Genomic DNA, 142,171 nt, shown 5'->3' with positions numbered 1-142,171 from the left:
TTCTATACCATTAGGAAAGGGAGGGACACCGCCGGCATGGTCAGGTACAGAAGCACTTCAGCTCACAGTTACTGACATGAGTGTAATTGCTCCCCACATCACCTCTCTGTTTCCTGGGATTTTCAGCCATTGTAAATTCAGGGATGCAGTAGATGTCCACGTGAGCTGGGAAGGAGGTGAGGGTCCTCCCAACTTCTCATCTGTCTCAAGGCCACTATTGCTGAAAATCCGGTTCAGTGGCCCCAGCCTTTGCTTTGCTGGTCACAGCTGTGAGAAGGCAATGCATGGCAAGAAAATGCTGCTTCCCTCACTCTTGTTGACCTCAGTTTTAACTTCTGTTTCTAACTTCTGATGCTATAAAGCCTTGCAGATAATACATTGGCCATGAAGACTGATCATTCAGTGTCCTTTCTATATCTAATGCCCCTAGTTTTGGAGTTGGTTATACTGCTAACCCTGCTGGCATGAAAAGGTGTTGCTTCAGGCTTGGATATTACAAGAGTCTTACCCTGAATAAATAATGATTGAGCTGCCCAAAGTAGCCCAGGACAAGCACCATCCAACCGACATCACATGTATGACATGTCAGAACTGAGGGTCAGCTGCAGCCCTGCCTGAGGGGTTTGCAGCCACTCAAAGGTGGTGGTGGGCACTTGACCCAGTAAAACCCTCCTCAACAAGTCTGGTGGCCCCAAGGAGAATGCAGTCACAGTGTCTTCTGCTCTGTCTCCAGCAGGTATTTGGAAGACACAACCAGTGTAGGGGCTTGCTATTGGGATGTACGGACCACCTCGCTGAAGCTGCAGCCAGCATGGGGCAAGCACAGGGTGTGCTGGGTGATAACAGTATGATGGTGGCAGGGCCAGGCCATGGCTTCTGCTGTCAGCTTTGGGAACTGATGTCCGGCCATGTTGCAGCATTGGCAGGAGGACAACCACAGCAGGCAGAAGGCTTGCCAGGGAGCTGAGGCTGTGTGACACAGAGGTGAGGAGAACCAGTTGCAGCCCAGAGGCACCTGAGGTCACTCTGTGGCAGCTGAGATTTACTGAGGCTTTCAAACTAAGCTGGTTCACAGCAAACTAAGGGCACTGCATGACCGTAATGTGACCTGCCCTTCTTCTTAACTCAAGAGCGTGAATACTTATTCAATTTTCTGTGCTCTTCAGAAGCTAGATGCTTTGTGGAAGGTCGTTGCACAGTGTTTGTCTGTAAACACCCTGTCCATGCAGCGGGACCCTGCAAAACTGTTAGCCCAGGGTTGCTTTGTAGCAGCAAACTGGAGCTATCAGATGAGGATGCGCTCATAAATGCAAACCCAACAAAACAGAGCAGAGAGAAGCAAGAGACTGTATTTTCTTGAAAGCATTTCCAACACTTCAGTCTTCATCTTTGTTCTTTTTCTCTTCTCCCTTGTTCCTCTCTTATCACTGCATCTGTCTTCTCTTTCACTTCTCGATACTTCTCTCTCTTTCCCTGCTTTTTGAATGTAGAGCCATGCACATTTGTCCAAGCATCTCTGCAAGCCCCAGTCTGAAATTATGTACATTGTGTAAGATCTCTATCCAAAGTATGGTCCTCAGAGGAGCTGGGTCCTCCTTTGGTGCACCTGGCCCATTGTCTGGAGCTTATTGCTACATCAGAAGCCATCACACACCCTCTCCCTTGAGAAAAATGACCTCAGGCCAAGCCACCATCCCCGTGTTATCGCCTACTAATTGCAGGACATCCTGGGGAAGATGGTGGCGTTTGCACCTTTGATCCCAATGCTGCAAGGTTGGGTTCTCTCTTCTGCAGACTCTGAGAGAGTGTAGGTGTTTGCTTTAGGCTACGATGACATGAAAAATACCTTAGTGAGGCGAGGCGTGGGTGTATTGGGGTGTGACTCAGAGGAAGTCAATGTACAGGGATTTGTTTTGTGTGCAAGAGATCTATTCACTTTAGTTACCAGCATGGGTGTAATTAACTTTTCTTTTTACATTTTATTATTTTGATTATTAATCATGACTTAAGAATGGCTGAGCCAATGAAGATTTCATATGCAATTTCAAAAAGTCCAATATTTATAATACCAAGGGCTGGCTTGAGGGAGCCAGGGAGTTTGATGACAATTCACTAGATTCTGAAGAGGTACCAGTACAAATCAAAGAGACTGGTAGCCTGGGGCAGGATATCTTGCTTTAGAAAGAGAGAATAGGGAAGGACATACTTAAAAATGGGCTTGGAGAACTCTTGCCAAGACATCTTAGGGGAGGATCAGTATGGACACAGCAAGATGCAAAGAAAATTAAGTAGCTGTGTTTGACTAGTCTAGATTTCCTTGGCTTTGGAGCTGGACCTCTTTTTCTCTTATTTGTTTTCATTCACAATAGATGAGATTAGCTACAGTTCTCACACAGGGTAAGGATCGTTCTGAGGTTATTCAAGTTTGAAGAGACTTTAGCCTTGACTTAAGACCTTTAGAGTCAACCTTTCTACAGCAAACAAGGCTGCATAGGTCAAAAGCTTGCCACAGTTTAGGGCCCTATTCTGATTCTGGTGTTTTTGCCAGTAGAGTTGCTGTTGCGTGTATAAAACAAAGCTGAGTTGAATGCACCGCACGGCCCTGCTGCAGGAAAGCTCTTCTTGTCACCACGCTGCTGCATTCTGCAGTGAGATTGCCACAGTAATAGAACAACTTATGCCAAAAAAACTCAGCAAGCAGGCTGCAATTCCTATAAAAGTTAACTTGAGAAAAATATAACTTCAAAGCAAATGACAATTCATTTTCCAAGATGAGGGTGGATTGAAGTGAGAGGCACGTGAATCATGCTGCCTGTATTTGACTTCTGCCCTGATTCAAGACTAAAATCGATATGTTAGGAAGTGAGTCAAGGGAAGCAGCTGGGGCATCTTGTGCTAATCAAAACCAGTAAAGGTTCCTACAAACTCTGCAAGCCTGTGATGTTCTAATAGTCAGGTTCAGAGTATTTGTTTATATAGGGCATTGACTGGATTCCTCTGTTCTCATCCCAGATTGCCTTGTTGCTATTTTTAATGAGAAGCACCTTTTAACAAAGGTGTCCACTTCCCCAGTAAATAGTAAACTCCACGTTCCAATATGCAGCCAACTTATTCAGCTGGCTAACAGCAGAACTGGAGAGGAAAGAACATTTCTGTCCCCTGGGAAACCCTAAGATGTGTTTACATTCATCCTAAGAGGGAGAAATAGTGTCAAGATATTCAGGAAATAATGAGGCGGTTTTTGTAACCAAACATGCTATGTTGACCTTGAAATATTGAATAAACTTCTGTAATATATTTGATTGAAATGAAACATTTTTCTGTATCCACAGGTATTAAGCATTCTGAAGCAGTTCTCAAAAGTTGGTTTTAAATGAAACTTTTTGGTTTGCTTAGAAATTTCAATACAAATCACATTTGAGCCAAGACAGGGAAGAGAAAGAGAGGAGAGGGGGACCAGGTGTTTTTGCCATGGTAGAGCATAAAATGCAGATCTGTCAACTGGAGATATGAGCCAGTTAAGTGCAGGCTAGAAAAGTGCCATGTCAGCATTTTACTCCTGCCCAGAAACAAAGTGACTGGGTTTGCACAATGGTGCCCGGAAATGCGGCCACGTCATTTCCAGACTCATGCTGGTTTGTGCGCCATCAGCACAGAACTATCTGTGCTGCCCTCATCAATCCTGATAATCCAAGGCTGCCATGCGTGGAGCCTGCTTGGGCATCCCTGCACCTATTGCACTCATATATCTCCGTATCTGTTGTGTTTTTGGGGGATGACAGTCTCAGTGCAGCCTGGATGGTTCTAAGTTTCCTCCTAGAGAATCAACCTTCTTTCTTCTTCCATTTCCAATGTTTTCTCAAATGAGGTGCCAGTGTTTTCCTTTTTGTTGCTGAAAGAGTGCATGTCACTGCTGGTGCTGGATTCGTGCAAAGTATTCTCAGTATTCTGTAATACATAAGAAGGAGAAATGGCAAAACTCTCTTATCAAGGGCAAAAAGGGAAAGAGACAGAAAGAGGCCAGTGGTGGTGAGTGTCAGGCACAGTGAAGACCAGGAAAACTTTCAAGCTCTTTCCTGCAGTTTGTTAAAATCCCTGGTTGACTTTTCCACAACTCATTCCTTGTACCTTATAAATAATACTTAAGTCAACACAGACAATTGTGGCTACTGGTAAAAACCACAGAGAGCAGCTAAACACAATGGAAATGACTTATTTCACCATTTGTTTTTACTTTGGAACAAGCAAAAAACTTTTGAAAAGAAGTGAGTCATTTTTTTCATCCATCTTGGCTTTTGTCTGCTCAACATGTCCTTTTTGTGTGTAGCTGTGGTCTTAACGTTTTTGTTGGGTTTTATTTATTTACTTTTTTTCTGCTTTGCTTTCTTGGTTTAGGATTGTCTCCCAGTGACAACTGCTAGCACCACAGGGCTAGAACCTGGTAAAAGACAAAGCAAAACCACCATGCCTTTGGGGAAATGACTTTGCTACCTTGCCAGGAAACATGTTTGGCAGGTTTATAAGCCAAGGTGGAGTTGGAGTTCTCTGAGCCCTTCTGCCCTCCTTGAAAGATGTCAGGTGGGAACCTCAGCAAAGCTAATATCTTGAGTAGCATCTCCAGGGTTGGGCAAACTGGTTCAGGTAGAAGAAATTGCAGCTCAGACTGAACCTTTGCCCATTTCTTGATGGGCTGAGCCTAAATTTTGTCGTCTTCCACCTCACAAACCTAAACCTGGAATATGCCTGTCCTCAGACCTGAACCTTCATAGACATTGTGAAAAGTATGGCTGATATCTTAAAACCTTTCTCCTGCACAACTGCACCTCTACCCTCCCTTGAGGTTAATTATTTGAACATTAGCCAGTATTTACTCTATGCACACTAATCCCAGGTTGGTGTGGGCTTCAGGCCTCCATTAGAGACTTAGTTCCCACAGGACCACAAACCAATGTGTCCCTTTGGCTTTGCCAAGAGTGCGTTAGAAAGTAGGGGCTGTGGGGACGCATGTGGTTAGCCTAAGCAGATACTTGTCATTGTTGGAGGGTCTGTGTGGGTTTTATGAGGAAAGGGATTGAATAGTCTTCCTCTGAGTTGATTCAGGGAAAAAAAAAAGAGCAAGGGGCTGAGTGTAGAGATGGAGGGGTTTCTTTTTGCCCTGAAGGTAACCTCCATAAAGAATAGGTCTTTGCATAACAAAGGACCTCTCCGATTTTGAGTTGCATTAGCCATAACTAATTGCTGAAAGGGTTACCAGCTGCTCCAGCAGGAAGAACAATTAGCCTGATTTTGTAAAAGGACATTTGGCCTTTTAGGGAAAGACCTTCTGAGAGGTACTTCCACAGGAGAAACTTGTTAAAGCACCAGTCCCTCCCAGGTCATGTGGCATGGAGAGCAGATGATGGCCCAGCTATATATAAAGAGCTGTTCCTAAGGAAAGGACCCTCTGGGGAGATAAGTTGAAGAAGGACTTCCAGGATATATGTAAAAGGAATTGCTACAGGAGACAGAGCAATGGAAGAAGGCATAAAAGAGAAAAGATGCTCCAGGCAGGATAATCCAAGGCATTTGCTGGCTCAGCATCTTCTGTTGTTTATCTCCCTCAGGTGAAAATGGTGAGTAATGAAGAGCAGAGATATGTACTATATCCCTGAAATCTGGTATGGGCTCTGGACTCTGTCTAGAATACCTGTGTCTGTTTTGTCAGCAAGCCACAATGAGCAGGGCAACATCAAGATTTCTTTCAAATCAAATTAGGGATTTTGGTTTAAAATGGCTCAAAATTCAGATTGCTCTAGTTCTGTTGGGTTATCTGGCAGCTGCAGCTGAATCTGTAAGCTCCTACTGCCTCTACCAAAGGGGACAGAGGCACCACTTTCCACTTGCTCAAGCCCATAACATCAGCAGCCCTTCTGAGCAGAAAAATCCTTGACATAGCAAAATAATTCTCCTCTGGCCTTAAACTCAGCTCAGGAGATGCTTCCAGGGCTCCTTGTGTAGCTGCTGCCCTGTTGCAAATCTTTATAAAGCAGAGAGCCTTCTGTTTATACTTTTTGCTTGCAATTGGCAGGTTATCTGGATACTCTATCTCTGTCTATATTTGCCTACTTCTAGATCTGTTGACAGTATAAAAGTGTCAATATTTTTTCCTTGTAAGGCGATATAAGCAGCTGCCTAACTGTTGACTCAACTGAGGATTACTAATTTCAATAGCTAGTTAACAAATCAGCCTACACTCCAGGTAGAAGTGCAGTGCCTGCTACTTCTGAAAGGGTCCTGGGAAGGTAACAGTGATAAGCTGTGTGGAGCTCAGGGCTAAGCCAGGGTGGAGGGCAATGATGCTCCTTTGGGCGGGTGGTTCACCTGCCCCAACAGATAAGCTGGGCTGGAGGTGGACGCTCCATGGGATGCACTGTTTCAGGACGTCTCTTCCTCTGTTTTTTTGGATGGTGGCTTCCTGAAATTTACTTTGCATTTAAACTGTGGCAGGTAACTGCTGGATTTCCTTTCCTTCTCTTGGCATAGTTTTATAAAATTTATCCACCTAACTTGGATCTCTTTACACAGAGAGAATGGTAGGGCAGACTGTAGTGAAGGTTTGTGAAAGTGTTTGCAGGGGGCTTACCAGCTCAAATCCCACCCAACCGAGCCATAACTGAGGGGTTTTGCCATGTGGCAGCTGTGAAGTGCACTTAAGAAATAGGTTGGTTCCACCTTGTGCTGAGCTATGTCTTGCTCCAAGCAAACAGGCATTGACACTGGATGTGCACAGTGTATGCAAGACCTGTACCTACTCAGTAGTGCTTCTACTCTAATTTTTATTTTTAGTCATCTTTGAGATAGCCGGAAATGGCTCAGTAGAAATCTATCTACTCCACTTCCCTTTGCCTTAAAATGCTCTTGAGATGGTCATGACAATGTAGTGCAGGCTGTCTGTGTTTATCTGACTCTGCTCTGCTTTCTATTTGTTCTGCAATTATCTTGTGAAACACTGTGTATGCTTTTAGGCATGATTTTTTTTTCCAGCTCTGCTCAGCCCTTTCTTTTGCACACATGCATTTACAGTTCATTTTTTCTAATGAAAATAATGTCCCGCGAAGGTCTGGGGTTGAGGGAGAGGGAGGAGCTGCGTGTGTGCTCTTTTCATTATGTTAGAAATGAGTGTTTAAGTTCCGCTGGAGTGAATTTACTTGTATTTCCATGTAACAATAGCTTAGAAAAGACTTTTCTTTCTCTTTTACACTTCTACCATGCGCCTGGATAAAATGAGCTCAGAATCTAAATAAAAGATGTTGTGGTGCAGGGAGATGTCCATCTTAGTAGTTTGTGCACATGTCCACGTTGCTCTGTTGTTATTCAGCCTGACATACAGTGTCTCTAGTCTAAATAATGTTTTTGTCAGCTTCTGTGGAAAATACCCCAAACTTAGCAAACCTATTCTTATTCTCTGTCAGTGCCAAGGGGCATCCATTGTTTCTACAAAGCTTCTGTTTCAGCATCCAATTACCATCTGAATGCACAGTTGTAAGTGAAAAGCAGCTGGCAGTGTTGCAGGACCAAAGCCATAGTTTAGTTACTGATACCCGCGCATTATCAAAAACTCTGGCTGCCGCCTTGTTTCACCACGTCTTTTACTTGTAAAAGGACTTATCTAGATGGACAAGACGAAGAGTGGGAGAAGGGAAATCTTGTTCTTGTTTTTCTGGTGGGGAAACTATTGCTCAGACAGTTTCAGCAATGCATCTGAGGTTGCGTGAGGAGTCTGTAGCCAGCTCTGAACTGCTGTGCGCTAGGTGTGAGAACATCCCCCTCTCCTCCTCCAGGATGGAGGACAACCATGGTGTTGAAGTGACAGGGAGAGCTGTGCACCAGCTCCACGGGTAGCTTCTTGAGGCCCTCTAGGTCTGTTTAGAGACAAGAACCAGCACCTCCTGCTCACTTGCCCTAGGGCTATTTAGAGCACTGAAGACCTTGGTAGTTTGGACCCATAACTTCTCTTTCAGCGATTAAGAAGTTCCTCTCTAGGCTGGCTGGGGAGAGCATATGCTCTGTACCTTCTTGACAAGAGTAAGAATCTCCCTGCTTATCTCACTTGAAATCATCTATTTCACATTCATCATCTGAATTCAATTAAAAATAACCTGCAGCTGTAATTGTTAAGGGCTGTTTTTAACTGAACTCCCTTCATCCCAGAGTGTGTGGGATTTCCCCCTGCAGTTTCAAGAGCAGGTGGTCAGTGGGAAATTCCTACAAGCTCCTCAGTGTAGGGTTGCTCTTGGGGGCTAGTCACAGCATATCAGATGTGACTTCACGTTCATCTCTACAAAACAGAAGGCTGTTTACTGCCCTCCCCTTTCTATCGATACTTGACACAAGCCATGTGAAAAGGGAGGCTATGGGATGCAGATCTGTCCTTGAGTTTTTGCAGTGCGTGTGTATGCTGTTTGTAATAACCAGTCAGAGCATCATCTCAAGATTGTCTGCAAATAAGTTTGTGCAGCATGCAGCACAGTGCAGGGACAAGATATGCCACAGGACCATTTTGGTTCATTTTGAACATACAGAATACAGGTTCCCTGAAACACTTGTGTGACTAGCATGGTTTATATCATAAAACAATTAGAAATGAATGGGTTTGGAGAGCGTTTAAGCATTCATTCGTCATCCTTCTCTTATTGTTAATGGGAAGCTTCCTGTTAAGAACTGGGTGAGGCACTGCCTTGTAGAAATGTTCATAAGCAGCGTGAGAGATTCTTGCTTTTGTTTCTACCGTGTGGGAACTCTGCAAAGTCTGCAGCTCAGACTGAACTTCTGCGAAATTCATACCTCAATCACATAGACGTAACTTACTGTAGGAGAGAAGAGGACACTGATTTGGCTAGAGCTGCCGTAGCTTTTCTATCCTCTGTCCTTGTTTTCAGGCACCTTGGTAAAATTTCCTATGCATTTTTTCTTTTTAATTAGACTGAATTTTTGTGGAAAACTTAAGCATCAGCGGTTTAACTCTCCTCTCTGACTAATAGCAGAGAAAAATGTTAAAACTTGTTACTCTTTCTTTTTACTCAACTTGGCACGTAAGGAGCAATAGTTTACCCAGAGAAAATTTGGCAAAGAAACTATCTTGATTTCACACAAAGTCTTTGAATGTTGTGGTGAAAATGGCTTTTGATTAGACGAAGTAAAAAGCCCTTAAAATCCTCATATGTACAATGTAAGAAGTGGAATCCTTCTCTTGTAACTTGTCATCACTGCATAATTGTGAGCTCTGGGTACCTCTTTCACTGGCTTTGAAAAGGCTTCTGCTGTGTGCCAGTTTAATTGGCCTGTGAGTCAGAGAAAGACCATGTTGCTAAGACAGAAGCCCAGTGTGCATCTCCCACCCCACTGAAATAGGAGCCTTCAGTGTGGAGCAATGTTTTCCCCCCCAGCCCACTCCGAATTTGGGATCTGCTCACTGCACACTCTTTTGTTTTGTAGCTTGGGAAGCTGTATCTCTACTTCAGCTGGGAAATTTGGTCTTCTCCTTCTCCTGCCTCCTTCCCTTAATGCAACACTAAGAAATGATATGAAATGTTAAAAGATATTTGGCATTCAAAATAACACACCCATACTGTACCTTATCCAAATTTATATCTCCAAAGCAACTAATCCTCTAGCTCACTGATTACTTTTTTCACTGATAGAGTGGGTGTCCCTGGGGTAAATCTTTGTGGCTATTCCCTGGAGCACAGTGCAATGCTCAGTTCCTGTTCAGATATGTGTCCCTCCAAAAGCCCGGCTCTAGTCAATAGTTTCATTGCAGTGATGAGGAAGTGGTTGCAATCAGAGCTGCAGAGCAGCTAAAAACCGCCTTGTGTCACTTGGGTTTTGCAGGGCTTCCCCTGCATACACACATCTGCTTTGTGCATCACCAGGCCAGCTCTTTCCTTGCAGCATGGGCTTTGGAGTAGGAGCCCAGAGTTGCTTCCTTCTGCAGCAAAACCACCAGCACCTTTTCCCTCTCATGCAAGTGGGAAAGAAACACTTGTAAAATGAGCGCATTCCCAGGCTCTCTTCCTTCCCTGCAGGGCTAGATCATGAAATTTTTCAATTTTAACAACAGGCAAGTGGGTTCTGTGATTGGCAGACAGTGAAGTCAAATTTCCTAGGGCTTTGTCTGGTGGTTAATGCAGGGTTGTTGTTTTTCTTCTTTGCTGCTGTTGTTTTGCCAGAACTTTCTTTCCCTTACTGCATTACATTGAGGCTGCAATGCAATAATAAGCATTATAAAGCCACAGCAGAGAGATCCCCTGATGGAAGAATTGATTCCCTGCTGTCTGAGATAATAGTCTCCCCCATTGGTATTTCTCCTACATCCTAGTTTTATAAATGTTCTCATTAAAATGCTCTTAAATCTGGTAAAAGCTGGACCATTTCTTGCAGTCTTCCCTTCAAAGAGTACAGGGAATTTGTGTTTTCTATCTACGTGGCCACCAGGCGGCATAAAATTTGTATGAATTGAGTATTTTTCTGAGCATCTGTCAGCGTGGTGGGAACTGGCCAGTTCCAAAAGCAAGGAGAATATGGAGGTTGTAGAGGGAGAGGAGGAAAAACTCGCTATCAACATCTTAAAAGCTTTCTTGCAAAGCCTGTACCACCTTCTGCTGAAACCTTTGTGAGGCAAAATGGGAACACAACATTCAGACACTGTTACAGTGAACCAGACCCCAAAGAAAAGCATCTTCACAGGTCTCTGGAGGTTTCTATAGATGTGCTACAGGGATGCAAGTGGGAATGCATACTTCTTTTTATTTATGCTTGAGAAAATGGCTCACTTATTGCAGGTCTGTCTATCTCTAGTGGCTTACATTCCCCATGCTGTTCCCCATGTTCTTGCATTCCTAACTAGCGTTACCACATGTATATCTTATACTGAACAGTTTCCATTCACTAATTTCCAGAAGGTCTTATCGAGTAAGAAGAGCCACAGCATCTGGATGTGGTTGGCATACAGACCTTTCCTGAGCCAAGGCATTTCTCCCTACTATGGCTATCCTTTGCCCCTTTCTATCTCTGTCTGATACCTCCTAAGGGATGCGTGTACATCTCCTAGTGCTGCTTGAATCCCAAGCTCAAGGCTTTACAGAACCATCCAAAGCAGTCCAGTAATGTCCCTTTACCCCACGCTGATCACATGGCAATTTCAAATGACTTGAGCATTTCACATTTTTGTGTAATCTCCTTAATGTGGGGGCACTTTGGGAGCTCTCAGATTGCAGGGAGTTCAGGGTAATTCTAACTTGTTGGAACACTATGTGTTTCCACAGATTCGATCACGGAGGTTTGGCGGGGTTGGAGCTGCAGTACTTGCCTGGGAAATGAGTGGTGGGGGACGTAGCAGGTCCGTCTGCCTTTCTTCCAGAGCAGGCATTTACTGAATGAATAAGGACATTGGTTGGCACCTAATAGCAACCTTGGAGAAATAAAGGTGCAGGCGTGCCAGGGAGATGAGCATGTGCTTGTTTGCAAAAGTGACATTTCAGATTGGACTGAATAGTGATGCTGTCTGCAAAAGTTGATGTAGTTATTTGCTGGACAGTTGGACTTCATTTTACAAGGCCATGTTTCCCTGGCAGCACACTGACACACAAATCATTATGCAAACTCTGAAATGCTTATCTGTGGTTTCACATTGCTGATCTATAAACATTTTAATCTCCCTGCTTCTATATTTTTTTCTTCTCTTGCTCTTCGTAAAATGTTACAGGAGAAAAAGCTATCTTGGTGTGGTGGTTCCCCACTCTTGAGTTCCTTGCATGATGTATTTCCCAGTGACTTTGTTGGGAAGTGTTTGGGTCTCTGGTAATCCAGTCAAACTTCAAAAGAATCAATGGATGAGCGAAGACATGAAGCAGTTTCCATAAAAGAAACAGCTAAGCAGGTGAGGACTCCAGCTTCAAAAAAGTGAGGGAGAAGGGAAGTATGTTAGGAGTCAACTACCTAGCAAGTGACATGGAGAAGGTTATCTAGAGTCTTCATGCTCTCTTTCTTTCAAGAGCTGGAGTATAAAGCTAGACTGGTGGCTGTCAAGCGCAGAGCAACCCAAAGGAGACAGTGTCTGAAACTTGCAGATGTGCATGTTCTTTTCCCTTGCCTGAGTTGCTCTTCTTGCACGCTGAGCAGTTACACAGTGTAACTTGTTACCAGAGGAAGCTGTGGCTAGAAAAAGCTTCTTCCAGTTTAAAATTAGGTAACCAGTGAAAGCTAAGTGACTGGACTACTAAATGCAATATTAACATCTCTGGCTTGGGGTCTCCCAGAGGTGGAAAACATTGAAGCCTGGTGAAGTGCTGCAGGCAGGGCCCTGGTGAGCCTGGTGTGCTATAACCCACTCCCTTAACCAAGGGTGTGCTTGGGCCTTCTCCCTTAAGCTTCTGCTCAGGGTCAGATGGAAGAGCAGAAAATGTGGGAGGTGAATTGTCCTGTTTCAGCTACAGCACCCTGAGACTTGCAAGGCACCAGCTCAGCAAGAAAGACATTGCTGTGATTGAGATCCCACTAACCTCGAGTGGTCATGCAGAATGGAACCCATGTTGGAGGCTGGGTTGAGCCCCCACAGGGCAGATTTTTTTTGGGCCAACAGAAGTGATGATAGGGTGATGAAATAAACTTCTTCCCCTCTTTTCAAGGAATTTGTATCTGACTGGGCAGAACCTTCACATCCTTCATCTTCTAGCCAAAGCCCAGAGCATGGGGTTTTTTGCTTGCCCTCTGGGAAACCTTGAAGAGGACAAGTGCTGAGCCAGGTTGAGTCTCCTCTGGCAGCCAGAGAAAGGGAGTTTGCAGGGGTATGTGGAACACCTGAGGCTGAACACAGCAGTGACAAAAAGCAGATCATGCTGAAATACAATGCTGAATGCATGTAGTCTTGCTGCAGAGAAGTTAGTTCTCCCTGAGGCACTAGTTCTTGTGACAGAAGACCTGAAGTCAAGGAGGTTTCCTGCATGCCAGCTGCTCCCAGGTCCTGCGGGCATCCTGGTCATGCTCGGTGGCAGGGACAGGGTTGCAGGTCACTGCCAGCATCCCTGCTTCTGCTGATGCCTGGGAGAGATGCAGGGAAAAGGAGCTAGTTACTTTCAATAGCTTGACTGTAGCTGATTGTCAAAGGCAGCCTAATTTAATTAGAGCTGAACTGGATCATTATTTAATGAGAACTGAGACTAATTAATTTTTGGAGTCACAGTACGAAAGACGCTTTGTTCCTTTTGAATAGGTAATTAAGTGAGGCGTATGCAGACACCCTGTGCTCTGCTGCATGTGCAAAGGATTTGTTTTCTTATCTCCATCTTATTTGTATAAGCACTATGGAATTAGGAATTAATTGTTTTGTTGCTAATGATGTTGGATATAATTATGTTGCTTTAGAAAGGCAGACTTTGTCCCTGTATCAGGGCTTTGTCTACCAGAGGATACTGACCAGACCAGAATCGCTCTGCGATCTGGTCACGGGTACAAAACGGAAGAGGAGCTAGCTACCCAGGGATGATGAGTTGTCTTTGAACTGCTCTGAGCTAAAGCCACTTCTGCTCAGGAACAGAGCAGCTGAGTGGGAGCCACTGCAGAGTGGCAGGTGACAGCATTTCACAATACCAGCTCCAGCTGGTTTTCCAGTGTAGACAAGTTAGCTTTCACATGGCTTATCCTCACCTTGTTCTGCCAGAGCAGTACAGTGTCACCACAATGTGTAGCTGCCTGTCTCTGGCAGGAGGAGATTTTGTCTGTTCTTATTTCATTTGTAGAGGCCCTGTGTGCACCACTGTGCTGCACTGGATCAGAACAGCTTGGCTGTTTTGTTCCTCACTCCCATAAAAGCTTTGGGGGCTCCAACACTTGCAAACACAAGTCAGCATCTCATTAATTGAAGTGACATTCATTTGCAAGCCATGGATTAATATTTTTGAGTTCTGATGTTTCTGGAATAGTCTTGTGTGACTCATTCCTCGCTGGTACCAGCAATTAACCCACAATGTTCAATATCTGGCAGGTCATTTCCATTAGAAAGCGAATTTGGTGTTAGAGCCCAGCATTTCTTAGAATGTTCTTGATGAATCCTTTTCACTTGCGAAGTTCAATCCAGAGAGCTTCACGGTTCCCTGCATCTGAGTTAGCATACAGCCGAGAAGAACCTTCTCCATGATTTTTCTCAGGACCTTCCTTGTTTTGCATATTCTGTAGGTTCTCTTTGCTCACTCACTGCATGCTTATGTACATTGTAGTATACCTATGGGTGCATCCGTATGAGTCTGTAAGGAAACCATGTGACACTTACAAGACTTTTCATCCGTGTGCGTGTACTTTCCGTGGCGAAGTCCATTGCAAAAACTCATTCTTTGAAGGACGTGGGTTGATACAAGATCATGGTTGTATGACTAGCTTAAGTCATTGATATAGCATATGTACCAAAACTTTCAACACAACAGCAATTGCCCTACCTCAGCTTGACCCATTAATCCCAAAGAATTAAAATTGTAACTTCTTGTTTGACCCAACCTTATTGGAAAGGAGTAGTTTATACTGACAATTGATAGAAGCTAGGGCAATGATAGTGTGTCCCTGTCAGTATATGTCCCTGCCACATCCCTAGATTGAATATTTCTTTTTTTTTTTTTTTTTTTCCCATCCATGTCTTTGGAGATCCAGTCTCATGTTCCAATATCTTTCTAGGATGATAGCAGAGGGCTATTGCAGAATGGTGCAAGTTTCAAACCTGTCGCACAAACAGGGAATGCACTGTTGATCCATTTCTGGCAGCCCCTGTTTCTACACCTACATATTCAGCTTTGGAGGAGACCTGTGCTGAAACATGTCTTCAGAGAGTTCCTACAGCCCTAACTCTGGGACTCCAGCCTATCCTCTCTGCTGGGGTCTGTCTGTCTGTGCTGGATGCAATCTCTGCTATAATCATGCTTTCCTATCTTTCATTGCTTCAGGGATGCTTTCCTAGTCCCTGACAGTCTCATTTTTTTTCCCCTACTCTTATGCATCTTTTTCTACACCTTTCAGACGGTCCAAATCCCTTTGATTTTCTTCAGAAACTCCTAGCAAGATGTGTTCTGGTGTTCTGACCTCTAGGGCTCTCTCTAACCACAGACAGTTGCCTATGCTAGCCGGCTGCCAAAACGGCAAGGCAATCCTGGCAAGATTTGTTCTCCGTTTCATTGTGACTGGAGCCCTGGAAAGCTGTGCTGGTGGGCGCACCAGTTGCTTGTCTGCTGGGTGAAAACCTTGGCCCATATGGCTCTTGCTGGGCAGGGGATGTTTTCAGAAAGGGGCTGTTCCTTCCTTTGATCCTTCCTATGTGGCAACAGAAGCAGCGACCGCAGGGTTCTTTGCCCTTTCTCTTACCCTTCCCAGCTCCCTGTCCCAGATCTGCCCCTTTCCCTGCTCATGCTCCTGCACTGCTGGGAATTCTTGAGCTGCCTCGGGCACAGAGAGGTGCTTCGTGCTCACCTTGATGTGGCAGTGTGGGGAAGGCGAGGTGAGGGTGCTGAGGGCTTGAGCTAGAGAGCCTGAGAGCAGGTGCACTGCGGTTAAGGCAGATGACTCCATCTAGTTACTCATCTCAGAGCAGGTCTCCACTTATTCCTCCCTCTTCTTTTTTGGAAAGTTACTGTAACTTACATATTTGTGATGCTTTCTGTCCCTGCAGGCAGGATGACTTGTTTACTACTATCCAATCAACTGCAAGTCGCTTGCTGTAGGTCAGCTGCATCATCTAAGGACAGCCTGAATCTGCTGAATGCCTTTCCCAGCCTGGTTTGCACAGTTCTTGGCCACTGTGAAATGCAAGAGGTTCTACAGTTTATGGATGGTCTGACCTGAGATGATGCTGAATGATGCATCACGAGGGATGAGGCACACCCTGAGCACAGAGCCTTGCAGGATCAGACCTTGCTGGATGGAGAGGATGCAGTGCTTGCAGACAGATGTGAGCCCCTGTCCGGTCTGGACAAAAGCCAGCGCTGGTCTGAGCCGTGTGGCCATGACTATGTTGGTGCTGAGTATATTGGTCTGGGCTTTCAGCCAGGCTCACATAACTGCACGGCTTTTGGTCCTGAGCTGAATCTTATCTGCTTAGGGCAGAGCTCGCTATGTGTGTGCTCAGAAGAACAGGACAGAGCAACTCAACATACTTATCCCACAGACATGCCAAATGTGTCTACAGAAACTAGTAATCGATCCCATCCAGATTCCTCACCATTAATCTTCATCTAGCATCACGCATCTTGAGGTCAACAGTGTTGAGATCAGCCAAAATCAATAAAATTCTACATTGTTAGTGTATCCTCAGTGCAGTGCAGCTGTCCTTGCTATGCAGGGAGCATAACTTAATCTCTCAGCGTGACGTGTTGAATTTATTGCTTGGTGATGTTCAGTGAATATAGAGTGGTGGGTGGGGAAAATCCTGCCTTTTGATGCAGAATTTGTACTACATCTGTGAGTGAAAACACACATCTGATGTGCTGACTGAAAGCAAAAGGTTCCCATTTGGACTGCAGTCTTTCACTGCGCTGCTTTCCTCTTTTTTCTGCACATACAGTATTGACCTGGCTGGTACTGGGTGGCAAAAAAGGGGAGATCAGAAACAGACATCATATTGAATAAAATTGATCATTGGTGGCAAGAAAAGTAAGCAGGATTTTATCTTTTTGTGTGTGTGTGTGTGGGAATCATTCAAATGAAGAGATTGTTTCCCTTTTAACTTAGCTCTTGAAAAATGTCACAGTGAATTATTTAATCTCTTTAAGCAGATCCCCTAATCTAGCTTCCTTGCAGGCGTTTGCTCACGGTATCTATGTCAGCCTCTTAGCACAGGGTAAGTTGCTCCTGACGCTGACTCCTGTGTTAACAGGGATTTCTGAATACCTGTTCCCCAGGCTGCTTGCTTGCTGTGTACTCCCCAGGGCATGGAAAGTGGGAAAGTACCAAGACGGGAAAGATATAGCTGCAGCCTGTTAATTAAACTGAAAGACCTTAAATTTGTGAGAATTCTGTTGTGACTTGAATAAGGACAGAGTTTCAGCACAGATCTGGATCCCCTGTGTCCCGTTAATAATGCTTTTGTGCCATTTGAACCTCTGCTTATATTTGGGTTTTGAACTTCAGGCTGGCTGCACTCTTGTCCCTGGGCAGCTGTTGTGGCTGCTCTGGTCACTTCTCAGATGGTTACTGAATGCAGCATCAAAGTCTAAACCAAACAAGCATCTGTGGTGGAAAGGGAAGCCACCGGTTTCCAGGACCTTTGCAGAGATAAGCAAGACTGTGGCTTGCCTGAGGGCAAAGGGAACTCCACATGTGACTCTGGAAAGCTTTAGGGGATCTTTGGAAAATGCTAGACTTTGGTCTGCTTTTTCCTTAAGGTGGAAGCAACTGATATTATTCTGCTGTTGCTTTTCTTATGGGTTAAAGTTGAACTAGAATGACAGAGCAGGAATTTCTGGCTTTAGCTCTGGGACTAACTTCAAGGAAATCGTGGAAAGTCACTTCTTTCTATGCATGGTGTCTCCTGCAGAGTTATTCTCGGTGTGCATGTTATTGCTTTGTGTGATATTTAATCACCCAGAGGCTAGGACATGCAAGCACATGGTTATGAGTACCCACAGAAACACTGTGATCCGTTGCCCTGATGCCAGAGATAAATGCTTTGACTCTGGACTCTATTATATTCTCAGAACCAAACCACTCGGCAAACCTGCCTCGTGATTCCACTCAACCCTATCATAACGATTTTAGAAGAAAACCACAAGAAACGTGGTGGTTTTGGGTCCTTGTCAAAGCACAGCAGAAGAGTGTTGGTTGATTACTTTTTTTTAAATTCATTTTAACATTACATTCAGAGTGAAAGTTTGGGCATATACCTAAATGGACTGAAATGTAAAGAGGGTCTTACATATGATTGTGGTGAGAAACCACTGGATTTCATCTGAAAACTTACAGTGGAGGCAGGAGATGAGATAATTTAAAATGTAACTATATAAAATCCCACCATGAAAACTGTATGTGCTTCTGGGTTACTCTACCCTTTCTTAGGTTTCTCTTTTGTCTACAAAACTCTATTTTTCCTGATACATTAACAAATATAAACATTCAAACTTCAGCTCTGAATTCAACATTTTCCTCTCCTGTCCACTTTCTTCATGCTTTCCCCAGACACACACAAACAAAAAGTAGCCCATGGCATGTACCTGAGAAGGAGGTACTTTCCTCTCCATACCTGGGTATGAATGCAGTTGCAGACAGCTGCTGTGAAACAAAATCTTTTTGCGATGAATAACTGCTCTGGAGCTTACTGGGCATCTGACTATTTATTGTTGGTCAAGGGATTGCCCAGGTCAGTGGTGGTGTGTGTAATTACAAAACACGGGGCAGTTGCCCAGGTGGTTTGCGTAGGCACAAGCACACCCTATAGCTATAAGCATGCTTGAAGTTCTGGACTGGGCAGTGCTGTGGACAGGAGAGGCAGGAGGTGGTGGCACAGTCCGTCAGCTGCAGCTGTGTCTCATGACCGTGGGCAGAGCTGTTGGGAAGGTGGCTGAGGGGCTCCAGAGTCTGCAGCAAGTTTCTCCTCTTAGGGTATCCACCAGCCTACGGGCAAGGGCAGCCAGCCCTGGCTCTGGGGGGAGTTGGTAACAACGCTCACACTAAGCAAACTGTGCTGCATGGTTCTGGCTGGTTAGGGCGCTATCACACCTTCATCCGACCCTTCTCCCTGCGCAGCCATCATGCCGAGATGATTATTGTTGCAGCAGGCACGAAGGGGATAGGATGGGGGTCTTTGTCTTCAGTTGCTGCTGTTCACAATACGATGTCTAAAGACAGTCTCATCTTTCTTGGTGTCGATGAGACTCTGGTCCATGAAGTGATGCAGCTGAAGCACTCACAGGGACTCATCCTAGTAAGGTGCATGTGGGGTGCTAACCGTAGCAAGAGGAGGCGGGTGGAAGCATCTTTAGCTTCCAGAGCAAAAAAGCCCAGAACTTACCTGCTAGAGTCCTTTCCAAATGCTGTAACTGCTGATGCTCCAGGCTATGAGCCTTTAGCAAGCGCTCTGAATTGCTCACCCCTCTCTCAAGCTCTTATGGTACCAGCAGCACCTGGGTTAGAGGTGACCAGCAGGTAGCACTAGTTTGGCCCTTTGTGCCCTGGCAGAGGGTAGTTTGCAGTCCTGCCAAGAAGTGTGAAAGCTGATGTAGTAAAGGCCTCCTGGGGTTAATAACAACAGTGGGCTTCATGTGCTGAGAATTCTTTCCTCTTCCCCAGCACCTTAAATAAGAGTGCAAAGAGTCCTAATGAAGCCAACCTTGCACACCATAGACTGAGCTCTCTCAGATCACATTAACGGTTGGAATTGTGAAATATTTGTTGCATCTATAATTAGGGAGTAGAACAGATGGCTAGAGCTTAGTTATAATTAAAGTCTAATGCACAGTAAAATAACCCAATGCAGCCAGTGATTCAGCGGCAACCAAAGAATTTTAATTCTTTCTTTGCTGGGCTTAAGCTTCAATTGAAGGAATTGGGACTTCAGGGAAAGTCTGTTGCATCACTTATTACATAGGGACGTGGCTCTGTATTAAAGGATTGTGTGGAAATTTTTGATTACTATGTATTAAGTTATATTGTGTGGTCTCGCTTACCTTAGTAACTTGAAATCATGTGTGAAAAAGGCATGTGAATTGTTTTAACAGTACAGAATCTGCATGTTGCAATCTGTTTTAGAAGAGGCTTTCTTAAAGCCTGTTTGCCTAGTAATTGATCGCTAATGCTTTAGGATAAGTTATTTGGAAAGAGGCATTAATTATGTGCACTTAAAGAGGAATATATTTTATTTATAAAGCTAGTTTAAATGCTGTTATCACTAATAATTATTTAATGCATATTTAACACTACTTTCAAGTGTGGATTTTTAAAGACCTCACAACATTAGAACTGGAAGCAAGTGAATAAGCTTCTCATTTCCTGGGAGACGAGGCTAGGATCTAGCATTGGGAAATGTGGGGGGTTTATGTTTTGGTTGGGATTTTGTGTTTGGGTTTTGGGGGTTTTTTTAGGTTGGTGGGTTGTGGTGGGTTTTTTGGGTTTTTTTACTTATTTATTTAGAGCAGAGGGAGGGCTGTAATACAACCTGCCAAGGGCATGGGAGGCCAGCTCTCCCACAAGGAGAACAAGCACAGTTCTGAACCATTCCTGGAGACTGAGAAGATACAAGAGAAAATGCTTTCACGAGCGGACTATATTAATTTTGCCTTCCCCATTATCTTAGATGACTTACTGAAAAAGATTCACCAGTATCCACTTGGGGTATTGGGACATTTGTCAGTGGATTAGTGATGCATTTGCCACGGCTACAGTTTCCTGAGAGGTTTTGGAGATGTCCCCTCCTTCCCTTCCAGCAGGCTGGAAAGAGCTGTGTTAAGTGACAGGTTTTTCTCAAAGCCGTGATCAGCCTCAGGTGGCCCCTGCTCTTCCAGAACCTGTCCCAGGAGGACTTGGGTGGCAACTTTTGCATAGTGAGAGTGAAGGGAATGCCAATTACCTGATGTTTATTGTGGATTATAGGCATGCAGGCAGCCTGTAACTGCTCAGTGGTTAATGGTGACAGCATGTATGCATTTTGGTTGCCCCTCTGGTGCTGTCTCAAGCTGATGCAGATTTGGGTGCTGGAGCTGTGTGCATGGTAGGTGGGCTCCGCAGGCCTTCCAAAAGCTGCTGCTTTTAGCAGAGTTAATGTAGATTGTGGATACTGCCTGGAAATCCTTGAGCAGGTGGCAGGCAGCGTTAAGATTTTTCTGAACTGATGCTGTTTGAGCAGCTCGTACCATGCTTTGGAGTCCTACCCTTAAGAAGTGTGGTTTTTAAAAAAAAAAAAAAAAAAAAAAAAGACAGGAATGCTTCCAGCTTTGCATTTGTCTCGAATGCAGGCCTAGGGGCTAAAATACCCTGTTCTCCAGGGCTAGTGCACTCCTGCAAGACAGAGCTGACCTCTACTTTCACACCCACAGAGATTCATAGTCTCTAAGCGAATCCGGAACAGCCCCTGGAAAAAAGGTATGTAACGTTAGGGGGCTGCAGAGATATTGCGAAAGGTAAGATTTAGCCTTTTGATGGATGGTAATAGGATGGGGAATGGATGGACCCAGCTCAGCTTCGCTAAAACGCATGCTTGCGGGACTTTTCAGGAAAGCTGGTAGGCAGGAAAAACCCACAGAAAACTACGAACCAAAACCTCCACCCTTATCCCTACTTCCAGATTAAGTATTTCTGTCCCACCACCCCATGAGATGACAGCAGCAATGCTCGGCCGTGAGACTTTGCAAAGTGTCTGTTGAGCACCTCGGAGCTGGTCCCGCCAGCTGCCCGTGACTGCCGGGCCGTCAGACGCGCGATGGCCGGGATCACCAGATGGCACTGTTACGTGCGCTCGCAGTAACTCGCTTTCCTGTACGGCAGATGTGCGCTGCCTCGAAACGCGTTATATATCACTGAGGTTTTTAAGAGGTTGATTCTTGTAAATCAACTGTTGGTTGTCAGTCTGCCCACTGTGCTGCGCCTCGTACCAGCATTGCTGCTTGGAGGAGGTTTGATTCCCCCAAAAGGAGGGGTTTCTGAAAATGTAGGATCGCCTGTATGTTAGGTACCTCTCGTTTAGCTGGTGTTACCCAGATAATGTGTTGCTTCTGGCAGGTCTGCTGCTTAGTGAAGAGCAATGCTGGCTTCTGCCGTCCCATGGCAATAGGGAAATTACCTTGGTTTGAAAAGCTGAAGGCTGACTTGAGAGCTTGGGACAGAGGGTTAATCTTTTGCCTGATTCAAGAGTGCAACATATGACGTGCTCAGGCTGAGTCACAACAGAAATTGTCTCACTTTGGAAAAAGTGAGGTGCAAAGTTTTGATCACATCTCATGTGAGGTCTTGTTTTTTTCAAGGATGCATATACAGGCTATTAACATCAAAGTGCAAGGATGGGGGTAATGCAAGAGACTCTCCTTAAGTCATTACTTTCTCCATAAAGACATGAAACACTGGCTCTTCAGCTTTCCTGAGCTTTGCTCTGAGAGGGGAAAAAACGTTTTATTAACTTTCACGTTACTTAAGTGGTACTAAACCTTTACTTTATGCTCATGTACTTACTGTCACTGATTAAGTGGATTTTGTGCTCTGTCCTGAGGACGATGGACTAACTAGCAGAGCTGAGTAAGTCCTGTCCTTACTGTTTCCAGGCTTACAGCTTGGAGAAAGGACCCCTGTGCCCCTACATGCAGGTGTTCTCAGCCTGTACCTCCTGCAGAGTCAGGAGGGCAATTACTACCTGTGTGAACACACCCACGTTAATGGTAATCGGGGTGAGCTGGGTACTGCTGGCTGGGGAGGTGTGGAAGTGCAGGCTTCAGCAGAGGATGTGCAGGTTTGCAACCAGGCCTTCCATTACTAGTGGTTAGTGCTTTGGGGATTTTTATTTTAATTGCTACTGGTTCTTGAACTGGCTTTAATCCCATTAGTTTGGGTAGGCCTGCAGGAGCTGTGCTTGCACCTCAGATTGCAAGACAGACATAGCCTTAATGCTGGGAACTAGAGCCCTGCCAGCCAAGCAGTGAGTTTTTTGTTGTATCCTGTTTGGAAATGAGAAATTCTTTTGAGACTGATGTTTTTGCATGGAGGATTTATTTTCTGAAGCTGCCAGAAGGACAGAGAGGTTTCTGCTTGTGTGGAATATGCAGAAGATGGAAAACAGCAGGTAGCTGCAACAAGACGTTGCTACGATTCATCTCAGCTCTGACTCACAAGGAAAAGTCAGAGGGAGTGAAAGATGAGTGATGCAACAATACTCAATCTACTGCATTTCTATGTCCTCCATGGAGGCTGACAGTAAATGCCGTCCTTGCTAGTGACTTTCTCTGAGTGAATCTCTCCACTCAAAGAGCTTGCTGAAAGCTTTCACTTTGCTTCGTGTAGAGCAACCCTTTTCTTTCATTTGCTTCTGGTCTGGTGCTGCCGGCTGTCACCACCAGCACTTCAGAAGCTGATATCCTTGATGCCCATGCACCAGTGCTGCTGATGTGAAAGCCTGGGAGATTGGAGCAGGGCATGAGAAAACTCTGGGATGGGTCTGGAGTGAGAGGGTGAGTGTGAGCCTGTGCTAGGAAACTGAAGGGGAATGGCAGGGACCTCCTGGTCCTGCCCTCCTCTGCCATCCACCCCACTGCAGAGCAGAGCCAGGGTGGGCCTTCACCCTTCACCAGGGTTTCTATCCCCAACCTGGGCTTGACCCCGCAGGGTGTGATGACATCATGTGTATTTGTGGCGCGATTCTCACCAGAATGCCAGACATGTCGCGTGGCAGCTGTACGGGGAGGCCAAGCCTTCCACCTACACAGCTCCTGCCACCCCTTTGATATGCAATCCTGACCCCATGGCAGGGTGTTGCCACCTGTCCTGGGGCGCTCCAGCCTCCAGCCCAGCTTTAGCCCAGGCTGTGGCCCCGCTATGTCTCGGGAACGCCTGGAGACGGTGCCGCAGCTGTGCTGACGTCAGGGAGGGAAATTCCCTCTGCCCGGGGCAGGTCCGTCACTGCCTCCCCGCCTCGGGCAGCGGGAGTTTCCCACAGGAGTTGCACGGTGTCCTGCAGCTCTCGAGGACAGGGCAGCCTCTCTTGGACCAGAAGACTGCTGAGAGCTGACTGCGGGAGGGATGTCTGCTTTTGGCCTTGTTTCTGGTTTATCACTACAGTCACTGCTCTCCATGCCTCGCTTTCTTACCGTGTGCGTGAATATTATCGGGCTTTGGTTATTCTTTTCCATGGCGTGCCAGGGAGATAGAGCAAAGAGGAGCACCAGTTCTGGTTTGGGGTGTTGGTGTCCTGGTGTTGGTCTCTGAGATGGTTCCTTCTGCTCCCTCTCCATAGAGAGAATAGCCCTGGTGTTCAGGAATAGCTAAAAGAAACCACTCCAGTGTTTATATCTGCTCTTCATTGATGGCATTGCCCTTACAGTTAGAGTTTTGTTTGACTCCTCCTCAATGGTGAGAAAATTAAGACTGCAGCTTCTAAAATGCATGTTCAGCTTAAGCCTGCTTTCATATCATCTCCTTCCTGGTAGGTGAAAGCAAGGGGCAAAACTTCCCAGTGCCACTACTTCCAGGGGGAAAAAAAAAAAGTTCCAATGTGGCCCTCAGTGGTGGGAATGTCTCCAGAAAAGTGGACTGAGTTTTTGCCATCAGACTGAGATGTAGAAAACTACATCTCTGAGGATCTTGGTGGGAGATCAGTGACCTATAAAGACTGGCGCATTAGAAGCGAAGCCAGCCTCAGGCAGGCTCTTTGGCTCGGAGCGATCCCAAGGAAACACGCAGAGTTGGCATTTGTGGGAGGCCCAGAGCATAGTCCCAATTAGCCTGCTGAGGCGGGTGCTCTGGGCTTGCCCCTAGCACCAGTCTCTGCCCTGGGACCTGGGGGACAGGAAAATCTATCATGAACAACGGAAGCCACTAACTGTCCCATGGGAGCTGGAAGTCTCCATAAACATGTGGGACAGCTGTAAGAGAGTAAAAAGTGCTTTGCTTGAAGCTCTGGGGTTGGAGTAGAAAGGGAAGCAGTTGGAAGTTCCTGTTATAGCTGTTCTGGGGCACTTGGAAGTATTAATAGTTTCAGGGTTGCTCAAGCAGAGGACCACAGCATGTCCTGACAGACAAAGACCACAAAGTAGGTGAAGGTGAGGGGGGAGAACATGGAAGACTTCAGCTTTTCCAGTGTGGGGTAGTCAGTCTTACAGTCTCTGTCGTCTGAGTCACTGTTGAGACAAGATGCTGGGGACAAATGCTCAAGAAGTGGTTTATGCCTCATGAAATCCCTGCAAAGGAAAACACCGAACAATACTGTCCTTTACAGGGAGCGTGTGATGCTCTGACACTGCAGATGTGACAGAGGAGACACCAAAGGCAACCAGACAGCTCTGAAAGTAGTTCATGTTGTCCTGTTGAGCAGGGCTAGAACAGTGCCATCTCCTCTGTTTCTTTCTAGCTCTACATAACAGTTGATGGCTAACATGAGGATAGTGCAGAGCTCCAGGTGCATGGTATCACATGCAGCCAGCAGCTTGAAGCTGATGTGTATTTTAAAGTCCACAGTTGCTACACTGATATGTTCAGATTTAGCTGGAGGAGGAGGAGGTGCGATGCAGTACATTAAGACACGTTTGCCAGCTTCTTTTTAGATGTGCCTAGGGTTGTGCCAGACTGCTCACTCACTGAGTTGTCACTAGTCCTGGGCTCAGACTTGGCCATTGGTGACCAAGGATGCCCTAGGCTGCAGCTGTTGCAGCGCTGGACCGTGATGTTGCAGCTGCATCCGCACAGCGCTGTCCCAGAGCTGCTGCCTGGGCTCAGCCCCTCATGTCCTCACCAGCAGCTCTGGGCTCCCCATGAGAGCATGGAGGGGCCGGGGTTGATGCTTGCACTAGGGGCAAAAGGTGCTGGGGGAATGGGGAAGATTGCATGTAGAATTGTGGTATTTTTATTTATTATTAAAGTTTGCTGTTCTCCCTGTCCCTTTTCTCTCTGTATAGAGGATGGGGGGGAGGCTTGTATGAGCCAGAAGCCAGAGATTTGACACTACTGGAGCAGTGGGATCAGAGATCTCTGTTGGCTGGAGGCAAAATGTGAATTGTTATAGAAGCTTTTTCCACCATCACTGCATTTGGGTAGATCTTCCAAAGTCTGTGAGGGTCATACTCCTGTTGCCGCCACCTCCTCTTCACTGGAGTTACCGAAAAACTATCTTTCCTCTGCTTGCTTCTGTTCACAAAACTCCTAAAACCTTAATATCTTTGAGACCTTTAAACATCTGTAATATTTAGTTGAAATTTGAAAATGTGCTCAAAAGGGACGGTAACATTGTGTGTTTCTATTCCCTTGGATAGCAAAGCTAAAGACATTGTGTTGCTGTTGGGAGGGAATTATTTCCCTCTCTTCAACTTTTCCTAACAAAAAAATCCCCAAATATCCCACAGACTTCTTGCTCTTAAAAGAAATTCATTTTAACTTAAAAAAAACCCAAAACGACCACAACCACTCCCCTGGAAACCCCAAGCTGCGAATGAAACCTTTCATCCCTTGGTGTAAAGGGTGGAGCTGATTCCAGGCAAATCCTGAAGCCAGCAGTTGCAAAAGTGGCTCAGAGCAAAGCTGGCATCTCCCCTTCCCTGTCTTCCTTAGCTCCAAGCTGTTCAGAGGTCCTCAGATCAGGACTGGAGCCACAGAGGTGTTGGGGAAACTGTCTCTTCCTTTCAGGACTGGGTCTAGCAGACAGGCATCCCAGCACTGAGTTTGTGTGGCAGTGGGGAGACCATTATAAATCCCCAGCAGTCTTCTCCCAAGGATATAAATGTTTGCCTCTGCTAAAACATAATCTTGTGGTTGTTTAAATCACAGCTTAAATCGAAGCTATAGAGAGGGTGAATGGAGGGGTAACGGGAGAGTAGTTCACAGCTGTTTCTCTGGCTGGTTTTCTCTCCCAGACGTGAAAGCAGCAGTGGCGGAGCGATGCCCTGCATTCTTGCCCACCTACACACATGCTTCCTCTGCATATCCCCGTGCCGCCTGCTTACCGCAAGCACTAGAGGCTCGGCTGTAAATCCGCTAGCCAGACAGATCCCTGACACCCCGGCTTCCGCCCTGCTTCTGCAGGACACGTGCCTGCTGCTGTTAGATTAGCGTCACCCTCGTTACCAGTAAGGAAACCTCCTAGGAAGGGTAGTGAACACTGAGGATACCACAAGCCCCCTTTCCTCTTGAGCTGACTACCTTTGAGGTCTGCTACTGCAAGAAGGTCCCCCTTGCCTGCGCTCCCAGGCTGCCGTGACGAAGTTTGCTAGTCCTCGTATACCCACTCCCTCTGAAATCTTCAGTTCTCAAGTGTCTCGGGCTCCATCTCCCAGTAGATTTTCTTTAAGGCAGTGCAAATGGGGTTGGCCAAATACCACTGAGCCTTGAGAGCCTCCCAGCTATGCATGGGGTACTGGCAATACACACCCTGTGGCTTGTGTTTCCACTGCAGACTGTGCTATGCAAAGGAGCGCCTTGCAGCTGATAGGAGCTTGACGCAGTCTAACTGCAACGGTAGATATCTCTGCCTAAATTCATGGTGAATCAACCCGCAGCTAAACGTTGACTGTGAGCAGGGGGGAGAAAGGAAGCTGGGGTTAGGGGAGAGAAACTGGGAGTCTTGCTGGCTTTTCCAGGTGGCTTTTGTGTGCTGTCACTCATGGGTTTCCATGGCTCCATTTTCCAGCTGCAGACGAAAAAGTTGGACCTTCTGAGCTACTTCAAAACATGTCCAGATATCTGGGAGGCTGGAGATGTCCAGCTTTCTGGGAAAAACAGCCAAGTGTTGTGTGCACTGCCAAAATCAGCCAAACTGAGCCGTTCGCGTTTGCCCAGCCCCAGGCGTCAGGGCTGGTAAGGACCTTGGGCAGTTGGTGGCCCCTTGTGAAGTTTTTATGGAAATGTCTTTGCTAGACCTCTCCTCCCATCAGTGCCTTGTGAGTGAGAAGGGAGCCCTGCTCCAAGCTACTACTACTCATTACAATTATGTGGTGCTTCTTTTTTAAATTAATTATGTTTTTTCAGGAGAAGTTATTCTTTTGGTGTGAATTGCAAGCTGGAGACTAACTGCCTGTTCTTGACTGCAATGCTGCTAGACGTGTTCAGCACTAAAAGCAGGAATCACAGGCTCAGTAGTTTGGGCTGTAGCAGATGTGTACGTAATGTGTCCGAGGTACCAAGGGGTACTCTGCTGAGTTAAGGTAGTGTAAAATCAGGGGTCAGGTTCATCCTTGGAGGCAGAGGCAGCCCAGCAGCATCAATTCCAGGAGCTGTCTGTTGCGCTTCTCAACACCCCTTGGGATGGGTGATCTGGACACATGGCAGGTGAGGAGGCTGGCCAAAACCCAAAGAGCACGTCTGAGTCTCCAGGTGGGAATTGTCTGGCCTTCCCCTGCCCCTGATGTGTCGTCCCTGGCAGCCAGGCCATGCTGGGAAAGATGCTTCTCCATCTCCCTTGGAGAAGTAGGTAGAGCAGGATTTCATGAGAATAGCTGTTTTCACACAGCATTTCTTTTGCATGAGGTTTATGCCTTTTAGACTGAAATCTAGCAAGAAAGACAAACCCTTCCAGGCTGTTGGGAGAGGACACGATACATGGCCACTTTTGCGTGAAGCCAGGCCTGCAGAGATAACAGCCAGACCCACCACAAGCATGGTAGAAGAAATCCAGCAAGCTTCTGGTCTTTTTCTAGGAGCAATCACATGAGGTCTCAGCAGCGTACCCACAGCACAGCCCGGTGCCTGCATACACCTCCCCAGCCAGGCTGGTTATCCATACTCACACCCATGGGTGCAGACTGAAACTGAGACCTGGAGCAAGACAGCATGAACCCAAGCTCTTGCTCAAATAGATTGTGCAGGGACTAGCCTGCTGACCAGAGCCAGGCTATCGGTGTGGACCACAAGCTTGCGCTGGCCCCTGGCCCTCCTTCTCCCTTCCCTGGAGGTATCTGCCGCCTCAGGAGAGGCGGCTGCACAGGGGTAAGCACAGCCCTGACTTTGGCAGCAGAAGGGGATGCAGCTGCTCTATAGTCATGTTCCCTGGGCTGCATCATGTACACGTAACCCCTGGTGTGATTCTCCCTCCCCGGGAGAGCCTGGTTTGGACATTTCCATACTTCTTCCCCACTGATGCAGGCTACGATGTTTAGTGTCTACTCCAGGGCTCAGCCCCTATTTCATATTACTGCTCCTCCACGGGCCAGGCAGGGGAATTGGTGTCCAGCAGCAAAGGAGCCCTTAACTTCAGTTAATAAATACATCCTTCATTCCCAGCCTCTTCCTTGGCGAATGCCACTTATCGTAATGAAAGCTGCTTGGACTTGGCCGAGGATCAGCCCTGCGAGTTTACAGGATTCACAATTCACAGATGTTAGGAACTATCAGGCTGAGTGTGGGTGGAGAATGTCAAGTCTGAAATAGCTCCCCTGCCACCCTGGCACAGGCAGCAAAGAAAATGTTTCCACATGACATTCTTTGAACCAAAATTTCCTACAAGGAAAACACAGAGGGGAAAAATAAGAGGTAACCGCTTCTGTCTCTGAGGGCTCCTGGCTTTTGCTTGGAAGTCAGCATTTATGCTGACATCAGCACAAAAGATTGCACCGTAGGTGAGCAATAGGGCAGCCCCTTTCCCTCTCTTCGTATACACAAACATATACGTCTGCTTGAAGATGCAATCCCACTGGTGCATAGATACATGGACGCTATTTTTTTCCTGCTGGAATCCATTTTAATTTAGCTCCTGATTCATATTTCATTCATTCTCCAAAACCACAAAACCAGGATAGGTTTACAGCCTGTACTATTTGGATGAGCCACGGAGGGGGAAAAACAGGGGAGCAAAACAGGTTGCTTTCCTGAATGATTTTCAGTGTGAATTAAAAAAAAAAAAGGGGGGGGGGGGGAGTGGAATTAATCTTCCTTCCTGGCTTTTATTTTCCTCCAGGAAAACCACATCTGCTTTTCGTCTTTGGTAGTTTGTTTTGGTGGACTTCACTCTCATTTCTTTAGGCTTTAGAGGCCTGAAAACTATGACTCCTATTTTCTTTTTTCTTACTTTTCTCATCAAGATATTTAAAACTATTGTTGTTTTTCATGTGGAAAATGTATATATTATTTACAGAACACTAAAACAATGAAAGATTTCTAGATCATCTCAATTCTCTTTGGGGAAAAAAAAGGTCAAAAGTTATAGAGGGAAACTTTAACAATTATGTCTGATAATTTTCTTGGGGGGAGGAGAGCAGGAAGGGGGGGAGGCAGAGGAGCAAAAGTTCAGAGTTAATTTTAATTGAGGAATTTCCCCATATTTTGTCATTCAGCTTTTGAAACTGTGACCACAACAGTCTGTTCGAACTGCGGTGCGAGAGAGACTGAAAATTTCCCCAGGCAACTTTATGCAGGTACTAGCCACAAAGTTGACAAGGAAAGCTTTTAAAGTACGACGAAATTCGGCACGGGCACTGCACCCAGCAGAGGAAACTCCGGCCGTCTGGAGACGAGGATGACCAGTGGCCACAGCAGTTAGCAAAATTGCAGGAGCTGCCAAAATTAAACTGTGAAGTCAGGCGGGAAGGCAACCAATGACCGGCGAGATCAGAAGTTCAGAGATGCCCCAGATGAGCTCCCAACAACAAGTGCAGCCGGCGTACACCAAAGTTTATTAAGGATGTTGAGAGGAGGGGAAAATATCTGTGCAGAAGATGCCCAGCTGGCGAGGAGGGACTGGTGGTGATGCTCAGGTCACTTGATGAATCCCATTGGCCAAGTCCCTGGGAGATCCCACCCATTCGCAAGTGTAAAATAAATCTCTAAAGTTGTACCTCGTGTACCACTTGACCTTATTGCTTTTAGCCTGCTGGCTTTATATCTATTTATTTATTTTATTGTGGTTTGTACCCAAAGAGGGGCTCGGAGGAAATGAATTTTGAACCGGCACCTTTCACCACCTTGCAGTACTACCCTGATCCCTGCATCCAGCGGTGAGTCTCTGAGCGTGACGTAACTCTCTCCTATCGTAGGTTTGATCTGAGTGTCTTGTGTAATTGTTAACTTTTCTGCTATCGTCTGGTGGCAGCTGGGCTGCATGCGGAAAAAATGTGCTGCTCTCTTCATGCTCAGTGGAGCTTATTATTATTTTTGGCTTTCTAACAGGTTACTGTTTAATTATAGGCATCCGTTTAAGATATCTCCCTTTTCCTCTTTGGCATTAGACACAAAAATATATGATAAATAACATGAAAACTGATAGTATCTTTTCCCTGTGTTTTGGAGCAGAAGGTTACTCTGTGCTTTCAGTAGTGTAGGAATTGTTTTAGCTTTCTATAGTGTGTTTATTTGTTCCTTTAAATGAAAAAGCTCCTGGAAAGAATATGACCTTAACTATTAACCTCTGAGATTTTGGAATTTAAAGGATAAATAAATCATTTAAAAGATTCAGAGAAGAAAAAACTGCCTTCTGAGAGACCACTTTTCCAAGAATACTTTTTCATTCTAACAGCCAACCTCAGAGCCTGGCAACCACTCTTATTTTAGCTTTGTTGTTACGCTGAGTTTTATAATTTTCCAGCAGATAAAAGAGCATGTCCGCACGAGGTATCACAGTATCACATTGTCAGTTTGTTTGTTTCTCCCAATAGAAGATACTATATTTAAGCATGTAAATGACATGTAGATGGTATTTTTCCAGTCGTAAAGTTCGGAGAGGTGAAATCCTGCGAGCACAGTCACTTGTTGAGATACTTTAAGGCTAGTTTCTGGCTGCTTTTTTCTGGCTGGTGTCTCACGAAGGCATTCGATCCCCGGAAGGGTTAACTATTAACTCTGCATCCTGTGCTGGGGAAGGCTGCTTGTGTTGCATAGCTGTCTGTTGAAGAAAGGGCTTGGCCACCGTCACCCAGCCCAGGGCATTACAGGCAGCGTTGTGATCTCTTCTCCTTTTTGTTTTGGTTTGGGTTTTTTTTTTTTTTTTTCCCCGCCACTATCATGATTTGTTGAAATGTTTGTGAGGGTTTTTATCCCCCATTAATCCGCTGGGTGCTCGGTGTCACCACTGTGTGAAGGTCCTGGGGAGGAGTGTGGAGACCTGGCAGCGAGGAGGAGCCGCGTTTGGGGCCAGCAGAGGGGAAGGAGAGGAGGGGAGCTGGGAAATAGCACACGGTCCTTGGCCTCGCTGCCGTGGCAGAGGAATGTGGAACGAAGCCGGGGGTATTGGTTTCCCTGGCGAGACCTTCCACAACACGAGCCCCAGGGCTGGCCGGACACACGCAGCCACGCTCTGATCTCCCGCAAACCTGCCTGGCACCGCTGACCCCGGCGGGGATGTGTGTGCGTCCGGGAGAAGGGCAGCACAAGAGCGGTGCCCGTCCAGGAAGGCGGATTCAGGTTGGCAGCAGTGGGGTCTTTAGCAGACAAATAAGTTTCAGTGGCTGGAAGCCAAAGCTAGGCAAATTCCCAAATAGAAAATTACAAAAATAATACAAATAAGAATTGGAAAGGGTAAAGATGCACAGGGAAGTGTACCTGAGCTCTGGGACAGCTTCCCAGCCCCTGTGAGCTCCTGCCAGTCACATCCCGTCCCAAGTCAAAGAACAGGTTCATAAAATTGGTGCTGCGGCTTAGACAAAAAACCCAGCTGGAGCAGGAATTGAAGAAAAAAAAATTCCCTTGGCTGTATTCTGTAGAAATTTTTAATGAGCCTTTCTCCCCTTCAAATCTGTATCCCCCAGCACATCAGGCCTTTCGGTAGAAATGCTGCTCCTCGACGCAGCCTTAGCGGCGTGATGAGTTTTTAAGGGGCCGTCGCGGTGTGGGAAGCCTCAGGACAGCTTGGGACAGATAGAGTTTGTGACACCCCTCAGTCATAAAACCTGATCGAGATGTAGCTTAGAGTAATAATGTGTCTCAGCTGTTATGTATGGCTGTTTACATGAGCTGAGAGTGGCATTTGTCCAGTTATTAGCGGCTGTGCTCTGCCACAGGTTAAAATCAGCTGAAAGCTGGTTCCAGAGATACTTTTCTCAGTCTGAAGACATAGATGGTCTTCAGATTTAAGCTCCATTGGTTGCGCATTCATGATGTGCTGGATGACATTCGTCTGACTGATTTAACAAAATTGAATAGTTTCATAATTGCATTTATTTTACACAGTTTGAAACACTTTTGCTTTGATGTGGTCAAAGTGCTTTATTTATCTGGGAGTGTTTACCAGTGTGCTTCTTTGCAACTTTAAAATTACATCTAGTAATAATCTAAACAGCAAACTGATAATGTTGAGCTGAGGCAAGATAACAAATAGCGAAAAGTGTTTGAAACCCTGTTAAAATGGCGGGGCGGGGGGAGGGGGGCTGTCACACAGATTTCCCTGTAGGTCAGTGTGGAGGGAGAAGCAGTTATAAATCCCAGTTAGCTCTAAGATTTGTGGCTTAGATTTACCCTCTGCTGTTGCTTCATCTATTAATCTCTTCAGTTTGGGGTGTCCGGCAGGCAGACAGCGTGGGAGCCAGCTAAAACATTTCCTCTGTCAAGAGGTGAACACAGATCACGCTTAGGAGCATTAACTAATGTGCCATTACAATGCTTGTATACTTACTGCCTGTCATTTCACAGTGGTGAAACTATGTGCTGCTGCTGTGGTATATCCAAACAACGCAGTAATGCAGTGCCATGGGTGAGGAAAAATAGCTGGGTGCCCAGGCTCCCGGTGCTGCGTGTTACGGTTTAGGCCACTCCAGCCTCTCTCAACAGCCCAGCTCTCCCACTTAGGCTGTATATTTCTTTGTAAATGTGGGTATCGAAGCAAAGCAGCCCTGCATCACATGAAAGTACAGACAACTTGGCTGGGGCGCAGGACAGCAGCCTCCTCCTTCACGACCCCACTTGTTGCTGTGGGCACTGGAGTTCGGCGCTGGAGCTGCAGCCCAGCTGAGCGAGGGGCACCGGGCACTGACGGGGCCGTGCATCCCTGTGCTGAAGTGAGGGATGCCAATGTAGCACGTGAATGTCTGGAGTGAGGTTGGAAAGGTACATCCTGAGTGTGCTCATCTTTCTTCTTTTTAAACAGAAAGAGCTAAGAGATGTTAAAATTCAGCAATAATGGAGTTGAGCAAAAACCTCAAAGTTTTTCTACTTTTGCTTCCCTTTTAAAAGGATTTGCATGAAATGCTTGAAATCAGCGATAAAGCAGGCTTAGTGCTCTAGCTCCTTGGTCTGTCTGTAAGGACAGAAGCACCTGCATTAAAGTGCCAAATCGCTGACCCCCATGAATTACTTGTTTGGATGGTACCGTGGGAGCTCATCCTGTGCTGTAGAAAACTCAGGCTAGCTCTGAGTCATAAAATGAGCTATCTGAAATGGGTGGGATTTCTACCTTCCAAGAAGCACCCACCGAGCTACAGTTAAAAGCCACTAATGTAAGATGAAGAGGACACTGTAATTATGATCAAAGTCCAGCTGTTGAGAGCTATGTAATTAGTCTCTCTCTCTCTCTCTCCCCAAAGCTCTGCTTTTTTTTTTTTTTTTCTCCAACTAATGCCTGGTTGGGGGAGTGATGTTTACAGATAAGTTACTTGTGTTCTTGGAAATGATGGTCATTAGGCTGTGTTTCACCCAGGAGCTCTCCTCTTTTGGGGCTGTTGGGAATGCACCTGCTGGTGCACCGGACTACGATCCTGCCTGCTCTGCTCACCCCTCTCCCCATGCCCAGGCTAATTGGTGGCCTCAGGATTTCGCATCGCTGATGTGTTGAAGGCGTTCGCTGTGGCTCACTCCTCCCTTTTGAATGAAAGGCTTCTCACACAAGCTGCTCTTTCCTCTTTCATTTCTGGCTTTGTATTCTCAGTACAATGTGGTACGGCCCAGCCTCCCAAATCTCACTAATAACAGAGACTCAAGGAACAACCCTGAAATCCTCTCGTGTCTGCAGCATCTGTGCTGGAAACCTGGTTTCTCAGACACAGTCCTAGGTTTTGGATGGGGTTGCAAAAAAAAAAAAAAAAGAAAAAAAAGCCAAAAAAACCCCCAACAAATACCAAACAATCAAAAAAACCCCCAAAACAGCTATATAGAAAAAAAAAATCTATTCAGAAATTAGTTGTGGCATAGGAGGAAGGAGAGGGCATGGGCCATGGCAGCATTATCTATTGGGTGCTCTACCTGGATAGATTTTGGTGAGCAGGGTCTCCAGCCAGCCAGAGCTCCTGGGTCCTGGGTTCAAAGGGATTGTTCGTCGGGATCATTGCACATGTCACCTCACCTTTCTTCATTAGTTCCCACGTGTATCAAACGGGGCTGGTAAACGGACTGCAGTTATCAGATAGGAGTCTCGCCAGTGTTAATGCTTGCAATGCAGCACAAAGGTGAAAAACTCACTGTACCCAGTGCTCATCATTACTAAGAGGCAGTAATGAAACAGCAGGTTTCCTCCCTTTGGGTTGGGAGGGGGCACATTCAGGCAAAACATGCTGGCGACCCCTCCTGATAACAGGCAGCAGCGTGCTGTGCCCCTTCATGGTTGTGAATCGATGCTGGCGTAAGCCGTGCTCCTCGCGCCCAGGTATCAGCTGGGTGACGTTGCGCCAGAGCTTTGCTTAAGCTGTCCTAGGGTAACGTCTTGCAGGAGTGTTTCATCCCGCGTGCAGGCTCTGCAGAATCCTTGCATTTGGGCAACTGCACACTTTTTTCCTTTCCTTGTTCTTTGGCAAAGCATAGTACAACTGAACTGCTATGACAGGGTGGACAAAAATCATCTGCCTTCACCTTTGAGATGGGAGCCCAAATTTGCCGTGTTGGCAGAAAGACCTGAAGCCAAGTAAGGAAAGGCACATGACTTGGTATAGATCTATTTGCAGAAACAACCAGTCATACAGCAGGTACTTTCCAAAGACTCAGAGAGGGGTCAGAAATTGTTCTGAGGAGCTTGTGGTGTGCTCAGAGCAGCCAGTGACTTCTGGAGGAGCAGAACTGGCTCCAGGCAGGAAGGAAAGGTGGAGGGGAGCTGGGAAGGTGCTTATTGGCCTCAGTGAGCTCTCCTGTGAAGTGGTGGTCACCTTCATGGCTGTGCTGTCACACCTAGTAGAAATCCCATAGGGGAGGGTCCCCAGCTAGAGCCAGACATGAGCAAGGGGACAGAGTGCAGGGTGCCGAGACATAGCTATCGCAGGGCGGGCTCGCGGGCAGGAGGGCTTTGCAGAGCAGCTCTGCAGGGAGGATGTGCTGCCAGCATGGGACCTCTCAGCTGCACCTCACTAAGGACATGCACTGCTGGTGGTGAGGAGGGGAGGGTATTTATCTTGTCTTTGAGGTCTGATCTTTGGTTGCTCTCCTGTTCTTACACTGCAGTCTCATCAGAAGATGGGATTAGAAGATAGGATCTTTGCAAAACACTGCTCAAGAGCAGCGCGTTAAACCCTCTGCAGTTTGTTCTTCCTGGCAGAGCCCCCGCAGGCTGCTCGTCCCTGCTGGACCTCTTTGCTCTATGTCAGAGAGATGTGGTTGTGCTGAGGATGTCACAACCCTTTCACGGTCATTGCCAAAGACAGCACTTTTCTCTTTTCCTCTTCAAAACGTTATGGGCCCCTCAGAGTGTCATAAGAAGGTAGTTGTTTGCTTGGAGGTCCTTTTAGTGCTGCTTAAAGGATTAAAGTGGAACCAAATCGACCGTTTTCTGTTTTTCCTAGATCTCAAAGAATTGGAAGGAAAATATGTGAAGTCTTTCATGTGGTCCTTTTTACTACAAGGAGAGAATACCTAATCCATAGGATCTCGCTCAACTTCAACTTCCAAAAATACTGAAGAAATTAAAGCAGCAAGTTCTCAGTAGCTCACCTGTTCAGGGATGTTTAGGGTGTTCATGGTACATGTTATAAGTGTAATCCCCTGCTCATTTGTGTGGTACCTTCTGCTACGAGCTAACTTGCAATGGCTCCTCCCAACAAATACGAGGGTTTCTGGCCTGATACAGAGCAGAAGGGCTCAGCTTCAATTTTGGAGAAAATAAAACACTTTGACATCGAGCAAGTGGCCAAAGGAGTATTGAACCCTTATAAAAAATGTCTATAGGTATCACAAAGCATGGGGGAGGAAAGAGGGTCTTAGTTGAGGAAGAAATCAAGGAAACCTGGTGCTTAGTTTGGTGTCTGGCTCTAAGCTAGTTATGCATTTATGTGAAAACCTTCATGGGAACTTGGGCATTGTGGTGGGAGCTGATGGTTACGCTGCCATTCAAATTTGTATTCTCATTTAATTTAAAATTTTGTAGCCCATGATTAAAACTGAAATAATCAGAAGGAAAATGTTTCACTATAATAGATTTCTGAGGCCTGTTTGACTAGGTCTTCTGATGATAGATAGATAATATCCTTCCGTCTGCTTAGATAGCTTCGTGACAACATCTGTATCTGTTCTTAGGGCTTACCAGGGAGTTTTCGGTGCCTGTTTGTAACCACTTACTGCTGTGTAGCAGACCATCTCCCCACAGGATTTTGCTGCTGAATCATCTGCAGTCAGGTGTTTGAATGCCACAGGTGGCCTGATGTGATACATACTGATGCATGTAAGCAAGGGGAATTCGCTTAGTGCGTGGAGCTATAAAGAGAACAGCCACCTCCAAGGGTGAGAAGGGGGAAACCCTGCAGTAAGTGATCAGGGGTTCAGTAGGCTCTTTGCAACATAAAAATAAGTCTGCTTACAAAACCTTGCCCTGGGAGGTTCAATGCCTGTCTAGGTTAGTAATGTTGATATGTATGTATGTCAATGCATGCTGAAAAAATGCATGGAAAGAAGCTGGCAGTGTGCTCGTGAGCTGGATGCTGCAAGCAGCAGCTGCTCAGCCGTGTGTTGCCAGCAGTGCCTGCCTCTAAATTCAGAAGTAAGAGCCAGAGCTGGTGGGGTAAAATGGTGGGATTGCTGTGCCTTGCCATCAGTGGGGTCTCTGAGGTGGCTGTGACAGCTGTGAAATCATAGTTCAGCTGGTTCTGAGAGTTAACGTGGGCATTAGGTGGTCAAATATTACAGGATTAAAAATCTTAATGTTAAACAACATTAAGGCTCTGATGTATTCATAGCACTTCAGGAGCTACTGCTTTAAGATAATCACAAGCAAAAATCATAAATCACATTAGGTGTGGCAATGTATTGATAAAATTATAGGGAGTCAACCCTGTAATTTCTTAGCACCAGGCATAGTTGCAAAAGCAAAGGTCCTGTGAGCACTCCTGGTAGCGTTCCCTTACACACCAGAGTGTTTCTGACAAACAGTTCACTTGTTCCTGTCTTCCAGGACTATAATCTGCTCTTAATTCTTTGTCCTTCATCTGCCCTGTCTTGCAGCTATTTTGTGACACAGAGAAAGGTGTTTCCAAGTGCTCTTATTTTTGAGAGAAGGATTCTCTGCCCTTGGGCTTACCAGTAACTGGCCTGCCACAGAGTTGCTACGTGCTGAAAAATGCAGCCAGCACGATATTCAGCAGAAGACTTTGTTTTCCCATAGCAGTATCACTGGTGGCAGGGGTGGGGAATGGAAGTTATTGTTTATCATCCAAAACACATCAGATTTTGCAGGTTGGCTGGGGGGGGTAATAAGTGGGAGCTTCAACCAAATTCATATTACAGGAATCTGCACCGAACATCTGCTTTGCTGGTGTTTCTGTTTTGCATTTTAATTATTTACTGAAACACAGGATGTTGCTGTTTACAGTTTCCTGCTTCTAAAGAGTTTTAGGGACTTTCTGTATTATTGCGATGATTTGTTTTATATTTTTGTAAAATTCAACCTTCTTGAGAGATTTTGAGAGGGGGACTTTAAGTCCCCTGAGCAGTTAATAGAGAAAACAATTTGTGTCACTAAAGACTGAAGCAATTTTTGTTACAGTTAGTGCCTTAGGGAGACAAGAGTCTTACCTGGCTCAACTCAAAATGTCACAAGCCTTTTGCAGTAGACAGTCTGAGACCTTCTTGTCCTAAAAAAGAATCATGTATTTCATGTTCTCTGTCTGGGGAAGCTGTACCTCTCCTCTCTGACTATATTTATATGACTAAATACCCTGCCATGCATAGTATCCCAGGGCTGTAAATCAGTGTGGGCTGCGTGATTTCTCTTGCTTTCCTTTCTCCTGGTGGGGGACTATGTTGAGACCCACGTGGGATGTCCCCTCGCCAGCCTTTCCCTGCCACCTCCTCACAGCAGCCAAATTTGGGGAAAGCCTGTCCTGTATGAACTGGGACAGCAGCAACTCGCTGCTAGTTGTGCAGGGGTGCCCGGTACCTTCCCTGGGGCTGTAGCCGCAGCACACCAAGCACTTATGCAAACAAACCCCAGGAGCTGCTGGGAAGACCCTGGTAGAGAGAGGATCTGATTTCTTCACCCATCAAAAAGGCTCAGACATCACCAAATTTAAAAGAAACTCTGTTCTTGGCAGGGTGTGATAGTGTCCTGGGGAACATGTGTGCTTAATGCTACTGATGGTGATATGGTGCAAGCAGGGAAAATGCTGCTTGCAGGAAACCTGTGTCAGGCTTTAAACAGAGCTCAGAGCGTGCTGCAGGGCTGCGACCCCAGCATGAGCAATCGGGGCTGCAAGCACAGCCAGAAAAGCCCACACTGTGTGCGCCTCCGCCATGCTGCGGAGCCTGGGTGCTCCTGTTGCTTTGGTCCAGAAAAGCACATTCAGTCTGGTGGATGGCAGTTGTAACAGAGGTGGGAGGGAGCTGAACCCTGCATCTCTTAGTTTGTTTGTCTCTGGAGGGTTTTGGATGGTGCCAGCGCTCGGGAAAGGTTTGGTGGGGACTGAAACTTCCTTACCAGGGAGAAGATAGGCAGAAGCCTCTTATTCTCTCTTCTGCTGGCTGGAAACATCCCAGAAATGGTGTTTGGTGCAGGACGGTGAGGAGAGATGCTCAGATGTGAGAGCACAGCTCTAAGCACCTCCATCCTGACCCACAAATCTACACCCAGCATCTTCACCCCAGGGACATGGAGGGTAATCAGACACCTGGAGATTTGAGCTGGGCTTACCAGGTTTTCCGAAGTTCACAGTCATGTGCTGCGAAAGTCTCCTCTTTCTCCACTACACCTCACAGCAACAGGCTGAATGAGGCGCACACATCTCGTGGTCGGGAGCAGCTGTAAGCTGTACCAAGTGTTCACAGCCTCTGTGGGGCTGCCTAGGAAGCACTCCGTGTAAATGCACCATATCTAATAGTACGAGTCACTCCATCAGTTCCCATACGCTATACCTTTATGTGTATCTGCTGCTAAATAGAGAATGCTGTGCCTGAAATGACCTATTATCTGCTCAGCTGGATGCTATCTGTATACCATGGTCTGGAGCATGTAAATCAGCAGTGTGAGAGTTCCTCAGAGGATGATTCATCCCCGCACTCCTTGGGAGAAGCACTGAGCCCAATTTCATCTCTGCAGGCATGAGCAGTGCATGTGAGATGTTGGGTTCTGACTGTGCCTTTTAAAATAGGTACAAACTAATGTGGGTTTTTTGGTTTTTGGGTGGTTTTTTGTTTGGTTTTTTGTTTTTTTTTTCTTCTAGTCTAACACTGTTATTCTTTGGGAGAAATACTGATCTGACATTGCTCCTTAGACTGTAACGGTTGCTCTTTGCACCAGATAATCTCATTTTTATTGTGTTAACGTGCCAGTCGAGAACCCAAAGAGATCTCCCTGGCAGCTACTCAGCACAGTGCATGTCCCTGGTTTGGGGGACTGGCCATGCTCATGGTAAACCCTTGATCTGGGGGGTTTCTCTCAGGTTTGCTTGGTGATGTGCTGCCTGCAGCTCTGATGGTGCACAGTCCTTAGGAAGAGATGAGCTCAGGACATTTGGTGGTGGTGTGGACTGTAGGAAAGCTCAGCCTAGACCATCTCTAACTTGTCCACGCTACATAAAACAAGAGGTTGGGCTCAACAGAGCTCACAGTCATTTCCTCTCCAGACAGCCCAGAGCTCAGGCCAGGACCACGTCTTAGAAACGTGCTTGCATGTAGATAAGGGCTAATACACAAACCAGACCTTGAACCTGGGCCAGACCAGCGGTGTGGATGTAGCCAAGGTCTTTCCTTGCTGCTATACCCTGGCTGCAAGTGGAACTTTTCTGTCGGTGCCTTTTTCTTCTCCCCCACCTGTGCTCTGGCCTCTTTCAGAGCCTTGTAGTATCTAAAAAGAGCCAGTTCCTGACACCCCCACTGCCTTTCTGAAGCTCTGATGCGCTTGGCTGAATTATTTTACTATCTGTAATAAATAAAGTAATGTCTCATTCTGTGTTGTGGTCTCTGTATTGGTGTGATGGTGGTAGACTAGTGAAACATGAGAGATGCTGGTTGCACTCAACACTGCAAAATTTCAGCAGACAATAGTTAAAAGAAGGAAAACCCAAGCCTCCTCATTTCCTGTGGGAAATACTGAAAGCAAGCTCCTTGTAAAAAATGAACAGTAATGCACTTCTGTAGATGTTGTTATTGGATAAATACTGTGCTCACAGGATAAATACTGATGAGCAAAGCTGAAAAGGAGGAATTTGATTTAGAAAGCCTCAGGAAGGTCAGATTTCTGGCCATTGCCCCTTCAGAACTTTTTGATTTTCCTTATTACATACCTAAAATCACTACAGAACAGTAGCGATGGTAGTGATGAAGGCCTGTAATAGCTGTATTTTGTCATGACTGTCATCTCTTGAACATGACCTCGCCCACTCTCATTTCTGGGGCTGTTTCTTTCTTTTATCTTGATGTTCCCTGATGCTGCAGAGATCTGGATAACCAGAAAGGATGTGGTTAGCTGTTTTAGGCTGCTTTGGGTGTTTAACATCTGCCTTTTCCCCCTCATCCTCCAGAAAAGACGAGGAGTGTCCCCCATACTGCGCAGCAGAATGCAACAGCAGAGATCTCCAAGTCTCCTTATGCCCTGGCAGCTTGTGGATGTGTCCCCAGGCACCTGCTGCAAATCATTACTGATGGTGGATGAGTGGTCATGGGGTGATTTTGGGCTAGGCAGTCCCCCCCCTGCTGGAGGCACAAAAGATGGTCTCTGTTGTCTTTCATTGTAGCTGCAGCTGGGCGGCAGAGGTTGGCATGTGGCAGCAGGGCTGGAGGCAGCACCAACCGAGCAGGAGACCTCTCAGCAGAGATCTGTGCTCATCCTCTCCTGCACCGAGGGGCAGAGGCACCACTCTGTCCTGCTGTAACACTATCAGGGCTGGCTGGCTAGCTGCAAAAAGTCTTGTGTAAACTTTGAAAGGCAGACCCAAATGCATGTTCTCAGCTGGGTCTCTAAAACTGAGCAAATGATGCCTATTGTTTAGACCAAAGGGATTTTTTTTTAAATGGACTTGAAAATATTTTGTGGCTTCTGAACAGTTTGCCTCTGAAGTTTATCTTACAATACTTATTTTTGGACTAGGCTCAAAAATACCTGAGAATTTTGAGGGCTGGGCCTGGATTTTCCGCTGGTGTTGCTTTTGAGAAGACTTTCTCACTTACCGCAGCAAAAGCTGCAATGAGCAGGCAGCTCTTGACTCCTCCCTCTCCAGATGGGTACTGCTTCTAACCACCTCTGCAAATAGGTTTGGGGAAGGGATTAACTGGAAAAGTGAGTTACAAAATAATACAATTGCAGCTGCTTTTTAGTTGGTTTTGGGTTTAATGCTTTTTAAAAATGGAGATACAAATTTTATTTTATTACTTAAATTTGGAAAGTTTTGGGACCATGTCTCCCTGGAGGTGTACTGATGGTCAACAGGTCTCTGTGTGCTATACGAATTTGGTGGCACTGCTATACTGGAGGAATGGAAGAGCAAAGATGGAAAGGCCACCCAAGGGCCAGGGGCCGAGCTGAGTGTCCTGAGCCCCAGGCTTGTGCTCTAACTCTGGACTTCCCAACGCGGGTTGCTCAGGCTCCTGGGTGGTTTTCTGGACGTTACGAGCACTCTGTACCGCAGACTAGAAAGCACCAATTGCAGTAGGGAGGTGCAGGAATTGCTGTGGCAGTGCTTTCACCTTGACCAGAGCTCCATCCCTCTTGGCCCCTGCTGAGAAAGGGAGTGGGTGTCAGGGCTGAGCAGAAGGGGAGGGGATGTCCGTGGCTGGGTGAGGAGGTAGTTTCCAAGGATGGGTGAGAAGGAGGAGGTGGAGAAGGGGGTGTCCAAGTTTGTGTGGGAGATAAGAGAGAGGTCTGGGAAAGTTCACAAGATGCTGAAGGAATCCTTGGAGGAGGGAAAAAAAAAATTAGGATTGACTTTGCTCCAACAGTTAGGGGACAGTTCCACTAGTGCTAGTGGAGTGATTAGCTGCCTGAAGCCCTGAGGATAAAGAAATGCCTCTATTATGTAGAAGTGGTTACTGTTGTCAGGCTGATAATGATGACACGTAGATAGCAGATGTGATGAGATGTGGATAGGAGATGTGGTGGGTTCCCAGGCTGTGGGCATTGCTGATAGCATTCCGAACCCGTTCTGCTGCCAGAAGCCATTCCCAGCAGTTTGCTGGGAGCAGGCCACGCAGTGCCCAAGCTGGGAACCCCTCGGCACAGTAGCACTGGGAATGCAGAGGCTCCCAAAGGAGCTCTGCTGCCAGCGCTGGAGCAGGGCACCGGTGTGGGGCCAAGGGCTGCGGTGATATAACGTGCTTTGAGGGGCCACCGTAAAGCTGCAAACGTTGCATCCACTGTGGGCATAGTCTTACTCAAGATGACTCTAAGTGAAAGAAGATGATGAATGGAAAAAAATCCCCCCTGTGTTTTTCAGCATAGTGAATTAGGAGGATCATTCTGTGCACCCAGTTTCACTTTCTTTGATATAGGTTAGCCTTGCCCGTGCACTGAAGGCTCAAGAGCAACCAGAAAGCTGAACCATCCCTTTCCATTCTGTTCACACACATACACTTCCAAAAGAGGAATTTAAATCACAGGGAGATCGGGATGCACTGTTACAGTAGACTCTAGCAGAACACAGAAATTTTGTAAGCCATGCAATCTGAGACAGAACTGCTTTCATTCCTCTAAATATCATATATCTCACAGTTGAAACAGGGCGTGCACAATACAAGTGTCATTTGCCTAGAGACTAGGAAGAAGCTAATAGTCCTCCCTAGGCTGTCCTCAGCGGATGCTGTAGGACACTGGCAGTGTCACAGAGCCCTTCGTCGCTGTCACTCCCGGTTCCTTCTTGTGTTCCCCATATCTCCTTGGCTGGTGGCTACCTCAGAGATCAGGGTTCACCCTCTGGGCAGTTAGCTGCTTTCGTTTTCTAACGCACATCTCTGTGACACTGGACCGTTTTTCTCTCAGCTGTGCCCCCCCAACCCATACCGTCGTCCACATGTTTTTCAGTGAGATTGCAGATCAGATCTGGGAAAAAAGAATGGACAGTTGAACCACGGGTGAAAGTTAGATTCTGTCTAAAAAACCCCCCGTGTGTCAGTGTTTGTTATTCCTTACGTCCACCCTTCCAAACCCATGCATTCATCACCCTTCTTCCAGAGATATTTTATAGGACTAACACATAGGAGCAATGTTATATGGGAGGAAAATCTGAAGGATTTAAAGTTGCTGGAAGCCTAGATTTTAAAAAGTTAAATCTGAAAGCTGGGCTAGAAATCTAAAGGAGAATAAATACTTGTGAGTGCAGTTCAGCACAACCTGCCTCTGCCGGGATGGGAGTCAGTCTCTCTTGGGCTATCGTGAGCCAAGACGTTGGAATATGGCATGAGGCAGAGAAAGAAATGGGAAAATGCGTAGTACAGTGCAGTTCATGCTGGGAAGGGGGGCTGCTTGTTGATGAAGTAAACACAGAAAGAGGCATAGAGAGAGGTGCAATACAGATCCCTGAAATTCAACAGCAATCTCTTCTCTGAGGGGGGTGAGAGCCTGCCTGTCTACCCACAGGCTTTCATTTTGCCCCCGTTTATGGCAATGAACCTATTTGGTTACCGAAGGTCTCTAATGGGTGCTTTGCCGGCTGAGGGTGGCTGATGTGGCCGTGGGGGACAAGTGTGCTCCACGCTTCGGGGAATTCCAGATGACATTGCCTGCCAGGCGCACGCTTGTCCCATGCTGCCAGATCCCGCTTCCTTCTCCTCTTGCACAGCTGTGAGCTTCATTAGGTAGTGCTGTCTACAAATCACTGCAGTGTTAAAATGCAGAGCGGGGGGAATTCCAGCCGGACGAGGGCTGCCAAGTTCCTCGAGTTTTAACAGTGAGGTCTGAAAAGGAGCCCCCTCCCCACTCAAGAACTAAAAATACAACACCAAGATTCAGGCAATTAAGTGTAATGCTCATGAACTTTAAATCTTTTGTTTACTGTTGCTTTTGATGCACTTCAAGGTGTAACCAGAGAATCCCACATGGATTGGGATTGCTGGAGCTGAGGCTGCAGTCTGGTCTGCTCTGTGATTTAGTTCTCTATCCAGCCCACACCCTGTGACAGTTGAGGGCTAATATATTAATCTCTGCATGAATTAAGGGCTGTTAAGTGGTTAACTGCTGTAAGCATTCAGGAAGAAAGATTAGTTTTTAGTCTGGGCATCTGGGTTTGAATTCTACTTCCACCCTGAACTCTGGTGTGGCTTAAAGCCAGTCACAGTATTTCTGCAGCCATGATTTTAATTCCTGGGCATCAGCATTTTGGTGAAGATAAATGAAATTTGGGGGTTTCTTGTCTAGGAAGTGCAGTGCATACTCTACCTGAAGAAATCAAGGCCTTCTGGAATTTGTCTATCTAGACACCCAAAAGCACTAGCTCCTTTTTGAGCAGCACCAGACAGGACTCAGGTGACCATGGTTGTATTTCTGGCTGCACAACTGGTTTGCTGAGTAACGATGAGTAATCCTATGACCTCCTGGTGCCTTAGTTTTCCCACAGGTAAAATGGGAGTAATTACACTGTCTTCCTTTGTAGAGCACTTTGAGAGCTATGAATAAAATGAGCCATATTAGATATCATTATTTAGACATTATTAATTATTCTTTGGGTTCATTTGTATAATGTGGAAGTGCTTTCCTCATAAGAGTAGATGTTCTTCTTTTTGCATCAAAGTTTCCTAAGTACTCTACTAGCAGGTCCTTTAGAGGAATATATCTTGTGAAAAAATAGCAAAATCTGCAGCTTACAAAGAAAGACTTCTCTGGCCCCATCTACTTGTCCACTGACTGAGGACTACAGACCCAGTGACAGAAAATTGTACACCATTGATAGGCACTTGGTGGGGAGAAGGAGAAAGCAATATCCTGTAACTTTGGCAATAAGCAGAAAAAAAAGCTCCAAATAATTTTGCTCATCCCTACTGTGAAAGATTTCTTTGCACAAGATTTTACACTGTGACTTTATACCAATATCAAGCTACAAAGTTCAGCATCTATAAACAACATTGATAGTTTCCAAGAGTTTGCATACTATGCAGGAGAAATACAAACTGCTCCAGAGCTCCAGCTTCCAAGGGAAGCTAAGGAGAACCAGAGGTGCTTGAACCTCTTGAAACCCAACACAGCAGCTTCACTGAAATACCTTATTCACTTCTGCTTTCCCTATAAGCTTTACTTCTTCACAAACTCTCTCTTTCCCAAGGGCAGTTCAGAGTGTTGAAGTTCCAAGCTTATTTTGGATGAAAACCCCCAAAAACCATGCTATCTCTTGGTTGCAACATTCTTACTTTTAGAAGGAGGTTTCTAGACTCACACATGCACCCCAGTGGTGCTTGAGCTGCACCCTGCATCAGACCCTACATCAGTGAAAGCAGGTGGCATCTGCCTTTAAGGTTAAAGCTACAGAGGAAGGGCTGTGCATGCTCCCTATCAAACCTAGGTCTTGCTTTCCTCAGGAGTGTGTGTCTTTTCCCCAGTGGTAAGTCAAGCCTCAGTTTTTTGGGTTTAGCCCTTTGTAAGAAAAGTTGTTTGCAGTGAAAGGTGGTTTTCTGGGTGCAAAGTGTTGTTATGTTGCAATTGTTTAGTTTAATAGTGTTCTGTCACTGTTTTCTGGTGTGGAAAGTGGTTTAGGTTTTTTTTGTTTGGTTGTTTTTTCTTTAATGTCTTTGATGTGAAGGTAGGAAGGGGGGAAAACATGGTGAAGAGTGGAAGCAAGCATTTAGAGTGAGGTAGTGGAAGCAGAAATGTCTTGTCTTCTCTGGTTTGCCACCAGTTTATGTCATGCTGGGCCAAGCAGTCAGGGCTTCATTTCCACATGTGTTAGAACCCTATGAAAGGCAAATGCTGTGCTTGCCAGGGCTTTTTTGTTTGCTTGTTGGTTTTTGGTGGGGTGGGGTTTGGGGGTTATTTTTTTTTGTGAAGTTTAACATTCCCAGCCTTCTGGGAGACTCTGAAATTGAGTGCTGTGTGGGTACAGGTAGAGGGGCATGTGGCTCTTATTGCCATGTTTTGCAGCATTCTCACCCATCAATGTGATGGCAAACGGGATCAGCTGGGATGTAGTCCCACTCCAGTGGGCTGTAACACAGCACTTGTGGGGAAAGGATCAGGAGGCAGCAGAAGAATCAGTGTGCACAAGGCTTTGGCCCCCAGAAGGAATCTGGAAAAGTGTTTTCACCTGGAGTCTGGGCAGCTATTGCTTCAGCAAAATAAATAGGATGGAGCTGAGCTAGACCTCAGTAAGAGTGCATTGCTGGCTGAAACCTGTCTTGGGTGTCAGTGGTTCAGGAGATCTGTGTCCTAGCACTGCACCAGGAAACCCTGTGCTCTTGGTGAGGTGCTACTTCTCAGAGAAGATTTAACCTGTTATTTCTGTTAATTAATAATCCCCTGGTGGTTTTTAAAGGAGGGACTTGTGGGTGCAATGTCCTGTTCAGCTTGCAGTTTGATGGGGGCTGTAAATCCCTCTCTTGTTCCAACCTGGTACAGTTAGTGCTCTCTGCTTGTGGCAAGCTGCCTGCCAACTATTTCAGCAGTTGATGCAGGGAAGTGGCTTGTAGACTTAAAGTAGAGGGCAAGCTAGACAAGACTTACTACCATGTTTTGTCCTGTCATAGTAGTTTGGTGTAACAGGCTGTGTTGTCCCCTATGATGCGCTTTGGGATGAGTGGTTGTGGATAAAAGGGATGTTGTTTAAAGGTCTGTTAAAAAAAGCAGCTAGTAGGAGCAATTGAACGATGCAAACTCCTGCTGTCTTGTGATTAACTTTAGGTGCTTAAGGATTATTTTACTGAAGCTAGAGTGTTTGCTGATGTGGGAAAAGACAAGTAACTAGAGTAGTGAAATTTATGCATAGACCTTGCTTAGGCTTTAGCTGTTATTTTCTTGGGCACTTAAGTACAAAAGTGCAAATTTGGGCACTTAAGTATGGTGTTCAGTAGACAGACTGCTCCTCTATTTTGAAAGCTGTTTTATTAAGGAAAATGGCACTAGGTTTCGATTTTACGATCACAGAGGAGGAGACAGGTTAGCTTGCCTTGTGCTGAACTGTAGTTGGTTTTCTTGTGCCTTGATAGGTCTTTCCCACCTGCGAGCAGGATGCACCAAACTAAGTAAAGAGCAACGCTCACTACCTCTGTAATGCTGTAGCCTTCTCACAGTTGCCTTGCCAAGCTTGGTCACCTAATCCTGCAGCCTCCTCTGGAAATAGAGCTATAAGGGTAGTAAAGGTATTGTACAGAGTGTTGAAGGAGTCTCTCAAACTTTGCTTCTATGAAAGCATTAACCAGGGAACTGCTTTTGCTTGGTGTAGGGAAACGTGCCTTTTTGGCTATCAGGTAAAATCTGATAATGCTTTTCTTGGAAACAGTAAGCCAGGAGCTTGGCTGGGTATATGGATAAAGATGACACAGCTGGAAAATACCTCTCTGGAGAAATTTGGAGTTTTGTTTAGGACAGGGATGCACTGGTTGTGTCCTTAACTGGAGTGACTCTTTCCAACAGCTCTGTTAGCTTCGGAGGCATGAAATAACAAACCTGGCTTTATCAATCTGTGCAGCTTTATCTTCTTCCTCTCCTGCACTGCAGACTGTGGGCACTGTGAAGAGTGCTTGGTTGGGGTAAGTTTATGAGAAGCAGCTTCTGCTTTGCTGCTGAATGGGATTGCAAGGGCCAGAGCATGCAGGGCAGAACTGGTTGCTTTGCCTTCTTGAGGCTATGACTTTGTGCAGCTGTGAACTGAAGATGGGGCATGTCATAGCATGCAGAAACCTTGTTGCACTGAGACTTTTTGAAGGAAAGAAGGTCTCTGAGGAAGATCTGTTTTGTAACAACTCTTTTTGGTAAAGTTGGTTCTTGTTTACGTAGTAATGAGCTGGTGTGGATGGTGGTTGTTGCTACCTTTGCTGTGAATTCCTAAAAAGTGGGTTTTAGTGCTTAAGTCAAGGGCAGTTGTGATAAATGGCAAATAACTGTTAAAAGCAAGCACTTCGGTGGTTTGGGAGAACCCATTGTGGGGTTTCTCTGCCTGTTCCTGGGAGGCCAGAACTGGGTGCAGGGTATCGAGCAGTGCCTGTGGTCTGTGGGTTTAGTGGCAGAGTGGGCTGGGGAGCATCCCCATTGCTCTCCTCCAAAACTTGTTGTAGCATTGGTTCCCAGCTTATATAGCAGGCTTCAGGCCAGGTCTGTTCTTCTGAGTTTCAATACAGCACCCTTGAAAGTGCCTTACCAGACTGAAAGTTTGAAAGAAGTAATTTCTGGTACTTTGTGGGATAACTGCTGTTCTCGGAGGATTTGTGATTATTTATTCACAGATAGTGTGGGTATGTGCTCACATCTGTGGGACAGAGCTATTGGCTACGACACCTCTGAATTTTATTTTTGTCTCTGGCTCTTCATGAACTTTTAGATGATGTTGGGGTTTTTTTGTTCATCACAAAAAGGATGAGCAACTGAAGTGATACTTTCACCTGTTTTGAGGCATGCTCACCATGGCTCTGGGGGCTGAAACCGCTTTGATTTCAGTTAGCTTAGGAAAACTGCCTGCTCTTTTCAAAGGCCATGCAGTTCTGTGGGCAGCAGAGGTGAGGAAAGCTCTGCTTTTTGCAGACCAGAGTCATCCTCAAAACATAGAAGGCATACAAATTCCATAGAGAGAGCTAGGTCCCTCTCTGACAGCAGTCAGAAATAGATGCTTCAGGAAAAAGTAGAGGAAAAGAACAACTGCAGCGTGATCCTCCCTCTGAAATACACTTTCTTAATTTTGGCAGCTTAATAAATTAGGGTCTTCCATGCAATTTGTTTAGACCATTGTGTTAAACAGCACCAAAATGTGCCAAACCAAATGTTAGTCCAATTCTTTTTGGAATCCATTTATAGCCTTGGCTCCTGCCACAGCTGCTCCCTCCAGCAGGGAGCACGGCCTTTCGTTTTCATTGTGCTGAAACTCTTTTACGTGAAAATTTTGCAGGGTGCCCCCGTATTTGTAGCAGGAAAGGCGGTCACTTTCCTTGTACTCTAATTAAGTTGAATCGGGAGTGGTTTTTTTCAACTGCAAATATACTTGAGAAAATCCTCCCTCCGCCCCTTGCATCCCCGCAGCCGTTGAGTATTTTGACACGGGTGTAAAAGCTGCTGTGTTTGAATTTAGAAATTGGCCAGTGGGATGAGAATGTGCAGCTGTGGAAGGCGCGAGTGCTCCGGCTTCGTCACTGCTCCTCTTGGGCCCACCTATTTCTGTGAGGCTTGTGGGAGCTTAAGGGGATAAAAATGGCCAAGGTAATTAGGAGATCTGGCGGAAATCAGCCGGTCGGGCTCAGAAATTATTGGAGGTGAGAGGGCAGTAGACAAGCAGACATAATCAGATGTGATGGAACTTATTTCCATAGAAAATAAAGCAACAAAAAAATTATTCTATTTATTTTAAATATTTATTTTAGTCCAAGACCTCAGCTGCAGTGGCTGGGTGTAGAAGTCACCTAAATCATCCAAGGGTGTGCAATCTAGAGAGGCAACCAGCCAGGGAGAGTGGAATTCCACACCACTGAAGTGCTTCACCTGCCGCGAAGACTACTTGCTTTATATGGAAAGTTGATTATTTGCGGGTAAAATAGAAGGTAGCTTTTTTTTTTTCCCTTCTGGGATTCTTATAACACGGCATCCCAGTGGACTCTGAGGAGTATTTAACTTATTGGGAAGGGTAGCCAAATTCTCTCCCATCTAAATACAGCATCTGCAGCAGTGTGGAATGTGTGTTGTACAGCTGTGAATGTTCCAGGCATTCAGCGTGTCTCCTTTTTCACACAATAGCTTCTATTTATGGGTTTTTATCAAGTTGGGCTCATGCATTCAACATATCTTTGTGTGTTTTTCTTTGTTTTTCTTTTCTTTTTTTCTTTTCTTTTTTTTTTTTTTTGCTTTTGTTTTTTAAGGTTTGTAGAAACTCCGAGCCACTTCTCCTGGAAGGAGAGTTACTACCGATCAGCCATGTCCCAGAGCTCACAGCCCAGGGAATTCCTCAGCCCAGAGGTGCTCCAGCATATCTGGGACTTCCTGGAACAGTAAGTAGTCCTTGCGTGGAGCCTGTGGAAGAAGGCACTTTGAGATAGGACACCTCTGTAGTTAGGTTGCTCAGGGGACTGATGCTGGGGGTTTTGGAGTCTTCTGTACCTGTTGATTAGAATATGCGGGTATGAGTCTGTGATGACTGACAGCTCGTGAGCTCTCAAGAGGTTCTTCATCCAGGCTATAGGGAACAGATGCAGACATGACCAGTGACACTGACTATCTTCAAGAGCTTTGGTTGCTGAGCTGACTGCTTTCCAGCACATGGTCACTCATGGCATTTTCCCCTAAGGAAATGGGGTCATTACTCTGTCCAGGCTGCATGTTTTCCTCCTTTGCTGATGCCAGCGAGGGAGAGGAGGTGGAAACAGTGTGGAGATTGCTCTGTCAGGTCCATTCAAGGAAAAAAACCTGACTCTGTTCCCATTCCTGACTTGCCATGACTGATGCTGGGACAGTTACTGCTATAAATCTTCCATGAATTCTGTCTTTGTGATTGAACTCCTGTGCTCTTACCTCATTTTTCTGGTCAGGCAAGTGAAATGTCCCTCCAGGCCCTGTCCTGTTCAGGGGCTGCTGTCAGCATAGCAGGTGATGAGGTAGTTGTTCACTAGTAATTACTTACTTTGTCCTGAGACTGGTTCGTGGTCATGCCTAAATCCTGGGTGACACCCTAGCATGTGGCGGGAGGAGGAAAACAAAACTTGGCCAGTTTTAACCACATTACTCTGTTCTTTTCAGGCCAATATGCTCTGTTCAGCCCATCGATCTGAACTTCATCGATGGCCCATCTGAAAATGGCCCTACAAACAAAATAGAGATTAGCATGGACTGCGTCCGGGTGCAGGACACGGAACTCAATGACCCAATGTGGGTGAGTAGTGAGAAGAACTTCGTTAATCTTTGGGGACAGTGAGGAGTTTTTGCACGAGCTATTCTTGCTGCATTGCCCCGGGGCCATCTTCCCGCTCTTGGTGGAAGAGCTGTGGCCGCTGCCTCTGACCGAGGAAGTTCCTTCTTGCTTTGCCTGTTATGTCCCACTCACAGAAGCCAGTTGAGAGCATGGCTCTGCCAAGTGACTCTGGTGGTGGTGAATGGTGGTGTACATGTGGCTAAACCGAATGGCGTGCGACTCATGGAAAGGCATCGCTCCTCTGTGCCTCCCTGGGGCTACAAGGGAGAGCAGGCTGACTCTTTACCTGCTCCTCCTCTCCTGCTGCAGCAATGGCAGGAGAGAGGGATGAGGCAGCTAAACAGGCAGAAGAACTGAGGAGTCTCTTGCACTGTTCTGGCTGCTCAACATAGTTGGTGTTCTGGGCACAGTTGTAACTTTGATGACCAAGGGCTGGGGCTTAAGGATGTTCTTCACTGGATTTTCTCTTCTTGAAGGTCAGATATGAATGAAAACTTGGTTTCAAACCATGGTTGGTTTTTGGTTATTTTTCCTCCTCTCCTAGGTAGGAAAAGCCAGAGAGTGTTTGTAACAAGTCTTGGTCATGGGTGTCTCACCAGTGTGGCTCAAGACTGGAATGCAGATGAGGCACTGGTGGTTGCTGGTTCATTGCCTTTGGCACAAACTGACCAGCTCTTTCTTAGCATTAGCTCTAGTGAAGAAGCCGGGTACCATTCTTGCAGGCTGGAGCAGGAGGTATTTCAGGAGTTTGAGCTGTTCATGTCCTGTCTCTGTTCTTCCTGGGTTTTGTATACTTTGGAGTAAAATGGTGTGAAATTCGTGTTGGTATCAGTAAATCTTCTTGTTACTCTGTGTTTCCATCCTGAGAAACCGTGTCAGTTAATTCCTTGGCTAATCAGCCACCATTTTTAATGTGCTCAACCAAAGCGTGTTGGCAGTCTGCATCCTGGCAGTGTTTGTAGCCTGGAGGATTGCATCTGCAAGGAAAGAGCTCCCAGGCCACGCTGATTGCAGTCCCTGGTGCCAGAAGGTTTGACCAGCTCTGGTTCCTCTGAGCTGTCTGCAGAGCACCGTGGTAGCCGACAGACTCACTTGAGGCCCTTGTTCAGAGTCTCCCTCTCCCGTCTGTGGTGCACTGAAGAATCAGTGGAAAATCCCTTCCTCTTGTCCTCTCTGACCACTGCTGAAGTGAGCACTGGGGCTAGGAGAGAAGGGCAGGCAGATTTGCTGTGCAGTTACTTCTTGCTTATGATGGGCTTGATCTCAGCCTTGCAGGAGGCATTTCTGAAGAATCTGAGCTGCACATTGACTTCTTTAAGAAGTGTTTTTCATACATATGACAAGCTTGAAGGGGCAGCAGGGAAATTCCATCCCATCCTCGCCCTTACTGTAAGGCAGTGGCTCAGAGTACGTTAATGTATGTACATTAATAAATGTTCCAGTTTGTCTTCAGTGGAAGACAGCACCTTCGCTCAGTTGAGTGCTGCACAAAAGCCTTTACAAAGCAAAATATGCATCGCAAACCTGTGCAAACAGCCCATCTTTTAAAAGGAGGAAAGCTCTTTTTACTCCCCTTACCACCACCACCACCTCCCTATAAATTTGCAAACATCCCTGACAGGTGACAACTCCCCCTTGCAGAGAAGTCCATGTTTGCTTTGCTGTTTCTGGGGCTCCCAGCCGCTGCAGCTTGCATTGGCAGAGAATGTGTAGCCTGGGGCAAGGTGTTTGCTGTTTGTCGGCTTTAATCTGAAATACCTTACAACCCTCTTCCCCTCCAGCTTCTCTTTTCCTTTGGATAGCTTCAGGGCAAAAGCTCCCCTTGCACCTGTCTCTCCTGTAACCTCAGCCATGTCACTTCCAGACACGAGGTGCCGCACGCAGCTGATTTCAGCACAGAGTTGAAGAGGGCAGATAAACACAAAGGAATGCAGCAGTAACAGAGGGGCCCTGGGAGATGAACAGCGAGATCAAGGCAGAGTGCTTTTTATTATTAGATTTGTCTTAGAAAAGCTGGCCTTGCTCTTTTCCTCCAAAATGTACCACCATGTGAGATTTAAATAGGTGTAAAGCAATTAAGACTGGTTTATTTAAAGCAATTGTCCTTCTGTGGACTTTAAGGCAATTCCAATCAGCCTTTAAAATAAGCTCTGCAACTTAGGGCTGAGAAGTGAAACTTTCAGCCTTAAAAGATGTCCATCCTTGATCCCGAGTGTTGTGTTGGTGAGAGCTGTGATTTTTTTTTTAATTTCTTTTTTAATTACTACTTAATTTTCTGGGGATACAGTTGCTTGTTCACAACGGAGCTGGCAGTGGAGAAGGAGCTACAGTGTTCAGAGAAACATGGATGGGATGGAAAATGAGTCTGAGTCCTGCCCTGCTGAACACCCATCAGTTGTGATCATTGCCTTAAAAATGTAACTGCCTGGGGAGAGCGCTGGAGGAGAAGGTTGGGTGACAAAGAAACCCCTCTCCTCTGAGCTACAGATCTATTTCTTGCTGAGTCAAGACCTTGCAGTTCTCACACTCTTGTTTTTAAGGAAGAAATATTCTTCCTGTGTCCCGTGTAAGAAAGGGGTAAGAGAAACTGGTGATTGGCACTACCTCGGGATGAAAAGAGCTGGAGGGGACAGGAAGAGGGTTTGTGGGTCTGGTGTAACATTAGACAGTCAGCAGCCTTCCCCAGTTGTGTGCCTTGTGACCGGCTCTTTCACAATGTCCTGGGTGGCCCGTCTGCGAGGCTGCCGGCTGTGCCCCTTCCTCTCCCATGGCGTTAACCACAGACAGGCTGGGAAATCCCAGCAGAGATCTGCCTTTTTCCATAGCTGGAGCGAGGGGCTGGTGGTCCCTGTGGGTGCGTTTAGTCTCTGCCATGGCCCTGGTGCAGGAAGGAGCTGCGGATGGCCAGGAAGGTAAGATGAATGTGTCTCCTTGTGGGCCACCTGCCATTTGTTAGGCTTCACCAAAGGTGGTGGTCCACAGCCTCTTCCCTGACCAAGGATGTAGCCAGCAACTGTGGGGTCTTTGGTGGGGTGGAGGAATGCTGGTCTTGAAGGCTGTCTCCTGCAGTGCTAAAAACCAGGTGATGTTATATGATTTTTATTTTGCTTTCTTTTTTTCTGACTGATTAAATGCCCTGGAGCCATGGGGAGGAGGGGTCTGGGGACCTCTCTCTAGGAACAAGTGTGTGGCAGTGCAATAACCCCTGCATTGCCCTGGAGACCTCACAGTGTGCTCTCAGCCTGCTGTACCAGGTGTAAAATTGCTTTCCTTCACCACCCCTCAGAAGTCCTTTAAACTGCTTACCGGTGCTAAGAGATACTAGTCTGGACCCAAACAAAGCTGCTTTAGGCGAAGGACTTTAGCAGGCAGCATCCTGATAAAAGTGTTATTGGAGGACCTTGCAGAGACTGGAAGTCACTGGATCTCCTGCCACCACCCCAGCAGCGTGTCCAGGGCTCTGGGGACCTCACCGGTGGAAGCAGGAGTGCTGTCCTGAGTGATGGAGCAGCTCGTCCCCCTCCCCCTGTACATACCTTCCTTTCATGCCCCTGAGCGAGCCGAGCCGTCCTCCCGCAGCCCCTTGCCTAACCAGTTCAGTGGAATGCCTTTCCCCAGATAGTCACTGTGGTCAGAGTTTTCTTAACCTGGATCTGTCCCTCCCCACAAAAGGGAGAGAGAATTCCTTGCCTTTTATTTTATTTGTCCTTCCTCATCTTCTGCAAATCATTGTGGGGATTTGCTGTGTGTGGCTGGGTTAGGCACCGCTGAGCTCCCCGTGGGGTGGGTTTCTGCCCTGGAGATGGTGGTGTGGATGCTTCAGACAGAGCTGTGTCCTTTTGGGTTTAGGTCCTCAGCTTCATGGACTGTGGGTGTCCCAAACCTGGTGGCTACAGAAATTTTGGAGGTGCAACATGTGTTTCATAGTTTTAAAAGTGACAGCTTCAGCTCTGTAACTTGGTTGTTTTCCTCTATATAGAGAGGTGGAAGAAAAAGTAGGCTGTAGGAGAAACTGAATGTAGGACATGAAGGTGGTGAGGCACTTGGCCTCAGTCCTTGCGCCAATGACACATCTCAGAATTGGTATTTGATGCTTTCCGACGGGAACAAGAAACCTTTCCTGCTGTAGGCTCATGGAGGAGCCATCCCAGCCACCTTGGGCAGGGTACCTTCCCATGCCACAGACAACAAGCTGGAGAAGAGTGGGGTAGCCCCCGCACAGCTATCCTGGCCCAAGGTGGTCAGGGTAGCTGGAAGATCACTTCTGTGTGCTCTCAGCATTAGCACTATGTAAATCAGTTCAGTAATTTATATTTGGTGGCCATGCACTGAATTTGTGGGTCCCTAGGAGCCTATCACCTGTGCAAGCTGGAGGCTGTGGTCAGGATCAAGTGAGCAAAAATATGATGGACAGACATAAAAAAACCCCCTCAACCCATTGTCCAGAAGGGAAGCCTGTTGCATCCTATCCAGTGCTTTTAATATTAAAATACAGGCTCTGATCTCTGTTAAATTTCAATTGCTTGATTAAGAGTGTTCTGCTGGGTCAGGAGAAGACCACTCTACTTGCTGCAAGGTAAGGGCTGAGGAAGCAGATGAAAGCTGGCTAAGGGCTGATGGGACTGCAGGACGGGGAGGACGTCCCTGTGTACCAACAACAGGGCAGGGAGCTGGTGTGGCTGAGCGGTACAAGCAGAGTGTCTCGGTGCAGGGGCTGACTAACGTGTGGTGTGTGCTTCCCAAGGCTCTGGCAGATGCTGCAGCCCTGCATTTTGTTGGGAAATGGTTTTGCACCTGGAGGATAAGGCAGATTTGATAAGTAGATGCATCTAAAGTGGGTTGTGTGGCCGCCTGTTTCCATGCCTAAGTATTCCCAGATTGACCATAGAAAGGAAGGAAGGACTTTATACAGCACAGGGATGTGATCAAAGCCTTTGTTACTGTCTGGTTTGTGCTTGAGAGAGTTTGAGGCTTGCCAAGTTTCTCTTCTTTGTGGGTATTTGTTTGTTCCATAGCTGTGCAAAGAAAGTTGAGATTATGCGAAGGCATTTCCATAATGAGCAAATGCATTATTCTGTTGGAAGTTTCCCTCCAGCACATCTCTTGTTTGCAGTCGAACTCATAAGCCCTGCTAATTTAGGCTTGGCTTTGTAATCCTGCTGAATGTTTAATCTTCTGCAGTGTAGGTCCCTCCAAATAATCTAATCATCCCATTTAGGGCTGCAGATCCAAATCCAGAAATGATCAATTCTTTCAAATAAAGGATGCATGTAGAGAATGCATTTGTACGTTCCGTTTGGCCAAAGCCTGAAGACTTCTCTCATTCTGTGTGTAGTAGGGCTGTAAAGACAAATTTATGTTTCTTTAAAATAATTTTTTCATAAATCCCTTTCCTGTGCTGTTTTGCCCAGATTCTGGCTGCAGACCAGGCCTGGCTGCATTTCTTTTTGTAGGAATAGAGCCGGTTGAGTATCATTACACCAAGCATTTTATTTTTAATGCCACTTCCCTGAATTCTCAATGGTATTGAAGAAAACCAATGGGCAATCTGTCTGCTGTGCTATAGATCAAGCATATGGAAGCATATTTAAAATTTTTTAAAAATATTTCTGTCCTTTTAGTATCTTGCTTTACATTCATCTTAGGAGGGAATAAACTAATTTTAAGCTGAAAAGCACAAACTTACTGGAAGAGAGCCCTGTGTGATGGAGTGGAGCCCTGTGTGATGGAGTGTTTAGCGTTTCTTCTGGCCTGACTCTTCTGGAGGCTGGGCTTTAAATCCCTGGCTCCTATTGCTACGAGCTGTTGAGGTGGAAGAGTGTTGCAATTGTGAGTCCTGTCATCTGCCTACATGCAAGTACCTCCAAACAAAAGAAGCAGTTGCTTCAGAAAACATCTTCCCCAAGCAGCTAGGCCTGCCTCCAAAGGTTTCCATGGTGCTGCACGTGCTCCTTGCTTAAGTATGGAGCAATAATGTGTTAACGCTTATTTTGTATCTTGAAAAGGTCTGCACAAACACTTAATTAAAAGGCATCTTGATCTTGGCGCAACAGACCATAGGCACTTTTGCTTCCAGTGCAAGCTTAAGGTTTATGTTGTCTTGCTGGGAACTTCACTGTGTGGATACCCTTTGCTTTTTTTTTTTGCCTTTTTTTTTTTCCCCCTCTCCCCTTTATTTCTTAAACTATTAACATACTTTGCGTATTATTTGTTGGAAACACTTTGATTGGGTTAGAGCCCATAAGCAGTAAACCCCTTGGGAAGGTGGCATTTCAGCTAACCACGAAGCACAGTTTGAACACCAACGGAAGTGGAGTGGTCATCCCCAAAGTTCACATTTCTCTGGACTTTTTTATCTTTAAACCGAATCGGTGGCAGGAGGGAAATGAGGCCCTTCTCTCTTGTTGGCTGGAAGTAGGGTGATGAATTGAGCTGTCCACATCCAGTCAAAAGAAAACCTTGCCGTGCTTTGCGGTACCCCCCCTCTGTGGGGTGGGTAGAGAGCACCTCACCGTCCTCTTGCAAGCTGCAGTGCCGGCTGTGCCTGGGAGGGGTGGCCAGGCTCATGGGATGCTCCTTTCAGGCTAAGACAAACCTGGAGCACAGTCCTGGGAGTGCACCGCTCTCCTTCCTTGTCCGACAGGGCCACAGTGTCTGCGCCGCAGCAAGCTGTGGGGTGTAGCTTTTGTTTTTAAAGTCTTCTCTTGCATTAATTCAGATTCTTGCTTTGAAGAAAGTCTTATGCATCCAAAGTCTCGCTATATATGTTGCTTTGTGGTTCTGCAGATCCTGCCCACAGTCTTGTTAAAATATTGGAGGAAAAAATAATGGTTATTATGAGGACGGTTTTGGACTTGATAATGTTTTCCTCTAAATGTCTCTACCATCTGCTTTCCACCTCACTGTCACTGATTTGATAGCATTTAAATTAATAAGGGAGTGAATCGTCAGGCAGTCACAGAAAATTAAATCAGTATCTGTGAAGCATAGATTAAGGAGTGGTTTGTGGCCTGGGTTAGTTCGCTCACTGCTGAAGAAACCCTTTGCTAATCAGCAACTGAATTTGCAGAGATTAATGAATGATCAAAGGAGTCTTCAGTAATGAGTGTAACTGTTGGCTCTAAAAACATGGATTTGTATCTCCAGCCTGCTTAAACATAAGGAAATGGTACCCTGAAGCACTCTTCTTCCTCTCTGAGGGCATGGGTGGGTATGGTGGACCTCATGGTGATGTCTGGACTGGATTAAAATTAAAGTGATCAATCTTCTGCAGAAGGTCTCTGGCCAAATAAGTGAACCCTGTGGCTGTTGCCATACCGGTCGTGGATGTGGCACGTGAGAGCAGGCAGAGAGCACCCAGACTAAGACCAGCACTGAGAAATTCAATGTTCCTGCATAGGAAACAAGCAACAAACAGACTCGCCATCTGCCTCGGGGAGGCCAAACGCACCAGGGCAATATAGGAAAACAGCAATGCACTCGCATGGGAAGTGTGAATGGTGATAGGTTGCAGGGTCGGGGTTTAACCAGAAGTTTGGGAGACAGTTCTTGAATTATTGTAAACTGATTTTTTTTTTTAAATGTTGGATTATTTTACAAGGGCTTTAGTGGGAGGCAGTTGGTGGCATAGCAGAGGGTGGCTGGAAAGAGCTGCTGTGATTGTGCATTTATGAACAGTTGTATGTTTCCTAAGAGCAATCTGTAGTTTATACAAGATAAGGGAAAAACAACACTTTCCCCTCAGCTGCTTGTGCAAGAACAAACCTGGCTGTCAACAGTTGCTCCTCTCTTATAATTAAAAACAAAGGCTCTCTAATCTGTCACTATCTCCTGCTTTTCCCTTTCCCTGGCCAGAGCCCTCTGTCTCGTACCAGGATGTAGGTTTGTGCCGTCCCACCAGCTGGAGGGATGGGACTGTTCATGCTGCTCAGGAGCAATTCTCATGAATTTTCTTGTGTAAGTTTTTTTTTTTCTGTCTTTTGCAAAATATTTCACAGCTGTGGTGGGGGAAGGTCAAGCATGCAGTGTTGAGCATCCAAAGGTCTTCATCAGGCAAAAATGCAATTTGAATATTGAAGGCTGTTACTTCAACAGGAGTTAGCGTTGCTGGTGGCTGAGAATTGAACCTCCAAAGTCCCTTGGTCGTGCCTCCATGGTCGACTGTCTGCTGACCTGTGGTTTTGCACTCATCAGTGCAAAAGTGTCAGCTCAAGAGTCTGCTGGCCAGTGGTTTTGCAGGCTGATCAGCTGCCTTACAAAGATCTCTGTGTCCAGAGGGTTGTTTCCTTTTATCCCTAAGCATTTTTGGTGAGAGCAACTGCTCTTTAAAGAGAGTTACTAGGGTACAAAAAAAAAAGTGGGGAAAAAATCAGATAAAAGGAGCAGCAGGAATAAACAGGCAACACTTTTTGATGATAAATCATCTGTATGCTTGGTGTCCATCCTGCATCATACCTCAGCTGTGGGAAGTGTGTCCCTGCTGGCACTGTGGAGGGAATGACCTCCCTGGATGGGGTTGGAGGGGTTCTGGTTATGCAGACAGTGGGGAAGGTGTTGGGACCTTGCATCATCTTGGCTGGAGAACTGAATCTCTCCAGAGGAGTATCTTGTTCTCTTATTAAATGGAGCTCAGCAGCCGGAGGGCAGAGTCCCCAGGGGCTGCGTGCACCCTTCCTAAACCAATATTGCACAGCGGTTGTGAAGGGAACTGGTTTTGTTTCACAACTCCCTTCCACCTTCCCTCTCCCTGCTCCCCCCACATAGTGTTATCTCCTGACATGATGCCATTAACTCTCTAATTAGCCCTAGGGGTGTTCTGGGGGAGATAACGAGGCTATAGGAGCTCAAATAAGCAGCGTGCGCAGATGTTTACCCAGGGTCGGAGGGCAGGGCTGTTGTGACAGCCGATTGCCTTGGGGAGGGCATGCTCCTTGGGGAAGGAGAAGCCGACCTGTGCCATGGGCAAAGCAGGGAGCAGGGCTCTCCTCCTGCCCTTGGTGAGTCCCTGTCTTTGCCCCACACTTTTAAAATGGGGGAAAATGCAGTTTGAAGTCCTTGGAAGGAAGGACTGATCATCAGTACTAAGCACTTGCAGCTGGGGTGTGTTTCTAGCTTGAAGATTGAATACACTTGAGTGCTTTCCAAAGGAAGTTCTGGGCATCAGACCCCTGGGTCAGTGGTGGGAAAGCCAGGAGGACACTGAATTTTTGCTTGTGACAACAGCAGAGCAGTTAACCCTGTGAGAGCCAGGGGTGCCTGTGTCTCCCCTGCATACGGGTGCGCTGCACCTCCCAAGCAGATGACTTTTTTTTTTCTTTTCTTTCGAAAGGGGAAAGCCCCTGTTTCAGTATGTGCTGGGTTTTTTTTCCCCCTCTTCCTTGTGGTTTGAGCAATGAAGACCAACTCTGCATGAGTTTCAGGAAGGGAGGGTGATTTTTATGGGTTTGGTATTTGGTTGGTTTTTTTTTTTTTGAAAGTATTTTCTTTTTGCTCTTTAACCTGGCTGCCTGCTATTGCAGTCTATCACTTCTGTCCCTCTTAAGTCTTCACTGGAAAGATTCTCAAAGCCAATTGGCAGAGGCTTGTTTTTTGAGCATTCAGCAGTTATTCAGATGTGACCAAAAAAAAAAAAAAAAAAACCCTAAACCCCACATTCTATTTTTTCCCTCCACCTTCTGTTATCTCAGTCCTAATTTGTAAACATTTCTGAGCTAAGTGAATGTCACAGTCTGTGGTGACGCAGTTGATCCAGATGCTATTTTTATGAGTGGAGAGGTCTGAGCAGATTTTTTTTTTTTCCCTTTGATCTGCAGGAAATTCTGCATGAACTAGCTAATGCGCAGGCAGGTGTGCACACACACACCCCTTCTACAAGAAATTACACAATCTCCAATTAACACTACAATTGTGGCAATGACATTTTTAATCGTCATGATTTAGCTCAATTATCTTGCATCCAGGAAGGGTTATTGAGAACTTGTGAGTGGCACCAGTGAGAGCGGCTGGGATGAACCATCTAACAGCACGGGGAAAATGCAGTCAAATGAACCTGAATCAGCAGTTTGACTTGGCCCATGCCTCATTTTAGAAACTTAGGGGTCTTGTTTGTGTATTATTTTGTTTTTCAGCATACCAGCAGGAGCCACAAAGCATTGCCAGAAGCTCTCTGGAATATCTGAGTCACATCTAGGAGGGTTGCAGCTGAAACTTTCAAATCTAGCTAGCAATTTTTTTTAGTTTCCTCAAGTATTGGAAGTAACTTGCTTTAAAGAGAGTTCCTTTCCCAAGGATGAGCTGCTTTGCTTTTTTTAAGTTCAATCCAACTCAGCATCCAAAGCGTGAAGTGCCAGGCTTTGCACGACTCCTGATGCTTTGGATTGATTTCTTTTTTTTTCTAGCTTGTTCTTTCCTGTTCAGGTTGGGGGACATGGACTGGAAGAATAGAGTTAAACCTTGTTCATCTGGCCTCAATGCGAAGTAATTTTTTAACATGTGAAAGGAGAGCCTTTGCTTGAATCTGCTTTTTTTTTTGACCAGGCTAATTGGTATAATAATGTATAATCTCTATCTTCAAAGATTGTCTTGGCATGAGTTTCGACCATCACAGTTGCAACAGGACTAATGTTGGTGTTTCCCTTGGAGACCTGTCCAAAAGGCTCCTCAGATAAATGGTAACTATCACTGTCCCATTGCTGAGAAGTGAGTGTGCAGTTTGAGGAGGTGCGAGGTGTCCCTTTGGTTTTGTGACTCGGCCATTTAAGCCTAAGCTATTTCATGGAGTCAAGTTTCCCTCTGAGACCCTCTAAGAGATGCTGCCTCACCACTATTTGAAAAGCTCCTGGAGTCTCATTCGATTCTCTCCTTTTTCAGATGCAAAATTTTCACATAAATGAGTCTCCAACAACCTTTCGCATTGTAAGGTAGAAAGGCGAGGGAGCCTTTACTCTTCCCTTGTGCCATTGGTGCCTGTATGAATAGTCAAGGCATGACACCAGCCTGCGGGACAGGGAAAAGCATCTTATGAGGGCGTTGCATTTAGGTCTAAAGCCAGTGAAATAAAGTTTGGAGCCCTGGGGTGATGAGGGGTGCGCCTGTGTCCGGGCTGCATCAGTGTTGGTGGGCACGGTGTCTGGTGCATGCTCTGTTACCTCCTGCCACCCCTGTCAGGGTGGTGGTGGCAGCCTCCTTTGTGTCACTGATTTGCAAAAAGCCACTTGTCCAGCATCCACTTCAAGGTGGCCGCACAAGCTAATGCCTCTGAAACTGTGAGCCAGGTTGGGGCTGTGTGTACAGAGGGCAGGGATTTGTGCTGACATGTCAATTTATTCATGTCATTTACACTTCTCCTCATGTTTGACATGCAGATCTCTTTGGATAAACTTCCACATATCTCTGCATAGTGCATCTGGGTGTTGCTTCACCCACAACCACCTCCAGCCACCTGTGGGGCAGAAGATAGCAGATACCCAACACAACAGTGCTGCATTAATGACTCGGAAAAGGAGGATCTTCTGAGTTTTTTAGCACAGCTAGTAAAAGAGGTTTTTGCGATGACTGCCTGAGGTTGGGAGATCTATGTATGTACCTTGTCCTCCTCTTTTCTTCGTCTCCATAGCTTTTGAACTCGTGAGCCAGTATCAAAAACCTGACAGCATTCAGGGGTCAAAATGGTCCTCTGATCACGGTATAACTTTTCCTCCCTATTAGCAGAAAAGCTACAGGTGATGTTCAGCACTGTGCAAGCTTTGCAGTGGTGCCGTGAAGTGGCCCGTTTGGCTAGCAGTGCTGTGGCTGCTCCCTGCAAACCTCGCCTGTATCTCCAGATGAGCGCTTGTGTGGCTTTTTGGCTTGTACCCATCTCGGGTGAGATCAGGTAAGCGCGTGAGGTATAGCCCCTGGTGTTAGGTGGTGCCAGGGAAGATGGAGCGGAGGGGCAGGGGCTGCGGCAGTAGTCTGTTGAGTTGTTCCTGTGAGGTAGGAAACCTGCTGTGTGCTCAGCAGGCTCTTGCTGGTAGTTCAGGAGTGTTGGAGGTGCGTGCGGCCCCAGCCTGGGCTGGGATATTTCTGTTGGTGGTAGGTAGGGCTCTCCTTGGCTGGGGAGGACTTTGTGCTCCTCCCTGCAGCCCGTTCCTGGAAGCACCTCCTCGTGTTGTGCTCAGCAAGAGGAATCAGGAAGGTGCACTGGGAACGCTTGCAACCTTTTGCTTTTGTTCCCAGCTGTGCTCGCAGGGTTAGAGCTAAATGAGACACCCACCCTGCTTCTCATGGCAAGGAGGTGTTGCTGGGTAGGGAGGGCGCTGCCATCCTCTGCTCTGTGTTTGCTCTGGTGTCGGTTCCTGCATGAAGATGGTTTTTGCACCATTTTGTTAGTGGCAGTTTTGTGAATGCTCTGCCTGTCTCCAGCCTGGAGAGAGGGTGGTGCGAGCTTGCAGTGTCTTTTAATTCTCAGATTGGCAGGAAGTCAGTGGTGGCTCCTTCTCTTGCCGTGTGCTGGAGAAGGCAGCCCAGAGAGCCGTTAGAACCTTGAGCAGCACAGCCTGCTTACTTTTATCTCCCTGTGAACCTGGAGTCCCCTCCCAGTGTGCCCAGAGAAGTTGGGGTTAAATGATGCCCAAAGGCGAGGGAGTCGGCATGGCGGGGAGCAGCAGCTCCTGGGCAGAGGCTCGGCTGCAGGGAGGCATTGAGGCCACGGGTGGGTTGCAGACCTGCCGGGGACCCCTCTCCCACTGCTGCAAAGCACCTGTGGGTCGGTCGCTCACCACCCGCGGAGGTCTGGTGTTTGCTGTGAGCGCTCGCAGTTCGTGTGGGTACGCAGCAGTTAGGCACCGGTCTGCTTCACCACAGGTCCTCAAATAAAAGTCTGCAGCGCTGTCGCTGGGCTGGGAGGGCAGGCGGCCGCTCTCTGATCTGGATGTTTGGTTTCCTCTCTTCCCCCTCCCCACCCCTTTAAAAAGGTGTTTTGTTTCCCCTTGCTCGATGGCGCTTACCCTGCGCTTTGGGAGCAGGCGAAACCAGACGGCTTTTGTTCTCGCCGTGCATCCTGCTCGCTCGGCGGGACGGCGGCGGACCCCTTCCAGCGAGGCGTTGCGGGGCGGCTGGGGTGAGCCAGCTCCGCTCCCGGAGGGCGGGTGGTGCTGGCGCAGCCCAGACCTCGCACCGCCGGCACGCTGCAGCCATCTGCGCTCGGGACACCGGGGCAGGACGGGGGATTTTGTTGGCTTGTTCAGAATAAAGTCACAGCGGGGCCGTTCGGAGCTGCCTGTCTGCTCGTTCTGTTCTCCCACAGATTGAGTCTCGGCTAAGTTTTTCTCTTATCTGTCTTTTCAAAATCTTTAGTTTGCTGTGGGCACAATGTCCAGGTGTTTTTTACTGAGCAGTACCCAACGATTTCGCTCATATAATAATTCAAAATTATGAGTCCCTCTGGGTGACTTTGGGTGCTCTTTTTCATTTTTGAACGTTTCCTGTTTTAAGTGAGATTATTTTAAGGCTTATTACTGTGGTGTGAGTGAGAAGCAATTGCAAAGGAGAAAAGAAATGTAGCTACAGTGATGTCCTGTGAACACAGGATCTGTTGGCTGTGAGTGTGGGTGAAAGCACGCAGATGACAGAGCATGTAGCTGGATTACAGCGTGTGAAACAGTGATTGCTTCTCAGAAAGCTCCTTGTGGGTTTTGTCCAAAACCTGCATGCTGCAGCCAGAGGCTCGACTGTTACTGCGTCGCTGGGCTCAAGCATTACATCTTGATCTCTTTCTGAACATTTTGGACTCTTGGTAGCAGCAAAGCCTGTGCCTGAAGAAAACCCCGGAGTCTTCTCAGAAAATAAATAAATAGGAGAAGTTTCTTGGAGCAACTCCTTTGGAGCAACTCCATGGCTGTCTCTTGAGTTCCCAAACTTTTAGAAAAGTGACAGGGAATAGTTATAGTTTCCTTTCTTTATCTCTCTTTTTCTTCCCCCCCCCCCCCCCCCCCCCCCCGTTTCCCCCCCTTTCCTTCCCTTTGCTTTTTAGAGATTGGTGATAAGGAATTCTAACTACTTAATGAGCTGGGAGAGGCCTCTCTCCATTGGAGTGGAGGACTCCAGGTGGCACTTTGACAGATTGGACAGGTAAGGCAGGAGAGCCCCACCTCCTCCTCCTTCCCTCTACTTAGGTATATAAGGGAAACTTCAATTATGCAGAGAGGCACACTCCGAGTCCTGTTATCTTCCAAGTAGCATCACATATTTTTAGGGTCTTCTAGGGGGTGGGAGGTGTTTGTCAAAATCCTGGAGCCAGAAGAAAGAACAGCAGCATTGATCAATTTGACTGCTAACATGTTGTACCTGGAAAACAATGCCCAGTCCCAGTATAGCGAGGTAAGGATTCTAGGTTTGAGCTATCGTATCTTTAACATATTTTTATTTTTAGTGAACGCGTATGATTTCTTCACCCCTGTAGTCCTGAAGTTAGGTGTGGAATATACATTTGGGTTTTTTTGAAACTTTTGCATTTTACAATAGAAAGCAGAGTTTGCTGGGCTTGATACTGGAATGAGAGTGAACTTTGAATCTTTACATTTGGGACAGCGAATTTCTTTCGGGAACCTTGACCAGCTGAACATAATTTTCTCTCAATGGAGAGGCAAGCCAAAGCAGTCAGTTACTGTGGATAATGCATACAGATTGCTGTAGCAGTCTGAACAGTATCTCTGTGGACTGTATTATAACTCATTTACTGGTCTTTTATTGCCAAAATTGCTGCTCATTGTTAAAAGTGGCTGGTATCTAGGAAATAACCAAAAATGCATTGTAAACCCTTTCTTAAGTTACTTTTTTAAAGTAAAATAATATGCAAACAAAGGTTCTCCGCTGCAAACGTTGCATTAGTGTTCACACCAATAAGTCTCTTGGTGCTGTTAAAAAAGGTATTAACATGACTTACAGCAGCAGCAAGATTTTTTTTATGAGGTATTTATCTAAACATATTATATGAGGATGAATGCGCGTACAATGGATGCATTTTACTTTCTACAGCCCTTTGCACCACATGGGTGCGAGTGGAACGCAAACTTCAGATGCAGCTTTTATTTTTTATTTTTTTTTAAAATTTAATTGCTTTTAACCAACTGGGTCAATGCTTTGTAAGGTGGAAGTAGAGAGAATTGCCACATGCTGTGCAAATCTTTGAGGAAGTTACCTGGGGTTGAGGGAGATCTAACGACAATATTGGTTTACATTCCAGCGGAGACAGCAGCTGTGTTGACACTCATCAGAATGGCAACACAGCAAAAGCTCTGTGTGTGCGAGTGTGCGCGCGTGTGTGTATTCCTGGTGAAAATGCTTCAAGTGGAGGGGCATGGGGTACGAGACCTGAAGCAGACAGAAGCTCAGCCACTTGGAAAAGAAAACAGAATAGGAATTGCAAGGCCGGGAGCGCAGCTGGGAGATGAGATAGCTGGCGAGGAAAAGGCTTTTAAAAGTACACTTGGGGCTTGCACGCCTGGCATGGCAGGTTTGCGACTCGGGGAGAGCGAGGGGTAAACTGAAACCGGTGTGCTTGCCCTGTCCCCCCTTCCGCAGGGAGCGCGAACGCCCAGCGTGCACACAGCTCCTAGCTGCCGCTGCCACGCAAAAGACCCAAATCGGTGCCTTTTTTTTTTTTTTTTTTCTCCTTAGGTTAATTATAAACTCTTAAATGTGGAGAGAGCACTTTTCGGAGTGTTTGCTTGGCATTATTTGTCTGCTGCTATCTGATCAACTTTCACTGAATAGCAGCGGTGGGGCTGTGGAGTCCCTATGGTTGACTTACTGGGCTCATCTGTCAGAAGCAATGTGCTCAGGAGTGTTCTCGCTCCGCTTAAACGCCGCTCATCACTGTTGCTGTCAGGGGAGGTTTTTTAAAAAGGCTTTGGCTCGGATGATTTTTTTTTCTTCTCCCATCCCCCTTTCTCCTTCTTGAATTTGAACATGGTGCACTCACTTTGTTCATCCAGCAAAGTGTTGTACACTGGGGAAAGAAAACCCGATTAGCATTGACTTGGCTTTATTTCTAAGAAAGACCAGACTTTCTAACGACTTGTCTCAAGAGATGGAGACTTGTTAATGCTCAATTAAAATATATTGGTGATGATGAACCTCGCCCGTCCTAAGCTTGAAAAAAAGATGTGGGCTTTGGCATGGTCTCCTTAAAAAAAGTAAGAAGGGGGGGGGGCAAGTGGGAAAAGCTCTGTGTGGAAATAGAAGTAGCAATTTGTTGCAACTGGTGCTTGCTGGAGTTCCCATTGTGGAGCTAACTGGGTGGAAGGCAGCCACACCAAATCATGAAAAACTTGGTATATTTGGGTTTAAAAATGGACAAAAAATAAAATTGAAATAAAATTTTAAAATAGAGGGCAGTTCCCTCCCACCTGAAGCCCATTCGTTGGGGTGCTTTGCCCAGGCACCCCAGGATGCTCACGGCCCGCTTGCAGATGCCGCGCTCTGCCCTCCACACCCGCCGGTGGTGCGTCGTGCTCCACCCCGCAGCCTGGGAACCGGCCCTTGCGCAACCCCGGCGCAGGCCGCATGGTTAGGGCGGCGAGCTCGCACCATCGCCCACGGCCCTATGGCACCCATGCCCGCAAGCGCGGTGCCGAATGCCGTGGTGTAGATGAAGAGTTCCTCCCAAATGGGTAAATCTGGTTGAGAAAAGCTGGGAGAGGGGAGAAGGGTGTTGAAGTGAATCACAGCGCTGAAAAGCTGGAGGTGGAACCTGCCCCAACCACTTTTCTAGCTCAGTCTAACCCAGCATTTGATCTGGGTTGACTATAAGAACGATTAAGCTCTTTGTTGGCAGAGCGCTGGACTTGATGACCCTGGAGATCTGTTCCTGTGTGTTTATGAGTAGGAGATGTGAAAAGGAGAGAGACATTGGGGCGGTTATAATGGAGTGATGAAGTGCTGATTAACAGGAACCCTTTGGATCTCATTGTGTCTTCCTACCTCATCTCCACATCTGGAATTTTAGGTGTTGCACACAAATGGTTGGGGGGGGGGACGACGACATGCACAAAATTGGGTGTGAAGGGAGTATCTGCAAGTTTGTCCAGTCTTGTCCAACTTTCCTGAGTGCTGGGAGGGGAGGGAGGATGAGAGCGATAGAGATTCCCTCTGGGGATTCTGGATTCTTCTGCAGTTCGGCTGAGATGATGATGTAGAGTTTGGAGTGCTTGCTAAAATCAAGCTAAAGCATTGCCAAAAGAATAAACACATCGTGTTCAAACACTGATAAGAAATGTGCTGTGAGTTTTGATTATATCCTTCAGCCTTCCCAAAGATCTTCCTGCTCTTTGTGGGAGAGAGTCATATTAAAGAATCTCTTTCCGTTAAGATTTTTATCGTAGTTTGGGAGAGGAGTGGGGGAAACTGATTTTATACTAAAACGTCTTGTGCTCTGCTTTATGGCTTTTTGGTACCATTCTTTCACACTGGAAATTAAGAAAAACTGTATACAGATTGCTGCAAATATCTTTGAGGGTTAGGATACCCTGTTCAGAAGGGGGCAGTTTTAGGTTTTTTGGTTTTTTCCCCTCTTAGTTTTTTAAATAATAATTCATATACATGTGTTTGAGCTGTAGTAGCCTGGATGTGAGTCCTTCCTCTTTGCAGGAGCAGGCACATGGGTGTCTTGGGTGGCCTGGAAGGATGTCCTGAGGGAGCTGGACCTCCTTAGTGAGAGGAACATTTCTTGCACCCATCTGGAACATTGGTTCAGCAAACATTAGTTTAAGGAATCTGGGAACTGAGCTATAGCTCATCTTTGAGCACCAGTTTCATTGGTGTGCAGTGGAAGTGTGACTGGGGTTTATTATCTTTGCTGTCAGCCTGGATTTGGCTGCGAACCACTGAAGAGGACAAAGCTATGGCCCCTCTGGTGCTGCTTTCCTCAGCTTGTTTTGCCACATAGCAGTGGTCATCCCAACTGCGTTTAGCAAAGGCTTTTCCATTCTCCCACCCCTTCTCTGTGGTCCTCTGCCAAACCTGCGATGAAGGAAGCCGTCTCTGAGGGGCACTGCTTGGTCGCTGCCCAGGAGAGCGGCCCCTCTGCTCCCTTCCTCTAGTCTGGAGGTACCAGGGAGAAAGGCTCATCAGTGCAGTACCCTCTGTGTCCCATCTCTTGTCCTATGAGAAGATGAAAGCACTTGGGTAGATGCTATATGAAGTCTAATGAGTTTTTCAAGGAAGGTTTTGGCTATACCTGAGCCTCTCTCCTGGTCCTTCCTCCTCCTATTTGTGGTGATGTCTCAGGGTTCTGCTGGCTCCGAGTAGGGACACAACTCCCGATCCCCAGGAGGAAACCTCTCCCTGAGCTGTGCGCCGTACCTTTTGGAGGCCTCTGTTTATAGAAATGGTATCAACGCCTCACACGTTTGAGCACAGTCTCTCTTTAGGAGCAAGAAATAAGGAGATGCGTTGGGGGTTGTGTTCCTCGATGGTGTCCAGCTGCAATTCCAGGTACACTTCTTATGTATCCATCCTTCGTTCTTGCTGTAATTGCACTCCAGGGACTACAGTTTTTGTCATGTGACATCTTCTGTGCAGGCTTGTGAAGTATGTCTTATCCTTGGGCTGCAATGATCTGCAAGAATGTGGAGGCCCTGTGTAACCAGGTACCTTTTCCTCTGAGGGCTTTTAAAGGTGCAGTCCAATCGCAAAAGTTTAACCTGAGGTAGAAAAGCCTAAAGTTAGATATGCCTGTATCTTTTGTTTGGAGAGACAAATTGGATGCTGCTGCCTTGTTTGGATCTGCCGATGAAGAGATTGAAGCAGTCTAGGGAGATGGGCAGTGGGAAGGTGAGACCTGCCTCTTGCTGTGTGCTCCCATCTCCCTCCCGGCTGAAACAAGAGGGACCACTCTGGGGGGAAACGCAGGGAAGGGCAAGAGTCGAGTGTGTTTCTAACAAGGGTCCAACCACTCAGTAGAGCAGGTTTGTCGTGCCATGGATGCTCTTCTGTTGTTTCATAATAGGGTACTGAAAAATTTTGGTGATATCTGTCTTGACGGTAGAGGTAATGTGACCCCCGCGTTGAGCAGTGAGTCGGGGATGTCACCTGGAGGAAATCCTCTCCTTCCTTTAGATGGAGGGACTGGACCTCAGCAGTCTAAGGCTGCGGGCGTAGTCCAGAAATAAGTAATTGTAACCTGCATGTGGGTGGAAAGAATAAATGAGTGTGTCCTTTAATAGGCAAAAAAGAAACCTGATGACGTTCTGTCAGTCTGCACAGCTTTAACTTCTCGGTGTGCAGCGTGCAGTACTTCTGCAGAAATCAGGATAGTTTAGCTTTGTGTAAAGTGTCATTATTGTTCAGTATCGCACATGTTTTGCAGTTTGCACAGTAATGGGATATGTTAGACATCAGATTAGAAATTGTATCTCCATTTTACAGTGTTCTGTGCTCAAAACAAGAGTTAATAAGCAGTATGATATTAGGGACAGGGGATCTTAGTTGCTGGAAAATTGTTACCTTGCTTCATTTGGCAAGAAACTAATAGTAGATATTTTTTAGAATGAAAAGGCTTTCACTGTGAGAGATGGAAAAGAGCTGCTGTTGCAATGCGGTGAGGTTGTTTTACATATTGAACCGGTTGTTGGAACTGATGATCCATTTTTGTTTGCTGTAAGTTGGTCTCAATAGAGACAGGATGGAATTATCCATATACTTTCTGTTTAGGATTATTCCTTGGGGAATACAAGAACTGTTGTTTTGACTGGTTATTTTTACCAGTCCGATGGTTTAAATTTTCCACAATGACACTAACACCTGAATTCTCTGATTTCTTCTGACACAAGCCCAGTTATGTTATTGCCTGGCTCCCTCAGGAGCTGTTTTTCTTTCTTTTTACTTTGTCTATTTTAATAACGAAGTAACGGTTTTAAGTCAAGTGAAAATGCTTTTCTTTTCTCCTTGTCCCTGAGAGCAGAGAAACAACAGAAGGAAGCTTTGTCTGCCTTGGGTGGGTTTCAGCCCGTCTGGTGGTGACCTTTTGGGTTGTCTCTGCCAAGTTATGCCTAGCGGAAGGGTTTATTTCCAATCGTGGCTCTGTTTTCAGAGGGACAGAGACTTCACTAGTTCCATGAGGAAGACATGGCATCTGCAACAGGAAAGCTGTGGATGTGGGATGTGAGAAGGTGTAAACCATGTGCTTTGTGCCTTTTTTTTTTTTTTTTTCCCCTCTCTGGGAGATGTTGGCTATAACTAGTGGAGAAACTGCTTATTTCATTATTGTGAAGGGCTGAATAAAAGCGGGTGTTGCCTGGCTCAAGGCAAATTTTAAATTCTATTTACAAAATGTTCCCACTGGAAAAAAAAAAAAAGTAATCTGGAAATGCTTCAGAAAGGAGCTCTTGCACCGATGGATTTGCACTAGACACTGTTAAGCCCTGTTATTTTTCTGGCACTGCCTCCAACGCCTCTTGAGAATGTGCAGAGTAGGCAATAAAATGAATGCAACTCTTTTAAAGTGAGGTTGCATAAATCATCAGAAAGGAGAGGAGCTTCTCATACCAGCAGCAACACTCCACTCCATCCTCTCCAGCAGCGAAGTGAGCTCAAGCTCTTTGTTTGTGCCACTTGGCCTGGATTAATGTCAAGTCACTTTTGGTATGAAGTGGAATTAAGAGGAAAATAATTTCTCTCCAAGAGCGTTGAGGCTCAACGTTTTTTCCACTTGCACACGTTTTCTATGTTCTCTGCTGTCTAGGTGCCACGATTGCCTCGCAGTCCCTTGAGAACTAAGCAAGGCCATGATCTTTAGAGTGATACGTGAGCTCAGCAATGGTTAGGCATGTGGGTGGGTCTCTCCAAGTGAATAACCTTGCTGTTCTTCAAAAACTTCCTGTTTTGTTTTGGTTTCTTCGGTTATATTAAATAATTTCTGAGAAATCTTCCAGTTTTTAGTCTCCCAAATGGAGCTTCCCATCAGAGCTTTGCTGTGCTGGGAGAAGATGCTGTACTGTCAGAGGGCTTAGACACCTGCTTTCCAGTCGGGGCAAACCAGGGGATAAAGCCTTAGCAGGGCGGCCCAGGACAGACAGAGTTTGCAGGTTGTGATTCGGCCGTGAGCTATTGAGAAGGAAGTGTAATGAAATGTAGGGGCGAACCTATTTCTTATAAACAGACTGGCTCCTGGGGGAGAGTCCCAACTCTTTTCTAATGAAGAGCCTGTGAGAGGCTTTCCAGGTTTAGTTTAGCTGCTTGCAATTACCTTGAGCAAGAAGCAAACAGAGCAAGATGAGATATAAGACAATTGGGGTTTTATTTCTATAAGGCTTCTAATATAAGGAGCAAAATCTGTAAGAAATGACTGTACAGGAAGTGTCAGATAAGATACGTGAAAGCTTTAGTTCCCTGGTGTTGACAAAGAAAACTTGAATCCTCTTTGGGAACTCGAATCTAAACTTGATGAATTTGTAAGAAATTGCCGACAGTTGTTATGAGCTCCATGCACAAGCAAGCAACAAAAACATGGGATTTTTTTTTTTAAATTTATACCAGGTTTGAATGATTTGGGAGTTGATCCAAGAACATTCAATGATATCTTGTATTTTTGTAAATCCCCTGCCGCTGCTGTTTCCCCTGGAGTCTTAATGGTACAACTAAAGGAGCAGTGTTTGAACCAGGATGTGTGTGCTGGTATCTAGAATAGATGGCTCGAGGTGTGATGTATTTCTGGGCTTGTGCTCAGTCGTCCGCTCTGTTTGGAAGTGGACCCAAGTGGCAAGGCTGAGCATGCTTGAAAACTAATGCATCGATTGGAGCCCAGCAGCCTCTTGGGATGGATTCCAGAGTTTGGATCCGGATTAAACTTCCCCCCAAGGACTTTGGGAAGTGGTATACAAGGGGACCTGGTGAAATTTGAGATGAGTCCAACTTCCTCAAGATGGCAAGAAGATGAATGTTTTTACCAAGGGCAAGAGAGTGGGAGGAAACGCCCAGTTTAGGGAGGGAAGGGGAAATATTTTATGGTGGGGTAGTGTCTGGGAATGAAAGGGATGGATTGTGTCTCAGCAGATATGAATCTTTCAGTTTTAATCCACATCTAGGAAGTAAATACAAAGAATCTTACCGACTTCTGGGAATGGGGAGAGGGGAGGAGGTGCAGCGCCGGGCTTTTCGGCTGCGCTGCTGAGGCAGACGTCGCTGTGCTGCAGAGCTGCCGTCCAGCTGCGTAAGGGATCTGAAGCGCAGGGCTGGTGCCGAGCTGAACAGAACAATAGGAATAGGTGGATGCGCTCTCTCAGCCTGTAGCTTTACAGGACTTAAGCATGCTGCCAACACAAATGTCAAGTCAGCAAGTGGATCTCTCTGCTGCTTGGGAAATGACTTAAAGTATTTAATTATTTTGCTTGGGTGTCTTTTTTTTAAGTAATGTCGTGACGTCTTTGTGCATCACAAAATACTTTTTGGGGGTGTGATTGCTCAAAGAAAAGAATAAAATTCTAATTGCTCTGTAAAACTTGGATTCTGCAGACTTAAGTTGTATCTCTGAATTCCTCAATAGCCTCTGCAAGCCTTTACTGTGATTTCTCACTGCTGCAGTTTTACTCTGCATTTTATCCGTAGCATAAGAACTGACTCCCTCAGGAGCGCTGGTGGTGACTGAAAAGAACTAAATAGATGAGTGAATTTCCCTCCGCTCTTTCAGCAGCAGATAAGTGTGCAAGAAGTCCTTAAAAAGGAAATTAGAACACTCACTGGCTAGGCGTCATCTAATATTTTGAAACAGGAAACTACTGCTTGAATACTAAAGCGAGAAAGCTGTTGAGACGAGCCTTTGTCAGCCCACTGCGCTGTGTGTCCGAAAGGAACTGTAAATGTAGGGGGTTTAATGCGGTGTTGGTTGGAAATGAGCAGTTATGTTTTTACTCAAAAAAAATCTGGAAGAACACCTTTCTGTCTTTTGGCTATCAAAATCACATGCAGGCAGGGTAACTGTGGGGGGAAATTGCTAGAAATTCCTTGCAGTTAGCTTAGCTAACTTGCTTATTGCAAGAAGCAACCACGAAAATTATGGAAAGTCTGTTTGAGCTGAAAATGTCCCTGTCTCTCTGTTAATGTGAGCGATTCCATATCGAACAATGAATCTATCGGCTTCTCAGTTTGGCTACTGAAAGGTCTGTCCAGCTGAGTACCTCAAATGTAGGTCTCCGAAGCTGTGCCTTGTATACGTGACCATGGCACCATGTGTTCCAGTGTTTGCTGAAGTCGGCAGTATTGGACAGGGAGGAAAGCGCTGAGAAGTGGGTTTGGCTGTGCTGTTAGACATTGGAGATCCCATACCAGAGAGCCCTGTGGAAATCCTGGGTGTGCAGAATACGTGATAACGTGATTTAAATGGTTGGGGAAGATATTCTTGATGGTTGTAAGGCCGATGGAGTGAAGTCACTGTGGAAGAAGCACTGCCTTTGCATGCACGTTATGTCTGTATACACGCACACACCCCCCTCAAAGACCAGCTTTTGGGCCTGGTGTACACATAGCCTGGCACCTTTGGAAAAACACCGTATAAAGCTCCTGCTCACCTCTTAGGAGTAGGCTGCAGCAGTGATGCAAAGCTGTCTTTGACGTGTACTGCAGAGGGAGGGGGGTTAGGGTGGTCTCCTGGCTTTGTGCACGCTGCTGTACTGAACTCTAACAGATCCTGGGTGCAGGCAACATCAGCTTGGTGCAGGTCAGGAGCTGCTTTAATATACAAAATAAAGTGTTGGAAGGCAAAGCCCTTTTGTTCTCTGCAGTTGGGGCATAATCAGAATTTGGCAACCAGTCCTCTTGACTCCCCATTCAATCTTGAAAGCTTCTCAGTCTCCTGTTTGGTGTCTCAGGCTTTTGAGAACATCATCCAGGAGTTCGCTTGCGTGATTTGGACAGATGAAATAGCCAAATACAACAGAAAACCCAGCAGATCTTCCTTTTAATCTATAGGGACTCTCGTGCTGCAGTGTAACCCTTTTCCTTTTCTTGCTCTAACTTGTTTTAATTTGCCCTTTGCCCTCCTATAACTCTTATGAATTCTTATATTCCGTAGTTGCACCATGCTTCAAAGAGTGGGTGTGGGGGGTTTATGTGTGTGGCTGCTTTCTTTCTTTCTTTTTTTTTTTGTTGTGTGTTTAGCTGCTTGACTTATTTAACTTGCAGATGATCTGATTTTCTTGTTCTGATTAAAATGCTACCTAACTGGAGTATTTTACCTTGGTGTCTGAAAGTTTGCGTATTCTGATTTTATTGAGCATAACGATGAATTTGGGAGCTAATTTCAACTCCTGGTGCTATTCTGATCCTGATTATTCAAGGTCCTTGTGCCCTACGACCATACTTCAGTGGTTACAGTGTCTGCAGCCTTTCACTGTGGATGACACACAGATGTCCTGTCCAGCCTAACGCTGCCCTCTCAACGCAATAAAATGCTGCATGTCTGAGACGGCTGATAACCATCGACAGGTTACTGTCCTGTAAAGAGTTCAAGAAACAAGGCAGCTTTAATTAACTACTGGAGTTTTCCTCTCCAGTCCCTGCTTCTCCTCCCCACCTCCTCCTTTGTATTTCAATTGATTCCTCATATATTAAAGATTTCTTTTTAATTTTTATCTGACTTTTCAACATTGCTGTACAAACTCAGCACATAAGATTTCTGGACACGCTGCCAAGCTGTAATGCTACAGCTGCTCTTAGCTGTTGAAATCAGGCAAAAAAGTCTTGCTGAAATCTTGCAGTCTTTTTTTCTGTTTTTCCTGATGTAGGTCTTTGTCTTCAGTTATGTTTACATCTCTTGGGAGTGTGAGGGGGTGCCTTTCCAAATCGTCTGTACTTTATGGCTCTTCAGATCTTTGTTGACATTGTGTTGTCCAGCTGGTAATAGGAGAACATAGGAAGCTCTGGGCCTCCATTTTAGTTTTAGGAAGCTGAATGTTTGGGTTATTAATCAATTTGCTTTAAGATCATGGAGTTACAATGTCTCATGATTTCTGGCATCTCATAGAAATGACATTGTATGATTTCTTTTTTCTTTTTTTCCCTCCTGCTCTCTTTGTATGTTTTCCAATTACATGTCAAATAAATTGCTGTGCACAAGCTCAGAGTAAAGAAATGATTGTGTGCAGGGAGGTGAATCTTGAACTTTTTCCTGATTTAAACTGTTTGAATTTTCAAAATAACTAAGCATAGCCTCTAGATACTGTAATGAAAGCCTGCATAAAATGATCTGACTTTCAGAAATTAAGTTGTTTCCTACACAAGGAGAAGAGCCCAATTCAGAATTTTTTGGGGGTTTTTTTGGTGTTTTTTTTTTTTTGGTTAAAATCCTAAAATACAGCTCTAGGGAAGTTGATATTATTTTTATATGCATTGGAAAATACTTACAAATACTTACACAATGTTAATAGTTGTGTGAAGTGGGATGCTCTGTCATTCTGATAATCCTTGAATTAGACAAGCTCTTTTACGTGAACCTGTGGCAGGTGGTAGGAGTCAGGAATTACAGGCATTCCTGCTTTGGGCTGTGCTTGTTTTAAAAGGCACCCTGCTTCTGGCTGAAAAATACTTCTTGCTGAGTTAAAGTAAATGAATTAACCAAGGGGCAAAACTCAAAGTTTAGCTAAAAGGGAAAGCAATTACAGCTGGAGGGAACAACGCAAGTCCAAAGCTTATAGCCTTTATGGGTGGACAGAAACTTGCCCTCATGTTGCTTTTTATGAATTTGTGTTATTCTCCAAACCTACAAATACCTGCATATGTCAACTTTTACGTGGGCAAGAATTCAACAGAACTGTGTCTGAATGGAAACACGTGGGCTGCAGCCTTACTGGGTATGGCTGTTAAAATTGTGCCGGTTGTGTCAACCGAAAGGGTGTAGGTGTGGTGTGATGTACAGACTGGAATAGCTAATCCCAGTGAAAATCACCCAGACTTTCCTCCCTCTCCCCAGTATACAAACCATAGTGTTTTTCAAGTGTGATGGTGTGTATTTGCAAATTACTGACATGCACTGATTTCTCCCGTTCAGCATCAGTAGTGTGTTGTCTCCTAAGCTGGCTGTGGCCAAGGACCTGATAGGCAACTGCTGAAGGGAAGGGCTGCTGCATTAATTAGGCAGAGCAGGCAATTTTTTTAAGCTTGCATATCTGAACTTTAAATGTGGTGGCGTGATTTCAGTTAATCACTTGTGTATGGATTTTTTGAGGTTTTTTGTTTGCTTCAGGTTTGTGTCTTTTTTTTCCCCTTTTTTCTTTTTTTTTTTTTTTTTTTCTTTCTAGCAGGGTGAAATAGGACTCTCTTTTCTTTGGGTTGTGCTTTATGTGTTTAGGTGGTGTTGGAAGGTATCCAGATGACCTGCTGGGGTTATCTTAATACTTCACATGAAATACCTTGCAGGACTAGATATATATAGTCTAAGATTGTAGTATATATAAACACACTTTTTTAGAGGAGGCGTGCCACCTTTGGAAGGAGAATTTTTTTTCTTTAATATTCTTGAATTTAATTTCTTAATATTGCCATGGTCATGCTTATTGTATAGGCCAACAGATCCCAAATAGTTCCCCTTCTAAATAACACTGGAGATAGTATGCAGAAATATTTTTCTCCCTACTTATGGGTGGGATTGAGTTGAGGAGACGTTAAATGTTTGGTTATGCTGCAGCATAATAGCCAGGACAAGAGTTACTGACTCCAGGGCCTCTTCTAGTCCAACGTAGTCAATCACACTGGGAATCTGCAATGCTACTGAGATGTGAAATAGTCTTTTCTCTTCCTGGAAAAAGCAATGACCCGACAGTAAGATTACTCAAAGCAGATTGATGAGTTGTTGGGTTTTGGGTTGGTTTTTTTTAATAGTGCTAAAAACTGTGACACATGGTAATTAGAGCTTAGGAGCTATAGTGCCTGGGAACCTATCTTGGTAATTGTTGATATCTTTGGTTGAACCAAAGTTATTTGCTCCCTCGCTCTTCATATTGAGTATATGGTGCACACTATCATTTTATCTGCGGGCTTCCGAGTGTTTGATGTATTTAGCTGCACAGTAGCTCTGGCTTAAAACCTCTTCAAAATAGATGTATGGGACTTGTTTTCCCTTTTAGAAATGGAGCTGGAGGGAGCGCAGAGGCAGTGAGAGATGCTGCTGGCACCCCAGCTCTCCACGGGGATCTGAACCTGAGCTGGTGTTGAAATGACTGTATGTGTCTTCCTGCCATGGCTTGGGGACCAGAGCGATGTCCGAACTGAGCTCATTCCTCCTGAAAGGAGTGCAGCCCAGTTGTACGTGAGTTGGAAAGTCTGACGCATAAAGAAGCTTTTCGGTCTCTTTTTTTTTTAATGAGAAAAAAGGCTAGAGATGCAAACCAAATCACACCTTTCATTGCGATGAGTGAGTTAGATATCTCTTTCAGCTTCAGCCCTGATCTTAGCTGAGGGGCATGGGTGGAGCCCTTTATTTCTTGGCATTTCTTTTTAATGGCACAAGCAGTGCATCTACATGGGGTATTGTATCACCTGCCTTCTGAGCAACTGGCAAAGCTGCGCAGTCTTGCAGTCAGCAATATCTTGATTAATAATTATGACAGAAGCACTTCTGTTGTGCTCAAGTGCTTTATTTCCACCTACTAAAATCCTTTGCTAGGAAGGTTTGAAAAATTAAGTTGATTTAAATATTTCTTCATGCATTTGAGGTGTCTGTCTTCTGATTTGGATCAGGCACGCTGGAAAACATTTATCCTGCTGCTTTTGAGAGCTGCTCTCCAACAGGAATCTGAATCTTTATCTGGTCCAGCACTGAAATATTGCTATAAGCTGCTGCTTACTAGTCCTGCAACTGTTAGCCTTGGTGCATCAGTTGTGGTGCAGTTAAGGACAAAACACAGAATTAGCAAAGCACCTTGCAAAACCTTGTTGCTAACAACCATGGTAGCATATTAGTTTCATCATTTCTTATCTTTGGAGAATAAGCACAAGTGGTGGTGTTTTGCAAAACTTTTTGAGTAGCTGGACAATGTTCTTTAGCTGCATAGATACAGGGGTAAAAACTAAAATTTTGTCAGTATGTGTGCATGACATAGATGCATGTTCTTTTGGAGATACAGAGAAGGGGCTCGATGGGCTGGAGGCATCTAGGTGTTCTACACCTGAAGATGGCAACTTTTATTTTCTCAAGTGTAAAAACTCTCAAAACTTTTTTCTGGGAGGTTGATAACTGGGTAGTTAATAGCTGGAGCTGTGTATTTTAGGGGATTTTTGGTGTGGAAGTCCCCTTGAAAACTTTACTTGCGTTACTTCCCTCGTGCTCTTGTACTGGGGGTCTCTTTGCAGATCCGTCTCATAATATTATCAATTAACATGACAGGCTCAGAAGCAGGCTGTGTCCAAAGAACTGGGGGTGGGTTATTGCTGCAGGGCAGGGTGAGAAGGGCCCCGGTTTGGGAGGGTTGGGGAATATTCCCTGGCACGCCAGCTCTGCCGTGCGCGGTGGAGCATTTGCATTGCCCTCTTGTGGCAAGTGCCCTGGAGCTGCTGGGGTCAGGAGGCTTTCTGCCTGATGTTGTCCATGGCATTCGTTAGGGACATCTGTCCTCCCGACAGCAGAACCGTGATTAAACAGCGCTGCAGTTTTCAGTCTGGTTTTAATTCAGCAGCCTCTCCAGTGAAACCGTGGCTCTCCTAATCTAGAAGCATGAGTTAGCATGAAAACCTGAAAGTGAAACTGATGGGATGTAGGAAGTGAAACCGATAGTTCAAGATACATTATTGAAACAATGTTGCAAAATACGCAGTCTAAGATCTAATTGTAGCTCTCTGATTATTTGCAGTTAAACTCCCCTGAAGGTTTTTGTAATGCCTCAGTGATATTAATAGTTTCAGAAACTTGATGGAGGGAACAAAATAGAGAACTGAAAATTAGATAATCCATTCTTTCAGCTTTGCATGCATTTCCCTTCTTTCCACCAAATAGCATTCTCCTTCTGCCAGGAGTCGGTGGTGGGACTACAACCTGCAGTTGTTCAAAACAACCCCGCAGCAAAACACGAGCGTATGCTAAATTCAGGGCTACCAACCTGGCAATTATTAATCTCTGAATTAAATGCTGTTGTGTTTCTTTCTGTAAATGGCGAAGGGAGGCTGCGTGTGTGCAAACACCCACCCTGCAGAGACCCCTCCTGCAGGGCGATGCCTCGCAGACGTGCCCGCAGCCCCTCGCTCTCTTTGTTCTCGCCATTCGCAGCGTGGCTGGGGCGAAGGAGGTTTATTGTGGCGGCGGCGGGTGAATTCCTGCGTGCGCCTTCCCCGGGCCTGCTGCCCCTCTAATTGTGGTGTTGTCAGAAGGCGTGTGCCTCCCAAAGCCTTATCTGATTCCTCCAAAAGCCTTGCAAGCAATTCAGATGTTGACCCCTTGAGCGCAAACAACTCTCCGCTGCCTTGGGGCATAGCTTCGAGACGAGGTTTAGTGCTCGTGTGTGTGCAGACCCGGCGGCTGGCTTTGTCACCGGGATGGAGCACCTGCCTGGGGAGGGGAGCAAGGGGCCAGGGAAGGTGAAAGGCTGGTGGGACTAGGAGGGGGAGAAGGAGAGTCCAACAGCTGCTTGTGTCAGCACGGGGATAAGTGCAAGGAGATTAATAGTTATTTAAAGAGCAAATGGGGACATGGCATTCGGCTGTGGCATGCGAGTGTATAAATGCGGTGGAATGGTTGCTCCGCTGGTAACATTTAGACAGATGGTCCCTGGACTGAAAGGAATGAAAAGGATCTTTGATTCTCTTAAGGACATCTTAAATTTTAATGGGGCACTTATTTTTTTTTTTTTTTTTTTAATTGACTTCCAGGCAGCACCTTCAGTGTTTCCAGACTGTGCTGTCTTGTTAACACTGACTGCCCGTTTGGCCATCTTTCTCCATCATCTTAAGTAGCCTGGGATTAGAGGATAGTTTTTAAGTGAAAGCTGAAACACTATTGTTTTGCTGTCTGTATGTCTGAGCTGGTTTAGGAGACTGTTTTCATCACAGCTGTCTTTTCATCATTCTGCTGGTTAGGGAGTGTGTCTGATGCTAATCTCCATGAGAAATTAAACAATTGAATGGTACTTCTACATTTTTGAGCAGTCTTCAGGTCTTATTAGGGTATTCTGGGTCAGGACGACAGGGAGGTTTGGGGTTTTTTTTATTACGTACAAAAGTATTGAGCAGAAAAAAGACTGTTCCTGATGCAGTACACCAGCATTCTGGCTTTTTCCATACAGAATTAGCCTCAAGGGAAAACAAGTACCAAAAGTCTGTTAAATAGGTCTTGGTTGACTGAATAACCTGCAGGAGATGAGACATAACTGTCATCTGCATTCCCAAAGCTGCAATCTCCTTTTGGAGAAGAACAACCAGTCTGGATCACTTTCTTCTGCGTCAACTGTTTAGCATGCTTTGAGTCCAATCACAGATACTTGCTTGGCCACTTAACAGGAGTGTTGGGCCTCTATAAGATCCCTGCTGTTATAGATGGGGAAACTGAGGCAGGGAGGGCAAATGACTAACCTGAGGCAACACAGAGTCACTGGTTCACCCAGGATTAGGACTCAATATGTAATTGCTTTTATTACTCTGCTGCCTGAAGGCCTCAGACAAATCAGAGGCCCATTAAGCAGAACGCTTTTTACACAGCGAGGAGCAATCCTTGCCCTGCAGACCTTGCTGCGTGCAGTAGGCTGAGGGTGGAGGGAGAGGCGAAGTGGCTTGCCCAAGGACACGGCACATCACTGGCAGAGCAAGGGAGGGAACCTGCTCTCCCTTCTCTCTGCAGACCATCCCAGCTCCCAGTATGAAGTCCCCTGTGCCACTTCCCACCACAGCTTGTATTAGCAAGCTGGTCAATCTCTGGAAAGTCTGATGTACCTTGCTGAAGACTCAATAGCACCAGGCTTACCTTGGGCTTTTCATTAAAACCCCATAAAATATCAGCCTCTTCCAGTGAAACAGACACAGAAACCTAAGAGCGAGCTCTGTTTGGTGGCTCAAATTTCTCTACCTCCTCCTCTCTGGAAGGACAGCTGATGGTGTGAAGTGTTTGGGTGTAGGGAGGGCACTTCATCCTTGCAAAGGGACCGGCCTGTTTTTCTCTGTGGCTGAAATGACTGGAGAAACTGTGTGTTAAATGGCTTGTCCAAGGTCCCTGGGAAGCTCAGCAGGTAGCCTGGGCTATTCCCTTTCGCATCCTTGGAAGAGTGATGATGTCCTTGAAGTTTCATTAGGGCTGGTGGGATTTCCAGTATTGGGAAAGCTTTTTGTTATGGGTCTTGCTGTTGGTGCTCTGACTCAAGGAGCTTTTGTTGCTTGGCTGATAATAGAGTTGTCTTTGGAAAAGGAGCAACTGTTGGAAAGAAGAGGGAAATCTGAAGCAGACTGGCTGAAGTACTGAGAGATAAGCGAGCTTGATGGCTCTGGATGGAAGATGTAGGATGGGGGGCGGGGGGGGGCATGAGGTGCTTGGACCCTTGAACAAGGGTAAGAGCCTGAGTCCCTTCCGCCGTGTCTGCTGCTAACTGCAGAACCAGGTGTGTGTATCGCTGCATGTTCCTGCATGACCCCAGAGCTGTTGGGGATGGATACCACAAACCTTTAGGATGCTGCTCTCTCTAAGCTGGGCACAAGCAATGCCCTTCGGACACACACAAGGATGAGACTACATGTACCTGGCTGAATCCTGTGTACCGTTCACCTGCTGCTCTGCCTCCATGGCCAACGCTGGGTCCTTTGGAGGAATAAAAGATTGGGCTAGTTGTGTGACTCTCTCTCCCCAGACTACTTTCCCAGCTTGTTTGTGGTTCAGAATTTTAAAATCGGATACACTGCCTTGATGGATTTTTCTCTAGCAGAAATTGTCTGATGCCTTTTTGAACATATGTAGGCTTTTAATATCCACAGCATTTTGTGGCAGAAAATCCATGTGTAATTATGGGCTTTGTGAAGAACCACTCTGTGTGTGTTTAAACAAAAATCCTGCTCGAGATGTTTTCTTATCCCTCAACTCCTCTATTAAGAGAGCATGAAAATTCATTTCCTATTTGCTTTTTTCCGTATCATTTAGGAATTTATCCACTTCTGTCACACTGCATTCTGCGTCTCTCCTCATTGTCTCTTTTGCATGCTGAAAAGTTGTTACCTACTGCTACGCTACAAGAAAGCATTGAAAGAGTTTGCCCATTCTTGTCACCTTTCTCTGAAATTTGTTCCCCTCTTATCTTTTTGGGTTAGGGGACCAGGGCTGCGCATAAAATCTAGGGCATTAGGCATGAGATTTTTCTGCTAACCTCTCCCTGATCTAACCTTTGCCTTTCTGTACTCCATTCTCTAGCCTTTGTTTTTGATGTCTTCAATTGTTTCATATGTCGTTTGTACCTGGAGGCTACTTCTGGAGCACAATCACATCTGCTGATTTAAGTGCTACACACTGTGCAACTACTGCTGCTTAAGTATGTGGGGAAGCCTTTTGTGCTGTGAGCTACCATGCTACTTGATGAGACCTTTAATTCCTCTCTGCTACTGTCTGTGACCGGTCACTGGGAATTGAGTGTATGGTCTAACCTAGTTAAGGGCTATGAACCTCTTCTCCAGTGAGTCACGCTTCGGTGCAGTTACTACTTGAGCTAGAGGTCCTAAATGTCACTGTGCATAGTAGGATTGGATCCATAAGAAGAGGAGCAGTCTGTGTAGAACATGAGAGCATCAGAGCTGATCTAGCTTTGTACAAGCTAGAGCCAGTTGCACTGTAGTGAACCCGTTGATTTTTTTTTTTATCAGGTTATAGCAGTCTCTTCAAAAGGGTCTCGGTCTGGGTGTTGCTAGACATAGGGAGCCTGTCTCCTCGTGATGGCTTGCTGCCCTGCGAATCACCTCCTTGTTATGTGCAAGCTCTTTTCCTATATCAGCTGTTCATCTGCTGCGCGGTCGTGAGAAGCTTTATTTCTTTCTGTTTCAGTCACCGATGTAAAATGGGGTATATCCTTTGCAAATCTCCCTTCTCTTGGTGTGACACATGTTCAATAGTGCTGAGATCATGCTGTGCATCCTCCATGGTGAAGGCCACGCCATGGCTAGCCAGCCTGTGCTAATGTTGCTTCTGTAACACTTCTGTGCATCTCTTTGCCTCTAGCCGCAGTACACGAACCTGGGGCTCCTGAACAGCATGGACCAGCAGATACAGAATGGGTCTTCCTCCACCAGCCCCTACAACACGGAGCACGCACAGAACAGCGTCACAGCCCCCTCGCCTTACGCCCAGCCCAGCTCGACTTTTGATGCCCTCTCACCCTCCCCAGCCATCCCTTCCAACACAGACTACCCAGGACCTCACAGCTTCGATGTATCATTTCAACAGTCCAGCACAGCAAAGTCAGCAACGTGGACGGTAAGGATGCAGCATCGCTTTGCTCCTTCTCTGGCTGTAGTCCTGATACCAGTAGTGACATTTTTTGTATGATACATATCCAGGCTTGTGCAAGAATGGAGTGACCTGTGTCCTCTTCAGTGTATGACATGTCACGCAGAAGGGAGAGATTTATCTTGGCTGCTCTGGGAGGGTGCGGTGGGAATTTAACCCTCAATAATATCACTAAATCCCAGGTGAATAAAACACCTTGCAAACACTTTCCTAAAGACTGTGCGTGATGACAGTGGCTCTCCGTTTGGGTCTAGCAGGTGTGCTAGAGTAAAACGTTGGGTGGGCATAAGCATGGCTTCAGTGCTACCCTCTGCTTTCTTTAGCATCCGTGGGTTTTGTGTGAGGTTTGGCGTGTGGGGCCATGCCAGCAGGATGGAGGTGGTGCTTCCCACTCCGACCCATGGAGTGTGGGGCTTTCTCCATGTCCTTCCCCTATTGCAGCTGGTGTCAGAACTCCAGCGTCACCAGGTCAGGTCAGCCCTGTGGTGTTTGGGTTGTTTGTGTGTGTATGTATATATCTGTGGTTTTGTTTGGTTTTTTTTTTATCTTAACACTCTGCTCTTGCTGTCAGAATAATCCCTTTCTTATTTAAAAAAAAAAAAAAAAAACCAAACCACAACATATGGAGCTTAAAACTTGAAGGCCAGCTCTTGATTTTTGGTGGAGCTGTCTTTGATTGTTGAAGTTGTAGAAACTTCATAGCCCAGGACACAGCACTGCTAGAGCTGTACGTCCTGTTGTGATTTAGGGCTTTAGGGTAGAGATGTTTGCAGTGGAGAATATCACTGTCTTAATGATGTTCAATATTTTCCTTCCTCTCCTTCAGGCATTTGGAGTAGGTGCAGTGAATAATGCCCTGCCTCATGCTACCTGAATAAAAGCAGGGACTTGATTTATTTTTTAAAATCTTTTTCTTTTTAAAAAAGAAAAAAGATATGCTTTTTACCAAAAGCTGAGAGCATTAAAATAGTGAAATACTGTGAGTGGTTTCTTTTTTTTTTTTTCTTTTTTAATCCGAGGAACTAATTCAATCTCAAATTTAATACAATATAGCAGGAATTGCAACTAACAAACTCCCAGCCACTGCTGCCAGCAAAGCAGCAGAGCCCGTGTGTTCCACTCTGGAAAAAGATGCTACATAACAATAAACCACTGTAAGCTTGCATCCTTTATATTTTAAAAGCCTTTTCCAGTAAAATTTGTCTAAAACTGGTAACAATAACTTTGTTCAGAAAATTGTGTTAAATGGGGTTAAAATGTGATAGGTCTGCTCAAGACCTATTTTTTCATTTGTTTGTGCTTAAAAGGGTGAAGGATTTTTAAGTGATGTTGAAATTGCACCTTTTCCTCATCCGCATTGCGAGTGATGCCCTGCTATAGTTCACGCTTGTTTTCACGTCCAGGTTTCTCCCCTTACACTACACGCAGTATTTATTTTCACTTCCCTTTAGGTAAGGAAATTGTCGGTCAGCTCTACTTTCCATTTCTCAGTGCAAGAAAATGCTGCCCTTGGATTTTTGCAGACTGGTCTAGAGAGGGTCCTTTGAAGGAGATATGAAAAGACATTCTCTTTTGATACATACGGTACAAAGAATTATCTAATGCAGCTGCAGGGAACCAGAGCATTTGATGCTGTCCTTTCAACTGCGGAAAGCGGTCTTTTGAAGTGAGGTTTGAGTGTATGTAGAAGGCTATTCCAGCAGACCTGAAGACAAGGGAGCTACTCATGAGCCTGAAGTTAAGCAAGACCTTGAGATGTTTGACTGTAGTGATAGTGGCTTTTTGGGGTAGAAGTGGAAACTGAGGTTTAACGTAGATTTGGGTAAAAGTCAAAGATCAGATTACATTCTGGCTTTTAAAAAAATAAATAAAATTGCTCCTTGGTGACTACAGTTGCCAAATGTGTGGAGTCCAGGGGCAGGCATATTTAGCTTCCCCTCGTTTTCTTTTGCCCTGATGTGGACCACTCTAACAACAGTTGAAGGTCTGCTCCCTGTACCTGTTGCGGTCTGTCTAGGGATAAGTCCATGTCTCTTACTAAAGGAATGGGCTCCTGAACAGCTCTCTGATCAGGGAGGAGCGAGCATGGTCCAGGTGTCCCTGGGCTGAGCCAAGTGACCTAGATTTCGCTGCTCGTGCAGGGGCTGGCAGTGCACTGTACCTTCACAGTGGGTGATGACAGCCTTGCGGTGGTGGCTGGCGACCTTCAATCAATACGCCTTTCACAGTAGAGCATCTTCCCATCTTCGGAGCTCTGCCCTTCTGCTAATTAATCCACCAACTCATTTCACATGGGCTCTTAAGCGGTTGGTAATATGCGTTCGGCAGCTTTATCAGTGGGGTGGGCGGGGAAGGACGTGAAGGCTCTTTCTCCCGCTGCCATCCTGAGAAATGTGGAAACATGCGTGAAATGTTGATGAAAGAAGGAGCGATTGCCCCATCCTCTCAGCTAGAGCAAGTTCTCGGAGTTGCTCATCCCCCCACCATGTGACTTCATATACTTTGATTAATGCCTGTCGTCTTTTTTTAATGATGGATTAGGAACTTACCCAACTGGAAGAGTTTCTTCCACTGCAGTGACCTATTAAAAGTTTAATTACTAGATGGCCCCACCCTTATTAAGAGTCCAAAACTTGAAAGCCTTGTTTCTTAGTTCTCCCCCCCTGCTCTTGCCATTCCCCAGGGCAACAGTATTAAGTCAGGAAATCCATTGTATCGCACTTTCCCCCGTTGGGGAGTGGATGAGCCGGGCTGATGACCCACCTTGCCCTGCTGGGAAGGCTCAGTGGTGACTGGCAGGGGATCTGCTGTCCTGGCTGACAGTGCGCTTCACTGGAGCTTCTCCGAGCTTCTTCTGGGCTGAGTCATGTCAGATTAGGTCATGGGAGTGAAGGCTGTGGGCTTGTAAGAGGACTGGGTTATTTCTCTGTCACTTTGTGTGTTTAGCTCCCAATCTGTGTGCTTTGGAGGCAATAATCTGGAATAATGTGTAGATCCCCAGGTTACTTCTAGAGGTGGGGTAAAGGAGAGACTCGTGGAGTACCTAAATGCTACGTCTCTGAAAACAGCCCTAAAATAATATTTTTTTTTTCCCAAAACCTGGTTTGGGGTTTTTTTGGTTGTGGGGTTTTTTGGGTTTTGTTGGGTTTTTTTTCAACTTCTCCAGACTCTTTCTATGGGGCAGGCTTATTGTCCCAGGACAGCGGGCACCGGGCACCCTTTGCAAAATCAGCAGTATTTGAATAAGATAGGCTGGGAGAGAGAGAGAGAAAGGAGTGTAACATTGGGACTGCTTCTCTGCTCGAGTTTGTGATGGGCTCCTTTTTGTGGGGGGGTGGGGGGAACCTGACCAAAATTGCAGAGAGAAACACTAGGTGAGAGGGTGATTTCATATGTATGAGCACTTCACTTTGAAAACATTACAATTTTTCTCTCTGAAGTCTTTCATGACCTTAAGTAGGGATTCCAGTAAAACATGCTGTCTAATCAGGTTAGCTCTTCATTTGTATGCAATGTTGAACTAATTAATGATGACAAATTGAGATTGGATTGCAGAGGACTTTATAAGCATCCTTGATTATTTTTTTAATTAATGACCTGAGAACACAAGTAAGAATATAAGCAGGTTAATCAGTCTTTTCAGAAGGAAAATCTTTAACAATTGAAACTCTACTGAAATGTTTAAAAGCAAAAGCCCTAATAGTCTGAATTGAACAAAGTTTCTCACATGCACACTCACGGTACGATAAATCCTTCTTGAAAACTATGCTGGGGAGGAACAAGCAATTAGCATCTTGTAATGCTGAGATAGAGAGTAGGTAGTTGAGGTTGAGGGAGAAGCCCTATGAATTGGGTGAAGTAAGGAACTTATCCAGAACTGTGTGTCACTTATTGTGGGATATTTCCTTCAAGAATTCCCATATTCCCGTGCCTCGCAATATCTTCTCCCATTTCTGCAGCAGAAGAAAATGAGACATTTCAAAAGTATGCCACCTCAGACTTCCCCCCCGCCCCGTTGTGGAAGTAAGTTGTGTGCCGATCTTCCCCACCTACTCTGAGTGCAAATAAATAAATAAACAACTTCACTGGCTTTTCTCCCTAAAAAAATATTTGGCAATCACCTGTCACTAGCAGAACCTGTTACATGGGGAAGAACATGATTGCAGTAGGAAAGTAAAAATTAAAAATGCATGTCAAGGTAAGTAAAAGTTAACATTACTGCCAAACGCAAGCTATCAAAAAATGAATCGGATCCACCCATCCCCATAAGCAAGATACCACCTTATAAGTCATGAGACTCTTTTTAAAAGACAAACAGGTTCTTCTTATTTTCCCCTGGGACTTTGAGCCTTTAGGGTGCATCTACTAAATCTTTTAAAGCTTTTCTTGGTAGTCATGAGTGTTAAGGAAAAAGAAGGGAGAAATAGCTTTAAGTTTTTTTTTAAATGAAAACTGAAATTTACTTGCAAATTTTTGATTCTGCTGAAGACACCCAGCCCTGCAAGACTTGCATAATTCAGGTGTTGGCAATACCTGAGTTTAGCAGTTTATTCTCGTGCCCTGCAGTAGGCTGGAGCTGAGCTGGGTTGGTCCTTGCAGGGCTTTGTTATGAAACGTGGAGCTCTGCAAAGTTGCAATCCGTGTTCCAGTCAGCTTGCTGGTTCTCCTGTTCTTGGTAAACTCAGCTGTACCTACAGCTATAAGAAAATGCTCAGATTTCAGACTCTCTTAGCTAGCAAAGCTGGATAACAGCCTGTGCAACATGCATGAAAGCAAGTAAATGGGTTGTGCTGGCTGGGGTTAGTGGATTTGGAAAAGCTGCATTTTAAGGAAGGTGAAAAGAATGCACTTAAATTAAGCTACACGAGCAATAATAGGTTTTTGTGGTTAAGAGTACAGATTCCTTGGCTGGGCTATCTCAGTCTTCTTCTTTCAGATTGATTCATTCCATTTTCATTTTAAATATATTCTGTGTCCTGAACCACCTTGTAAAATTGGGAAACTTTTTCCCAATCTCTATAAAATGAATTAGAGGACCGTGCACAAGCACAGGGAAGCAGTGAGAAGGCAATTAGATGTGTGCATTGCCTTGACTCAACAGTCCTTAATTATGTGTTCAGTGTTCTCTTAAATAATCTGTTCAAATAGCACACTGTTTCAATAACACTGGTAATGTCCAATATTGTCCCAGCTGCTGATTATCTCTCTGCATCATATGTGAAAACTCTTTTTTTACAGGCTGGTGACTCTCCCAAAGAATATACATGTGGGGCTGTGCTAAGTGTTCATGTGAAATCTTAGCTTTATTACTCCTTGGTGGTGTGTTGGTCAGTGCACTTTGAGCTTTCCAATTTTACCTTTTAATATTATTTTTAAAGCTGCTGGGAGAAGGGGAGTGGAAGTGGTCTTGCTACAGGATTTTGAATTTCCCTGTCATGAGAGACTGCTAGTTAGTAATGATGTAGGCTTTAGCTGTTTGCAAGGGGCAGCTGAGAAGGATCCTTGTAAGAGACTCATTTATGCAGAGGGTATGCAGACCTCGCCAAGCACTGAAATCAATCACCTCTTGGCCACTCTGCTAATCCTTTCATGCCTCTAACTGTAGGCTTTCTCTTCAGCCCAGCTGGTTGCCCAGCAAAGTTAATTTTGCTGGTGATAACCCCCCTTGTTACAGCAAGAGTGAGGAAGGGAAATAACGCCTGTAATCCAAAGGGAGAGAAGCGATCTCGGAGGAGGAGGAGGAGATGAGGTTGCAGCCTTCGGATGTACACGCTGTAGGCTGTGAGAGCTGATGCAATGGTGTGAGCTAAGGGCTTGGCTCCCCACTGATCTCAGCGAAGCAGGAGCGCTTCCATATTTGGGCATTTGTTTCAGGTGAGAAGTGGTTAAGATTTGGCTTCCTCAAGCTCTCTGCAGCCGTGCCTGCCCGAAGAGGTTGTTCCCAGCACACGCAAGCGGGGAGGCAGGGCGGGTGCCGATTGCCACCATCGTTCTCGTGCACGGAGAGGTTGTGGTTGCACTTGTGAAGTGTGTTTCCCTCTGTGGGATATTACAGGGCCTAACACTAAGGCTGTTGAAACATATGTGACTTGTCCTAGGTCATCTACCTGGAAAGAGAGGAGCTGGGCTTGTTGTCTTTGAAGGAGGTGCCTTTCTCACGGCAGGGAGGTGTTTTCAAGCTAGCGAGGCTGGGAAGAACCAGTTCACCTGTGAGAACCAGCCAGGAGGGGCCTGCTGGCTTCTGTTTGGGTTTTTATGCTTGAGTAGAAGGAGATCTGACTGCCTTAGGTTCCCATTAGAACGTAATTGTGCTTTTTTGTCCCTAATCTCTTTGTCATGTATATTTTGTTTTTCTTAGCAGTCATCTGTTACTCCTTGCAAGCAACTCTACAGATCTGTGTAATAGTTTCTAGAAAACGTCTTGTGATATAAGCTCTCTTGGTTTTTTCTTTTCCTTTTTGTACCTTATTTTCTAAAGCCTACCAAGGCAATGTAGCCCTCTATATGAACTGCTGTCGCTGTAGCGAGGACTTCTGCTACGTGCTCTCTTAGACCAGCGCCCTCCATGAGGACAGAGCTGTGCTGTGGTGTAAGAGCACGTTGTAAGGGGCAGCCGGTACCCCACGTGGCTAGCGATGCCCAGGAAGGATGAGAAGGGAAGTTATGTGCTTACTGATTATATGAAATTATACCTCTTGGCACTGGGAACAGAAAATTTGGGTCTCCTGACATGCAGTGGTGTGTGCTTCGCTCTTCAAACAGCGCAGTTAGTGTTGGGCATCAGCATGCCCGACCTGCTGAGAGACAGCGGGCTTCAGGTGGTGTGAATGTCCTTCCCTTCCAACTAGGATTTAGCCTCTTGGTTGCTATGTTTGTGGCTGATTGTCTCCCAGTGTAACAGGAGACCAGTTAGAGCTCGCTGCATGTCTCCTAGGATCTGCAAGTGAAAACCACTGAGGCATTGGGGTCAGACATATGAGGATGGAGAAAGTAGTCATCAGGAGGGGTTGTGTCCTCCGCAGAGGCAGAAGTTCCCTTTGCTGTTTTGCACAATTTCTAGTTGTACTGGCATCACATCTTTTTATTATTTTTTTTTTTCTTCAGAAAACTTGTTTTAAGGTTTTAATTTTTTTTTAAGAAAAAGAGAGAGAATTAAGTGCAAGAAACTTTTTTTGGTTCTTAATGAGAATTTTTTTTTTGTCTATGTGAAGAGGAAAAAGTGTTAATTAAACATAATTTTCATCAATGCAACTTGCACAAAAAAGCCCCACCTACTTTCATGAGAAAGGAATAAAGAGAATCATAATCCCGGATTAGGTATCTTTCACTACACATATATAAAAACAACACCGTGTGAAAAGGGGGAAAATATATATGTATACACACACACACCAAACATACCAATGTGCCTCCAGCAGTATTACCAAAGGAATTAACTTTACAAGAAACAGCCACAGCCTGGAAAGAAGCCATTTTTTCAAATAAAAGCTGAATGAGACTTGTGGTTTCTGAGAACTATGAGAAGGAAGGGTTAAAAAAACATTTACAGATAAGAATAGCTGATGTTGGGAGATAAGTGAGCGTCTTGAAGTAGGGGAGGGTCACTATTTAAATCGCCTTTTCTTTCCTTTTTTTTTTTTCCTCCTCTTAGTTTAAAATTGGCTTCTACTAAGAACAACATGTAGGATTAATGTAGTACTTTAAACCTTCAAAGTGCTGCACAAACATTACCTCCCTAATCAGCAAACACCTTTGCTTAATAGGCAAATCAGGAGCGCAGTCGCCATTTTAGAGAAGGGAAACTAAGGTGCCAGAAGTGCCAAAATTTCCAAACTTGTAGGGTTTTTTGGAGTGGGGTTTTTCTTTTCTTTTTTTTTTTTTTTTTTTTTTTTGGTAGTGTTCAGCACGGGGACTGCCTCTAGGCTGGCTTGTAAAAGCTGCTGAGCTCTCCTGGATTTCACAAGCGCTAAGCATGCAAAGCAGCTCGGCAGAGCTCAAACGCCGCATCAGCAGAGTCGCCTCCTTACCTTTGCAGAGGTCACGGCACGCTGCGCCAGAAGGGAGGCAGCCCATTCCGGGGCAAGGAGGGTTTCCTAAAAAGTTGCCAGTTTACCCCACACCATTGAGCTGTATAACTTAAGCTGCATCAACTGTGCACTGTTGGAAGATATTTCAACCCCGCAAAAAACTTCGTGGAAAAAAAAAACCAAAATTGCGTGACTGTTTTAATAAGTTACTTTTGGGTAAAGGTTTTCAGGTAGGCTGGTGCAAGAGGTATTGCTCACCTTGCAGACAGAGACCGCCCTTGGAGACGATCATTCCTTTCCTTAAGTCAGCTGAAATATTGCAGTTGTCATAGATACTATTTCCCTGCCAACTTGATGCAGAACAAGCAGCAGTTCGGTGGTGTGCTGAAGCAAGGATAATTTTGTGTGTGTTGCATTGGCGGTGCTCTGGACACTGAGGGTTCAGCTCCAGTACTTGGCAGACCATATGCTAAATGAAGAAATGTCCTACTCAGCTTAAAAAAAAAAGAGGTGTCCTGAGTAGGGATGGCTTCTGTATAGAAAGAGCATGAACTTTATTATGCAATGGAAATCTTTTCATGAGGTTTTGCTATGTGCAGGTGTGTCAGATTTGTTATTGTAAATACAAGAGGATAGCTACCCAAATAAGAGCTTAGATCCTCTTGCAAATAGACCTGAGTATTGATACAAACTTTATTGTTTCCAGTTGTTAAAGATAACACTTAAACATTGGAGCAAAACTCTGTGGAGCCACAGGAGGTGAGTGCTATTTCTCCCTCATTTTTTTTAAGACTTATTCTGTGAGAGTGCCTTTCTTAAGGAGAGCAAAATACTACCTTTCTGATAAAAAGGAGTGGCTTATGATCTGCTGATACATTTTTAGCCACTGAAATTCATCTAAATTCAGCTTTACAGAAAGCTGGAAACTGTGCTAGAGGAAACACAGGAAAGCAGCACTCGAAGGCTGACCTGTCTTTCCTGAACGAATGAGACGGGACTTGGGTCTAAATTTTCTAGCTCTGTTGTTTTCCCCGTTAGCCGTGATGGTCATGCTGCCTCGCAGCGCTGGGGAGGGCAATGCCCTCCCCTGAAAGAGGAGGAGAGGGGAGCATCCCTGCAGGGGCCACTGCTCGGGGGTCTCCTCTCCCCTGTCGCGCGTCCCGGGGTGCACTGTGCTTTCCCCCTGGGGCGAGAAGCCGTGCTGCCTGGGGCTGCCCTGCTAGGGAGCAGCACCGACCAGCAGCGGATTTGGCTCTGAGCCCAGCCTCAGAGCAGCTCCTGCCCTGTCATTTAGGTGTAATCTGGGTAACGTTGTGTAAGGCATTCCCTCTGCCTCCGTTCCTCCTCTTCCTCCTTTCTACACACCCACCCTCAAATTTGGGACTGTGTCACCATAATCCCATATTGTAAAGTACTTAGACCCCTGATGTGAAATGCCCGCGGTGGGCAGCTGGGGACTGCTGCGTGCTGTGCACACCGTCTCGCTAGCCTTAGCTTTCAGACCTCCTCTTTTGACTTATTTACAGGACACTAAAGTGTTTTTACAAACTAACTTCTGAAGGAACCAAAACGTAGCTTCAGGCTAAAGCTTGAAACTGCCCAAGTGCCGGTTGGGTTATTGCTTCCCCTGCTTGAGATCTCGAGCTGTGCTGGCATCAGGCCCACCAGGTCTAAAAATTACTGGAGCAGAGGTTGTTTGAGGGCTATGGCACGAAGGAAAGCCTCTTCCTGTTATGTAGCCGGAGCACGATGCCGTACCAGCACTGCTATGTTAGCTGCGGTGCTGAGCCTCAGCAAACTCACCCTGCCACTTGTTGGGGCTTATTAGCTCAACCACATGAGCTGTGGCTGGGAGCTGACTCGCTCCTGACCTTGCAACGGGAGCAGAGCGAGCCACGGTTTGCTATCGAACCTGCACCCAGAGCTCCTTGGATCCCCTTTAAAATGCAGGGCTGGAAGGGATTCCCGTGGGGAAGGGACGGGAGTGGTGCCGCTGGGCTCGGTGCCCAGCCTGGAGGGTGTTCATGGGGCAGGCAGCACACCCGCTCTGTTTGCATTTGAGCGTCAGCATCGCCATGGGTGGGAGAGAAAAAGTCTTCCTGTGAGATGTTTGTCGGGTGGCTGAGCACTGAATGACACCTGCTCATTAATCAGTGAGGTGGCGGCTGGTTTGGTGATGAGTTCCTTGTCTCCCATCTCTTCTGGTGCAGACTGCTCATGCTACTCATACTTAGTCACTTTATAGTTTTTTGACCCATCCTTGGTGGATTCTTGTAGGAGTATGAGCAAAGGGGACTCCAACAAAAAACAGTGTGTGTATTTCTAGATATCCTGCTAAGATCTTTCACGATATTGGCACCCATAAAGGAAGTGGTGACACCCCTAGGAAAAGCTTCAGAAGAGTCATCGTTAGCTCTGTAAGGTTTGACAAAGACAAAGCTTGTGGACTGATCACTTTGCGATACAGTTTCTATGAGGAATTAATAAATTTGACCTTTATTTGGCATCCCCTTTGTGTGGTGACTTTTCTAAGTCAACTTTGCCGATTTCCTTTCCTGTGCTCAGGAAGGGCTCAAAAGGGCTGCAGAAGTCGGAGTCTGTCATTCCAGGTTTGTTTTTCAGCAGACTGATCTGTGCAAGATGCTCATGGGGGGAGCTGGGTTGCTCCGGTGCTGCTGGCGTTCAGAGGGACCGCTTCCCATGGTCCCTGGCCAACGGGAAGAGCGGCTCCGCAGGGGAGCTGGGTTCCAGGTTGAATTTGCAGGAACACACACCGGAAGAAAACCACTTCCATGCTGCATGTCTGATGTTGCGAGTGCAAAAATGCTCTGATGCTGTTAGCCACCCTGCTAATCACAAGCAGTTTTTAATGGGGCTATTTTGTTTCAGTACACTGATATTCTGATTCATGGTGCAACTTATTTCAGGAATGCTTCCTAAACAGAACTCATGGGGTCTTTCTCAAGTGGGGTAGCTTGGTAGCATTTTAACGGTTGATAAAGCACATGGCCAAGATGGACTCTGTTGGTTCGTGATTGGGAATGACTAACTCGTGACCACTTCCCTCTCCACCGCACAGGTCTGAGCTGCTGCCAACCACCCCTTTGCCTCTGAGAGTCAAACTCCTGGGGTACACCTTACCTTGGACCCCCCCGGATCATGCCACATCTGCAGTATGACCCCAGCGTAACCTGCTCGCTGGGGAGGTCATCCTTTCCTTTCTCTGCTCCCGGGACAAGCAGGGCTGAGCACGCGGCAGGCGCTGACTGCCGGGGAGTGGTGCAGGATGGGCAGGTATCCCTGCGTGCTGGGGGCTCCCCGGCTCGGTGCAGCCTGCTGCCTTCAACCTGCCTGGCATGGCTCGGCAAGGGTGTAACAGTTCACTCAGCTTTTTTTTTTTAATTATTTATTTATTTTTTTCTTTTTCCACTGGCCATACCAATCTGATTACACCTTCAAGGGATCATCTGCCCCTAAAGCTTAATTAAGGAGCTCTTGTCTGACTCTTCACTGACTCACCTGCCACTGTATGAGCTCATGTCTGACTTGTCCTAGGAAGATAGTGAAATATGTCAGGCTTCTTTGAAATATAGCAGGTTTTTGTTTTATTGCACCCCTGACATTGCTGTTGGCTGCTGCAGAGGTGAACAGAAAGATGACTGCCCCAACTTGGTTACATTTATCTAAACTTAGTCGCTCGCCTCTTTGTGCCTTGAAAAACCAGATGGGGTTTTGCTTGCACAGCTGTAGGTATGTTAGAGTTAATAAAAAAAATAAAATTAAAAATTAAATAACCTTTGAGTTTTGGCTTCAGGCAAAGTAGGTGAAATGATGTGTTTTGGAGATGAATGCTCTTGCAGGAGGCAAGATGTAGCTTGCAGGAGAACATCTGCAACCAATCCATTCTGTATGAGATGGGGCAAAGACTTGTTTGTATCTCAGTACCTGTTCAAACATGTTGTAGCACAGCAAAAAGAGGTTTTGAATGCATTGAGGAAGGGTGGGTAAGAAGGAAAAAAGACATCAAGCTGAATGTTTGCTTAATAGCTTTGATTTCTTCATTAAACTTTTAAGCACTTTAATAATTTGATTAGCTCCTTTCAGAGCACTGCAGAATTCCTTTTTTTTTTTTCTTTTCCTTTTCTCTTTCGTTAGAAGAAAAGAGAAAAAACCCTAGTCATCTTCATGCTGCAAAATGAGCTTGCTTTCTGGCCTGGAGCGAATCTGGTAACCGTTCACTACCTTTGTGTACCCCCCCTGAGGACTGTCAGTGGAAGGATGTTGATCAAAGAGTGTGCAGAGATTCAGTTACCAGGCTGACTGCCTGGACACCAGAATGCAGCTTCCCAGTCAAATCCTCCTTGCCAGCTACTGTCATCCTCTTTGTTCTGTAAGAAGTGAAATGTGGAATGAACATCGAGAAACTGCAGTTTGCAGAGCTCGTTTGCCTGCCTTTAATTGTGCACTTGAAATGCCTCTTTCTCAGAGCCTGTGGCAGCATAGAACAGTTATATGACTCAGGAGCAGCTGAAGTGGTGAGGTTGGTAATCGAGGTTCTCATATTGAGGTTCTCATATCATCATACTGATGGTTCTCATCATCATACTGAGCTCTGTGGGTTTTTGGTTTTTTTGTTGGTTTTTTGGCTTTTTTGTAAGCTGACCCCCAAGGTGCACATGCAGCTGTATTTCTCGTTTATACGTGTAACTAGTGTGAGATTTGAATGTGCAGACTGCATGTGACAGGGATCTGCTGTCAGGGGAGTGTAGCAACTGTTGCTCAGATCTTCCTTGTCTTATGGGCTGAATGCCTTGCTGGCAAGTTCGGGGGGGAGCTGATTTGGGCTGAGTAAGGTGGAGAACGTGCCTCTGAATGCATGCTCCTTGCCTCTGGTGGGATTTTAGTGCCCTGCTTTATGTGGATGGTGGTGTAATGCTACTAGGGTAGTACGTTGCCAGTGCTTAAAAACAGCAGGCTGCAATTTTTTTTTTCCTTGCCTCACACTGAATCCTACTGCGACTTTGCCAAAAGTGCTTGCTTAAGCAAGCCAGCCCTGGTCATGTGCTAATGTTCTTCAAGGCCCCAATGCACAAGTGAATTAAGGAACTGCAAGATGCAGAAATGCCTGTCCTCTGCCTTTGTTGTAGACAGGGCTCCTCCATTGTGCATTTGCTCATGAGCGCATCACTCTTACTCCTGTGTTTGCATGCATTTGTCAAGTCTCTGGTGATTCTCAGTGCTGTTGTTCACCTGTGTTCCCTGGCTGGCTACCAGGAAGGCCTCCTACAGCTTGACCATACTCGGCAGGTGGACACCTATGCTAGGGATAGCCTTAGGCTCCATGCCACGCTGCACAGGCTTGCCATGCTGCACCTGGAAAGAGAATTGCTGTGTCTGTGTGGTGCTGCAGCAATGGGTCAGGTTCGTTAGCTCTGGCACATTGCAACTTGAACGTGACAGTCTGGGGGCTCTGCAGAAATGTCTTGGCTGCGTCTGAACGCCTTTCTCCTGCATATCACACACTGGGTTAGCACGTGGCAAGCCAGCAGTCCCTGAAGCTGCACTATGGGCATGCCTTTAGCAGGCCTTGAGCAAGAGTACTGGTTGCTTTTGTGTAGCCCTGCAAGGAGCATCCTGACCTAGAGAGGTGGTCAGGACTGTGTTCAGGTGCAGATTGTACCTCACTCCCCATGCTTAGGGCTTCAGGCAAGAGGGCTTTAGGTGGCTCTCATGTCATTCCTTGAGTTTGCTGTCCTGGACTGCATGAAAAGCCTGATGTATGCAAGTTGCCTGAGTGGGTCTCTGTCCTGATGTGCTGATGACTCATGCAATCTTCCTTTTCTGCCTTCAGAGCTGCGTTGCTGTGACACTCTTGAGCAATAGCAGAGCTCATCTGTGGAGAAATCTCCTTTTAGAGAGAGTTTCAAAAGTGGTTGGCTGTCCAGGGTTTTGTTTGCCTGCTTCAGAGCTCCCATCGCAGAATCACCAAGGGAGGTGGCCAAAGTTACGTGGTGGGAATGACACTTACTCGAGCATTGGCCTAACTCTCTGATTTTATCCCCCTCTCGTGCAAATGTTGCTTTGTCCCTCAATTCCTCCATACACCTCTGTACACCTCTGCTTCCTCTTTCTCTGAATTGTGTGATTAATTATTCTTCCCAGCCCACTGCTGCAACGTGAAAACGGGTCCCTCTTACTTTTGCAAGGACTTTCAAAGGTGCTTGCTCTTTGGAGAGGTAGCACATGGAGAAGCATACATCAGCCTGTGTGGGAATGGGGTGGGGGTGGTGTTTTGTTTTGGTTTTTTCCCCTTGGCTACATGAGCAGCTAAAACCTGTAACCTACAGGAGTTGGAAGCTCCATGCAGAAAATTAGCTTAGGTTGGTGGAAGAGTTGAGATCGCATTTTTCTTGGCTAATTAAAGGATTAAAGGTGCAGAGATTTAGAGTGAACTGTCAGTGTGCTACAGAAGAGAGCCTTTGATGGTTGAATCCGACTTGAGATTAAACAAATTGCATTTAAATACGAAATATGTGGCAACAGTTACAGTCTAGCTGGGCCTCTATCATTTGCTGTCCTCCAAGGTCAGGTAGCTGGCATGCTGTGACCAGGGCTTCTCCTCCCTTACCAACTTGCTTCTTCCCAAGTGTCTCCCTCTGGATTGTTTCAATCTGTTGCCTCCATACTTTGTAAAACTGGGCTTATTTCTTCTCACCCAGTGCTTTGTGCAGTGGAGCCTGGCATGCCGCCTTACGTGATGACGATCCCGCTGCCCATCGTAGCAGTAGCATGGTTGCATCCTTGTGGTGTGTTTTGTCACGTCTCTGATCCTGTTTAGGGTGGTGTTCTGTTCGGTTTTTTTCGCATCCTGGTGCTTTGCAGTCTGCAACTGGAAAGCTAAATACTCGTTTCCCTTGGACTCTTTTTGTTGTTCAGTTTTGAACTGGTGGATGGAAAGAGTCTTTTGGGTTATACTGATAGTTTAATGAGGTCTTCCTCTACGTGGTAGTGGCTGATAAAATCCTGGAGGGATAGTTAGCTGTCACTGATCTGCTTCTCCAGGTTCAAAGTCCCTGCTTTGTTTGCTGCCAGTTGGTTGTCTTCAACAGGCTACATCTGCAAATGGCTTTCCAGTGTTGGTCCCAACCTTCCTCGTGCCTTCTTGCTTAGATAGCAGTAAATTCAGAGCTGGTAAGGGGCTGGTTTTAGGTCCTACCCTTGATAGCACTTGCATTGATGCAAGCTCATTACATTCATGCTAGCTATCTCAGGACACAGCTTGCTTTCTGCAAGGGCAGGAATTCGTCTGCACAGCATCATGCAGGGCAACAGCACATTCTGTCCGTGGAGGCTTTGCACCTTTCTCTGATGCATCATGTATGAGCTGTAAGGAAAATGGGAGTGCCGGCCAGTGTGAGCCAATAACTTCTTCTGATGTCGCAAGTCTGTCTTGTTTTGCTCCATTTTGTTTTATTTCTTTTGAGGGAGGAAGGTGCTTGTTTCTAGTTACCTTCAATCCATATAAGTTTGTGAGGGCGTTTTTAGTTGGCTTTTTTTTTGGGGGGGGGAGGAAATCAGAAAATTCAAACTGGTGAAAAATCTGCTGGGATTCCAATATCGATCAAAAGCATGGCATTACTTACTAATTGGGTGTGGTTAGTTGGGAAATCTGACTTTTAAAATTGTGTTTCCCAGGGAACTATTCCTGTTTTCATTGTTATCCAGTAACAAAGACTGCCTTTCATTTGGGAAAGCAGCCTTGCTTTGAATGGGATAGGTCTTCTCACAAAGCACCGGTGACTTGGGGTCTTCAGAACTTGCAGTTTGCAAATGGAGCAGTGCAGAGGTAGTGAGGTCTGCAGGGACAAAGAGCTGTTTGGTGTTTTTCTTGGAAAGCCATCTTCAGATTGTGGTCATGTGGATTTGCATCTAAATCCACATTCATTCCTGTTATGTTTCCAGTTAGGTCATGCAGATGACATGATTATCTTTCAGTTACCAAGTAAAATAAATCAATTGAGAGGTATTGAGAGACTTGCTGCAATCTGTTTCCAATAACTTATAGATCTGTAACTATGTCATGGAGCATTTGGGCAATTATTCCTGATGAGTTTACCTAGCAGGCTTGTAGATTTACCTGTAAAGTGCATCCAGGTCCATGCAAGCTTGTTTTGTGCACTTGTGCATTCTTGCTGAAATTATAAAGCAACCTAAGAATCGGGTAAAACAGGTGTGGACTATGCTGTGTTCAAGCCTTCCATTTCTCATGCAACATGTTACTGCAGATCTTCCTTTGGCTTGCATGTCAACTGGGACGTGGTTTTCCATTCTTCTCTTGGGGGGTTGGAAATGCAGACCAGAAGATTTTGATTTCTGTAAGAGAAAAGAAGGACTGCTGGTAACATTTCCCAAACTCATTGCAAACTTTCCTCCCTTTCTAAATGTTGCTCTGCAGAATGGCTGTCTTTCCCTAGCCACTGCAGTTGTGTAGCTTCAGGGTTGCTGGCAAGCATGAGAAAAACTGGAGAAATACCCTAAGCCTGAGATGGGCTTGTTAATCTCCCTAGCAGAGAAGATGCCACAGTCTTGACCTCACTAGCTGCCTGGGGGGTGAAATGCTGCGTTCTGGAGCTGGGCACGTCTTGATGGCCTGATGGCTGCAGCAATGACACCGTTACGTTCCTCAACATGGTTCTTGACAAGCTGTTTCCCATAATATGTAGGAAAATCAAGGTCCTGGTTCAGTAAGGTACTTGAGTGAGTGCATAACCTCTAGCACGTGAATATTCCCTGTGAAATCTATTGGGTTCTGTTGGAGTCAGCAAGGCTGCTCCCATCCTTAAAGGTAGGCATCTGCTTAAACACCTTGCTGAATCATGTCTTGACTTTGAAAGTAGGCTTAGAAGAAACCACATCAGTTGACTCAAGGACTGTGCTTAGGTAGGTCATTGAGGATAGAAGGAGAGGGCTGGGAAAGAGGAGGATCTGGGTAAAATACAGATCTCGGAACCTTGCAAATGCTGATAATAGACAAGAACACAGTCACTAGTTGACTTTCTCGCAGTTCATCCCCAAAGCTTAATTGTCTGAATAAAAGGTTTAAAGGTTTGACTTAGTCACCATTCATCCTAAGTATGCTGGAGCTGCTGTCATGCTTTATTGATCTAGCTTAGATCTGAGTTAGTATATCTTTGTGTCCACAGTAAAACTATGACTTGCTCAGTTAGGTGTGATTTTTGTCTTTCCTAATCCTTATGTTTTCTCTGTGACTCAGAATTAGAGTATGGCTTCGTTGGGTCAGTAAATCCACAAAACAGAGGGACATTTACAGAAATGGTTTGGTTCAGTTTGGATTCCCTGTCCTCTAGGAGGAGGAGAGGGCCCTTACCAGATGGTCTTCATACAGAGGAAGAAAATTTGTCCCTGCTCAGTGTCTGCGTGTCAGTTTTTTGCCTCTCTCACCAGCTAGTTTGTCCTGGCCAGAAAAGCTTTGCTGGCTTTTCACTTTAATTATCAATGAAATGCTCTGCAAGCAGGAGAACAATATTTGCATAGATGTAATTCTGGAAATTGAGCGTAATGTGATCAGGAAATGGGACAGGCCCTGGCTGTTATCATGGAAGAGACTTGCTGGTACCTGCACTTTGTTTCAAATGTAATAAGATCTGACTCAGGAAGGTTTCCTGGACGTTAATAGAGAAAACTCAATGCCCTTTTGGCAAGGGACTCGCGCTAACCTTTCTGCACGGGAACAAAAGAGATTTCTTGCAAATTCATAAATCTGTTCTGAAAGGGCTGCCCACAATACACTGAAGCTGAAATGGTCTCCCTTGGAGCAGAAAGGCAGGGGCGTGTGTGTGTGTGTGTGTGTGTTCAGGACTTGCTTTTTCTGAGATAGAAGCCAAAGAACAAGGCACTTGTGTGCGCTGCCAGTGAAATCTCAGTGGGAAGACATGATGCTACTTGCAAGGTATGCACAAGACAAGACCAGAGGCGCCGCAGTGCTTGATTACTGTCAAGGGCTTAGTTGGAACTTGCCTTTGCTCTTTGGCCTGCAGCATTTATGTAGAAATTGGGGATGCTGCTGCTTGCTTCCAAAGCTTTGCCTTGATGGGTCCTGCCCACATCTTAGGCGGGGAGGAAGAGGGGGGGGGCACTCAGAGCCTATGAAGTAAACAGGAAAATTACTCACCTTAATGATGCATTTCACTGGTACTGCTGCTTTGAGAGCCTGTCAGATTTAATACTTTCTGTCTTTCTTCCCATAGGTGTGATTAATACTTTATTAGAAGGATGGAGAGGTATCTGTACTTTCCCTCAGGTAGAATAAACAGGGGGGAAAGGAAGGTGAATAGGAGAGAAAGGGGATCGCCTTTTCCATCAAAACCAGTCTTTGTTGAGAGCGCACATACAGAAGAGACCTCGCTGGCTGACTTGGGTGGTGGCCCCTTACTCTATCAGAGCATTCCAGTTGACAGCTGAGACCCTTGGCCTCCTGGTTAGCTGCTAGCCCTGCTCCATGCGGTGCAGTGGCTGGTTCCCAGCTCAAGGGACAGCCAGGGAGCAGTCCTGCACTTGGTCACAGAACAGCATTGAAGTAGGCATGCCCAGCCAAGAAAATACTCATGCAGTCATCAGCCTGCTCAAAATGCTTAGTCCATTGTAGAGGCAGAGTGTCTTGCTCTCTGCTCACGAAAGACCTAATGTGTTTTGGCTCTGGATTTTAGTATAGGTAATAAACCCCATGTTTCACAGGAGGTGGTCTCGGATGTTTTCACGTTTTCCAAGCTGTGCTGGGCTGTGGTGTCGCAAAGCTCTCACATTGGCTCTGTCTGACCTGTATCTTTGGGTGAAGAAGAGAACTACAGAGAGCTACTGTGGGAGAGCCCTGAGCTGTCACGTGCACAAATTCAGGATCTGAAGATGTGTGTTGCACCATCCAAGGAGACAGGAGTGCTCAGCCAGACCTGCCAGCTTTCCCTCTGGATGAACGTTGCTGAAAACTGCCCCCTTTGAAATAAATCTGGCATCCCTTGCTTGTGTTGAACTGCACTGTTTGGAGATGTCCTGCAGTTTGTGTCAGTAATGCAGTTACCAGCAGGAGGGTTCTTGGTGGGCCACCTGGGATGAGTAAGGAAGCTGATCCTTCACATGGGTTATGGGGGAATGAAAGAGGGATCTCTTATGGCCATCTGCACAAGGCTTAATAGGTAACAGAAGCCCAACTATGCCTTCAGTAGCACTTTAGGAAGACAAGAGGGAAAAAATACAAATTGTCTCTGTGTGAGCTTCTTCAGGGGTTATTTGTCCTTTAAGTAGAGTCCATTGAATCTAAACCCTAAGTCAAGAAAGAGGGAACAGGAAAGAAAATGTATTTGGGCAAAGGTGGTAAGTATGAGACATCATAAGACATTCAACCTGGTTTTAGCTTTTAATCACTTGAATTTTCTCTCCTGTAGCTGTCTGTTAGAATGAGACTGTGCAAAGACGACCAGCGTGCATCTCATCTGAGCCTGTCAGTGACCCAACTAGGAAGATGGGCCCATATTTGACACATACTTTTACCCTTGCAATATGCTGACCCTGTAGCATTTTGCAAGTAGGTTAGCCCTTTGGCATGAGCCAAAATTTGGGTAGAAATCTGTCACCATCTAGGAAAGTGTCCTGCTTTCCAGGGTGTTGAATGGCTGGTGCAGTCTGTGGCAGAGTGCCTCATACCTCCAGGTCTGACTCTGCCCCTAAATTGCAGGCTTGGGATGTTGCTGATTGAAAAGACTACGTTGCCAGAACAACTTTTGTTGTGTTCTTTTTTTTTTTTTTCTTTTTTAACATGTTCTCTTGTCCAGCTTGGCTTCCCTCTGTTGTAACAGATACTGTACTAATAACAGCTCATTTACTTTCCTCTGAGATATTAATGAAGTCCCCTTATTTGCAGATGAGAGAACTAAAAAGAGTTTTGGATTTAGGTCTTACAGCTGGCATTTCTTTGAACACTGCTTCCTCCCCTTGATCTCCAGCTGGTGTGGAGCTATCTGAACCTGTGACTGTATCCCAAATTGCTGAGGGCCCAAAGCATACATCTACTGTCTAGAGGGCTACAAGGCTTAATCTGCTTGTCAGGGACTCTTATAGCTGACTTGCGTTGATGAAACCAGGCAGGATTTGGTGGGAGCAGGCTTATTTTGGAGAGCTCTAGGATTTTTGCTTTGCCATTTGCTTATCTTAATTGAGCATGCACAGAAACAATCAGTAAGGACAACCTCTATGTGCTGCTGTGGTTCTTCCTTCCTTATGGTTGAGTTCATCACCCTTTGACTTTCAGCAGGGGACAAAAGTGACTGGGAGATGCACTAAAAGTTGGTGTCTCGTTACTCCAGACAATATTTCCTCTGGCTGGTTAGAGTTTTTGGAGTTTTGCAGGTAGGATGGAGCATGCTGGAACATGCGGACTTGAAACAAGTGAGATCTGAGAGGCTAATAGGAAGCAAACAGCAGCCTTCCTCTTTGGCTGAACCTGAGACAGATGGTTGTAAGAAGGTTTAATCCCTCACACCAAGCCAGGAGGAGGTTTGAAATGGCTAACCTAGGCTCTACTTAAAGCAGTCCCTGAGCAGAACAGTCTCTGGTGCTCAATATCTGAGGCTGATGTTGTGCACGTGAGCAGCAGTATGTGGTGGGGTGGGTTTGCTGTCGGGAGCCTGGATACCGGTTCATTTCTGGACTCCTTGATAAGAAAATTCTGGTTTCCTTTAAAATACAAATTGAATCAGATCTTTAAGTCCAGGTTTGACTTCACAAATGCCCTTACGCAGAGGCATACCGGCTTAAGCAGGTGGCAGGTAACAATGCTGCCAAAAGTTGGGCATATGCTGAAGGTTTTTTGCTAAGTCAAGTCTTGGAGGTTTTTACCTGCAGCTTTGGTGAATATGTTCTGATGTAATGAGTAGAATTGGCTGGTTATGTCACTGTCCCAGTTTCTAGCTGGTGTGATACTTAGTGTTATACTAATCAACTTATAGTTTCATGTAAACAAACACACGTGGTCATATATATACTCACTTGCATTACCTGCAAGGAGCTGCATGTATTTTATATGGATGCAAATACTTGTACCTTCATTGTAGCACTTTGTTTGCAGCGGGTTCCCTCCTGCTAGGAGGATGTGAAACAGCTGAGTGTTCTTGAGGATAGTGGAGCTGTGAAAGGAGGGTAGAAATGCAATTAAGTTGCTCATGGAGCTGCTTCTGCATTCACTGTAATGACTAAAAATGTTGCTGTCAAATTTTGACTCACTAAATAATATTCAATAATCAAGCTGATGTTTTTCAATTCCAATTTTAACTAATATTTTAGTCTGACTTTGTTTACTCCTCACTATTCTGCCAAATGTTAACACTTCATAGCCTTTAGGTGAGTGTGAGTAGTATAAGAGTGGGCTTCCACAGTGTATGTTTTAGTGTTGTATCTTCTTTGGTAGTCAAACGGGTTGCTTATGTTATTGTGCGTCCGTAATACGGAAGACACTGGGAGACCCAAACATCAACTTGTGAGTTGAACAGAATGAAAATAACGTGTGTCCATCCCAAACCCCCAAAAACACCAAAACCCAATGTTTGAAGTATAACAATGCAGCATGAGGCCTGATGCATGGGAGGCTTTATTTGCAAAATCATTCTGATCCTATGGAAATGAGCGCAGCGTTCAGAGCCTGGTATGCTTGCAAAGCGTGTGTGCTTTGGCCTGTTACGTTGCATCAGAGGGAACTGTGCTATTGTGGGGATAATTCTTGGGTGTTTTGTGTATGAGTGTAGACTAGTGTTTGTAAGAAGGTACCTGAGAGTGTACCTTGGATTTTGGGTAATAACATAAAATAGATACTCCCTGTGGAAGCTACTTCAGTCAGTGAAAATTGCCACATTACAAAATAACGTGGGATCCCACTGTCAGTGGGCACTTACTGCGACCCACAGGGGAAGAGTTGTTCAGCACTGGCTCAGCTTTGGCTTTCAGCACGTTCACTCTCATTTCATACCTTCACCTCACTTGCAAAATTTCCGGTGCAAAGTAGTCGATCAGAAATGCAAATTACTAGACATTGTTAGCATCTGAAACTTATTTGGTACTGCTAAAGTTTCAGTTTAGAAACTGGCAGAGAAACTGGATACGATGCGCAAGCAGTGTGTGAGCTGGGTACGCAAGGTAAGGTCATTTGACTGCAGGAGTCTTACGGTTTTGGTTTTTAAATAAATTAATTTCAAAAAGATTTAAAAAAATAAAATAGACTAGCAAAGGAAGAGAACATAACTAACAATTATATAGTAAAGCTTTCCTTTACGGCCATCAGTTTGTATCAAAAAACACATGTAAAATAATTCCCAGCTTGCCTCTGAAGCTTTCCATCAGAGGTTTTTTTCCTCTCTTGAAACAGGATACTTTTCAGTTCATTCTTTTTGTTGTTGTTGTTGCTCATTTAAAAATGTGTTTTCAAGCCAAACCTCAAGAGGTCTTCATTTGTTGATGAAATAAGTCTGTAGATAAGAAACTAAAATGTAAAAGCCCTTGAATGTAAAGTTTTCAAACTTATAACTGTTTCACAGTGCAAAAATAGTATGGGCAAATATCAGTGTTATTTCTGTTATCGTTGTGGCTTTGCTGTCAACATTGAGGAGGAGTATTCCTAAAGCAGGTAATACATCCTGGTCAAGGTAGTTTGGAATTAAATCTCTGGGGAGCTTCAAGCGAGATGCTGAAGTATTGTCGCATGAATGAATGATCCCATTTTCCTAAAGATGGGAGAATCTAGTGGATGATCTGAATTCAATATTCTGGGGAATTTCAGGGGGTCTCCTACCCCCTGACCTGCCACGCTCCTACCAAACATGACCAGTTGTGCGTGTCCCCATGCGCGCTCTTCTCAGCCTGCTTCAGCACTGTCCCCTGAGACAGGGTGCGTGGCTGGGGACGGGTGTTTGCGGGGTGCTGGCAGGGGACTGGGCGGGAGTGCAGAGCGGAGGAGATCGCAGGGGTTTGTACGGGGAGGGGGGAGCACGGAGCTGGCGCTCTCTGCCAAGGCGAGTAGGTGGTTGTGCACGCAGCTCCGCATCTGCCGGTGTGTGGGGGGGTGAAATCTGCTTTTCTCTCCCTTTTGCATTGCGCGATAGCAGAACGCGGGAGCCGTGCCAGCTCAGCCGAGCGCAAGCGTCCCTTTTCAGCGGGTTGGGGGGCAGCACCGCTTCTCCCAAATCCCTGCCCGTGGGCTGAGCCCCGCGGTTAGCCACAGCCGGGGGGCGGGGGGGCAGGCGGCTCCGCGGCGGGGCTGCACGCAAGGAGGGGATGCGGCACACACCAGGCACCGTCCCGCTGAATCCCTGTCCTCAGGCTACGTTTCTCCGTTCTCCTCCCTGCCACCCCTCCCCTTCCCCGTTTACCTAAGCAGGTCAGCACACACACACTATATATATATTTATTTATTTTTTCACCAAGGTTTCCAAGGTGCAGCACCAGCTGCCGTCGGCGTCCGGTCCGGCGTGGGGAGCGCCGCCTGCCCCGGGGCAGCGGGGAGCCGCACCGACACGCTCCTCGCCGCTTCTCCCGTTTCTCTTGCGGTTTTCGCGGCGTTGCCCGTCCCCACGCAGCTCGTGGGTCGCGTACCTCCTCCCCTCCGCCGTCCCCTCCGCGCTGCCGGCCGGGGGGACGCGGGGCCCCCCTGCCTGATGTCAACATCTCGGAGGGTGAGGCCGGGGAGGAATGTGCCGCTCCCAGCCCGGCGCAGGTAATTAATCCCTGCGACTGACAGGTGGCAACAGGCGGCCTTTGGCTGCGGCTCCTGGGGAAAAGCGCTCGGAGGAAGGATTTTAATAGCTCCTCAGCACCGTTCGTGCGCGCCTGGCGAGGCGCGGGGTGCGCGGCGGCGGGGATGGGGAGGGGGCGGGCGAACTCAAGGGGAACGTGAAGTTTAAGTCTCTGCAAAGGTGGACGCCCTTGGGTGAATCGCTGCCCTTCCCCAAGGGGTAAAAGAGGGTGACATGGGTTTTTTCCTTTGGCCCAGGGTGAAGTTTGGTAAATGTCTGCAAAGCGCTTGTGGGGCTTGCATCAGCATCCCTCCCGTTCCCGTCCTCCCCGAATGTCGCATGGTGGTTTCCTCTTCAGGTGGGGGGATGCTCGCTGGTGCGGTGGGCTGTGGGTCTGGGGGCTGTTGTCACGTATGGTGGACTTGTAGACGTGTTGGGGCTGACGATCACTGGACCTGTCATGCCCCGTGGTTTGAATGTCTGCTATATCTGCTAGCAGCAAGCTGTCTGCTTTTCTCTGGAGCCTGACGAGATAGAGGACCTCAGACTGGAGCTGCAACAAGTCAGCTAGTAAGCAGTGTGGTTAAGGTTATGCTGAGCCAAAGGTTAAATCTGGCAGGAGATGTCCATGTCTGCAGCGCTCCTGGTAGAGCTGCTCTTGGGCTTTCCTGCTGAGCATTCTCGGGATACAAGTCACTTGCTAAGAGTGTGTGTGCGCGTGTGCATGCACATGTATTTGGTGTCCCTGCCATGCCCCCAACAGTTTTTTTTGCGAATGAAAAGTTAAATCACTGTTCATAAAAAAAAAAAAAAAATTAAAAAAAAATTTTTATTCTTAGTAGGTAACTTCCTACTACCTTTTTTTCTCATAAAAGAATAAACCTTATGCAGGTGACTTTCTGGTTTTTTGCAACTTCTTGTTCTCATCTGCAAATTCTTTGGTGCAAGTAAATGTTGCTTTCCCACTCTTCTAACCTGTTCCCTACCTCCCTGCCCCCTTTTCGGAGTTAGTTCAATAGGGGACAAAGCACAGCTGACTGGCTTTGAAAACATCAAGTAAAATGAATTTAGTGTTTAACGGAGTTGAACTAAAACGTGACTTCTTGAAAGAAGTTTGCAAAAGATTTGAAAGACCTGTTGATCTGAGCAGAAGGGGCTCAGGGAGCTGTCACGCCATAAGCCAGCCTCTGGGATCACCTTCAAGTTGACATCCATCAGCATTCGCAGAGCTGGTTGAACCCTGCTCCTTTTAAAGACTTAGAGGCCGTAATCCCTCAGCTAGATCAGATGGTAAAACCAATATTAGAGGTAGATTTCCAAAGTAGTGCTTGGGGGATTTCACTGTATCAGAGTTTTGCAGGGGAATTGAATGCTCAGTGAAAAGCCATTGCAGCTTGCATTGCACCCAGCACTTATTTCCAGGAGACTTCTGCCCTTTCTAGCAAAAATTTTTCACTTGAGAGGGGAAAAATGTTTTGTTTTCTCCTTTAAACCCTTCGTTGACACACCTTCCGGAGAAGGGGCTTGCTGAGAAATCAGACAGGTGTTGCCTGATGGTAACTGGTGTGTGTATTGCGATACTGAATTACCAGCCAGGGTGCCAAGAGTGGGTAATACAGTATGTCTGCGCAGGCAGGTGGGGAGGGCAGGGCTGCAGGCACTGGAATGTTTTCTTCTTTCCTTTTAAAACATATTATTAAGTAAAAAGCTAAATTCACTGTTGTTCTTAGCAATCTCTTGAAGTCTGCTTATTTGGGCATGATGTGCAGCACTCCAACCCCAAAGAAAAGTCTGAGCCAAAGCTCTTTCCTCTCCCTCTCAAACGGATAACATGTCGCCAGGCTCTGTTCTTTTATTTCTTTTAAATAACTTTCTGGTCTGTGTGTCTGGTAGAAGTAGTGTTCGCTCTCTTCAGACTGTTGGCGCAGCTTTTGTTCTTGCTGCTAGATCATGACTACTGTCATCTTGCTAAAGGACAGGTTTGTTGATTGGATCAAGCTAATTTTTGGTATTTTTTGCTCCTAATTAATTTCATTTTCCTATACTACCAAGTAACAGAAGTGCATTGACTTATTGTCATGCTCTAGATTTCTGGGAATTGCTGGTTGTGATCTTACTCCTCATACAGTGAGTGTCTGTCAGTTCCCGTAGCAAAATAGTGGGCAGGGGGATTGTCACGTCTGCGAGGTGGGGCAGTTTGGGGACCGTTGGGGAGAGGCATGTGTGCCGAGAGGGGTGACCCTTGCTTGCAGGCACTCTTTGAATGCACAGACAGCTCCTGCCTTGGGGTTTTTTCTGATGCGTATTTGCTTTGAAATCTATATACAATATCCTGTCTTGCTTCATGGATATAGCGATTATCACCGATCCAGTACGAAGTCACCATGACCTAGTTGTGCGCATCTGTTTATGCCAATAGATAGCTGAGCGTCAGGTTACCCACGGTTGCAGCAAAGTTGGCAGGGTGGGAAACCCAAGCCCCTTACTGTCTGACAGCAGGTACCCCGTGGACAGATTTACACTGGTGTTAAATGACCAACTGCTCAGCAATTGCACGCTCACAGGCGGCTGTGCCTGAGGTAGATGTGAAATCATGGCCGTGTGCCATGGCCCCGAGCCCTGTGTAGTGCGCACGAGGCTTGAACCCATCTTGCAATCGGATGACAAAAAGGCGGCGCAGCCTCTTGCTGTCTTGTTCGCCTCTGCTGGGTGCTGCTGCTTGCCTCCCCATGCCCCGTATCCTGAAGCAGAGGAGGGCTCCTGGTCACCCTCCTCTGACATACCAAGTTCAAGGTGTTGGCCAGAGCCTGGAGCTCTTGAGTCTGCCCTGTGTTTTGGGGACATATGTATTTTTTTCCTTGTTAGATAGGCGTATTCATCGTAACACATTAGTCCTTAGCTGTTTTGCTTTCTGTGAATTTAAGCTGCAGGTCCAATGCCTTCCTTGCTGGTTGTAGCCAAAGGGGTCTGACGGGGTGCTGAAGGGAGGACAAGGAGCAGATCCCTGCCTTTGCTGGCAGAGGGGCCACGCTGTTTGACCTGGAGCCTCGGTATTCGTGTTGGGCACCTCTCCTGTCCTTCTGAAAGCAGTGATTTTCTGCTCTCCATGCCCCCCCACGCCCCCACCCCGTAACCTCAGCATTCTGTCTTTGAAGATATTGTACATAAGATAACAGTCAACACTAACACTTCTGATCCGTGACCGAGGGGTGTGTATCTCCTTCCATTTGTTCAATTCTCCAAATGCCTGCAGACACCGGACACGTTGGCTCCTGGTGTGTGCTGTGCCCTCCCTGCACCATCACACTTCCATATTTATGCTTTCATTGCAGCCCATCGCCTTTGGGTACCCAATTTCTTTACACTTCAATAGTGTTCACAAATCGCTTGGATGCCTTGGCTTTTTGAGATTTTGAGGCTTTCTGTCCATGAAACCTTCACAATGCTATTAGCAAACTGGTGTGTTGAGGGAAACAATGCTTTCTAAATTTTCTTCCTCTTTCAAATATAAGTGATTCTTTTCCTGCTTCTTGAGATGAAAAGACAACATAGTGAGCTCACTCTTACCTTCAGTAAGGAATTGCTTTTTAATTAAAAAACAATAAGGAATTTCAGGTTAAAAAGATGTATGATACAAATCGCCATCTAGATCTATTTCGCAACTTTTTTTGTAATTGTTTGGCATGTTCCCTGTTTCCGCGGGCTGGGTAAATCCTTTGTGGGTTTAATCTCTAGCCTGCAGGCACATAAAATACATTGCACAACTTGGCCTTTGCATTTTAAAGAATTTTTTTTCCTTGGCTTAAATACCTGTAGCATCTTCTTTGCCATATGGCAGGGTGGTGTTGAGTGAGGAGGGAAGGGACCAGCTTGGCTTATTTTTAATCCCCCTCTCCTCCTCAGTGTCTCTCTCCCAACTTTGGTTTTTTTCTGTGTTAGCAAGGTGTACGCTTTGAAATGCAAATAATCCCTGAATATCACTAGCTAATCCTTCTGTTGCCACGTCACCCGCCACCCACCCATGCATGCGCCAGCTCTTTCCACCCCAGCAGGGTGGATGGCCACGTCGTGCTCCCAACCTGTGTGAACCTGCCGGTGCTCCGTTTGAACAGTTGGGACCGGAGCCGTATCAGCCACGGCTACTAGAGATTTTTTTTGAGAAAACAGCTACCTTGGGGCTTTCACTTTTCTTTCTCTGCAAGAACAGAAGAGATGGAAGTGGGGAAATGCCAGCAATTCCTGTGGGTTACATGGTTAGAGTTACTGGGAGAGCTCTGCGCTTGCAGATGTCTGAGCACTGGGAGAAAACAGAAAGCCTTTGGAGTGGGGTACTGATAAGAACAGCTGGTTTTTGGAACAACCTTCTATAGCAGAGGAGATCAGAGAGTCCCCTTCACAGGGGACATCCAGAAAAATGGGTTCAGGTTAGACTGTACTGAACCATATAAGAGTTTCCTTGTGACCATTTCTACTAAGCACATGCCCTTATTTCAGTGTGGATTTTTGAACAGAAACCAATGACTTCAGCCTGTGCCTCGATATTCTGCTGTGTAAAGGTTTCCAGATGTGAACACACTTCAGAAAAATGCTGCACCAGTGTTATTGCTTTAGTGGGGAACATCTTAAAAGAGGGAATCTAGTACGCTCCAAGTTAGCACAGTGAATAAAAGCATCTTGTTCTGCTTCAGGTGTTTATTTCCCACCCCAAGATGGTCACAACCTCCCTTTTGGAGCCAGTTCTAGCTCTCACCGTGGACCTGGTCTTTGGGCTGTTCAACTCTTCTGAGCTTTGATATTTATTTAGTTAGTTATTGATAGTATTGTTGTTACTTTCCCCCTTACTTCATGGACACGATGCTTTGAGTTTAGAAGTGGGGAGGTTGCTATACAGATGATCAGCAGAGGTCTGAGATGCTTTTATAAAATGACTAAAACATCAGATTTGGCACAGCTCTGCAAAAGTAGGAGGGCTTCTGTCGTGGTTGAAATAGTGAAAAGAATAGTGTCCGTTTTGTTAGGTGAGTAATGTTCATCCCTTGGAAGGCGGGGGGTGTGTGGCCAAGAGGAATAAAGATTGTATTTGTTTGTGTAAGAGCAGTGGTCTTTATCTGAAGATTTTTGCCTTTGGGAAAATTAAGATGTAGATTTGTACTCTGCTGTTCTAAAACAGGTGAAGGTCCGGGGGTTTTGCCACATGTGGTGTGGCTGTTGTGTGAAAAAAAAATGCAATGCACGTGCAGTAGCTGGTGCATTCAACTACACATGCAAAGCCACCTCCGTCCTTCTGGCACGCTTCCACCTCTAGCTGAACATCCTGACTCTCTCTTGCTCTTTTCTCCCGTCCAGTATTCCACCGAACTGAAAAAGCTGTACTGCCAGATTGCCAAGACGTGTCCCATCCAGATCAAAGTGATGACCCCGCCACCTCAGGGAGCCGTCATCAGGGCTATGCCAGTCTACAAGAAAGCTGAACATGTCACTGAAGTGGTCAAACGCTGCCCGAACCATGAGCTGAGCCGGGAGTTCAACGAGGGTAAGGAGGGCAGTGATTTGCTGGCAGTTCCTCTCCAAAGGTGCTTGACTGATGACTAGCTGGTGCAGGGATTTGGCGGCAGCTTCACAGCAGACCTGCTGGAAGCACACTTCTCTGCAAGCTCTTGTGCAGCTTTTTATTTCCTGTGCTTAGCAGGAAGCTTCATACTATACTTTAGCTGTTCCTGTGCAAGCACATCCTTGGGAAGAAAGTACCGAAATAAACTTTGCGCCTGCTCGGGTTGGATGGATGTATGTCCCCATGGCAGGCAGCGCCCTTCTGGCAGCCTTTACCCGCTCCTCTTTTGCTCCTGCGATGAGAAGCAGCTGTTCCTGTGCTCAGGAATGAGCTTCCACATCACTGGGACAGGGATCTCGTAACAGGATGCAATATCATCTCCAGTCCTTAATCCACACCTCAAAGACAGAGGGGCTGTTTATCTCTAGCAGGATAACACCAAGTGCCAGCATCAACTGTAGGCAACCTTCCTGTACATTTAAATAATGGTTCAGTATTAATGTTTTAATCTTTTACTTGCTTCTCCTTATGTTAGTGAGGTAGCAGCTGGTTTAAAAATGTCCTGGGGTTTTCTGCAAACTCATGGGCTGGGCTCTGTTTTGCCTTGGCTGCTTAAGTTCACATAAGTTCAGATGAGCATCTGTTTTACTCTACGTGCATTATTTATCTCCTACTGTAAAAAAAAAAAAAAAAAAAAAAAAAGGTTGGTGTCAGTTAGCAGGATGTCTTAGGAGCCTGGGTCCCTTTGCTGGTTATGATGCAGCCAGCTAGACAAGCCTCAAAATAAGCAAGGACTTGGGAGTGTAAAATCAGAGCGGACTGAGACAGTTCTTTGAAATAGTTTTTCATATTAGAAAGTGCTTTTCTGACAGAACTAGTGTTTTTGAGGGTTAATACCTGGTTCAGTGATGGAGTTTTAAGAAAGAAAAAAGCCTAAAATTACAAATTCTTATTCTGAAATAACTATTTCTCTAGAAATATGCTGTCTCTTGAGTAAGAAATGAACACTTCAAACACAAAACAAATTTTTGGATGAACCCATAATAAGCTTCTCTCCTCAGAATTTAGTTGTATGGTGTAGAACCACTATGGAAAATTTGCCGGAAGGAAAATACTTTTTAAAATTATTGGAAAGGGGCCTAAACCCAAAGATGATCATGTTCCCTTCTGCTGTCATTGTAAGCAAGCATGATTTTTCAAGCTGACTGTTAAATGCATATTTCTCCTGCTGCTTGAATCTTTTTTAGCTCCTTAGGATCAAGACTGATGGGAGGGAACAGAAGAGGGCTAGCAGTTGATGGGGAAAAGAATAGGGATTGAGACTTGAAGGAATTTGCTTCATGTACACATTAGGGGATGGAAAAAAAAAGCTTTTAACCAATGTGAAAATCCACATGGAGTTATCTGCTCAAAGATATCTGCTCACAGTTGGCTGTGAGCTGCCATTCAGTTGACATTTGGGCTCGCTTAGTCCAGGATCTCGGGAAGCCCGTGTTCAGGTGTTTAGCTTGAGAAAGTCTGCGTTGCCTTTGTCTGGCAGTGGGGACCTTCGGAAGGTGCGCTTTAAGGGCTGGGAGGCACATGTGTGCTCTGGTAGACCTCTGGGTCCAGGTGCAGGGGTTTCTCTTGGCGGAAGATCTTGCTGCCCTGCGCATGAACTTGCTTCACTGAACGGTTTCTCTTGGTTTTTTGCCTCCTTACCCTTGCAGGGCAGATTGCGCCTCCCAGCCACCTGATCAGGGTGGAAGGGAACAGCCATGCCCAGTATGTAGAAGACCCCATCACCGGGAGGCAGAGCGTGTTGGTCCCCTACGAGCCACCCCAGGTACGTTGTGAGCTCAGGGTGGTGGCATCCCGGCACACAAAGTGGTGGGGGTTGTAACCCTAGTCGAAAGAGTTGGGATCTTGTGCTTTCCCCATACTCATCACAATGAATCCCTTCTTTCTCTTTGTCAGAAATGAACTTTTAAACAATCTCTTGATCCCCTGAGAGCAGGAGTTCTCAATTTCTTTTAAGGAAGCCTTATGATGGGGCTCATTTCATGCTAGTCTGATTGCAGCACAGCTGTGGGAGTACAAGAGGAGAGCCTGGAAAAAGTAGAGCTTTCCATCCACCATATCTTCTGCTCATCCCCTTTGTCTCATCCAGGTTGGTACAGAGTTCACGACGGTCTTGTACAACTTCATGTGTAACAGTAGCTGCGTGGGAGGGATGAACCGTCGCCCAATCCTCATCATTGTGACACTGGAAACCAGAGAGTAAGTAGTGCATCATGAGTGTAGCCCTTTGCTTGAGAGGTGACCTTCTGGCTCCTCTTCTGCTCAGGGCAGCATTGCATATACTTAGGGACCGTTTGATGCAAGGGGCCACAGGATATTTTTCAAAGCTTTATGGGTGGGAGCTGCCCAACACCTGGAATATCCTGACTGGAAAATGGGAGGTTTGGGTCTGTCTGCACGTACCGAAGTTGAGGGATGCTGATGTTTCCTCTCACCTCTCTTCCCAGTGGGCAGGTCTTGGGCCGCCGATGTTTTGAAGCCCGCATTTGCGCTTGCCCAGGCAGAGATCGCAAAGCAGACGAGGACAGCATCCGCAAGCAGCAAGTCTCTGACAGCACAAAGAATGGTGATGGTACGAAGCGCCGTAAGTAGCTGGCAGAGCTGGGCAGATTGCAAATCGTGCTGTCACCGGGTGCAGGTTCCGTGGGGATGGAGCGGCGCTGTGCACGGGCTGTTAGAGGCAGGAGGGCATTAGATGTCTGTTCTCCCAGTGTCAATCAGCCTGAAAAATGAGCTGGTGTTCCCAAAACAGCATTTGACAATCTGGGTTTGCAGGCTCCCTCGCTGTGCTGCCTGTGTTAGATCAGCCCTGCCAGCAGTGGCTGGAGGGGGTGTTTATTTGCCACCCTTAAGGTACATGGCTAGGACTCAGTAATCACCTTTTGAACCTTTACTGCTTGTTTGTGACTGTGCTGTCATTCTCTGCTCCTTCTAACGAGTGTCTCATGCTGTGGCATGTGTCTTCCAGCCACAAGGATCTAGATTAAGACTGCATGTAAACCCTGCTGTGCATCAGAGGTGTTCTGGCAAGTGGCCTCTCTCTGTGCTTTAAAGGGTGCAGTGTACTCATCAGACATGCAAGATACGGAAACCCAGCTTCGGTTTCCCGTGTGCGCTCAGTGATGGCATTAGGCTGACCAGCAAAGGAGCAGGTTCTAACAGGAGGCAGATTGTGAAAATGAAGCCCCCCCTCCAGTGACTTCTGTGTGCTCCCTGCCTGTTCTCTTGCCTTCATGGATCACTGATCTGCCAATAGCTCATGAGCATGGTAATACCACAACTTGCAAAGACACAGTGTTTGTCCTAGGTATGACTTGCTGGGGTTTTGCCATATATCCAGCGCTTCTTGACTGATGTGTTTCCCCAAGCAGTATGGCCACCCAACATCTGCAAAGTCATGTCTGCCTTACGGAGCCAGGAGCTGCAAGCGCAGTTCTGCAGTGGCTCAGGCAGAGGTTCTTTCAGAGCACTGCAGATCTGAGCTGGCCATGCACTTCATGTCTCTCTTGTCTTTTCCTTTTTTTTTTCCTTTTCTTTTTTCTTTTTTTTTGTTTTTTTATGGGATGCTCTTGGGGTTTCTCTTCCAGCTTTTCGACAAGGAACTCATGGCATACAGATGACATCTATCAAAAAAAGACGTTCCCCAGATGATGAGCTCTTATACTTGCCGGTGAGTTCTCTCTATCTTTGCATTTACCCTGTTTAGTGTCTTCCTCGGTGACTTGAGGCAAATCTCACCTAGACTTGAGGTCTGCTTACCCAGACGTCAGAGAGAAATGAGGATGGGATGTGGAAATTTTTTTTTTTTTAATCCCCAGAGATACCTATTTTAAATACATATTCCAAACAAAAAATATGAAAAGTCTCATTAGCTGCTGACTGAGAGTGGCTTATGTAAGGCATATGAGAGTATCCCAAGGGATCTGTCTGTCCTGGTGGAAACGTTGTCTTGGAGACCTAGCTGAGTTTCCTCCTCTGTCATTTCTGGGTCTGTGGCACTTGAGCTTTCTCTAGAGATAATGAGCATTGCCTTACTGACAAAGGTGGATGTTTCTGTGGCTTTTATATGTATTACCATCGTTGCGGAGTGATAGAAGTGAAACACACTGTGTTAGGCATAGGATTAGAAAAGGCAAGAAGTATCTGTAATTGCCTGTTTAGCTGCTTTCCCACGAGCCACATTTAGTTGGATAAATCACAAACCATGGTGTGCTTAGAGGAGAAGGGAGATCCAAACCCAACATCCAAATTCAAGTACTCTTTGTTTTTTTCCCCTCTCTCCTCAAGGCATGTAAGATTCAGCACCACATCTGCTTACATCTGAGGCAGATTGCATCAGAATCTTGCTTTTGATTGGCATAAATTTACATCAAGTCAGATGACAACCCCAAGATGTTCATTAGCCTGCAGTGTCAGATTATCACTCTTCAACATTATCTGCTGTACCTCTAGCACAAGGCTTAGCGGTTTTATTGCATATGCATAGTGTTTAAACAGAGTATTTGCATCCTGCTCCGGTTATTTATTTGACTTTATCTAAAACATGCTAAGGTGGCTGTCATTCTAGATGCAGTCCTTTAAGGCTTTTCTTTTCCTCCTTTTTCCCGTGATCCAGGTGAGGGGACGGGAGACGTATGAAATGCTACTAAAGATCAAAGAGTCCCTGGAGCTTATGCAGTACCTTCCCCAGCACACGATTGAGACCTACCGGCAGCAGCAGCAGCAGCAGCACCAGCACTTGCTCCAGAAGCAGTGAGTATGAGCGCGCTTGCAGTGACCTGTGCAGTGAGGACGGTGTGAAAGGGGAGAGAGAGGAGAGAGACACAGAAGGCTTCCGCACAGTTGTTCGCAGGGGTGCGGCGCTCAACCGAAGGCCGAGCACTTGTAGAGTACTGTGTTGGTAAAATCGTTTCCAACAGCGTAGCTGCTTGTTAAGCCCCTGGTCAGAGCTGGTAGAAATTGATGCCAGGAGTTTGGCCAAAGCCAAGTTTCTGGGCCAAAACAAGAGATATTACGAGTTTGAGATTCAGATTTCATGACTTGTGCAATGGGACAAAGCAGGCCTGACTGCTTGCAAGGTCCTCTCTAGTCTCTTGTCCCACACAATTCACCTGTTGTCCTTGGTGGGTGAACGAGGACAGGCTCAGTGTCTCGTTTCTGACTTCCAGCCAGAGCCCAAGGCACGGCAAGGCAGTGCTGTAGAACAGCCTGCAGACAGAAACCCAATGCACGTGTGTGCACAAGCTGGGGAGCGAGGGTGGGTGTGCTCTCCTCTCGTCTGCTCCATGGCAACAGCAGCAAATGTGGAGCCATCTCCACACCTTCTCCAGGATGTCCACCTGAGGATCTTGCTAAGAGCACGTGGAGCTGGGACTGTGAGCACCGGCTCAGCTGAGCGCTCAGACCCCGCTGCTGCACATCTCTGGTGCTGTTGGAGGGCTGGTGTCTCAGTGGCCTATAAATACTATAGGTTCCTCAGCTATAAAAAGGGAAGCTGAAATTCCAGGAGCAAGGATAAAACATGCTGGATTTTCTTTGTGACCAGTGGGCACTTCAAAGACTCAATGTGTGCACTTTTAAAGTGTTTTTAAAAACTGTACTTTGTCACTGACTCTCCACACTGCGTGTGAGAAACTTTCCATCTCGGCAGACGTAGTCCCTATCTGAACTTGGCTGGCAGGGCTGTGCCAGGATTACTTTGGGTGGTGTAAGTGGCAGGAGGATGGGGAGAAGAAGGGCCAAATAAGTGTCTGGTTTCCATTTTCCCCCTCTGTTCCCAAAGCTTTGCAGTTACAGAGACTGGGTCAGAGAATGACTTCCCAGACAGACCGTAAGCGATGTCATTCATGGGCATTGCTTCACCTGCTGTATCGGGTGACAGAAAATAGCTGCCCGGGCTGTAGGTAGCCACCAGCGGTAGTGCTTAGGATCTTGAGCGTTCCTGCTGGTAAGCTCACGCGTCAAGAGGCTGTGGGTATAACTCATTCCTCTGCAGAGGTTAGCACGAGGCCAAGGCACCACATAAGTCCCACTTGAGCCTGTAGGGATTTATTTTGGTGCCTTGGCCTTGTCTCAGGACTTCTGCAATACCACGGCTTTCTGCCAGATCTCTGCATGTGTTCACATTTCAACCTGTGTGTTTTTAGTGTCAGCTGGAGTCTTGTGGAGGTGTGAAAAAAGTCTTGTGCCAAAATGGCTCAAGCATCCAGGGGCTCTGGACTCTTTATCAGGGCACTTAAGATTTTCATTATTTTTTATTTTTATCAGTCATCTGCACTGTTTGTGTATACTGTAGCTTGTATTTACTAGCTCCTAGGCATTGCGGCCTTTGTGCACTCAGCTGCGTGTCTTCAAAGCTCTACCTGAACTACAGCCATTTCAGTTGAGAAATGGTTTTGTAAGCAGAAATGGACGGCAGCAGATGACAGCTTTCACTCGGCACTGACAGTTGCTTTGCCATAATTACTGTTTTCATTCTTCCTATATCAATAGGATGGCTTCCTGGCAACTGAAGTTGGTATTTGTGTTACCTTTAAGACCAGCGTGTATGAGTCCAGCCATTTAATTTAATGAAACTTCTTTCGGCATGTCTCCTGGCACTTTTCCAGTTATATACTCATTTTTCTCAGCTGCTGAGTGTGCTTAGATACTGGGGAGAAAGATTAAGAGCTTTTAAGGATGCCAGGAGTGGGGAGAAAAATAACTTTCAGTGTTTGTCCAGAGCTGCTGCAGTTGTCTCTGCCAACAGCCTGCCATCAAGCAGGGTCCTCTGCTGAAATGCATGTTCAAGCAATAGCTTCTTAGGTGCAGTTGGGTTCTGGTGCTTTTTCCTCAATAATCCAGGGTATGACTTAATTTATGAAGGAATGTGTTCAGGGCAAAGGGGCATTTAGGCTGAAAAGATTCATAGATGGAATTGCACCGCCCCAAAAAAATTGTAAAGGAGCTTCAAGTGTTGATGTGAGAATGGGCAGAGAAGACACTTTGTAGGAACTGGTTTGGGTAAGAGCAACCTTGCATGGGACCAGCATTGCATTTGGCAGGCTAGCAGATGCAACTCTCTTCCTGCTGTGGAATTAAAAGGGCTAATCTGGTGACAATCAGAAAGCTTTGTGTCCCACAAGATGACCAAAATACTGCAGTGCTCCATGTTGTGCCAGACCACAACCTTTCTCTGTTTCATCTCCTCTCTCTGTTTGCTCCTTTGTGCATGGTTTTCTCTTATTTACTGTTATGCCAAATACCTTCATGATCATAGGTGGGAAGATGGGGGTTTTTCTGCAGTTTCTATTCTTCCTTTTTCACTGCCAAATCCTGGGGCCGATATTTGAACAGCAGCACACATGTTTATTTAGAAGACTTCCTTTTCATGGTCTGCCACCATTTGTTTAAAACATGGATTTGCCAGAATATCCCTGCTGGCAGAGATACCAGAAGTGGCCTGTGCTTTGTTGGGAAGGGAAGGTTTCTTTGATTCTTTGCTGTGAAATACACTTACCAGGGAGTATCCGCACAGTTTTTATGGGTTTCACTGGAAAACACTTTTTCATATTAGCAAAATTTCCTATGCGGAGTTTCACCCTGCTGAGCACTGTTTTCAGAACAGTCTTTATTTCAATTGGTCATGCCATAGAATCATAGAATATCTCAAGTTGTAAGGGTCATCAAGTCCAACTCCCATAACTGAAGGGTTTTCACAAAGCCTTCCAATGGCTGTTATGTCAGTGTGGGATCTTATATTCCAGTAGATGTTTCTCTCATATCAGCAGGGCTGCATCTACCAGCCCACTGGCTGCCTTTCAATCTAGTGAGCAGCACAGCTCATTATGCAAATGAGAGGGAATTAACCTTGCAAGTGAGGTATGACAAAGCTGAGCTATCCAGTGCCTGGAGTGCTCCAGCAGAGATGGGAGCTGCAGGGATCCAGGCGCTTGCTGTGGTGGGGAGGGAGGGGGCTGGTGGGGAAGGTATTCTTCATACCTCCACCTAGTTTTTCGTGTGGAAGCTGACAGTGATTTTTTTTTTTTTTTTTTTTGCATGGTTTGGTTTTGTAGTGCTGTGCTTGCACACATTGTGCACTCCAGGCACTTGGATAGTGCTCTCACTAGAGAATTGCCCAGGTGAAAGTAAGCAAAAAAAAAAAAAAAAGTGTGGGATTAGATATATGAAGACATGCTGTATTTGCTTTGCTGCGTCTGAGGGTGCAGTGCCTTCTGCATCAGCTGGCAGCCCCAGGGACCCCTCGGCTTTAGTGCAGGAGGTCCACTGGCTGCTTTGAGATGTAATCAATACAGCCTTTTCACAGGAGACACTATTCTCTCTCCCTAGCACCAGCTTCTGGTTTTTAAGTAACTGAAGTTTGAAGTGGGCTCAATGGAAGCTGCTTCTCTTCTTTTCCTCTTTGGCTGAGTGCTTTTTTCCTCTTGCGTTTGTTGCTGGGAGCAGTGTCGGGGCACCGTTTGCACCCGTGAGACTGGGACACAGAAATCAGGTTTCCCTGTCAACTAGTCGTTTTCTCTTCCTTGCCAAGCACTCGCTTGTACCTGGGGCTTTCCAGCTTTCTAAATCTCCCTGTCACATACCTTCACAGCAGGTGCTAAGACATCTGCTTTTCCCCTCCTTCAAAGCCCATACTGTGATCATGAAGGTGGAAAGTGACACTTTCTCTCTTGGCGGCTGGTGCAGGGTCCTGTACATTCATCTCTTTTTCTCTGGTTCCTTCTCTACAGTCTCCTTTCGGCCTGCTTCAGGAGCGAACTCACGGACTCAAGGAGAGACCCTCCCAAACAGACCGATGCCATCCTAAAACATTCCAGCCCCCCAAACCCATCAGTATATCCATGAACCGAGCTGGTGGTCACTTTGCCCAGCTGGCGGGACTAGGAACAGTGGGGCAAATACACAGCCTGATAGCAACAGAGTAAATAGCGAGAGTAATCTCCTGAAGGGACTCAAACTTTGCAAAAACAACAGACACTTCTACAGACCTCTTAGCTGTAGCCTGTAGCATTGGGAGGTCAGGAACCACGATGTCGTCTGTCTTGGTGTACCGTTTTCTTCCTGTTTTTGTAACCTCTTGATACTCTTTCCTGTTACTTCTGTATTTGTGAAAACTCAGTGGGGTTTCTCTGAGCAGGTCTCAATTTTAAAATGCCTCTTGTCTTGTTTAAATTAAAAATGTGTTCATGGGCTGGGGGCGGGGGGTGGAAAAGGGTTGGGTGTGTTTAAACAGTCTGTGATTGTCAATTTGGCCTGTTTTAATGCTGGTCATGCAGTAATAGCACAAGTAGCTGAAGTATTTGTACTGCTGGACAGAGGGAGGTAATAATTATATGAATTGGCACTGGTAAGAAATCATGTCTTTTTCTGTAGAAATGTCCACTAATTTAGCATCATGAGTTGTTTCCCCTTATTTCTAATCATAAAGAGTCTGATCTAAAATACAGAAAAACTGTAGGAAAGACTAGGTGACTTTGACTTTGCACCAGCACCACTGGCATTAATCCAGCTTTGCTGAACTTGGAAAGGTCCCTCCTGACTCTGTGGTCTTGATCCAAGCGGTGGGCTGAGCTGCTCAAAGTGAACATGAGGTTGGAGTGTTTCTGCGTAATGACATCCATGTGTGCCCAGTGTCCTTGTCTCTTTGCAGCTGAGGATATAAAGGGTAGAGAGTCCAAAATTGCTTATTGCCCTACCTGTGTAAAGGGGTCGGAGCTTGCCCCTTTCCTTGCAGACATTCAGCAGTTATTAGATGTTGCTTTAGGGTATTAATGAACCTTACTATGTTTTACTCCATCACTGCAAACCTCACAGTTCAAAGGAAAGTGGTGCCAGCATATGTTGCAGTTGACTCAGCCAAGTGGCCTCAGGCCATGCCCACCTTGTCCACTAATTCTGCAACCAGTGGCCTTTGCTTTTGCTTGTTGTGTCCGTAAAGTGCATCCTGGCTTAGCAATTCTCATGCAGGAGACTGTTTCTCAGCAAGGACTTGCAAATCCTCACACTGCTTGTATCAAACTCTACCTCTGAAAGCTGTTTGTATGGGGCTTGACAAGGTGGATTTGAATTCTTTGGAAACATTATCTCTAAGTGTTTAGCCCAGACCAGCATGAAGGAGGAATGATCAAAAGGCAAGTAACGTGCCATGGAATGAACCTGGCATTGCAGATGGTGTAGCGTTAGGTGTGGATACTGGTGATGAGGGAGGAGCTGGTTGAGGGTGGGCATGATGCCTCCTGTGGCTCTCCCCACCGAGAGGTGCTCAACATCCTTACATGAAGAACAGCCCCTAATGCTGGTAGAGAAGTGTCCTTCAGCCCACACTTTCAGGCAGTGGCATCTCTCCCAAGGAACCCTCCGATGTTCAATGGCTGCAGGAAATGGAGATGTTACTGAAGGTAACTGAAGGCACACCAGGAACAGTGCTCCCTGCGGGCTGGCATCTGCCCAGATCAGCAGTGGTTGGGGAGCAGACCTCAGATGTAAATACCAGTGATCAGCAGCCCCTGGGAAACACAGCCTGGTGGCTGGATCAATACTGATGGGGACCTCTCTGTGCCTGAAGTGCAATCCATGCTGGATTTATTCGGGGCAGGTGTGTACCCAGCTCTGACACACTTGTGGTTAGGCACAGCTTGAAGAGAAGGTGCCTCCCAAATGCAGAGCAGGCCTCCTGGCCACCCACCAAGGAAAAAAGCCTGATGCAGTGAGAGAAGACTCTTATCTCTGAACATCACATCATCTGCTTCCAGACAGCAGAGCTGTGATCTGAGCAGGTGATGACTCATACTAACATCTCCTTTGAGAGCCATATCCCATCTCTGGATATCTCCTTCATTGTCTTAGCAAGACTTGTTCTACCATAGGAGTTTTGGGGAGGGCCGATGGAGAAGAGCCCCCAAAATTGTGATTAAATATAAATAATAACTAATTAAACATGAGCAGTGACTATTTCATACAGTTGCAGCTCTACGATTGTTCCTTGTGTAAAGCTAGCCAAATCAAGTGCCTCTCTACTTTGCCTGGAAACTTCAGGAAGTACTTCAAGATCACAAAGCAGATAACTTTTTGCTCTGTACCATTTTATTTGGGAGAAGAAAGGCAATACTATTCCTTTCCCTGTGAGAGGTGGGAATCTGAACTGCGAATGCAGCCCAGACGCAGGATTATGCTTGGTGCGGTAGTCTGTCCTTTCAATGAAGGTTTATTCCTGAATCTTGGCTTGTCTGCTTGTGGATGGCAAGATAGAAATACTGTGACAGGGACACACTAATCCATACCTAGAGCTCTGCTACAGGGCTTGTCCACCTGCAAGTTTGAGGAGGGAGCCCACCACAAAATACCAGGTATCCACAGCCAGCACCAGGAGATTCCAGCTCATGCTCCAGTTCATCATCTGGTCTGACCTCTAGGAAATCACTTGTACCATGATGGGCAATACAGCACCTGGGACTTCCACCAAACAAGAATGTAAATTATTTGCATCCCACTGTCCTCTGGAAAGGCTTTCCAATTTGTCCACCTTACCTATAAGAGGATGATGATCGTGAAACTGGTCTTAATGGTGACTTGATTTGCTCTCCAGCTACAAGGTGGTTATCTTAGAAGGTGTGTTTTTTTATTTTTAATCAAATAAGCTGAAGATGGAAGCAATTGGAGTTGCTTTGTAGTTTGTCCTCTGCAGATAAAAGAAGAAAAATTTTTCCCAGCTGTCTTTTGATTGTTTCTTTGTCATCTCAGGGGCTTCAGAAAAGGAAGCCTTTTCCTTTCAAGGAATAACCAAGTGGACTAATTAGGCCTTATCAGTCAGTCACGTCATACCAGTCTATGTCAACTAGTTGATGTATATACACTCCCTGTATTATAGCTCCATTCCCTGGAGAGCAGATTGCATCCACTGCCTGCCCTGGGAAATTCCCATACCTGAAATCTAAGGGGAGTCGTTATCTCCACCCTTGTACCTGTGCTGTAGCTGCTGTCTGCCTAGTGACCATCAGGGCTCCTCCTCTCCATGCTCCCAGTTAGTCACCAAGCCTACAAGCCACTTGTGTGGTTGAAAATATGCCCTATTGCTTGCTTTAGAGTAGCAGCTGTTTGAGATGTGGAGAGCAAGGGCATCTCTCTGCTTTTTAGTGTCCCACTTCACAGGCCTTCAAAGTGGATGAGTACAGTTGAGTGTCATCTGTGACATTACTAGACTACATCAGTGACATCCCAGTGTTACGCAGTCCAGTGGGCAACCTTACTTGAAAAAAACATTGTCAATGGGCACATTGACCGTGTGTGAACTTGGGATGTAATCCTTGCTGCACTTGCTGTGGCTGCTGTAAGGAAAGGCAGGCCCAGAACCGGACAGCTTCGATTCCACTTGGGTGCCTCTGCATTGTGACTAGCTCTAGGTCTTCAGGGATAGCAAACTGTTGGCACAGGGGCTTGGGCGAAATCCTAAACTCTCTGTGTCTGAGCTGCCCTATTCTTGCACTTAATGAATCTTTGATGTAATTTGTATTAAGGCTGCTTACGTGATGGTGTGCTCACCTAATGTGAATGAGGACTCTAGGACTTGTCTACTGAATCAGGTAATTGGTCTATCCAAGCAGTTTCCTACCTCTGGCGAAGGGCTGATACCCCTTTTCTGGGAAAGTGCAGAAGTATACAAAGTAACCTGTGAACTGAACTGTGCTTTGTATGTGGCAGAAAGAGGAAATTCCTTCCTGACCTCTTGAGATGATCGGTATATGCCTTGAAGCATGCAAGGCAATTGCCCTCATATATGCTTGCATAACTACAAATGTCATTGGCTAAATAATTACATAGCCTCTTGAAGAGAGAAAAATCAGTTGCAGAATGTGACTCGGTGCCTTTCGTATCAGACTGTTCCAAGAAGTATAATAGTCTCTTAATTGAAGTCCTTATACCTTGATATTAAAATGCATTTCATTGGCATTGATATCAAAGAAATGTTAATGCTCCTACTTCTAATCTTTCTTGAGACATAGTAAGTATAATTTTAATGAAAATCACTGTGCATGACATTCTTATAATACCTGTTTTAAAAAAAAAAAAAAAAGAGAAAAAAGCAATATATTTTAAATGAATCCTCAAACACCATGTAGTCTGTGTGTTTAATACCAAAACCATTTTCCTGTGTTTCTGAGGCTGTTGCTATATTGATGTGTGACATTAATTTTCAATAAAATTTTGCATCTTGGTTTATCTTGGGACTTTTCCTTGGCTAGATGGCTTTCTGTAGACCTTTTACATATCTGGTCATGTGATGGAATAGTTTAGTTGAAACAAGTATGGGTATGAAGAAAAATGCCTTTGTTTCCTGTTTTATTCACTTGAGCTTGATTATCTTGATTCTTAGGAGTATGAATGAGATAAGAATGGAGTCCTTAAGCTATCTGTTATAGTATGCATTTGTTTTGTATAATGTAGAGTGCTTTGGGTTGGCTTATGTTTGCTTGCTTCTCTTTTTTTTTTTTTTTCTTTTTTTTTATCCCCAAAGTATTTAGTAGTCTCCTAACTAGCTTTGCTGAAATCCCGGTTGGTGGCGGAGAGAGCAAAGTTAGGCCCTCTACTGACCTCCTTGGAGAATCTTCTTCCATAGCAACAGGCAACCTTTAAAAAAAAAAAAAAAAAAGTTTTAAGTCATGAGCTCTCTGAATAAAATCTGAGCTTAAACAATGCAGTTAAATCTTTCTGGGGAAGTCTTTGTTGATTTGATTTGGAATTTCACTGTGTATGTGGTGAGTTCCTCACTTGTATATCATGCAGATTTTGCCCCAAGAGACTACTCGGGTGTGTATTAATTTCAGTTGAAGCCCAGTTAAGATAGGTGCCTGAACCTGTAAAGTAGAAATATTAATTTTGGTCCTAAATCCAGAAGCCTCTTAGGTTAAGGGTGGTGTCAACCTGACTTGAATTTCATGGCTGGCCTCAACTTTTATAATTGGTGAATTGAAACCTCAGATCTGAATCATTCCCTTCACCCTGAAAAGTTGGGTCTGAACTTCATGGCTAGGTTTCATTTCCCCTTGGGAGTTGCTGCCATCATTAATATTAATTTGTGAAGCTTCTTGTGCTTTCCACTTCCTTGAGTCTATGAAGTTTGCTGGATCTTGTCCTGCATCTTCACTGCCAAAGGACAGTTCACACCCTTCTGTACCTCCTGTAATTGTGTAATTAGGTAAGATTTCTTCAGGGCCTTAGATACTCTAGCCTGTTAGCATAGATGTTTTCTCCACCCAACAATGCAAGTCTTAAAAGTGCAGGAAGCTGAAGACTATATAATTGTATGAAACTTGACCTTGAGTGCTGAAGGTTTTAGTAAATTATCTAGGAATAAGCCTTTTCTTTCCTTTACACTTTGCTTATTTGAAGTAATAACTATTCTCTTTGCATAGAAGAAAAGCCAGTTCCCAGGATTTGGTGTAACCAGTTATACTCAGATGAAAAATTTTCCCAATGGGAAATAAGATGGGAGTGTGCCCTTGCACATTCACTGCAGGGTCACTGTGATATGGCCAAATGAGTGCTGGGCTCTGTGGCAAGCTGGGTGACCTCCACGCTGTTGGGTGAGCACGGCTTGCAAGGGTATGTCATATTGGGAAGCATGCCTGCTTCCTCAGCGCCTTTGCCCAGTCTTGCAAACGCCCCTGGTGTCGGAGAGAGAAAAACCTGGTCTCTTGTGGCATGGCGGTGCTCTGCCAATTGTACCGTTGGACCCGCTTTAATGATCGTTTTCTGCATATCCCAAATAAGACCCCACTCCAGATGGGATGCCACAGCCGTAACTTGATCTGGGAACTGGGCTGCCGTTCAGGAGGAGTCTGGTCTTTGTGTTCTGGATCGCTTACGAGGCAGGATTGCAGCTGGGACCCTCGGGGCTGGGCAGGGGGGAGCTTGCCAGCAAGATGCTCTGGCCTGGTTCGTGGATATGCTGGACGGAGTTTGGGGCTGTCTGGACTTGAGGGAGGCTAGTGCTGTTGTCGAGTGGTAGTAGGAATATGATACTCTTTGCAAGCAGCCTGCGGGGTTTGGATACCAGGTTCTCCTTCACACCAACAAAAGCTGCATGTCAGTGTCCCAGGCACTTCTGATCATTTCAGTAGTGGTCCCTACCATGTGTGGAGTCAGTCTTGAGCAAAGAGCCTCTGGCTACCTGATGACAACCTGATCATATGAATAACTAGGAATTTTGGAGGAACCAACGTCATAAGTGTGACCCGATCTGAAAATTGTTTCTGCGGTCAGGTTTTAGGGGTAGTTAGGATGGTTTGAGATTATTTCCTCAGTTCTTGTTCTTATGAAAAAAGTCTGACCACAAGGAGAGTTTAACTTAAAAATACTCTTTTTGAGTTTTGGCAGCTGTTTGCTGGCTTTGTGTATGTTCTTTTCAACTGAAACACTTATGTAGAAACTTTTCCTTAAATAAAAATTTTGAACTGAAAGAGAAGCTTTCCTTTGATGGTATTTCACCATTTGTTTTTCAAATGCCTAGAATATCTGGGGAAACTTCTTATTTCCTGTTGACTCTCTCTCCAGTGATCTTTATCTGCTCCCATGGTGTCAGTGATTTCACTAGCAGTAGCTCACTACTGCCACAAAAAGAAAACGTAGACCCTTGGATGCACACTCTTAACCAGCTGCTGTGATCCTTGTCCTAACATCTCCTTGGTTTGCAGGACCTCCATGCAGTCGCAGTCATCCTACGGCTCCAACTCTCCACCACTCAGCAAAATGAACAGCATGAACAAGCTGCCCTCAGTCAGCCAGTTAATTAACCCTCAGCAGCGCAATGCCCTGACCCCAACCACCATCCCTGACGGCATGGGAACCAACAGTAAGAAACCCTTGCTCCTTCTTATCCTGTTCCATGCGTGCTTCCCGCTAGTCTGGGCAAGGAGACTTGGCATCTCCAGGTGGCTAGTGTTAGTCCGGGGAGCCTGGAGTCATTTTCTGGGAACCTGCAGAGTCAAATATTGCTCACTGCTGTGCCATGGGGCAAATCACCTGCCTTGTCCAGGCTTCAGCATCCTGCCCTGAGCCTCACAGAGGTGAACAGAGCTACTGCTTGCTGCAGATCTGGCTGGCTGCACCGTCGTCTGCCTTTCAAGACTTGTTTCTTCTTCCTTTCCCAGCAGAGGAGATGCAAATGTTGACAAACTTTTTCCCCTCAGTTCAATTAAGACATTTGTTTGTTTCAAAGGAAATATCTGCATCTCACAGTTCTGTAACCTTCTTCCTCCTGGCTGCTGAAGAGTGCCCAGCAGCCCTGTAAATCTAGGGTGACAGACATGGTTTTAGGGGCTGAGTTTTGGTGGTAGTGTGTTTTGGGCAATTTTGTTATTGTTGTTTTTTTGGTGGTGGTGGGCTTTGGAGTGGGTTTGGGGTTTTTTTAAAAATTTTTTTATTTTTATTTCAAAAGCACTGGGCTCTTGCCCACACCTGTTGCTGATCCCCTTTGGGTGCTCTGAGTGTCTCTGAAAACAAAGCTGTTTGGCTTCTGTATTGGGTTACTCCGCTGGCTCTGTCCCACTCCTCTCCTGCGGCAGGGAAAGCCGAGATGCCTGCAGCTTGCTTGGGTTTCTACCGAGCCTGTTTGCAAGGGAAGGCGACGCGGCGGCGGTGCTGCCGACAGTTGCTCCAGTGAGGGAGGAGCTCCTGAAGGACTGTCTGTCATCTGGTCCTCATACGGTCATTGCAGCCCTGCCCGAAATGCTCCGTGCAATGCTTTGCAGGGGATTTAAGGCTGCAGGTGCTGTCCCTTGGTGCTGTGCTGGGGGTTAGCAGGGATCCGGGGACGCCTGGGTAACAATGTGCTGCTCCTTCTCTCCTCCAGTTCCCATGATGGGCACCCACATGGCCATGACCGGCGACATGAATGGCCTCAGCCCCACGCAGGCGCTGCCTCCTCCCCTCTCCATGCCTTCAACGTCCCACTGCACCCCCCCTCCTCCGTACCCTACAGACTGCAGCATCGTCAGGTGAGAGGGAGCAGGCTGCCCGGCGCATGTTTCCCACCCGCAGGGAGCGGAGGCCTCGTGTTGGGAGCCTGAAGGGTCCTGCCGGGTCCCTTGCCCTGTTCTCCTGGAGCCTCAAACCCCCCCACCTCTGAGCAGCTGAGATAAACAGGGACCTTAGGACTGCAAGAAACCCAAGGGATGCAGCACCTGTTGGACTGGTGAAGATGAGGGTGCTAGGCAGTCTTGCAAATATTTCTTTTTTTCTTTTTATCCCCTTTGGCCACTCAACATGGCTGGGGTCAGAACCCCTCTGCCCTCCATGAGGTTGAACAGGTTGAAAGATGCTGCCCATAAAGGAGGAATTCTTTACGCTTAGGGAGGAATGTGCTGATTTGAAGTACTTTGAAGTACTTTGTGTGCATGATGTGTCTGAGCCTTGCTGAAGCCCTCTATCCATGCAGCAGGCTGCCATGGGCTCAGCCACATTCTGGGTGAAGTGAGGTGGCAGAAGGATCCACATGAGCCTTCCTGCCCCAAGATCCAGGCTGTGTGGCACCAGCTTTTGACTAAGGCAAGGTGCTGCCATGAGGGTTGTCTGCTAGGAGCCAAGCTGAAGGACTCCCTCACTTGTCTGATGTGGTAGCGATGTGGCTTGCTGGCCTGGGATGTCTTGGAGAAGGTCAAGCCAAGGGTGAAAGCTTTGTTTCCTGTTGCTGCAGGTTGGCTGAGTATTTGGTTTTTCTGTGGTTTGGGCTGTTGCAGCCAGGGTGATCCTTTTTTCTTTCTCCTTCCTTCCTTCCTCCTCTGCAGCTTCTTAGCGAGGTTGGGCTGCTCATCCTGTGTGGATTATTTCACGACCCAGGGGCTGACCACCATCTATCAGATTGAGCATTACTCCATGGATGTAAGTAACTCCTCACCATTTCCTTTGTTTGCACTCTTGGCCCTACTGTAGGAACGGGTCAGAAATCCAGACTCAGGGTTTTTTTATTTTTATATGATTAGTTTGATTTAAGGCTGTTGCACACAGGGAAGACTTATTGTGAGATGAAGAGAGGCCGGACTCAGGGCCAGCATAGTAACTGCCTTGCCTGGCGCAGAGAAAGAGTGTCTCCCCCTCCCCACCACTGTCCAGTTTAGCCCCTGAAGTGGCCCCAGCCCACATGCCTGTTAATTCTGCAAGGCTTGGTTTCAGTTTACACTGCTCTGAAACACCTCACTCGCCTGCAGACAAGTAGGCTGTCCAGAAGTGGTCTGCGTTTTTCACTCCCTGCTTCTGTTTTCTGGCCTTACCTTAACAATCTTACCACTGGCATCTCAGCCCTGGTTTGTTTGTTTTTTTTTTTTTTTCCTCTTGCATGGCTTTTACCATAGGGTTGCTGCTTCCTCTCCTGTGCCGTTGCTCTCCTCAGAGCTGGCCATCCCATTTTTTGCCCCAAGACTTTGCAATGCTGTGGTGCTTTTGCTTCCTAGCCTGGGTTGCCTGCCTTCTGCTTCCGCTCTAATTAGAAAAGCTGACCCAAATTAACCAAAGCTGGTTGCTAATTTTTTCAGAAGCTGATATGACATTTCCCAGAGTTAGGTAAGGTTACTCTCAGGTACTGTACCTGTGCAGAGATGATGGGGCCTCAAAGTCCAAGTTTTCTAAGGTTAGGCTTCTGTTCTTAAATTTTGGTTATGTTCAAGCAATTAAGGAAGTTCCTATAGAGTCAGACCCAGAGCTTCAAATACCAGACCTCAGACTTTGATTCTAAAATCAGGCTTTGAAATAAAAATGGAAGTTTTCAAAGCCATTGAGCTTCTGCAGCCCAGCATCCCCCACTATAGACAACCAGCAGATCTCCCTGAGGTTGTCTCAGAGGCTGTGCAGTCCAGTTAAAAGTCTAGCTTTAGGTCACCACATCTCATGCATGAATGTGTATTTTGTGTAGCTTCAAAACAGACCTTGCATCATCAGTCCTTGCTGCCTCTTGGCTGCACATGCTTGTTCAGAAGTGAACCATCACCTTTGGGATTAGTGGTTTGTCTCCTACAGTGCATCATGACCCCCTGGATTTTAGCAGCTTTACGGGTTAAGAGGCATTTGCAGGGTGGCCCAGAGGTTGCTTCTACTCCCAAAGCCCAGGTTGCCCAGGGGTTGCCCTGTTAAGCTCTCCTCCTTGCCTTGCAGGATCTGGTGAGCCTCAAGATCCCGGAGCAGTTCCGCCACGCCATCTGGAAGGGCATCCTGGACCACCGGCAGCTCCATGACTTCTCCTCCCCTCCCCACCTCCTGCGCACCCCCAGCGGCGCCTCCACCGTCAGCGTGGGCTCCAGCGAAACCCGGGGGGAGCGGGTCATTGACGCAGTCCGCTTTACGCTCCGGCAGACCATTTCCTTCCCGCCCCGCGACGAGTGGAACGACTTCAACTTCGACATGGATGCCCGGCGCAACAAACAGCAACGCATCAAGGAGGAAGGGGAGTGAGCTCTGCAGACCCTGCTCCACCCCGCCTCGGCCACAAACTGCTCAGCCCTTCATTTGTCTTCCTTCTGCTTGGTACTGCACCCCTGGACGAAGGGCAGAGGGAGCCTTCTTGCTCACTCCTGCTAGTTATGCTCTTGATGCTGTCTAGGTCATGCTCCTGGACCGTGACCTCCACCCCAGCTCTTGCAAGGGGAAGAGCTGAGTGAAGGGGGAAGGCGGGTGGTATTCCCTTGAAAGCCGTTGACCTCAAGAAGGTGTTGTTCTTGTTTCATGTTTTTCTTTGGGGAGAGGGCTTCTTTTCTTGACTTTTGAATCCTCATACACCTTGTGGGTGTCCTGACCTGCAAATTTGTCTCTCTCATCCAGCGATCCCACTTTGAAAAGCAGGAAGGTTAAAATTAAATTTTTTAAAAGCCAAAAAAACCCAAAACCCAACACCAAAACCAAATGTAAAAAGCCTAAAGCCACCAAACCCTGAACTGGCAGTTCATCCGAAAAACAAATGGGAATCGGTCTGCTGAACGTTGCACTTAAACAGCCTCTTCCCACGGAGCTGAGTGCTCTGTTCATGTGTAGTATTCTCCAGCGGAGACAGCACATGCACTTTGCTGGGCAGGCCAGCGCTTACGGCCACCTGCAAACCACTTTTTCCTTTTCCCTTGCCTTCTCTGGGGAAAAACAAACCTACTGTTTCTTCTTGTTTTGAATTTACATTCATGTGTATGTCCTGGTTTGCTTGTTTCAGGATATCAACACAAATACAGCCATCGGTCGCTCTTGACTTCTGTCCCTCATCCAACCTTTAGTCATTCTGTACTACTACTGACATTTAAGCTAGAGAATTAGGCTTTGTCACATACGCAGCCTGGTTAGTTTAGCATAAGGATTTGCCTGCCTAGCCTCCAGTTGAACAGAGGACCAACTGAGAGCTGCACACTTATTTGTAGGGCTTCAGCTATCCTAAACACAGACAACCTTTTATTTAGACCATACTAGATTTGGTTTCCTGCCAAGTAAAGTAGAACCATCTTTAGATATATCTGTAATAGGCTGGAGCCTGTTGTGGTTTGTTGCTGGTGACTATAGACTAAGTGATGAGCAACTAGAAGTGGAGAGTAAAAAAAGAGATTTCCAACTGCCTTGGACCAAGGACCAGTTCCCTGTAATATGAGTGTTGCTACTGCAAAAAAGTCATGTTTACATGAGAAATTGATTTTTCTCTGTTTTTTCTTTATTGGTTCTACAGCAGCTGTGCTCTGAGGCATTTCCTCTGACTGCCAGTGGTCCTGTGGACGAGTAACTGAACAGAGTGCGTGTTTTCACATTTATATTGGCCAAGGTAGTGAGACTCTAACGTATATAAAACAAACCTAAACTAAGGAGCCTGGCTCAGCGTGGCCACTTTCAAGTTGGCTTGTTTTTTTTTTTTAACAGTAAGCCTGACTTTTTTTGTTGGGGAAAGATGAAAAAAGCAGCTTAAATGACTTGACTTGTCATCCTACCTTGCTACAAGCAAATAATCTCGTTTCAGTGCAGTGGCTGTTTTCTGGTCCCTGCTGTGTGCCACATATTTCATTTAAGTCTGGTATTGTTAGCATCCTCCTCCATGTGTTGTGCCAGGTCTAGGTTGCATTCAAAGACTGCCTTTTGGTAACTGTGCAAGCCTACTTTGGATAGCTCTAAATGGTAATGCAAGATGGTTACCCTGTAAAGTGTGTGTATATAAATATTTTTTTTTGTATGTGTAATTTTTGTTTCCTACAGCATAACATGCCAATTTTTATTTCTTCTTGGGCTACCGGGTCTGACAGAACCACAATAAAATGTTGTTTGTTTTTCTGGGTTTTTTTAATAATTATTTTTATGCAGAATGCTTACAGTATACCTTGTAACAAATGACTCATCACTGGACAAATATATTTGTATTTTTCATACTGAGATTCCTGTGTTACTTTGCAGTTGAGGGGGGAGGGGGCAGGTACTGAAAGCCTGATTTATCATTTTCTTTTGTAACACTTCAAAGAGCAGCGTCCTAGATTTCAAAGTATTTAACATGCTCAGTGTGAAAACTTACTGCGTCTTTTTTTTTTCCTATATGCTACAAAAGAAGCAAGTCATCCTATTCTTGACTCGATGCAAGACTTAATTCAGCGGGGCAGTGTTAGTGTGGGGAAAGTGTTAGTGCAAGTACTTTGCAAATTCCTGGAGGTGAATTAGGTTGTGCCCTTCTCACCTCCAAGGTTTTGCATCTCCATTGTGTAATCCTTCTGAGCTGCTTCAGTATTGTACAAATATTGATGCGAAAATACCGTCATTTTAGGAACTAGGAAGCTTCTGACTATAAAGGTTAATGCAGTTAATGCTGTGCCCAGAGTCTGGGTGCAAGAACTTCGGTATCTGCTTTTCAACTCAGCAGTGAGATGGAGCTTTTCTGCTGCATCACTAATGATTAAAATACATGCTGTGAAAACCTTCTTTCTACTGTATACCACTATGGAGCCCACTTCTGTATAACTGGAATCTTCAAGTGAGTTTGAACTGCTGTAGCTTTTACCCTCCCCTGTAGAGCTGTGATTTTTTGTTTTATTTTGTTTTGATACATCAAAGCGTATGGGCTAATTGAGAATCTGCCAATGCTTGTAGCAATGACAGTGTTGCCTGCACCAGGACCTGTGTGTGTTTTGGAACACCTTGTTGTTGAAGTCAATGAAAATAAAAGCCAAACTGAAAATGACACTGAATTCCCAAACAGCTTCTTTTCTTGCCTGTGCGCCTTCTCGGAAATGAGCAGGAGACTTTGCTGCTGCTTTCTCCTCTGAGCAGCCGGGGCTTAGTGTGGCCTTTGCCCACATGTGCAGTTTTCTCATCCCCACACCGTCCATGCCACAAAGGTGTGTTATAAGGTGCCATCACACACCCATCTGCCTTCTTCCCAGCAGCTCAAATGGGTCAGCCCCTCTCAGGCTTTTGCTGAAATGTGAAGTCGTCTGGTTTTTGCATCACTTGCATGGCTCCCTTTTGACCTTTCATCAGGTTTCTTTTTTCTGTTTCTGAGCAGGGCTTTAGGAAGGGCCCCATGTTCAGTGTCCTGCTCAAACACGGTGGAGCTGTGACTGTTGTGTGTCCTGGTCGGGGGGAAGGGAGCGTGTGCTATGAGCAGACAGGGTCAGTGCCACCCTTTCCTAACTCCACACTTGTGGATAGCCTTGCACAGCCATCTGCTCCACTCTACTCAGAGCTTGGGGAGGTTTGCCCTCCTTATTTAATTTACACCAAAGGTTTTGCGCATCATCTTGCGCATCACCCCATGCATCCTCGCTCCTACCAAAGTAATTTCCTTTTCCTTTGCATCTCAATTCCTCTTCCAAAGATTTGAAAGAAGAGCAGCTGGGTGGCTGTCTTGAAAGTGATGGAGTGGCCTCCATCAGCTGGTGCCTTCAGTCTGTCCGTGGACCACCATGTTAACAGCCCAGCTTCATCAGTGGTTTTTGTATGGGGCCCCATGTCTCTCCCTCTCTTACAGTTTTCCTGGGTTATGGTTGGGGGAGGGGGCTTGGAAACTGGCCGGGGAAAAAACCAAAACAAAACCAAAACAACCCAAACCACAAAGATCTTAAAAGAGGAAAAGGCTTCCCTTGGGAGTTAGTTTCACTTTCACTATTAGGGTAGGGAATAGCTGCATGATTTCTTTGGTTCCTTTTTGCTGAAGGATTAGAGAAACAGTTGTCCCTGGATATCAATATCCAGAGGCATCAGTCCCCTGATTCCACTCTGACAGTCAGGGATTGCTTGAACATGATGTTAAAAACTAGTAATTGCCCTTAAAGAGAGAAGCGCTACTATAACAAGTGTAAGAACTTGCTGTTTCAGCTGATGGACTCTGCCTCTAGATGAGCAAATTGGATCAGGTAAAATAGGATTTTGGTTTCTATTAACCAGGTAAGCTTGAAACATGTTTGCTGATGGTTGCAGTTGCTGTCTTCTGTGATCCACTACTGAAGTAGGAACTTTTGCATTGCTTATGTTACAGCAAGGGGTTCAGTGCTGAGGAATCTAAGCTGACGTTCCCCTTTTTGCCCTCCACCCGTACCCGTTGGAATTTTGTCTTTGGGTATTGGGATGCTTCATATGCAGGCATGAAGTTTTCAGGGCAGGGATCCATCACAAGCTTCCAGCTGTGTTTTGCAAGCCTGGGTGGGCCCCTGAAGACGTGCCTGCCCTTCTATGCTGTTTTCTAAGTGTGCTGAAGCTAGCAGTCCCCTGGAATGAAACTTATCTGGACACAACAGAACTTGGCAAACGTCCTATTGGAGCCTGTGAAGGGTGTCTTGCTCATCACGTTCTTCCCATCCTGTGTGGCTTAGCAGAACCCCCTTCCTTCTTGGCGGCAAAGTGTCCGCCTGCACTGCTGCGGGAGGATTGCAGGACCTGGCCTCCCGCTCTGCCTCTTTGCACGTTGTTTCTCAGTGGGAAAACCATGTGGGCAGCCCAGCCTAGCGCCAAGCAGGAGCTTGGGCTGTGTGTCTTTCTGCTTTGCTGAGCTATAAAATGTGTAGCTTATACCAATTGCTGTGCAAAAGTTAAGGAGGAGCTACACTAGGCCAGTGCTTTAGTCCTGCAAAGCTCCCTTGCGTGGTCTGCTCCGTGGGGCAGCGGTGCATGGCCACTACCCAGACGTGGAGCACGGGCCGTGCCTATGCTGAGCCTTCACCAGGCAGGTTTGGCAAACAGCCTTGCCTGGCTGCCAGGCTCAAGCTGGTGGTTTCTGGGTCCTGAGCTGTTTTGTTTCTCTGTGACCCATGACAGCAGTGAATCATCTTCCTGAGCACATAGCAAAAAGCAGAGGCTGGAGTTTTGGAGCCAGATAGACTGGCCGTGAAAGTCAAATAAACTGGAAGGAAGTCAATCTTTATGCTCTATTGGCAAGGACTGGCTGCAGCTTTCCCCCAGCTTGCTTCCCTAAGATTAAGAAGCCAAAATTTTACTCAGAGGTATATGTCAGTAGCCATTTGCTACAGCTTTGCTCTCCTAATCTGAGCCCCATGGACTGGTCCCTTTATCTTATATGCCCATCCTCTCCCAACTGTATACACCATCCCTTCAGCACAAGGCCTTAACATTAGCGCTGTGAAACCAGGTGGTTTTAGGTTTTTGCATGTGTGTTTCTGTTAATAGGTGCCTTTCTTTCAGCAGAGGAGTTGGAGCCCCTCCACAGCCTCCTCCATCTACCTGTGGATGTTGTAGGGCTGCCCATCACAGCCATGCCCTGCTGCCAGGTGAGTGTGACTGTGTGCTTCCTTGGCTCAAACTGGTCTAAGTCCTTTGTTGAGGGCATGGGGGGATAAGCTGGTTTTGTAAAATGCTTTGACTTCCTTGTAAACACTGCTACAGCGTCGCGTGTTTTGTTCTTAGGCAACACCATCTCTGCCTTCATGAAACGAGCCAGATGCCTGGGACCATTGGTGAGTAAAGGCAAGGCTATATGGAAGTTGTGGGGCCAGGAGACACAGGATTTGGGGCAGGATGGGGGGGGTCTGCAGCTGCAGCCCCAGCGCACAGGCAAGCACCAAGGGGCATCTCTGGTGACAGTGTGCAGTGCCTGTGTGCCTGCAGCATTGAAGCCAAGGGCTGAAGGATCCCAACCGCACCTGATGATATTGCTTGTGCCCAGTATATTTCTGCCTTGGTGGCTGCAGTCACAGAAGTTCCATGCCTCTCTCCGCTCCCACAGCAACATGAGACACAGGCCCATGGAAAACTGGATTTCAACTTCATAGCTCTAAGATTTAGTGTTTGGTGAAGGTCTCCATGCACCATTCTGCTGATTTTCTTGCTGTCATTGTGTGCGCTGCCCTTTGCATGCAGTGGTAACAGGAGCATGGCAGCCGGTGGCTTGTTGGCTGTGCCACTTCCCAGGACAGACGATGGGGATACATGCTCCAACAGGAGGTGGTTGCCTTCTGGCATGCTTAGCAATTACTCACAGACAGCTGGGCTGATACCAACCATTACGGCATGCAAGGGAGATGCTTACACTGTCTCTCCCAACTGCCTGGGGTAGGAGATTAGGCTCCCTGCATCATCAGTAGCAAGAAAGTCCCTGGGGAGCCATTCAGAGCATATTAGCTTCCCACTTTGAATCATGCCCTGGAAGATGTGGTCTTATTATTGCCTGCATCAAGGCCAAGGGAAGTTTGTTAATATTAAGCAGGGCAGCTCTGTCTGTGCAGCTTTGCAGAGTTCCTATGGCTTATGGCTGCACTGCAGAGACACTCTCATGGCACAGCCATGTGCAATCCAGCAGGAAGTAACTGGCTGCAGGGCTCTGTGTGTGGCAAAGAAACCGGTGCAGGGTCTGAAGAGAAAAAGGGAAAAACTGAAACAAAATAAACCGGCAGACCTGGGGAATAAATGGTGCTTTTCCTCTTCTGCTTTAACTGCCAGCACTCTCGAAATGACTGTCTAGCAGCAGACTTAAAAAAAAAAAAAAAAAAAAAAAAAGACTACAAATCCAATCTGGCATTAAAAAAAAAATAAAAATTGAGACAACAGGAGATCTTGCTGCACTGAAGCCAAGGCGCTTCCGAGTACATCATCTCCCACCCCCGTTGGTTCCTCTGTCAAGGGGATTTGTAATGCTGTCGTCATAAAAAACAAAAAAATATAGAAGGAAGGAGGGCAGGGGACTGCGGCACGGAGCGGAGCCGGGCGGGCGGCGGCCGCACTGCCCGGGGAGCCGCTGCCCTCTAGCGGGACCCGCTCCGGCTCGGCCCTGCTCGGGCATCGGGGGCTGCTCCGCCGCCGGCAGCATGGAATAGGGATGCGGGGACTTGCTGCAGCTCGGGGTGGCCGCGGCGGGTGAAGGCTGGTGGTGCCAGCTCTCCTCCTGCCGCCGTTGCGGTCCCGTGTTTTCCAGCACAGGTGGGGGCAACCCGAATCACTGAGCCTGTGTACACCCCTGAGCCCCCCCCCCAAATGGCTCCCATACTCACAGTGTGAGCATGAGTTTTATAAAACTACCTTTTTCAATACCTTTCCCATTGCATCCCACATGCAAGAGCTGCAGCAGCAACTTGTTTGCTTTGCATGGGTGTAATAAGCAAGTGGCCTATTGGTGTTTCAGAGCAACTTTTACTCTTGGGAAAGCTGCTGCTCTCCTGCCCTTTGCTGTGCACCCAGGGAATCCCCGGTGTTGTGCCAATGCCAACCAACACTAGCACAAATGAGAAATTCAGAAGATGAAGACCAAAACCCATCTCCTGCCAAACCAGGGGAGACAACTGCTTTCACTCCAGACAGCTCTTGGGTGCAAAAAGCCTGAAGCTGTGCCTTTGGTTGGTGAACTTCTGCCCAGCGATGTCTCCAGAGCAAGAGCCTACCCATCCCAGAAGGCTGATTGAAGGTGCATCGGAGGCAAGCAGCCCCGCATGGTTACCCTGTGCTGCAACACCCTGCAGCCATGGCCAGCATGCAACAGCATCCCCTGCTCTCAGCACCATGCATGCCCTGCCTGAGGGCATGAGAGGTGCTCCACCTTCCCTCCATGCACGCAGAGCCTTGGCTGCAAAAGTCCTCCCTGCCAAAGCGATACACATCTCTTCTTCCAGCTGAGAAAATACCACCAGGTATTTTGCAGGGAGCACATGCCACAGCCGGGAACTCCCACAGCAACACCTGGCTGGAGCACCGGTGGCCGGCTCCGGGCTCCCACACCGCCACAGCAGCCAGCTCAGCCAGTCTGGGTGGGGAGCCCGGCACCCTGCCAGGGCCGACCCGCCTGCGGCACCCAGCACCCCGCTGTGCACCTGCGCGACTCTGCAGGGTGCTGCGCACAGAGGGGTGCTCTGCCCCGGGGCTCCCCATGGGCTGTTGGCCCAGAGGTCGAGAGCTGGCTCTGGCTCAGT

The 142,171-nt window shown here is 46.3% G+C and overlaps 1 protein-coding gene across 5 annotated transcripts; it reads left to right on the top strand.

Moving 5' to 3' along the window:
* Positions 1 to 30,371: 30,371 nt before the first annotated feature.
* TP63 (tumor protein p63) lies at positions 30,372 to 136,979 on the top strand. 5 transcript variants are annotated; one of them, XM_054835905.1, is made up of 14 exons: positions 30,372 to 30,617; positions 50,926 to 51,054; positions 51,800 to 51,932; positions 85,114 to 85,368; positions 114,566 to 114,752; positions 116,480 to 116,595; positions 116,920 to 117,029; positions 117,278 to 117,414; positions 118,418 to 118,500; positions 119,446 to 119,582; positions 130,520 to 130,677; positions 131,677 to 131,821; positions 132,611 to 132,704; positions 133,971 to 136,979. In XM_054835905.1, exons 1-14 carry the CDS (start codon positions 30,556 to 30,558, stop codon positions 134,265 to 134,267), a joined length of 2,043 nt encoding a protein of 680 aa, XP_054691880.1. In that variant the 5' UTR covers positions 30,372 to 30,555; the 3' UTR covers positions 134,268 to 136,979. The 5 variants fall into 5 exon arrangements, with proteins under 5 accessions (XP_054691880.1, XP_054691879.1, XP_054691878.1 ...); XM_054835904.1 differs by lacking the exon at positions 30,372 to 30,617 and having other exon boundaries at positions 50,743 to 51,054; positions 117,278 to 117,402; XM_054835903.1 differs by lacking the exon at positions 30,372 to 30,617 and having other exon boundaries at positions 50,743 to 51,054.
* Positions 136,980 to 142,171: the final 5,192 nt, after the last annotated feature.

This window comes from Grus americana, chromosome 9 (genome assembly GCF_028858705.1).
Source record: "Grus americana isolate bGruAme1 chromosome 9, bGruAme1.mat, whole genome shotgun sequence".
Lineage (NCBI taxonomy): Eukaryota > Metazoa > Chordata > Aves > Gruiformes > Gruidae > Grus > Grus americana.
Note: the sequence above shows the minus strand (reverse complement) of the source record. Positions and strands in the feature narration are given on the sequence as shown.

Coding starts and splice junctions, on each gene's coding strand:
- TP63 (XM_054835903.1), top strand. CDS start 50,813: ATGGGTTTTTATCAAGTTGGGCTCATGCATTCAACATATCTTTGTGTG. Junction 114,753..116,479: donor GAGCCGGGAGTTCAACGAGG/GTAAGGAGGGCA, acceptor TTACCCTTGCAG/GGCAGATTGCGCCTCCCAGC. Junction 117,030..117,277: donor GTGACACTGGAAACCAGAGA/GTAAGTAGTGCA, acceptor CTCTCTTCCCAG/TGGGCAGGTCTTGGGCCGCC.